At 35.0% G+C, this 144,179-nt stretch overlaps 7 protein-coding genes, 1 long non-coding RNA gene and 1 pseudogene across 10 annotated transcripts in view; 4 read left to right on the forward strand and 5 right to left on the reverse strand.

The window, feature by feature from the left end:
* Positions 1-6,042, forward strand: part of LOC125655820 (uncharacterized) — a 13,756-nt gene extending 7,714 nt beyond the window's left edge. The window contains exons 2-4 of the mRNA XM_048886337.2: positions 949-1,481; positions 3,002-3,131; positions 4,559-6,042. Coding sequence (XP_048742294.1) covers positions 949-1,481; positions 3,002-3,131; positions 4,559-4,590 — 695 coding nt within the window. The 3' untranslated portion in view covers positions 4,591-6,042. The remainder of the gene's footprint in view (positions 1-948; positions 1,482-3,001; positions 3,132-4,558) is intronic.
* Positions 6,043-11,026: 4,984 nt separating this feature from the next.
* Positions 11,027-16,547, reverse strand: LOC125656453 (uncharacterized; annotated as a pseudogene).
* A 9,757-nt stretch (positions 16,548-26,304) lies between these two features.
* On the forward strand, positions 26,305-43,148 carry LOC125655822 (metalloproteinase inhibitor 3-like). The gene is made up of 6 exons (XM_048886339.2): positions 26,305-26,512; positions 29,428-29,553; positions 34,675-34,778; positions 34,960-35,056; positions 40,963-41,084; positions 42,510-43,148. Exons 2-6 carry the CDS (start codon positions 29,430-29,432, stop codon positions 42,690-42,692), a joined length of 630 nt encoding a protein of 209 aa, XP_048742296.1. The 5' UTR covers positions 26,305-26,512; positions 29,428-29,429; the 3' UTR covers positions 42,693-43,148.
* Positions 43,149-43,534: 386 nt separating this feature from the next.
* Positions 43,535-52,402, reverse strand: LOC125655821 (metalloproteinase inhibitor 1-like). Its single transcript, XM_048886338.2, has 5 exons — positions 52,205-52,402; positions 49,297-49,439; positions 48,383-48,488; positions 44,995-45,116; positions 43,535-44,554 (listed from the first exon to the last, which is right to left on the reverse strand). Exons 1-5 carry the CDS (start codon positions 52,314-52,316, stop codon positions 44,390-44,392), a joined length of 648 nt encoding a protein of 215 aa, XP_048742295.1. The 5' UTR covers positions 52,317-52,402; the 3' UTR covers positions 43,535-44,389.
* A 2,352-nt stretch (positions 52,403-54,754) lies between these two features.
* Positions 54,755-76,233, reverse strand: LOC125655816 (U3 small nucleolar RNA-interacting protein 2-like). 3 transcript variants are annotated; one of them, XM_048886329.2, is made up of 14 exons: positions 76,087-76,233; positions 74,305-74,414; positions 73,360-73,472; positions 71,602-71,669; positions 69,404-69,445; positions 68,759-68,885; positions 68,532-68,656; positions 67,690-67,782; positions 66,485-66,585; positions 63,549-63,683; positions 62,696-62,758; positions 60,498-60,649; positions 58,975-59,054; positions 54,755-55,079 (listed from the first exon to the last, which is right to left on the reverse strand). In XM_048886329.2, the coding sequence occupies exons 1-14, from the start codon at positions 76,132-76,134 to the stop codon at positions 54,930-54,932; spliced, it is 1,407 nt and encodes a 468-aa protein (XP_048742286.2). In that variant the 5' UTR covers positions 76,135-76,233; the 3' UTR covers positions 54,755-54,929. The 3 variants fall into 3 exon arrangements, with proteins under 3 accessions (XP_048742286.2, XP_048742285.2, XP_048742287.2); XM_048886328.2 differs by having other exon boundaries at positions 58,975-59,057; XM_048886330.2 differs by lacking the exon at positions 67,690-67,782 and having other exon boundaries at positions 58,975-59,057.
* Positions 76,234-79,350: 3,117 nt separating this feature from the next.
* Positions 79,351-86,432, reverse strand: LOC125657157 (uncharacterized). The gene is made up of 5 exons (XM_048887810.2): positions 86,092-86,432; positions 83,394-83,557; positions 82,918-83,246; positions 81,821-82,057; positions 79,351-81,264 (listed from the first exon to the last, which is right to left on the reverse strand). Exons 2-5 carry the CDS (start codon positions 83,552-83,554, stop codon positions 81,137-81,139), a joined length of 855 nt encoding a protein of 284 aa, XP_048743767.1. The 5' UTR covers positions 83,555-83,557; positions 86,092-86,432; the 3' UTR covers positions 79,351-81,136.
* Positions 86,433-87,992: 1,560 nt separating this feature from the next.
* LOC125655462 (zinc finger protein 271-like) lies at positions 87,993-97,792 on the forward strand. The gene is made up of 2 exons (XM_048885766.2): positions 87,993-88,121; positions 92,952-97,792. Exon 2 carries the CDS (start codon positions 93,136-93,138, stop codon positions 95,845-95,847), a length of 2,712 nt encoding a protein of 903 aa, XP_048741723.1. The 5' UTR covers positions 87,993-88,121; positions 92,952-93,135; the 3' UTR covers positions 95,848-97,792.
* A 5,541-nt stretch (positions 97,793-103,333) lies between these two features.
* On the reverse strand, positions 103,334-104,190 carry LOC130048210 (uncharacterized). Its single transcript, XR_008797068.1, has 2 exons — positions 103,777-104,190; positions 103,334-103,682 (listed from the first exon to the last, which is right to left on the reverse strand). It is a non-coding gene; the product is annotated as an uncharacterized LOC130048210 (long non-coding RNA).
* Positions 104,191-134,677: 30,487 nt separating this feature from the next.
* On the forward strand, positions 134,678-137,500 carry LOC130048211 (aspartate, glycine, lysine and serine-rich protein-like). Its single transcript, XM_056144610.1, has 3 exons — positions 134,678-134,885; positions 135,458-135,814; positions 137,012-137,500. The coding sequence occupies exons 2-3, from the start codon at positions 135,463-135,465 to the stop codon at positions 137,431-137,433; spliced, it is 774 nt and encodes a 257-aa protein (XP_056000585.1). The 5' UTR covers positions 134,678-134,885; positions 135,458-135,462; the 3' UTR covers positions 137,434-137,500.
* Positions 137,501-144,179: the final 6,679 nt, after the last annotated feature.

The following is a 144,179-nucleotide window of genomic DNA, read 5'->3' on the forward strand; positions in this document are numbered from 1 at the left end:
AGATAATATTTCATATATCTATTAAAGAGATTATCGAATCACAATAGAATAAATGAAATAAAAAAAATAAATTAATGATTACCGTCAAAATTACTTGGAAAAATAAGAATAAAAGTACTGAATAGCGCTTAGCGTGTGATTTCCGACATTTAGATGAAATATGGCGTAACTTTGCAACATTAATAGAGTGTACATGCGATACTCGTAATTTTTGTATCTGCAGTTTTTGTCTTTGGTTTATTTGTTTTACGGACCTTCGATACATTTTCACTTATATTGAGAGCCACCAGTGGTAGGTTTAGCCCTTTGGTTGGTGCTCAGGGCCTTGGTAGCGACTCGTGGTCTCCTTCTTAAAGTCATATCCGAAAGACTCGTGACTCTCATGTCTAAATGTCGAGGGTTTGGCGAAGGAGCAATTACTACATATGTTTATATCTCAGGTATGACGCTGCCATGGCACGAGCGGGGCTAGAACTCACGACCTTCCAGGTTACAAAGTGAACGCTCAAACCGCTGAGCTAACGCAGAAATTTAATCCATTATGAATTTGATGATAAGGATGAGAAATAAATCAAAGAAGGTGTACGTGTATTATAATTAATGAACATGATAAGTGAAAGAACTCGTTTTAAATGATAAACAGTTAGTTTCCTGAATTGACAATGCACCCAGTTTGCTTTAGTAACACAACCAGTACTAAATGGTGTTGGACCGGAACTACATATGAATGACTTGGAAATCGAAAGATATGAAGGAGTGCATTGTCAATATACTCTCAACGCATAAAAAGGAACTTGTTTTCAATGGGAAGGAAACTGTTTATCTAAACAGCAATCTTGAACAGTTCAACTTTTCATAAAATTTTGCCAAATGATAAGAAGGCTTTCTTATCCCTTTTGCATTCTTAAATTTATCCATTTCATACGTATAATGCATTTATACATTCAGGTCGGCGGTCACATTTCTGGCTGAACATCGAGGCAGGTTTGATATTTCTTGTTGCCGCTACTTTGGATTGTGTTTCACCATATGGTTTCCACAGCATGGGGATTTCCCCACGAAAACAGAATGACATAAAGATTGCGAGTCCTAGAGATGGGCCATACGGAAACGAGGCTAATGAAATACCCGGATGGAAGAAGTTCCACTTTTGGAAAAGAAAAAGGAATTATTGGAGTGAAGACAATCCCTATTCTGGACAAAACCTTTTAGATGATCAACTTAATATGTTTGACTTAAACTCAGAGAAGTCGTTTAATGAACCCCAAAACTATGATGCGTTTAATTTAGTAAATTCTCGGAGCCAAAATGATATATTTGATCCAGAATTGGTTTATAATGACATTAAACCAGAACCAGAACTGTCCTCCAGTGGATTAGGATATTGGAACCTTAGAAAGATTTTACTCGCTACTGGAGATGATGACTTACCTACCGGTATCCCATCAGGCGAGAAAAAGGAAGGCTTTGCCAAACCTGGGGTATGTTTTTAATACATTTAAACCACTAGTAATCAGCATTGCAGAGAAGCTTTGCTAAACAAGGCAATTTATTTCAAAGTATTGGTATAAACGTATGTTAATAGATAGTTGATGTATTTTTCATCACATTAATTTATTGAAATTGCTTTTAATAAATAGGAACTTACCAAATGTTGGGTGAGAACATAGTTTCCATTATCATGATATATTTTCATGGCTTTCTTTCTAACCCTTTGAAGGGTTTGAGTTGTTGATCCTGATGAATTTGTTTAGTTTCTAACGTTTATGTTCCAGATGTTATCTATATGGATGTATGGCCTTCAACTTCACATTTAAATACATCGATGCGCTTTATATACTAACAATATTAGGTTAATTCGATATATTCCATTGAACTCAAAATTAAAGACATCACAGAGCCGTACTCCCATCTACTTCATATTTGAATATGTTTTAACAAAAATATGATCTGGTTTACAATAGGTTCTCAGTACCCATTGTTTGTCGTAAGAAGTGAGTAAATGGGCAGTTCTTCGGATGAAACCGCAAACATCAAAGCCCCGCGTCACAGAAAGTGTGGTATGAAAAAGATCCCTCTCGGTTCAAAGGCCACAAGCGCCGAGCATAGGCCTGAATGTTGCAGACCTTTACAGGCAATGATTACGTCTCTATATGAGTGAAAAGTTCTCGAGAGGGACGTTAAACATTATACAACCAACCAACCAAACTTAGATGTTATAGGCATATCCATGTCTCAGTTTTATGACTTCATTTTGTCCACCGTCAACTTCCCATATTTATGTAGCAATATCTTATTATTCTGCATATAATGTTTATGTCTCTCAGCTGATTCGATACGCAAGAACGTATTCTGCGTATGATCAATTTTTAAACCGAGGCAAGTCACTGACAAATAAGTTGGAGTTACAGGGGTGACGGGCCTCGTTCAAAGTTAACATTTTTCAAATTCCATGCTCGATATGATAATCTAATTTGCATATGCAATCTCTTACATGTTTTAGGTCGAATGCTGTCTAATATGTTGTATACCAATTGTTAGACGGTTGTTTTCATACTGATTATGAGTACGGATTACTCCGTTTACATGATATAGATAGGGACCTCACGCGATTATGACCAGTAAGCAGGTGATGTTTACTCCTTCTAGTCACCTAATATCACTTCTAGCCTCGAAATCTTGAAAATGGACTAAAATCTTATTAACTTTTGAAAAAATCTTCAGATACAAATACAATTTTCAGTATATGTTTGAATTTAATATTTTTTTAAACCAGCAGTATTTTCAACATCGGTACAAGATACTTTTTTAAAAGATATAAATAATCAGATTTGATTTAAGTATATCCTCAGTTTATGGTTTTGGTGTTTTCAGGGGTCTGTGTTAGCTTTACTCTCTATGTTGCATTCTTGATGGATTATGAGATTGATCATTGTTTGTTGTTTTCAGTTTTTTCATCATGCATTTTGCTCCACGAATTATCCCATATCATGTATTGCAGGATGGGTGTCAAAAGAGTATATCACTGAAGGGAACCACAGGGTGTATATTCGAAGAAGATTGTAATGATTGCTATGGCTTCGTGTTTCATTGTGAAAACAATTTCTGCGCACCAGGACCTCGACCTGCTGGTGAGTGTCATCCAATAATGCTCATGTAATGAGCCTGTTCTTTTCGCTTTTTAGAAATACCCTGTAGAGTAACTCAGGTAAAATGGTTTACTTCACGCACTCCCACAATATACATGTATGTTTTGTTAACCCGCTTCGGGCATAAAATTGGATAACTTAACCGGGATCAAGTACAATTTATGCGCGAAGTGAGTTAATTAGCATTTGCAAACACAAAAATCTCAACGCAATGACATTCGCATATTCGCTAGCCAAGGGTGACGATCCACGGTGTTTCTCTTCTCACCCTGTCTGAGCGACGGAATGAGAAATTTCTTGCATTTTTCGGCTTCCACTTGAATGTCACTGTTGTTAAAAACTGTTTATGGTACACGAATTGTGATTGACTAAAATTGATGTAACCTAAAGACGACCTCCAATAGGTGGCGCCCCACAGAATCGACCAAAGTCGACTTGATCCGCAAAGAGTGAAAAGAGAAATACCGTGGAGCGTCACCCTTACCTAGCGAAGATGTGACATTCAATACTTTCATATAAAGGCTGCGGTCTGTATCATTACTTCATGATGAAAATTTACGTCATGCTTTATGATCTAGTTTCATATTAACTAAGGATAAGACTATTACATTTCATCAATGATCCGTTAAATCGTGCGGAAAGAGAGGTCCGTTAAATCATGCGGAAAGAGAGATAGCATGATATTGAATTAATAGAATTTATGCTTACAGATTTTCTGCAAAATTTACTCGAAGACAATTAACTCAAAACACGTCCAGTGACCATTCAAACTGGGTTTCATTAACCCACTGGAGTCTTATGTCAAATACTTGAGAATCGGAGTTTGAATACAATGTAAGCTAAATAATGTTGGGTTAAGATAATTCAGATTAAGTTGACTCGGTTTGAATTAGCCCACTATGAACCGGTCCTAGAATGTCAAGTAATTATAACATTGTTTTCGCGAAGTTTGGGCAAAATATTTTGATGTTATTGTTACTCCTTGTCATCGAATCACGAATAGAATTATCGTCAAATCAAAGTGTATCGATGGTATGAAACTTTGAAAGATAAACATAGTAATGCAACGAGGAAATATAGGATTTAAGTGAAAAAAGCTAACACTATTTATCATGAGTATTCAATAATATAGATCACGTCATGAAAATCATAATGCATGTAACTGCAATCGATTTGTGAATTCTGTAGGAAAATGTAAAAACAAATGTAACCTTTTCCTCAATAAATCACCCACTAGCGTAAATTCGACGCTAGAAAGCAATAAACATCGCACCAATCTTTCAAGTAATATAGGGTTTACCCGATTCTCTAATACTTATAATAATCAATATATTTTTAATATCAAAATTTTACATACGACGAACATATATACTTTCAATATTAACACATGAATTTTTTGCTTATTACAGGAGGGTTAGAGGCATTCAATCTTGAGCGATGAAGATCTAACCATAAGCAGAATAGGACATTTGTTTGATTAGGTATGACGGATCACGGAAGGACCTCGGAAATTGTGATGTTGAAAGGAATATTTATTTTTCGAAAAAGCCTTTTGACAACAGTTGTTGTTATAACAAGGCAATTTCTCCCAAACGATTGTCCATAACTGAATTTTCTACACAAAGATGTAGGCAAAAGCAAAACTTTTACCAAAGACACATTCGTGTATCATTTGTTCAAACACGTGGTTCAGTTCAAATAAAATGATGAGTGTTAACCCCTCTTCAAGTATCTAATTCAAAATACATGACCAATTTGCATTCAATAGCTATTTGACTGTTTGGATGATGGACATAACGTTTTATCAGGTATACATGTTACCACAAAATTTCCTTTAACTGCCGAATGCGAAAATGTTGAAATCGAGACCTGTTTTTTGTAAGCATCATTCTATAAAGTTCTATCAATCCTAGGTAAGCAAAAGAAGTCAATCATATATGCAACGGTAATCTACCGGGACAATTGTTAATTAAGAGTACATAGCCACGTTGGAAAACTAGTGTGGTCGTGCTCATGTTTGTGTACTAACTCATGATTGTTCCAAAGGCGTTTTTGAGCAGAAACATATTTCACAGTAGACCTAGAATTGCAACAAAGCTGCATAATTAACAAATATTACATGAGTTTATTTCTGTTTGGGAAAGCAAAACGAATAGATATTTAATATGTTCATGTTTACTTCAGTTTAGTATTTAGAGGGGGGAAAACACAATTCCCCCACCCCAAGATCACATTTTTCAATTGATAACCAGGCGGTTTGTTGACTTAGTTTAAAAACTTTATCTGGTACATTGATATATCTAAACCTGTAACCCTTCTATCTATGCTTGCAGGTCTAAGGTCGTCTAAAAGAGTTGATTTGTGTTTAGAAACGGTAGATGAAATTAAAAATGCTAAGTGTTGACACTAATTCATCGATTGGAATTCATATGTACTCTGGTCCAAAATCAAAATTCTACGACAATGGGGCTTCAACACTCCTCAAACCGTGTAGAAATTTGATGCATTTTAAGAAAAAATAAAGATGAAAATAAGGGTTTTGAAAAGCAAATATAAGAGATGGCGATTCGGGAATGTTAAAATGTTTAACTGATATTCATGATCTTTACATATAGTGTAAATTGATGTTTATAATTTTAAGCAAATGACATACGCGTATGTTTTAGAATTAAATGCTTTAATCAAAATGTCATACAATGATCATTAATGATTTTCATTTTAGTTTTAGATAAAATCAACTGATAGTGCACTTTGTAAAAGGATATTCTGCAGTTAAGAGAAGTGCAACAATATGTTTTCCAATAATTGTATAATATGTCAATTATTTATGTAAAATCACAGTATACATGTATGTTTCAGGTAATAAGTTTATCAATAAATGAATCGACAAATATTTTCTTTTCTTCTGATCGCATACTTTATCAGGGATTCAGATACAATGGTTTTCTACTCTGAATTTGAGTATATTTCCAATCAAAAAAAGCATATAAATATATCGGTATTCTTTTCTGTCTTACTACTGAAATGAATCATTAACGTGGGTTTCTGTCTATTCACTTGTAATATATGTGACAATGTGCAACGAAGACAAAACTAGTTAAGTTTCCCAGTTTACTTTCGGAAGGTCGGTGATCTCTTCCCAGGTACATTATATCTGGGTTCTCTCTTCCACCAACAAAAACTGGGCGACACCAGATAACTTAAAAATTGTTGAGTGTGACGGAAAACATAGAAATAATCAACAAATCAATCTATGACAGAGAGTTGAAAAGAAACGATGAATGTCAGCCCAATATAATACATACTGGAATTAACATACAAGCAGCAGTAATTGTGTGTGATAGAGGCGAGGTGATGACCCTCGATATGGACCTGGGAAATACACGAAATAAAGTACCTAGTTTGTCATATAGGTGTATCAGCTCAGATATCCATTCCAGCCAAAAAAAAATCGATTTTCGATTTTGTGATCAGCACAAAAGGTCTTTATGGAGATTTAAAATGTCTCGTTTGGGACACTTCTAGAGGTTAGGTTAATGTGATAATGGATATGGAACATGGATAATCGTTTTAGATAGACCAGTGGGTAGAACACTATCAAATAATGCAGGGGTTTCATATTTAATAACCGATCCGGATACACAGATTGGATATATCCTCTTATCATTCCATGTAAATTTGCTTCATACTTAGATATTTTATTTAAAGTAAACATAAACGGCAGACTGACAAATGAGATGATTTCAGCTTCTCCATCTTCAACTTCCCATATTTATGTAGCAATATTCCATTATCACCTGCATATGGTGTTTATATCTCTCAACTGATTCGATATGCAAGAACTTGTTCCGCGTATGGTCAGGTTTGTTTTTTAAATCGAGGCAAACTACTGACAAACAAGTTGATGGTACAGGGGTTTCAAACAGTCTCGATTAAAGTCAACATTTCGCAAATTCTATGATCGTTGTAACGATCTGGTTCATTAATACAACCTATCATTGGTTCAAATGCTATCTGACATGTTTCATACCCATTGTTAGACCGTTCTTGGCACACTGATTTTGACTACGGAAAACTCCGTTTACCTGATCAGGCTTCACGGCGTGTGTGACCGGTCGACAGGGGATGCTTACTCCTCCTAGGCATCTGATCTTACCTCTGGTGTGTCCAGGGGTCTGTGGTTTCCCAACTATCTATTTTGTATTACTTATATGAGTTGTGATATTGATCACTGTTTTTTTTTATCTTCACCTTTCATAAAAATGAAATTAAAATCAAAGAAAAGGGTATTAGAATAATCGTATTGTGATATAACGCAGTAGATTGACCGTGGCAGTCGTGTCTTGTCGAGGCAGGATGAGAATGCACATTTTACACAAATGGTTGAACATTGGTCTATTTATAAGAATCAGTACAGACCATCCCATCAGCAAGAGGTGCACTTCTATATATTCTTATGAATTCAGGTGCCCAACAGAAGTAAGCATTCCCTTTTGATCGGTCTTACCCACCGTCAGTCCTCTATCTTGATCAGGTAAAAAGGGTAATCTGCAGTCAAAATTGTCAGACAGCATTCCACCAAATGGTAAATAAGACCATTATAACAACAATAGATTGACTTCAAACGCGACCGTTAAAACCCCTGAAATATCAATTTATTTGTCAGTAGTTTGCCTTGATTTAAAAATTGATCATACGCAGAACATGCTCTCGCGTTTCTAATCAGTTGATTAATTGATTGATTGATTACTGTTTTCCGCCACACTCAACAATTTTTCAGTTATATGGTGGCGCCCAGTTTTTATTGGTGGAAGAAAGAACCCAGATACAATGTATCTGGGAAGAGACCACTGACCTTCCGAAAGTAAACTGAGAAACTTTTTCACTTACCGGCGCGAGCGGGATTCGAACCCGAGCCGACAGAGGTGAGAGACCGTGTGATTTTGAGCGCGATACTCTAACCACAAACACCTTTTGCAAATAGAAATGTAATTTTGCTACACTCATACCGTTTGTCATGAATTTGTGTTGTTAATTTACTCTTGAGAGCTATGCTCAATAAGATATCCAAATATGAAGCTGATATGGAAGAATCTGTGATGTGTTTTACTTCGAGATAACTGGGATAGATTGAATTCGACGTATGAATGGATTTGAGGTTTGTTAATACATGTATATAAAACGTTGATATGTTGAAGATATTTTATCATTTAATACTGTTGCTTAAATTGTGCCTTAGAAGAATCCAAAACAGGTCAACAAATAATGGAGGACAATCTGTGCCCATGGAAATTTTTCAACAGACTGTTGGAATACCTGATCACCAAAGACTACGTAAATATTGTAAATGAGGAACTTCAACATCTTTTTAAATTCAACTTAAGAATACTTGTACGTAGATTCGGAGTGTTATTTAACTGAGTAATCTTTTAAATGACGAAGCAAACGGTATAAATATTTCCATTTTTATTAAAGAAACAGCTGTCTATGATGTGAAAAAGCCTGGACTTTAATTTATCGCGAGGAATGGTCGTGTATAGTGTTGAAAAGCTGTAGCTTTTGATACTGTTGAAGTTTCTCCTTCACAAGAATTAATGTTTTTGTGGGGAGTAAAAAGAGAATTCGGTCATGAAATATCATTTATTTACATATTTGTATATGATTTTTAAATATCATAGTCCGAATTGTACATGAATTTTAATTACTTTATCATCAAATGAAGCAATTTATTATTAATGAACAAGTAACCCAATCAAATGTCGCTGATTTGTTTTAATTAAGAACCAATATTGGCTCTCCTTCGGACTAACTTTGCGGGAATTCCTTAGATAATTTTCTGCCAATTCAATATATCCGTATAGTTACAGGACATTCACATGATATTAAGAAACATTTCCCGTTGATGTCGTGTTTCGATGAAACAATATGAAGTTAATAACTTTCGCATTACATGTACATATCGTTTTTTGTTTTAATTTTATGTACTTTGAATTCTAAAATCGCATTGTGAGCTCCCATTTTCAGTAGCAGACGGAATGTGTACATTCGACATAATTTAGAAACATGTGATGTCACCATCATCGAATGTTGTAAGCAGATGTGACGTTACCACTGATTAAAGTAGTACTCAAACATACACAGTATCAGCTTCTATGGCTTAGTGAAATCACAGCAACGCTCTATATAACATACTAGGGAAAATATAAAAGTATGCATGAACCACAGTTATCAACAGTTACCTTTAGTGTAACATGGAACTTCTATTGCAGCTCGATAAGTATTTAAAACAACTAACATTGGTTACAAGAACGACAAGAAAGAAGTGGTTCAGGAATATGAAAGTTTGGTTAAACTATTTATGAACACCAAGCAACATTTTCGTATACATTTTGGATATGTTTTGAATGAAAAAAAATGGTTCCACCAGGAGCCCAATTTGGTATTGTACAAAGCAGACGGGGCACTGGAAATGCTGTGTAACGGCAGGTGTAGTACGGACTTATTTTGTCATCAGTCAAATATATATAAATGTATAGTATTCATATCACGGAAAGAACTTTTCATTACTATGATCAATGATTTTAAGGGCGAAAAAGATCCGATTTCTCTGGAATGGAAAACATTGAATTATTTTAAGAGTGATGGATTTCAGCCCAGTTTATCCGAATGATTTAAACCAACATTGCTTTGGAGATTGATAGTAAACGTATTGATTGATTGTAAGCTACTTCACTTCTGATAACATACCATTCATTTTAATAGTCTTCGTTCTTTGAGATGATACAAAACATTTTCAAATGAAATCAAAATCAATAAAAGAGAGGGTACAAAGGTAACACCTTCCGTTTTGTGGTCCCTTACAAAAAATTAGTCTACATTGTCGCTCCTTTTAACCTTGCGTTTGGTGAATGAAAAATCAAAATTGTAGGTTTTGAATTGACTAGGACGAATATCCAACCGTCCGCTCACGGAGAAAGGCTACTGATTGGGCTATGTTGAATCATGGGAGGAACATGATTGTCGTGAATACAAAAACTTCAAATGGGAATAATTCATCTAATGAGTTTGAAATGCCTATTACAAGGGAAACGACACAGGGTTGAAAGACAATCAATGTTCAGTTCATTACCGCGTTCCGAAATTTGTAAATTTTCTTGATTCAGATCATTGCTGATCTGGCAAAGATCGCTCGTATTTTACTGTCAATCAATGTATTTGATTTTCACTGTCTTCGTCAATGTCGCCTTAAATGAATATCCAGTACTGTAGTGAGCGAAACTGATAGACACGGCAAACTAACAATTCAACGTTATGACAAATGGGATGATTTCAGCTTATCCATCGTCATCTTATTTGTTTAGCAATATTACATTTCCACAGTTTCAACATTTTCGTTTTTAAGTCGCCATTTCGCTAATTCTATGGTCGTTATAATGATCTAGTTTGCCAATATAACCTGTCATTGGGTCACATGCTGTCTGACTTGTTTCATACCGATTGTTAGGCCGTTTTTGGCACACTGATTTTAACTACGGATTACTCCATTTACCTGATCAAGACATAGGGGTCACGGCGGATGTGACTGGTCAACAGGGGATGCGTACTCCTAGACACTTAAGCTTGATCCCATTTCTGGTATGTCCAGGAGTCCATTTTTGCCCAACGCTTAATTTTGTATTCCTTATAGGAGCTATGAGATTGATCACTGCTCCCTATGTTCACCTTTTACACATACTGCATGTACTAGACTAAGTAAATATAAGTAGCTTTTGTTGTCTTAGATATACAAGTAAACGTAATTCAGGAACTAAAACACAAATGTGATGACTACATATATGTAACTGATCGCTTATATAGACAAAACTCTATGGTGGTCGTTAAGGTGATGGTCTTATAATAGTGGTGGCGGGTATCGTGGGATTGGTTCCCAGCATGTCAACAGTTATATCTGGAATAGATAGAATAGCTTTAATTAATATCACATGTATCAAAACAATGCAATGATTCGATCCAATGTATGTGCGTAACGACTTTTAATTCTGATTTCAAGTGGGTTAGTATCAACTATTTTGAAAATTGACCATGTTTACTTTGAATTTTTTATTAAACCCGTGAATGAAGAAGAATGTTCGAACTACTGCTACTTTTTTGATTACATTTTGAAATCAAAAATTTAATTTGATTTCAAATATGCACATTTTTTACATTTCAAATATATAGCTGCATACTCTTATGCTCAATGATTATTTCCTTTCTCTGACAATTTATTGTATGGAATGATTACTAAAATAGGCGTACAAATGAAATGAACGTTGTTGTTTTATTGTTACAAGGAAATTGAAATTTGCTGCGAAAAAACCCCAGAATAATTCTGCGGTATAAGAATTGCAGAAATCTATTTACTCTTTTTCTTCAAAGCTAGGCATCCTTACATTCGTTCCCAAAGCAGCATGCAGAACAGATGACATTTCCAAGATTGTGGGAGTTGTCAACACGTTTCACGTCCTCTATGACATGGCCAGCCCCGTTGTTTTGTATAGCTGCAACACAGATCGGGTATAAATAGATAGATTGTTATTAGTTGGTGTTCGATGTTCACCTGCTACTTTGATGATGTGTAAATAGACACATACAGCACATTCTACTTACATGTCTCTCTTCACAGTAAAAGCGGTATAATACAGAACCACCAACAATGTGGATAGCAGTACCACAAACTTGAAAATACATTCTTCAATGGTGGATGGGTAAGATAAACAACCTCGACTAAGTTAATTATTGTAAAGCAGTTACGTCAAAATGAAAAGACAATAACAAAGAGGAGAAAATGAGGATTGACATTTAGAAATCTATATTGGTCATTGCATTTTGCAGAGTAAGTGATAGGGACTGCCTGATAAATCAAAATATCCCAGGAATTGTACGGTATCTGATATCGTTATGACATACATTACTAATGATGAATGATCCTTTCTCTTTGTGATTGCTTGAATATATGGTAAAAGCTACATGTTTTCAATCTGTGTGATGGACAACTTTACATGTTACTCAACCAACTATAAAGTATTCTCCAGTAACAAAATACATTATACATGTAAGATTTATATTTTAAATTCTGTATGAAAGAGGTCCTTAGGGTGTGGGGACAATGCCAGCTTGTTGTAAGTTTCCTTTAATTCTATTAAAACTGTGAAACTTGTCCATCCCCCTGTGTTGCCTTTCTCTGAAATTGTTTCATAATCTGACAAACCTGCGTGTCTTGGCAAATTTGAGGACTTTTACAGTCGTCTTTTGATCTACCCAAGCTGATACAGATCACACAGCCTGCTTTTCATACACCCTCTGGAAAATAAAAATATTCCCTAATTCTAATAATGATCATTGCCTGAGTTGTTAAAACGGTTTTTGATACTGTGATACTTTCCAATCATTATTTGAACAAAATTAAATCTATCATATTCGACTTTTAGATATATCGATGACGTTTTGTCTATTAACAATGATAGCTTTCATTCATATGTCGATTTGATATATCCCTGTGAGCTCGAAATAAAGGACACCACAGAGTCGTCCACTTCTGCTTCATACTTAGATATTTTATTGAAAGTAGACATTAACGGCAAACTAACAACTCAACTGTATGGCAAACGGGATGATTTCAGCTTCTCCATCGTCAACTTCCCACATTTATGTAGCAATATTCCATTATCACCTGCATATGGTGTTTATATATCTCAACTGATTCGATATGCAAGAGCTTGTTCTGGGTATAGTCAGTTTTTAAATCGAGGTAAGCTACTGACAAACAAGTTGATGGTACATGGATTTCAACAGTCTCGATTGAAGTCAGCATTTTGCAAATAATAATCGTTATAACGATCTAGTTCGTCAATACAACCTCGCATTGGGTCAAATTTTGTCTGACGTGTTTCATACCGATTGTTAAGCCGTTCTTAGCACATTGATTTTGACTGCGGATAACTCCGTTTACCTGATCAGGATATGGGGCTCATGGCGGGTGTGACCGGTCAACAGGGGATGCTTACTCCTCCTAGGCACCTGATCCCACCTCTGGTGTGTCCAGGGGTCCGTGTTTGCCCAACTATCTAGTTTGTATTGCTTGTAGGAGTTATGAGATTGATCACTGTTCGTTATCTTCACCTTGCATAAGCATGCCTTTCTTGATCTGAACTTTTATTCGGACATGCCTATTGTGTGATAATGATTATTAATTGAGTTGCTAAAGATAATTTTAGATACTTTGATACTTCCCCATCATGATTTGAATCTATCATACATACAAGTATGCCATTTCTTTTATAACAATCTGACAAAATTGTAACACATTTCGAAAATAAATTTCTCAACACCTGTCTCTAGCTTTAGTCCCTCGACCATCACCTTTTATACGCTCATCGTATGTTATGGCGCTGTCCGTGCGTTCGTTAGTCCGTCTATTTGTTCGATGTCTTGCTTTCTGGATTTTTTTTCCTACAACGGATGCATGCACATCGTTGAAATTTGGTCACAATTTCACCCTTAAGAAGCATAAGAGCGAGTTTACATATCAGCTGCATTGGTCCGTCCGAGGTCATGTTTTCTGGGTTAAGGCTAAATGTAGGTCAAATAGTGGATACAGATATTGCACTGAAAATGTTCTCCCTATTGTCCGACGTGAGTATAATGTAATGTTTACAGTACTCTTGTTATTCAAACTAGGATTGGAACCAAACATTACAGATGAATATTGTGCTCCAAGTCTACACCCAGGTCATCTGAAGTTAAAAGAACCCGAATTTGATTTCGATCTTAATATTTCAAGAGTAATTCATTAAAAACATGATACTAGGATTACATGCATCTCAGTTCATGACAACGTTTTAAGTCGGCATTTAGTAAATTGTATAGTCGTTATAATGATCTAATTTGCCAATACAATATCTTATTGGGTCAAATGTTGTCTGACTTGTTTCATACCGATTTTTAGGCCGTTCTTGGCACACTAATTTTGACTACGGATTACTCTGCTTGCCCTATCAAGATATAGGGCTCACGGCTTGTGTGACCGCTCAACAGGGGATGATCACTCCTCCTAGGCACCTGATCCCACCTCTGGTATATCCAAGGTGTTTACCCACCTCTTTATTTTGTATTGCTTATAGGCGTTATGAGATTGATCACCGTTCCTTATCTTCACCTTTCACTTAAAACTCATTTCATTTAATGCACATTTTTCTGCGGTAATAGGAACTATAAACGAATTTTCTCAACAGACTGATTTTGATTGTTTTTGTATCATGAACATACCCACGAATTTATATTCCCAAATGAATGACAATCATTCACGATTTAAGACCTCACATACCAAAACATCAATTTAGCTAAAAGAAAATACTTCACAGAACTTCATGAAATATTTGGATATTACATTTTCAAAAGAATTAAGAATATTAATTTTGCAAATTATATCCACATTCAATCGCATGAAGGAAATGTTTTTCCAAATATCATAAACCCTGAAAACTACAACATAAAAAGTACAAAGCAGCTTGTTCTAATTTCATTGTATAAACACATTGAACGAAGGAAGGTTTTAGTAAAAACAAATTCTTAAATATTTTTGTCAAAACCAAATAGGCTTTCTTGCACTCACCAGCAACTAACTTCTAAAGAAAACCTAATTCTGTTACCCGATACACCCTCACAAACAAAGTTCAAAACCATTTTGGTATCAGGTGATTCTCCATTGACAGGCGAAGATAATCACCTTTGAAATGCCAATCTAGTCTTGGCAAAAATATTCGAGAATGTATTTTCAAATAGAAGAATGTTCACTGTTGGAAAACTGTCATTCATTCTATTCGTGGTTCCACTTACTTTCCCCACACAGATTGGCGTGACACGGACCATGTTCTGTTGATCATGGCGCAGTGTTACAGCACTCTACACAGTTTGTATAATCACGCTTTCTTTCGTTAACCAAACTCTGCATAAGTGTACAAACCTATAGGAAGAGGGGTCAAAAGTAAGTAACGTTTTTCTTAATCTGTGAAAGGAAAAAGGGAACCGCTGTGTATGATATGCCAAGCGCGACACTAGCCATATCATACACAATAACAAGGTACATACTTAAAGAATGGATGGAGTTCAGTTCAGACTAATGAATTAGATGTGACAAAATGAATCATGAAATTCGATTCATGTATAAAAATATTCATTTTTAAGATTTGATAAGAATATTGTGATTTACACTTATTAACTCATTTATGATATGCTACACACACCGACTTTGACCCACAGCCAGCAATGTATGCCGTCTTTAGTTCCTGTGTTGTAAACTTTTCCAAGTAGCACTCCTGTAAACAAAACAAGAAGCACTATATATTCATCTTTGATTAAAAAATCTATAAATCTGTCTTTTGAAATTACAGTTATACGGAAGATTGTTTTCGTCATCGACTCTCGTTTTTTCGAAAACAACAATAAAATAATTATGTCTAGATATTACACAGTGCCACCATAAATAGCGCAAATTTAATTTACTACAAGCGAAAAGTACAATGGTATTTGTAACATGTTTGCATCACAGCAACATATATTTTACGTCCCATAAATTTATTACCGTTTTTTGAGATTTGATAATTTTAGAAACATGTCTATTGCAGAACAAAGAAACAAAGTAAATATTGTCCATTTAGCCAAGTTTGAAAGTACATAGTACTCAGTTACAAAAGACTATTCTTGATGTTATTCTTTATGCAGGAAATAATACTGCCTCTGTTAGATAATAATTTACAATGAATTGGTAAAACAAAAGCATTTAACAATATTTGCTTACAAGAAGAATAAATCATGAAATTGTATAATTTTTAAGCATTGTTATCACCTTCGATGCCTTTACAAATTGTAATGATAGACATTACCTCATGGAAGCGTTGCATGTGAACAATATGCGTGTGAATCTTGGTAAATGTAGTACAATGTACGTCTATTTTAACGGCTGGGGATTCCGACAGAAAGGAAAGTAAAATGTGAATATGAATTTCATTTAAAAAAAATTAAAGAAAGAAGTTCTGGATTTGAACGCAATGGGTCTCAGCTACATCATATAACTCTTACCTAAAGAAATTTATCATTATTATAGCTGATCAATATTATTCTAGTTCAATTCATTTATAAAACATGTACTTTGCAATTACATTCACTATGTGTATGCTGAGACAACGTGACGTCACGGTGTACACACCTTTCCGCCCAAAAGGGTTGCTGAAGAGCCCAAATGGGCAAAATTGAATATTAAACTTTCAACCACAGGAGGGTGGCAACCCCTTTACTCCCTTCTAGATTTCCGGTGTACAGAATATCGTTTCCTGGGCTGCGGGAATAATCTCTAGACATTAATTAACGACCACCGATTGCCATTTATACGAAAAATGCTATTTTGACCCAAAGGATCATATTGTAATTAAGGAAGTTATCTTCTATATATTGATATATACCATCTTTTATACACTTGTTGATTAATTTTTATATCTGTAACAATAATTACAAAAGATGTATGATGAATTCTTCATTGTCGAAACATTCTACTGTTGTGATTCATGAATCCATCTTTCTAATAATAACATGGAGACAGTCGGGTTTGTTCCGTATTTATCTACTTAACACACCACGGTCATTCCCGGGTCCTTTGTGACAGGTACCCAGGTGTCCTTGAACTTGTAGCAGGTTGAATGACCACTAAATTAACTATTGAGGAAAATTCATTTGAGGAAGGATTTAGGTCATTGTCCAACCTAAAACTGAACACAGTGCATAAAGTACATGGTTTAATAGAACTGAAAAAAGTTTGAATTTATTGTAAACATAACGAGGTCTATTTTCTGTCTATTTTTCATTTTTCTCTCGTTTTGATTTTTCTTGTTTGTTTAACGTTCGAGATTTTCAAAGTTTCATCTGAAAGACCCATACCTTTCACTTCTGAATGCCGAGCGTTTAGGAGAGGAACAATCATTAACTTATTAGCAAAGCGCGGCCAGGACTCGAATCCACGACCTCGTGATCACAGGATAACGCAGGCTTATATATAAAAACAAACAACCCCCATTACCGATCAATGTAATTTGTTGTACATGACTAGAATATCTATTAATCAATTTTAAAATTAGTTGTTTAGAGAATCATACACAACAATTAAAACGATCTACACATGTTTACTTATTCCGTTTTTACCATGTGCTATGTATGATAATGCACACTAAATGTACAGCGTTTTATTTCAACACATGTTTTATCAAATTTAATGAACTTGCGTTTCCAGCTTTTATGAACAAAGTTTGGACAGAATCTTACCACTGCTCTCTTACTTGAACTTAGGACAATCAATGATCCTACTAGTAAAATAGAGTATACAACGATAAAAAGAGATACTGAATTATTGAGATGACAACAAAGCACGTCAATAATTGTTATTTTTCAAAATGTATAATATGTCTCACCAATTCTGGAGTTCATATTAACCTACTGGTACAAATATATTTGAAAATCCAAGGAATACATCTCGTCACGTCTTATAGAATTGCAATATTTTTCTATTTGGATAAATTGACCGTTTCTTATAGAACTTCAAAGTTTTCATGGTAATGTTGCGAGTACACCATATCCTCCACATGTATCTAAATCTCTGACAATGTCACGACGTTACGAAGGGAAGACACCACCAAGTCTTCCTTATCTACTTCATACATGTATTTGGATATTTTATTGAACATAAATGCCAATAGCAAACTAACACAACTTTATGACAAAGGAGATGATGTCTGCTTCTTCATCGCCAATTTTCCATATTTTTGTAGCAATATTCCATTATCACCTGCATATGGTGTTTATGTCTCTCATCTATTTCAATACGCAATGGTATGTTCTGTGCATGATCAACTTTTAAATCGGGGCATGATACTGACAAATATGTTGATATTACATGGGTTTCAACAATCTCGTGTAAAGTCAGTATTTCACAAAATTGTATGGTCGATGTAATGATGAATAAGTGATGATATCGAAAAGTGACTGTTTACCAGTCACACCCGCCGTGAGCAAATCATCTATCACTTTGTCGAATGCTGCATGAGTATTTCATATAGTGTACCAATTTTTAGGCCGTTCTTTATATACTGATTTTGACTACGGGTTACTCCGTTTTCCTGATCAAGATTAGGACTCATGGCTAGTTTTACCAGTTAACACGGAATACTTACTCATCCTAGGTGTGTTCAGTGTAATCTTGACTTTAAATTTTTTACAGGATTCATGAGATTGATCACTGTTCGTTATCTTCATTTTCTTTTTACAATTTAGAATTCATCTCTTTTTTTTTTCATCAAGTTTGTGATGGATTGCACTAGCAAAAATACTAGAATTATACCTTGTTATATCTCATTTCCAAGATCATTGTGGTTTCATCCAATTACATATTCACTAATTCGTTAAAAAATACAAAATAACCTACAAACGTTTTCATGAAAATGTATATCAACGAATGAAAAGGTGAAGATAAAACATAGTTTTCAATCTCATAACAACTATACAGAATACAGAATTAAGCGTAGGGCAAACACGGACTCATTGACATACCAGAGCTGGGATGATGTGTTTAGGAGGAATGAACATACCATGTCGACCGGTTACACCCGGAGTGAGCCCTATATCTCATTTGGGTAAACGGAGTAATCAGTAGGCAAAATCAGAGTGTAAAGAACGACCTCAATTGTAATGAAACATGTTAGACAGCATTTAACCCAATGACAGGCTGTATCGATAAATTTAATCATCATAACTACTTATAACGACCATAAAATTTGCGAAAATATTACATTAAACGAGAGTTTTGAAACCCCTAAAACATCAGCTTATTTGCCAGTAGTCTGCCTCGATTTAAAAACTGACCATACACAAAACGTACGTTCTTGTGTATCAAATAAGCTGAAAGACATAAACACTATATGCAGGTTATACTTGCATATTGCTACATGGGACGGTGACGATGGAGAAACTGAAAGCTGAAAACGGAATGATTTCAGTTTCTCCATCGTCAACTTCCCATATTTATGTAGTATATTCCATTATCACCTGCATAATTATGGTGTTTACATCTCTCAACTGATTCGATACACAAGAGCTTGTTCTGCGTATGGTCAGTTTTTAAATCGAAGCAGGCTACTGACAAACAAGTTGATGGTGCAGGGGTTCCAACAGTCTCGTTTAAAATCAGTATTTCGCAAATTCTATGGTCGCTATAACGATCTAGTTTGCCAATACAACCTATCATTTGGTCAAATGCAGTCTGACGTGTTTCATGCCGATTGTTAGGCCGTTCTTGTCAATCTGATGTTGACTACGGATGACTCTGTTTACCTGATGAAGATATAGGGCTCACGGCGGGTGTGACCTTTCGACAGGGGATGCTTACTCCTCCTAGGCACTTGATCCCACCTCTGGTATATCCAGGGCTCCGTGTTTGCCCAACTCTGTATGTTGTATTGCTTATAGCAGTTATGAGATTAATCATGTTTGTTATCTTCACCTTTCATTGAACAAATGAAATTCGTAACTAGATCTAATACAAGAGATATACAACGCAAGTGTGTAAGTCTCCCCTTAGAAAATAGCCTCTCTATCAGCAAACCCTATGTAATGCCTACCCTCGTTCTGACATCACATCAAGAACAAGCTCTTGAGTATTGAATCAGTTGAGATATTTACACACTATATACAGGGGATAATGGAATATTGCTACATCATAAATATGGAAAGTTGACGATGGAGAAACTGAAATAATTCCGTTTGTCATAAAGGTGAATTGTTAGTTAGCCGTTAATATCTAATTTCAATAAAATATCTAAGTATGAAGCAGAAGTTGATAACTCTAAATGTTCCGGTATCTCCGACAACCTCCACCTAGTTGACGACACCATAAAACCTCCCATCATCAACCGCTAGCCATGTAGATTTAACACCGGCATCACCGCTCTACAAGAGATACACCTATACGCAACGAACGACAACTCGCTCCTTTCTCCACCTGAAGCTCCATCATAGGGGACAGCGAGGATACTCTCCCTCCGTCTTATGATTTCCTTCGGACCCACAAACATCATTTGCCTCTGCCCCCTCTGTGTTCAACTACTGAATTTAAGGATGCGTCTTATAAGGAACTTAATGCTTACATGTACGTCAGGGAAATGGCGGCGATTAAGCACCTGTTCCGCCCGATTGGCAAAGATCATGCTGTAGATTCCTTATTTCATGCGAATATGAATTCACGTATTGTCATTTGATCAAGAGTTCTTACATGAAAGGTGGAGATAACGAACGGTGATCAATTTCATAACTCCTATAAGCAATACAAAATAGATAGTTGGGCAAACACGGACCCCAGGACACACCAGAGGTGGTAGAAGGTGCCTAGGAGGAGTAAGCATCCCCTGTCGACTGGTCACCTTTATATTGATCAGATAAACGGAGTTATCCGTAGTCAAAATAGCGTGCCAATATATTTTAACAGCAAAATTATTTCGTGAGTGATGTTTCTCATAAAATCATGCGATAATAAATTCCTTGTGTATATATAGGAATCTACAGTAGTTTCTGGTCCCACGGACCAACACAGAAAGAACGTCAGTGTCATACTGTATGAACATACCACTTAAATCTACTTCAGGTAACGTTGTCACAGACCGTAGCAAACAGAAGATATGTGCGGAACATTACCAGGATTGGTACTCTAATTTGGCATCCCTAAAGCCCGATGAAAACTAAGATTTTGTCACAAAATGTCGCCTGCACCATGTACATTTACATTTGCGACCATACTCTTGAATTTGTTCAAATTTAGCTTACCTAGGTTGCACTAGTTACCTCTTTTTGGATGCCGAACTAAATCTGCGGATCGGCAAGGCAGCCACAGGCATGGCCCGCCTATCAAAGAAAGTCTGGAAAAGTACCATGTTGACGACCAACAACAAGATTAAGATGTAACAAGCTTGTATGATGAATATATTCCTCTGTGTCAGCGGAAAATGAACATTGCACTCTCGCAAATAACGCAGATTGAGCGCCTTCCACCTGCACTGCCTTAAAAGACTGATTGGCATCACATGACAGGACCGCATCACCAATGACATCTTCAATCAGACAGGGGGGGGGGGGAAGGGAGAATAGCTGGCATGGTTTTCACACGTGTTCCTTTTTGTTCAATACTCATTCAAATATCATGCTTTATTTGTATCATATTCATGTTAAAACCATTCAATTTTTAGATAATAGTTTTTCGTATATTTCATCCTATACAATAATTTTCGGCGATTTTAATGTGATAATCGTGCATTGCTACATGTATATGTATGCTACATTGAATTGTGAAGAAATGAAAGAACAACAAAGGTTTCATTTACTATCCTAATCTTCCTCGAAATCAGACTATCTTGGATCATCATCTGCAGCCTTGAAACTACTACACTGTGTTAACTACTACTCTGTGTTAACTGCTACTCTGGGTTAACTACTACTCTGGGTTAACTACAACTCTGTGTTAACTACTACTCTGTGTTAACTACTACTCTGTGTTAACTACTACTCTGTGTTAACTACTACTCTGTGTTAACTACTACTCTGGGTTAACTACAACTCTGTGTTAACTACAACTCTGTGTTAACTACTACTCTGTGTTAACTACTACTCTGTGTTAACTACAACTCTGTGTTAACTACTACTCTGTGTTAACTACTACTCTGTATTAACTACTACTCTGTGTTAACTACAACTCTGTGTTAACTACTACTCTGTGTTAACTACTACTCTGTGTTAACTACTGCTCTGTGTTAACTACTGCTCTGTGTTAACTACTACTCTGTGTTAACTACTACTCTGTGTTTGCATGACCACACAGATCATGTCCAGAGGACTTCCCTATAAAATATTTTGCATAAAAATCAAGTGAATATCTCATTCACCTCACTTTTGCCATTTTCTCATGCGAAATATTTGCATGAAATTTATGATCAGAATCACGTAAGCCTATGGGTGCCAAACATGTTCGCCATGCCAACCCTTCGCCGGTTAGGGCATATGTATCGCATGTATGACGACTGTTTATCAACTAAGTTTCTATTAAAAGGTAAGCACGGGGCTGAAGAGGGAGCAATGTTTACGGTCGCCCAAACGTGCATGTTCATTTACAGCGACCGTGTCCGATCTTTGGAATGGACTATACAGTCACATCACTACGGACCAATTCAAGACACAGATAACATAGTATTTCGAGATAGACCATGTATATTAATGTCAAACTAAAAACTCAACTTTATGACCAACGGGTAGACTTCAGCTTCTCCATAGCCAACTTTAAATATTTATGTAGCAATATTCCATTATCACCTGCATATGGTGTTTATATCTCTCAACTGATTCGATACGCAAGAGATCGTTCTGCGTATGATAAGTTTTTAAATCGAAGCAGGCTATTTACAAACAAGTTCATGTTATAGGGGTTTCAACAGTCTCGTTTAAAGTCTGCATGTCGCAAATTCTATGGTCGTTATAACGATCTAATTTGCCAATGCAACCTGTCATTGGATCAAATGTTGTCTGGTGTGTTACATACCAATTATTGGGCCGTTCTTTACACACTGATGTTGATTGCGAATTACTCCGTTTATCTGATCAAGATATAGGACTCACGGCGGATGTGATCAACCGACAGAAAATGCTTACTCCTCCTAGGCACCCGATCCAACCTCTGGTGTTCCCAGGGGTCCGTGTTTGCCCAACTCTTCATTTTATTTTCCCTTATAGGAGTTATTAGATTTACCCATTTCTTGTTTTCACCTTTAAAGGGTTTTTACCACGATTTTAATTGTTTGTAAATTTATATGAAAATGTGGTGTTTTGAATCGTACTGTTATTATTTTTTCGATATAAAGCGTGTTTTAGTGATCATTTTGTATCGAAAGTGCAAAAAGCCAGATATGCATATACTCGTTGGAGATTTTCGCGTCATTAGTATGTGACGTCATACGTGTCAATCGCGGTGAAGCGAGCAAGCATGAAAACATTTAAACAAGTTGTGAACAGCACATACAGCAGGCTATTGATACAAAATGGAGAGATTCAACAGTTACAAGTCCCATTATATTGTGTTGTACAGTATATAGCTGTAATAATCAGCACACAAAAATTTCTTTACTTTTACCAACGAGGCAAGTCGGAGAAATTTTGTGAGCTTAGAACTAAATCTAGAAATACTTTAAACCAACGGAAAACCATCTTCAATGACAAACTCACACATTGCATTCTAACCCATTTAATTCATGATATCGACATTTCTGTTTACAAATTAATAGGCTCGTTGTCCTTCAGAATGGACATAATCAGAGACTGCCTTCAGTTTGAGAACTCTTATAGCCTACCAGGTATTTAGGCAATCATTGAAGTCACCGCGGGTCTGGCAACCACAGAAATTTCTGTGTAGCATACACTTTTTATATATATGCACCTTTGATTTCATATGCAACGATATATTGCCCCCCTTCCCCCCGCTTGAAGTTTTGAGTATTGACACCATGTACGAAATGACTACACGGTCTACCCCTACCCCCCCCCCCTTGTTCAAATAGTAAGAAAATGAAAAAGTCGAAAAAATGCCAGTTAATAATCATCAAAAATGCTGAAATGCGGCGGCTTTATTTTTAAATAATGACGGTGCATGCCAACGTAGTGAAAAAAAATTGCAACAATATAATGAATGATAGCCCCCCCCCCCCCAATATTTTTTTTAAAGTAATGAGAGGGACGATTATAAGGTAGAGGTTACGACTATTGGCCCCATGCCCCCCCCCCCCTCTCTCTCTCTCTCTCCCTCTTAAACACACACTATGCGATTTAAGAAGTCGATAGATTTTCATCAGATTGGTAATTTTAAAATCCCCCCTTTGAAAAATAAAATTATAGATTAAATCGATATCGGTAAATCGACTGTTTCCTTCGACACAGTGTAGGTCAATGCATCAATTTAATTAAAAGCAAATCTTCTCTACCTTCTCCAGTGTAACGGTTAGAGAAGAACTGATTTTAATTAGATATCAGCATTGGCTAATGCATGTTACACTCTATATATACAGACCTCTAATGCTTCAATAATATTATGATCTACAAGGGAACACAGTCAAAATATTTGCAAACGAAATGTGTCATTCAGATATATACCAAAAGTTAAAATTCCATCCTTTCTGTGAGCGGGATCTCCGTCCGAGTCCGTCAATGCGATGTACGTATTAGGCTAATATAAATGTTTGCTGAGGGAATTTCTTTAAGATTTGGCTCAGCGGCAGATTCAAATATGTATGGCGGAATCTTAAATACTAACGGGATGTCACCGATGTCGGAACATTAATTATCCATTCTGTATAATTTATGACTTTCAATAGAATCTATTCACACACACATGTACATAGCTGCTGCAGCACATTGACACGTATGACGTCATGACGTATCACGTGACTAGATAGCTCATTAGTGACGATTTGAGAAGCTGGAGCTTTAAATATATGCAGATAAAATGCATGTTTGTATCAATTAATGGGAGTAATGAAACAATATAACAGCAGAAACGTGCTTTATTAAGGTTACTCCTTCTGATTTTAATTACATTAAAAATCGTGGTAAAAACCCTTTAAATGGACTCCAACTACTGATATTGGCAAAATTATGAACTCATTCTTGACTCGTTCGTGACTTCTATGGCTTTTTACGTTATCCATGTTTAGACAATAATTACAAAACTCTATTGAAGACAGCCTGAAAACACAGTAGTTTTTAAAACGATTATGGTACATGCTGTTTCAGTGACAGGTGTTGACAGTGGATATAAAGTTTAGACAAAAATGACCTTTTTTGTGCCAATTTGGGATCTGCAATAAAACTCTCGTCCATTTTGAACGGAAAGGTACCATTTGAAGTTGAAGATCCCCATGAAAAGGTTATGGATACTCCTCTGATTATCAGCGCCATTATCGAGAATATCCCATCGAAACAAAGAGTTAATCATCAAGCCTCCAGTGGTAGTTCAATACGTATGTTGCTGATGAAAATAATTACCTAGAAATTGATTTGCTTTGATCAACACAACTGTCTAAATCTGAAATTCATGTTTTTGCATTTATAAAGTTTATCATGCAGAGAATTTCTGGATGATAGTGAAATACCTGCACGCAGAGAAACCCCCTCCTCGCGATAGTTCGTATGTTTTCGTACAATTCTTTTTAAACTTTCAATAATTCTTTTGTAATTTTGTGGGTCAAATTATGATTTAAGAAAATAGCAATTTTTGCGAATGATATTATGACTGAAATGGTTTCCACTAACAAGATCTACTGGACTACCATAAAGACAACTCTTACAATATTTGAACCTCGTTTGTTTTCAAGAGAAATGAAAGAATGTATGAATTTATAAATAGGATAAAATCTATGAACATTTAGATAGATGTACACAAATATAATTTATTAAGAAAATATCAAAGTGTTGCTGAATGGTGCTCATTTTGCTTTCCTATTACAAATAAGCGACAATCACGTGCACACAGGTGTAATTTGTAAAGATATGATTCGACCAGCTCCTTGAAATGACCAGGTACTAGAATGTGTCAAATATATAAATAACAATTCTACAATACATAGCAGGGAACTGAATGGATGACCTATAAATTAGATGTTTACAAGGTAAATGTAGATTTTAACTCAATTTAATGCGCTATACCTGGCCGCTTTTACATTTTTATTTTATTTTGCTACTTTAAATGAAATAACATTCTCGGCAAATTGACAGGAAAAAAAAGTACAGAAAACACAAAACATCGAAATGTTACAAACTGGAAACGAAATTACATTTTGACCTGCCATCGTAAATCAAGATAACTGGTTAATTAGGAGGTGCGATTCCGTTCCTGTTTTGTTCGGAAATCCTAGCGTCTGAAACTTGGCACGAAAATGGTATACTTAAGACAGAAAACTCCCAAATATCTCGGTAATAGAATTAAATCTAATGTGTACATTTCACCTGAAGGTCTCGCAGTTTGAATTTTTACGATTTTTGACGAGCGTTTCAGCTATTTGAGGAATGCCGCGATGAGTCGTTTGCCTCTCGTGTAATTACAGATACTTGATATGTGTTATCCCGTGGATTCAAAAGGACACACTGGGGGCTTAATGTCACGGAGAGCAAATTCGCTGTACACCCTTTGACCTTATTATTCTAAAATACTTACGAACACAATTTATATTTTCATAAATTGGATTTACCGATAGGAGGTAAGTTAATTTTATTAATTGCAAATTGTCTATTAAAATAGAAAACGAAATAAAAGTTTTGAAATATAAACTTTATGTAAAAACCGAATTTCTTTTTAAAATTTGAAATTTCATTCGATAAAATTTTTGTATAAAATTGTCATATATAGATTAGACAACACCATATCTAATCTAAAACTATATTATATACTTTAAATAAAATAGCAATAGAAAAGATTATATTTTATCGGCTGAAAGAGTGAGTTAAAAGCTTAAAAGTGAGGAATTGTCTTTCACAAAAGAGTTTTCTTTTGCATTTTCCATCAATAAAATCATCTAATTTTTTTCTGGTCATAAAACGTTGTCTCATTAGAAGAGAACACTTAATTGGAAGGAAAATGATATTTAATTTTTTTTTATCAATTAATAATTGGATCTTTATTTCTTTACGCCTTACAATATATCCGACAAACGACATATATACAGGAATCTTTGCTCTGAGAATGGGTATAGCATATGAAATAGAGAGTTGTAATCAACCATTTAATTAGTCAATTCTTCTAATGAAAATTAAGTATACATCTATGCACATGTACTTTCTAACTTAAAGTTCCTATTATTCTGTATAATGTATATTTCAATTCTGTAATGTATAAAACATATGTCACTATAATAAATCATTTACTTACTTAAAGTTTACAAACACATAGAAGAAAACTACAATATACATTTTTAGTGAGAAAATGGCTATAAAAATATCAATAAAACTTACTTTAAGCGCAATCATGCATTTACACGATTGAATGTATGATTCGCCGTAATATACACATATACGATGTGGATGTACTTAGCCTGTGAAATTACAACAGAATTTGCACTTCGAAAGAGGCATTTTGATGTTCGACAATAAACACATTCTTGAGATTTGTCTTATCGTTCATTCTTTATTTTTATTACAACTAATTAAACAATATGCACTTTTAATTTTGTTACCAATGGGAAAAAATTCGATTGTTGATTTAATTGAAACACAGTGTAATAATATATGTTTACTAATCAGCTCAAATGCCAGGAATTCTCTCTCTCTCTCTCTCTCTCTCTCTCTCTCTCTCTCAATGTGTAAACATTGTTCCGCGTATCATAACAGTCTCGAGGCAAATTACCTGCCAGTGGAACCAAAAAGATACATGATAAATACAAATCTATTAACTACATCATTAACCTTAGAATCAGAAACGCTTGAAACTGTCGGAAAAAACTTGTGTGTGGCGGAAATCTGATCCTACACCATCCTGTTTTTATTCGACCACCCCCATGCCACACAGCGGAGAGCACCGTGTGAACGAGTCACGCACGTGTCAGGTTTACAAAAAGAAAGTTAAATTAAACGTTTTCTGCAAAAGTGTTTGAAAAATTATTTCTTTTTACAGTGTAACAATACATTACGGTATATATAGAATCAGATCAATCACTAATATTAAGATTTATATGCTAAGAATATTATATCGCATTGAGTGTTGTAGATATTCTATGTAATTCGCTCCCTATTTAACATGTTGAATTGAATAGTAGGTCAGAATAATAAACACGTGATTTGTAGTGGAAATTTAGTGTAGGTTTATAGCTTTTCGTACATTTTTATTATCTTTAGCCATCTTGTTTAAAACGTTTTCCTTTGTCCTTCCTGGAGAAGGGGCAGGTCATTCCGAAAATATGACAATCGAAGTGTTTGTGTCGTAGGACATTTTATTGTGAACTAAATTTTTGTAACTGACATTTATTTACATTGGATGCGACACATTAAGGTATGGACATTGCTGTTTATTTATCTATTTGTTTTACGTCGATAATTGTTCATGCGGTCATGACACGAGCGGATCTCGAACTCACGACCTCCTGGTTACGAAGCGAACGTTCTACCACTGACCTACCGGAACCTGTCCGGCAGTGCTGAAATCTAGCGCTTTATATACATACAGTTGTACTTAAGTTAATAAATGATTACCAAAAATAAATAATAAAAAAAGAGAAAAAGAACAGATAAATTAAAAAGGAATGTAAAAGATAGAAAATTATATGCCAGTGTGTTTGAATATTAAATACGTGTTAGATGTAATGGACTTGGATAGTTTTGTCCACAAAGTTTACTTTCTTTGAATTATCACATTTCCAATTAACATAACTGAGCAAAGTTCCCGGATTGGTTGATTTTTTTGACGTTGTGACATACAATAACAATAGAATGTTGAGAAATATCATTCACAATGAAATACATGTAAATTGAATACTTGGCATATGAAAATATGTCATATTTGTTAGAATATTGTTTTACGTCCCATTCGAGAAATGTTTTTAATCATGTAGATACATGTACTTACATCGCCAGCGCTTAGTTGAAGTGTCACAATTTTTACTTTTGCGTCAAACTCAAGGCTGCAACACTGAGAGTTCTTTGTCGTACCAGCGCTAACCGTGATCAAATGTCTTAAATTTGAACTCTGACCAGCGAAGCGAAGGCCCTTTCCACTAGACAACTGCGACAGAAAACATTGGAGTTAATGATGAAATAATTAAAAAAAAAACACCATATGTTGGATAAAAATTTAACGCTGAGAATATGACTTAACCTTTTTATCATCATAAAAAAGTACTTCCCTGTAAGTCAGCATTTTTTAAAACGTAATAATCAGATATGCCAATAAAGTTTCTTTTTTTTCTTTTTCTGTTGTTCCTGAAATGCTTCCTAATCTGGAATATTACGTCAGTTACATTTATAAGGTGATATTTTATGCTTTAAAAACGATTTAATAATAAAGAAGAAAGAAAGAAAAAAATGGGATGAAAAGCATAAACTATGAATGCGGAAAGTCACTAAAATAGTATAATCTTGACATTGATCAATTAGAATAGTAACACATTACATGTTTTGCATACAGACATGAACTGGAAAGAGGGCGCTCTAGTCTTGGTCGTGTTGTGTTTCCTCGGAATAGAACTGACGACATCCTGCAAATGTCCAGGTCCTGAACACCCTCAATGGCTCTACTGCAAGTCTGATATAGGTAAGTATTTAATTGTTCATTGTTGGGAAAAGGCAAATGATACAATTATTATTTTACTGTTTATATCGTCTTCATCTACATTGTCCACGATTTCGCAAATTAAGAGTTAAATTCCTAGTACAATCGCTGAGTAAAAGTAAAACACTTTGTAACTTAGGCATTCATCTTATCGTTTGAGAAATGGTGTCTTAAAAATGTGTAGTAATAATTCAGAAAGGGCAAAGTTTTACTGTCCAGGTGAATATTGATATACAGAATACATTGAACAATTACCTGTGTAAAGCTTATGTGGCACTAGTTTAGAAATGCATGTAAAATGTATGTACTTTGTAAACCTATCAGATGTTATATCTCTCGTTCAAATGATTGATTGAATTGGAATTGTTTTATTTATGGTTGATAGTGTTACAATATCATTCGTATAGACCCATACAAAAATGAAACTGAGTCGTGTCCCTTTATGGGGTCAACCCAGAGATCAAAAGGGAATAAAACTATTGTTCTCCTCTTTATGCTACGAAATGTGTGACCATGGGCAATAAACTATCACATCTGTTTCAAAAAGTTTCTTTAAATGTACGAGAAGCCCCACTATGGGCCAATCAAAAAGATAAATGCTGTTTGACGTGTTTCATACCGATTGCTAGGCCGTTCTTGGTACACTGACCCGTCGACAGGGGATGCTTACTCCTAGGCAGCTGATCCCACCACCTCTGGTATATCCAAGGGTCCGTTTTTGCCCAACTCTCTATTTTGTATTCCTTAAAGGAGTTATGAGATTTATCACTTTTCTTTATCTTCACCTTTCATGACTAAGTTAGAAACTCAAAACATACAAAGACTACCATAAGAATCCTTTGGTTTTGGGTGGTCAAGGGACATAACTTTAGCAAAGTGTGGATTTGTCTATTATTGCTCGACATTCGTCGCGTGCAAGAGTTCGTTTGCAAGAGACAGTGGCGAGAATAAACACAGTAATTCAAAGACTTTGATCGAAAACTTTTAATACTGTAAACACACAAAAATCAGAAGAACACATTTAGCTTAGTTTACGAAACAAATACTCAGCTTGATGTCAATGCGTTGATTAGTTTACCATCTCTATCGCATTCGCAGTCGAATTTCAAATTTACACGACAAATTAAAGATTAGGCATCACAAACGTCTGCTTCTTTGATAAAATTAAAACACAGAGATACATTCCTATCTTGTGATCACCCATTCAAAATATCACATTGTTAAATGCGACTGATTCTACACGCACGTATTCTGAAGTTGATATTAAAAACACCCTGTTCCTCATTGGCAGTATTTACGTAGTCTTTGGTGATCAGGTCTTCCAATATTTTGTTGGAATTCCTATGGGCACAAATTGAGCTCCATTATTAGCTCTTTTCATTATTACGTCTAGCTAATCTGTTTATGCATTCTTATGAGGCAAAATTTATTCAAATGCTTCTACACAAGAAGAAAAAATAGTTTTTGTGGCCTAAAACTCGACATTTAGATATATTGACGAAGTTTTATTTACATGTATTAACAATACTCATTTTCATTCATATGTCGTTTCGATATATCCCAGTGAACTCAAATAAAGGAAACCACGGAGTCATCCATATCTATTTCATATTTGGATATCAAATTGAACATATATGCCAACTGCAAACCAACAACACAACTTTATAATAAATGAGACGACCTCAGCTTCTCCATTGTCAACCTCCCAGGTTTGTGTAGTAATATTCCAGTATCACCTGCAGATGGTAGTTATGTCGCCCAGCCGATTAAATGCACAGGAGCATATTCTATGATAATGTAAAAAAAAATCGTGGCAGGCTACTGACAAGCAAGTTAATGTTACAGGGGTTTCAACAGTCTCGTTTAAAGTCAGCAATTTGCAAATTCTATGGTCGTTATACTGATGTAAAACTTATACGGTACCAATTTTGATGCACCAGATGCGCATTTCGACAAATAATGTCTCTTCAGTAATGCTCAACCGAAATGTTTGAAATCCGAAATAACAATGAAATTTTAGAGCTATTATAGCCAAAAACAGCGTGCCAAAAAAGTGGAGTCAAATTCGTCTAAGGATAAGAGCTGTGCATGAGGGAGCTGATCTAATTTGCAAATACAGCCTATAGTTAGGTCGAATGCTGTTTTACTTGTTCTATACCAATTGTTAGGCCTTTCTTTACATATTGATTTTGACTACGGGTTGTTCCGTTTATCTGATCAAGAGATGGTAAAGGAGCGGTCAGTACCCATTTCATACGTCTTACATTTGACGCATCTAAGTTACGAGCGGAGTTTAAAGCGATAATCTCCAGGTTACGCAGCAAGCGCTCTAACTGCTTAGCTACCGCGACCCAAATTAAATGGTCGTCCCCTCAAATGTAAATTTTCCAAATACATGTATCTACTTACAACTGCACGTACATGTACATTCCCGATCTTTATGTGGAAATTGTAACCAGCGAAATCATTATTTGAGACTGAACGACTTATGTAAGATAAACATAATGTCTTGTCAAAGATTGTTGGTTGAGTGATTGTTTTACATCCCGTCGGGAATTGTTCATTCATATTGTGACGTCATGAGCTGTAGGTGAAGTACCACAAATTTGTATAGTGTTCTGGGTCATAACAGGGATGATTCTTTAACGTGCCAACGCCTGCCCTGACACGGGACCTCCGTTTTAAATGTTATATCCGAAAGGCCCATGATCCTCACTTGTGAATGCCGAGCGTTTGGCAATGGAGCAATCACTACCCATGTATACATCTTAGGTGTGACGTACACATGGACTGGTTATGAAGCAAACGCTCTACCATTGAGCTACCGCATCATCAGCTTTTTTATCGGAACTTGCGAACGAAGAGTGTACTTTCTACTGATTGTATGTCATTAGATGTTCATTGTCCATGAAATCATCAAACACATATTTTCAAAATTGATACAGAGGAGTATTGCAATGCCCCCAGGAGCCATGTGCAATACAACTTTCCTTCAAAGAATTATACGGATTATGTCCTTGGGAATCAGACGCAAAGTCCATCGGATTGCTCAGGACACTTGCATATTTTGAGTAACCATACAACGTCCTCTGTATCACTGCCGTATCAGTGTATGTAGTTTTATTCAGACAGTGGGCAGTGGCTTAGACTTAATCAATGTCTTAAACTTAATCAGATTTGATCGTCCTTCTATCGTGTAAAATTGATGTCTAATTTCCGGAATACCACACTCTCTCTGTGGTCTAGTGGGAAGGTCATGGTTGATTACTACAACCCTAAACATTAAGACTTTATTAAAACTCACGTTTAGTATTTTTCAAACATCGGTGTAAAAAAAAAACCCACGATAGCCGGTATGGACTTGTAAAATTAAAGTTGTTACATACCTCAGTCCAACATTCAACGAATTTCAAACCGCTTTCTAACATTCATTGATTTCAAAGAGATTTGGAAATCAGTGGTACAGTTTATTTGGATAACAGCGACATATTTGATGGGGACTGCGTTGATCCTTTTGAAAACAAATCGTTTCCATGTTCGTAAGTACGCCACAGGAATATCTGGACGATTTTCCCAATGATTTCACACAGCGTTCTTACAGTCGTCCATTAATAGGAGATTTATATGATGGTCAACGGGTGTATATCATTAGTATCCAAATTGCAAAGTCTACAAGGGAGTCCACGTTCCAGTAAAAGTATTTCTTGGAAATATTAAAATATTACAAAAAGGTATGTGTGTTAAGATTTTGCCCAAACATATTGCCATATCTGTAAATCGACACTACAACTGCTACAAATTTCTAAGACATATCTGGACTACATTGCTGTCATGAGAAAATAATGCCAATTTCTCCCGAAATGTAGTACGTACAATTTTTGTTTGTCGCCGATGCGTAGATTTGTGACTGTACAATTACGTCTTTACCGAGTGTGCGATAGTGTCAAGATAAGTGGTTTTCTATAATATAAAAACAACAACAAAATTACAACCCAAAACATTGGGTCTATATATAGGTGTTGGTATTCGGATCAACACTTTAATACCATTTTCGACCCCAGAAATTATGGCATTTCCCAGAAAATTTGACGAAATCAATTTCATACAGTAGTGGTACGTTGACGTAAGAAGAAGGGGCTGGTTTTGATAGCAATGTGGTGCAAGCAATTCCAATTCGTCGCAGATGCGGTATAGTAATTTCAACACGCTCATTCCTGATTAAATCAAATACAAGTGAATTTGCAAAAAGACAAGGTTATCGGCCATGAAGTGAAATATATTAGTACATTTATGGAAGATTACAGTATGGTATTTTATGGTTCCCTCAATTCATTCAAGACAGTACCGCGGGCTACTAATGAAAAAGGTGAAGATAACGAACAGTGATCAATCTCATAACTCCGATAAAGAATACATAATTAAGACAGGGTAGTCGGCATGGTGTTTCTACGTTTTGACGTCGATGATAAAGCTACATAAATGATACTTAAAGGTTGTGAGTTTGGAAATTGTGACGGTCAGACAATCAGACAGAGTTATATTAAATAGTACTGTAAGCTTCTTATGAAAAGGTGAAGAAAACAAGGTGATCAATCTCATAACTCCTAAAAAGAATACGAAATTAAGAGAAGGACAAACACGGATCCCCGGACACATCAGAAGTGGGATTAGGGGAATAGGAAGAGTAAGCATCCCCTGTCGACCGGTTACATTCGTTGTGAGCCCTATATCTCGATCGGGTAAATGGGGTACTCCTTTGTCAAAATCAGTGTGTAAAGAACGGTCTCAATTGGTATGAAACATGTCAGATAGCATTTTACCCAATGACAGGTTGTATTGGTAAATTATATCGTTATAACGACCATGAATTTTGCCACACTATGCACAATCATGCATATATAATACTTCGCCAAAGTTCATCTTGTACTCACGGTAACCCACAAAGTGATATAATCGTGGTAACAGAGTAGAGACTTGCCTTTTCCAATATACACTATCTACAAATTATTGCGCATTGAATTTCAAAACATAGCAATTGATAATTTTATATATTTCGACATGAGTATACATAAAGTGAATAGACCATTATCGTTTTTCTTGCAGTTATCAAAGCATACATCACCAACATTACTAGAGTATTTTCAACACAGGTTCCTGGACGCCCAATCGGAAATCACATCCATGTTCACATCTACCAAAAGTTTAAGGTCAGTATTCCTTTCTACTCTCATCAGTACATAGCTTTAGGTTTTTACTGTTTTAAATATTTCTAGAATGGTGGTGTCATTGGCAAGAATGGCATTAAAAAACTTTAATAAACTTTTAAGAACTTCGGTATGTAGTAGAGTACAAGTTGTAAATCATATTGCATTATCTTTTCTCCATTAGGGTGAGAGAAAATTTAGAAACATTGACCACACGAAGATATACACCCCACTTGGATGCAACATAAGACCTCGGATCGGAAGGAAGTACATAATGATGGGTGAGTTCAAACGAAAGATAAACAAGATAAAGAATCAAAGTTTGTATACTTATTTAAATGACAAGGTAGGATAACAATCCCCCATTTTGGGTTAATTTAAAAACAACTGAAAACCGTGAAAACCTAGTAAAAATTATTTCGAAATAATGCCTTTAGTAAACTTTATAATCAAGATCATGAATACTAGTGTCTAAAGCCACAACATTGTCACAGATTCTAGCAAATTTAGGTGTGTTTTTTTTTAAAAACAGAAATGACTTTTTTTTTAATTCGACATATTTTGCTTTGGAAAACATGAAGCATACATTTGCCAATCTACCATTTTTATACCAAAGTTGGAGGTAACAAAGACAGGGAAGTATGTTCTGAAAGTTGAAGATAACGAACAGTGATCAATCTCATAACTCCTATAAGCAATACAAAATAGAGAGTAGGGCAAACACGGACCCCTGGATATACCAGAGGTGGTATCAGGTGCCTAGGAGGAGTAAGCGTCCCCTGTCGACCGGTCACACCTGTCGTGAGCCCTATCTCTTGATCAGGTAAACGGAGTTATCCGTAGTCAAAATCAGTGTGCCAAGAACGGCCTAACAATCAGTATGAAACACGTCAGACAGCATTTGACCCAATGATAGGTTGTAATGGCAAACTAGATTGTTATAACGACCATAGAAGTTGCGAAATGCTGACTTTAAACGAGACTATTGGAACCCCCGCACCATCAGCTTGTTTGTCAGTAGCCTGCTTCGATTTAAAAACTGACCATAAGCCGAACAAGCTCTTGCGTATCGAATCAGTTGAGAGATATAAACACCACATGCAGGTGAAAATGGAATATTGCTACATAGATATGGGAAATTGACGATGGAGAAGCTAAATAATCCCGTTTGTCATAAAGTTGAGGTGTCAGTTTGCCGTTAATATATAATTTAAAGTCTTCATGGAAATCAGGAGGCTAGGTGTGATATATAAAGTCGCATCGAAAAAATGGATAGGTGCCTATTGTACCTCACCTCTAAATACCATGTTCGCACCAGCAACGCGTACATGACCTTTCCCAACGTCAGATAACATCACATAATACATGTCAAGCGCCTTTCATTCAGATGTCATAGGTTCAAACCGGATCAAACGAAAGCTGACCGGATTGATGTCACGTTTTCTTATCAGAAATTAAGTTATGAAAGGAGAGCAAGCGTAAATAACAAGGTAATGGTATATGAAATAAAAACATTAAAATGATGTAATTCCTGTTCTCTACACCTTTACTTTAGATTCGTGTAGATCTCTGTGACAATTAGCAGGAGTCTTTACTACTGATGATCTATATAACGAATATACAATCGCTTATAACACTGGGTGTTTGATGCAAATCATTTATTGTTTCTTTGATGGCCATTGCCAATAAAAAAATAAATAAAGAAAACAAAAAGCTGAGAAAAAGTCTTATTTTTCCCTATTATGAAATACATGCATACATGGATTATAGAATTAAATATAATTCCAATAAGCCAACAAAACGGATAAATGTCTTCAAACAATTATTTTGGTAGTAGTTACCCCATATAATACATTGTTGGTTATGAGGTAGTAAATCCTTGACTCATTTGACAAGATGTCATGATACACGCGTACCTTTATCTAATTGAGAAACCCGGGTTCATTCTACATGAGTGAAACATTCTTGAATGAGACATAAATAACAAACAGATATCTAACTGACATACATGTATCTGTACATACGATACATCTTTACCTCTATCTAGCTACGTTATCAGTACACATGATATACCTGTACCTCTATCTCAGTACACATGATATACCTGTACCTCTATCTAACTCAGTATCAGTACACATGATATACCTGTACCTCTATCTAACTCAGTATCAGTACACATGATATACCTGTACCTCTATCTGAGTTATCAGTACACATGATATACCTGTACCTCTATCTAACTCAGTATCAGTACACATGATATACCTGTACCTCTATCTATCTGAGTTATCAGTACACATGATATACCTGTACCTCTACCTAACTCAGTATCAGTACACATGATATACCTGTACCTCTATCTAACTCAGTATCAGTACACATGATATACCTGTTCCTCTATCTAACTCAGTATCAGTACACATGATATACCTGTACCTCTATCTAACTGAGTTATCAGTACACATGATATACCTGTACCTCTATCTAACTCAGTATCAGTACACATGATATACCTGTACCTCTATCTAGCTCAGTTATCAGTACACATGATATACCTGTACCTCTATCTAACTCAGTATCAGTACACATGATATACCTGTACCTCTATCTAACTCAGTATCAGTACACATGATATACCTGTACCTCTATCTAACTCAGTATCAGTACACATGATATACCTGTACCTCTATCTAACTCAGTATCAGTACACATGATATACCTGTACATATATCTGAGTTATCAGTACACATGATATACCTGTACCTCTATCTAACTGAGTTATCAGTACACATGATATACTTGTACCTCTATCTAACTCAGTATCAGTATCAGTACACATGATATACCTGTACCTCTATCAGTATCAGTATCAGTACACATGATATACCTGTACCTCTATCTAACTCAGTATCAGTACACATGATATACCTGTACCTCTATCTAACTCAGTATCAGTACACATGATATACCTGTTCCTCTATCTAACTCAGTATCAGTACACATGATATACCTGTACCTCTATCTAACTCAGTATCAGTACACATGATATACCTGTACCTCTATCTAACTCAGTATCAGTACACATGATATACCTGTACCTCTATCTAACTCAGTATCAGTACACATGATATACCTGTACCTCTATCTAACTCAGTATCAGTACACATGATATACCTGTACCTCTATCTAACTCAGTTATCAGTACACATGATATACCTGTACCTCTATCTAACTCAGTATCAGTACACATGATATACCTGTACCTCTATCTAACTCAGTATCAGTACACATGATATACCTGTACCTCTATCTAACTCAGTATCAGTACACATGATATACCTGTTCCTCTATCTAACTCAGTATCAGTACACATGATATACCTGTACCTCTATCTAACTCAGTATCAGTACACATGATATACCTGTACCTCTATCTAACTCAGTATCAGTACACATGATATACCTGTACCTCTATCTAACTCAGTATCAGTACACATGATATACCTGTTCCTCTATCTAACTCAGTATCAGTACACATGATATACCTGTACCTCTATCTAACTCAGTATCAGTACACATGATATACCTGTACCTCTATCTAACTCAGTATCAGTACACATGATATACCTGTACCTCTATCTAACTCAGTATCAGTACACATGATATACCTGTACCTCTATCTAACTCAGTATCAGTACACATGATATACCTGTACCTCTATCTAACTCAGTTATCAGTACACATGATATACCTGTACCTCTATCTAACTCAGTATCTGTACACATGATATACCTGTACCTCTATCTAACTCAGTATCAGTACACATGATATACCTGTACCTCTATCTAACTCAGTATCAGTACACATGATATACCTGTACATATATCTGAGTTATCAGTACACATGATATACCTGTACCTCTATCTAACTGAGTTATCAGTACACATGATATACTTGTACCTCTATCTAACTCAGTATCAGTATCAGTACACATGATATACCTGTACCTCTATCTAACTCAGTATCAGTACACATGATATACCTGTACCTCTATCTAACTCAGTATCAGTACACATGATATACCTGTACCTCTATCTAACTCAGTATCAGTACACATGATATACCTGTTCCTCTATCTAACTCAGTATCAGTACACATGATATACCTGTACCTCTATCTAACTCAGTATCAGTACACATGATATACCTGTACCTCTATCTAACTCAGTATCAGTACACATGATATACCTGTACCTCTATCTAACTCAGTATCAGTACACATGATATACCTGTACCTCTATCTAACTCAGTATCAGTACACATGATATACCTGTACCTCTATCTAACTCAGTTATCAGTACACATGATATACCTGTACCTCTATCTAACTCAGTATCTGTACACATGATATACCTGTACCTCTATCTAACTCAGTATCAGTACACATGATATACCTGTACCTCTATCTAACTCAGTATCAGTACACATGATATACCTGTACCTCTATCTAACTCAGTATCAGTACACATGATATACCTGTACCTCTATCTAACTCAGTATCAGTACACATGATATACCTGTACCTCTATCTAACTCAGTTATCAGTACACATGATATACCTGTTCCTCTATCTAACTCAGTATCAGTACACATGATATACCTGTACCTCTATCTAACTCAGTATCAGTACACATGATATACCTGTACCTCTATCTAACTGAATTATCAGTACACATGATATACCTGTACCTCTATCTAACTCAGTATCAGTACACATGATATACCTGTACCTCTGTCTATCTGAGTTGTCTATACGTGTGATCTCGTACACCTGTACATCTGTCTAATTAACTCTCGTATCTCTACATAACCCAGTTATCTGTACGCATGATAAACCCGAATGTCTATCTAATTGAGTTACCTGTACTCATGTTACATCTGTACTTCTATCTAATTGAGTTACCTGTACTCATGTTACACCTGTACTTCTATCTAATTGAGTTACCTGTACTCATGTTACATATGTACTTCTATCTAATTGAGTTAACTGTACTCATGTTACATCTGTACTTCTATCTATTTGAGTTAACTGTACTCATGTTACACCTGTACTTCTATCTAATTAAGTTACCTGTACTCATGTTACACCTGTACTTCTATCTAATTGAATTACCTGTACTCATGTTACACCTGTACCTCTCTATAACAGGTATTTGGAGAAATGAAATGCTACACTGATGCCTCTATCTATAAGTTATCTGCATATAATACACCTGAGTGTATCTATTTCTAATTGATTTCTCTATAAACATAATACACATGTGTCTCTATCTGATCGAGTTATATGCACATATGAGACATCTCTACCTCTATCTAATTGATTTATAGGCATCATACAACTATATCTTTATCTTACTGAATTATCTGTACATACGATACTCCTATACCAAACTACTAAACCCTTCAAGAATAGTATAAACCATTCAGTATTTTTCAGTGGTAGATTGAAACAGACCGAGACATATACAATAAAATCGATAATCACACTAAGTTCATTTAGATGTACCGTAATACACTACTAAACATGTAATTACTTTACCAGATGTTGAAATCTTACCAAATGTACGACTAGAAGTCATAAAACTCGAATACGCATGGATGTTTTATGCAGTTTTAATTCGTCCTGATTGAATAAAAATCTTAATCGATTTAAAAAGAGAGACGGCAAATAATCAACACCTTGCTTTTTAATTTTTTTTTTTATCAAATCATTTCATCGTAACACAGGTGTCATTTCTGTTACAATGTGTCTCCAGCTTTGCCAAAGTTATTGAAGTGTATGTCGATTTAAAACCGATAATGGTAATCTAAAGAAATGCATATTATGATATTTCTCAACTCAATAGACGTTTACACAGCCAAATTGAAAACGTAAACAGGTAAAGGTACTGATGTATCGTCATTATAGATTTGTATCATTTATGTGATGGTTTCACGGGTGACTCCCAATTAGAGAAGCAAACAGGTGTCTGAATTGCTTCGCAGGTGACACAAAAACAGCGTGAGAAATATTGGTATTGTTGATGTCTTCCATAGGAATAACATTTTATTACCTAACATTGCACACATCGTTTTGATATGCGTTTGATGATTGATCTTTAAAGTCGGTTTTCTATTTTCCGATTATAGGTGTAATTTTTCAGAACGAGATGAGAATGACGAAGTGTAATTGGATGCAGATGACGCAAACATTGACTGACGTGCAACAACTGGGACTGCGGAAGCTCTACAAAAGGAACTGTCGCTGCATCGTAAGTTATGTCCCCTGAAATGCACAACGCAAACGGAAATTACGATTTTTTAAAAGATATACTCTGCTTTCTTTTCAAAATCACATAACACACCCACACACGAGAGAGAGAGAGAGAGAGAGAGAGAGAGAGAGAGAGAGAGAGATCCAAACAAGTTGTGGCATGATAATAATGTTACAACGCCGATTGAGTATTATACTCCCGATGAAGACTAAAACTAGATGAGTATAATCAATCGGCGTTGTAATATTTGTTAAAATTCTCTGTGCTTCGATTCTTTAAACATGTTTTGATACGTTGTTTTTCTCTCTTTTTAAATTCATTTTTAGAGGTCCGAAAATTAACAAAAATATCGCAATAACGATACAGTGATTCTTGATGTATAACAGTATTTTTATTGTGCGTACACTCTAAATTCAAAACTACTCGATATCTACTCTCTCCCAAAATTATCTCATTTTAAGTAAGCATAAAGCATGTAATACATGAACACATATATACAAATTCAATATTCACATATATCCATTCACCGTCGATATACATGCATCGATATTTTGCTTATTCATGTACATGTAAATATCGTTTGCTAGTTGAGAGGAATTCATGCCTACGTCACAAAGAGGCTTACTTAGTATTGAAAGTCATTTGAAGAATAATACTTTATTTTCTTTTAACAAAATCTGAATATTTGAGATAAAAGTATAACTAGACTTGTTTGTATTATGGCAGTCCGAAATATCTGACGTTTTCCTGGCTTTTTAAAAATTGATTTAGATATTTACCGTGCCAGGAAAACGTCAGAACCGGCGCTATTACGTAAACTGGTTTGCAGCCTCCTCCTGGAGACGGCATTCTCGGGCAGATTTTAAAAAACTTTGGAGTCGAATTCAATGTTAAACTCATAATTAATCAATAAAACGTTGCTTCTTGTACTTACTAATATCGATCAAAAGAAAATATCACTCCAGAATTCGATAACAGAAGCACACAATTGTAGTCAACTGAATTTTCACTGTCATTTGAGCAAACGAGTCACGTGACTAAAAACAAAGCTCGACAGTTTGTTAAAATGTTTTCATGAGGCTATTTATGTGATAAAAGAACCCATAAAATCGATATTAGTAAGTACAAGAAGCATCGTTTTATTGATTAATTATGAGTTTAACATTGAATTTGGCTCGCAGGTATTTAAAATCGGCCCAAGAATGCCGCCTCCAACTGGAGACGGCGAATTTCCAGTTTACGTAATGGCGCCGGTTCTAACGTTCTCCTGGCACAGTAAATATCAACATAAAATTAAGAAAATAGCCAGGAAAACGTCAGATTTTTTGGACTAGTATTATGGGTAAGAAACAATGGAAGCTTACGGTAATGTCTGCAGAACCAAAGCTTAGCGTGTCCTCAGCAAGCTCTTGTGTATTCCAGGCGGATATTGGAACAGACAGTCCCTATCATTTAAGTCCAAAGGACCCAGGTTTTCGCGGATGCACAACAAGAAAATCAAAAGTGTTTGACGTAGATTGCTTCGTAAATCACGCGGTGTGCGTCTCCCGTTCAAAAAAGTGCCAGTGGAAAGGAAAGTTCCGGAAAAAGCAACGAGGAAAGTGATACTGTCAACAATATTGCAAAGAGATACAACTCTCAGGGCAGCTTGTACATACACATTTGAGCTACTTATTTTTGTATTATATGAACATGTTGGACTAAGACGAACTACATCATGGGAACTTACTTTTCACCAAAGCAGTGTTAATACTTATATATAATTATATATATAATAGTTTGGTAAAAAGAAATAGAAGTGGTGTTCTCATTTGATGTCATCCCCCGTAATTTTTGCAAATATACAATTATGATCAATTCATCTACACTGTGAACTATCTACGATATTTTTAAAATCCACGGTAAGTTTGGATTTTGTTTTCGTTTATAAAGATGGTGCTGTATAAAGTTTATGTACACTATATAACCCCCCAGTATCATGAATATCAATAATCTATTTAAACGATGCTATATAGGTATTATATGCAAATACTTTTCTCAATATATACATGTGCAAAATTACTGTCATTTGTTCATGATTATTCCGAAACGCATAACCTTTCAGTTCGTAGGCCTATACGTTTACAGTGAGGCTGAAAATGAATTGAAGTTATGGGATCTAGAAGTGTTAGAAATTACCAAACAGAACAAAAACCAAACTTCGATCGGAAAAACTCTTATGAATTCGAGAATATTGTTTACATAAGCTAATGATTATATTCATTTCATATTCCTTGCACATTCACACTTTCTATACCAATTACATATTGTTTTTTAAGTCCCCCTTTTGAACATCACATATGTTGGAAAATTCCGATGACATCGATTTCACTAGTGAAGTTTAGTCAAGCTGCATCCGACCGAGATCTCTGTGCAAAAAAATTTCATAAGAAAGGAAAATACGAAACAACATTGAGATACATTTTATTAGGAGCAACACTATATAAACAATATCTATGGATGCGTATAGTGACCACACCAACAGTAGTTGCACCTACAGCAGTTTGCACTCTATGGTTTAACATTGATGACCTTCAGTTTCTATCGGCTGTATATATTATGTACATGTATCTTACATCTGTATACAATCAAATTATAAAACAAACCTCTAAACGAAACGAATAGAAATTTTAAGATTTAAGAAGGTTTTTTATTTGTCAGAATTGGAGAAAAATTTGTCAGGCAAATGTAAATCCGATTTTGAATGTGATTGTAGTAGCTTGGGCTATACGAACTATCAGCCTCGATAGCTCAGTGGTTAGATCGTCTGATTATAGTAATGCAAATGTCCCGGGTTCGATTCCCAGTCCAGTCACAAGTTTTCTCCTTTCCTGTTTCACGATAAACGATTGGGGAAATCGAAGATAGGCAGGACACTGGTCACGTGATTTAAAATATGTAACTATTTTACGTCTCGAAGAAGGGTATTTAACACCTTTTCGTACCTTGCGATGTCACAATGATACAAGGCTCTCAAACCCCAGCAAATGAGAAAATCGTTTCTCATGGCGTAAATCTTTTATATTTTCCCCGTTTTTCTCGAATTTCTTCATTGATTCTCCTTTGAATTTGAAAAAAAAAATAATATACAGAACAAATTTGATTTGACTCAAACAATTTGGTACAGTTCTGCTGACGTCCAAACGTAACATCCGTGGTCATTTGTGAGACTATGAAAAACAGTGCTAAAAATCACAGACACCAATCCCATCTCGGCCAAATATATTAGGACAGCAAGGCATTATCATACATGAAATCTACTTTTAATCCTCGTCATCCAAAATACACGATTCTCTGGCAATAAAGCGCCATGTACATTTCCCGCCTTTTCTTTTGACGCATACGGCTTGTTGTTCCTCGCAGGGTGAATACCACTGAGCCTGACAGATGCGCTTTCTTTTCCATCTTCCAAGCATTTGCTCATTGACCTTAAAAAAAGCCCAACAAGAGTTGAATTCATACAAGTACCTCTGAAAATAATTTCTTTTAATTCGTTGTCTATACAGGTATGGGGTTTGGGGATTCTAGCTTCCTTTTAGTCTGGAGTCCAACATTACAGGCACATTAATTCCATATATACATATCACATTGTAGTAAAGACTGACATCTATGGATTTGAAAATTGGAACATTACTCTCTTGACCTTCACAGTTTGCCTAATCTTTTGATTCTCCTTGATATTTATAAGATGACAATGACAGGATTTAACCCGATGATTTATAAAATACGTTTTTTATCATATTTTGATAAACCACTAATTTTTAGAATGATATTAATGAAATATTGTTCTTTCGATATTATACAATTAGTCATGAACAAGAGAATATCGTTTTCATCTTCGCCTGTTTGCGCGAATACATTTTCTTACCCTGCATTTACAGTTTGCTTCATACAGGCCATGGATTCCTGCCAACTGTCCCGCCTTTAGCTCGGACAATGGGGCTGTTGTAAAGCAGGAGGACACGACCATATGATTATTCCGGATGTGACCTAATTTGATTCAAACAATATCTCATTCATCAATATGAATAGGATTAGGCATGTGACATACTGAATTAGTATTAATATATTTTTAAAGCGGTGTTGATTTGGACCTATCATTGACCTATCGCTATATGTTTTCGTCCGTCGTCGTGCGTCGTGGGTCAGTCGTAAACCTTTGAAAATCTTCAGCTTCTTCTCTGGAATGGTTGAACTAATTTAACATTTGTCGAAACCATTAGAATTTATCTAATTTTCAAAACTCTATTTACTTCTGGACTTTAAGTAGTCAAACGGTTAGGATAATCATAATGAGCAATGAGCATTTTACCAAACCTGTTAAATTCATTGACCCCAGGGTGGAGGTAACTTAAAAATGCACTATATTTGACAAAATCTTCATCTTTACTTTTGGACATAAAGGATGCAAAATATTTGCATGATTATAATGAGCTTTAAACCCTCTACTTCATAATATAACCTCGTGCTCAAGGTTCACGCCAAAAGATGGAGCTAAGTTGGTCATATATTGAAAATGCATTTAATTTATAACTTACGTAATCCTCTTTACTTCTGGATGTCAAGGAGAAAAAAATGTTCGTAAGATTATAACACGCAATGGGCCCTCTTGAAAAACTTTATACAAATTAATTTATTCCATGTGCAGCCCAACGCGGGGCTAAGTTGATCGTGAAAGGTGAAGATAACGAACAGTGATCAATTTCAAAACTCCTATAAGGAATACAAAATAGAGAGTTGGGCAAACACAGACCCCTAGACATACCAGGGGTGGGATCAGTTGCGTGAGAGGAGTAAGCATCCCCTTTAGACCGGTCACACCGCGGTGAGCCCTATATCTTGATCAGGTAAACAGCTTCTTCATCGTCAATTTCCCATATTTATATAGCAATATTCCATGAGCACCTGTATATGTTGTTTATATATCTCAACTGATTCGATACGCAAGAGCTTTTTCTGCGTATGATCAGTTTTTAAATCGATGCATGCTACTGACAAACAAGTTGATGTTGCAGGGGTGTTAACAGTCTCGTTTAGGATTAATATTTGACAAATTCTATGGTCGTTATAATGATTTAGATTACCAATACAACCTATCATTGGGTCAAATGCTGTCTGACGTGTTCCATACGGATTGTTAAGCCGTTCTTGACACATTGATTCTAACTATGGATTACTCCTCTTACCTGATCAAGATATAGGGCTCAGGGCGAGTATGACCGGTCGACAGGGGATGCTTACTCCTCCTAGGTACCTAATCCCACCCCTGGTATATCCAGGGGTCCGTGTTTGCCCACCTCTGTATTATGTATTCCTTATAGGAGTTAAAATATTGATCGTAATATGTTATGATATATGATACTGTCCGTAATCTTCTCCTTTCATGTTCTTGTTCTTCTTTCAATTTAGTCCAAATCGACATGTCATTACTGGTGATGTCGATATTGTTGAAAATGATGATGATCACTTATTTCAAAAGGTCCGAAATTCAGAGAGAGGCCAAATCTTTTAGATTGGCGACAGAGCTTTATTTCATTAATGAATTCTGTTAAGAACTATGCCAGGCAATTTGCTGAATAGTCCATCTTACCTTTAAAAAGACGAAATTCTCCAAAATCACGCCTCAATTCTAAACACATTTAATATCCCAGTCAATAGGACAAATACACCTGACTTACCTTACCTACCTTTGTATACTGGATTCCAAAACTGCACAAACACCCTTACAGAGATATTTTACTGAATCCAGTAAATGTTCTACTGAGCCCGTCTTTGCTCTTCGTAGAAATATGAACTGCTTTGAAGGGGAAACTTCGGACGTACATGTATTATACCATGATATATCTGATATGCGAGAAGTGGTGTAAATCAAATGGGGATTCTAAATAATTCCTTTTTTTCCCTAAATTAAGTTTGAAATCACAAAACATTTCTTAAATCAACAACATCTAAACGTATAATATTTCAACACTTTACAAGACCATTCCTCACGATAGATTAAAGGTTAGGCTTTTCGAGATCATAGCCAGCTGCTTCTTCAATAAAAACGGAACACAGAAATACACCTGTCTTGTGATCAGTCAACCTAACATTTTGTTAAACACCACTCTGACTCTATGTACAAGTACTCTAAAGTTGTTTTTAAAACAAATAAATGCTGGAGTACCTCATTGACAGTATCCACAGTCTGTTGGAACTCCCATGGGTACGAATTGTGATCTTTTATTAGCCGACCTGTTTTCATATTCTTCAGAGGAAAAAATTATTCAAAGTTACAGGAGAAGAAGAAATCTTTTGTTGTGGCCCTCAATTCAACATTTTGATGAGAAGGTGAAGATAACGAACAGTAAATCAATCTCATAACTTCTATAAGGAATATACATGTAACATCAAGAGTTTGGCAAACATAGACCCCTAAACATATCAGGGGTGGGATCAGGTACCTAGGAGGAGTGAGCCCTATATATCGATCAGGTAACGACGTAATCCGCAGTCAATATCAGTATGCCAAGAACGGCCAAACAATCGGTATGAAACACGTCAGACAGCATTTGAACGAATGACAAGTTGAAATATCGATGACGTTTTATCTATTAACAATGTTCATAACCATTCATGTTGATTCGATATATCCCATTGGAAATAAAAGACACCACAGCGTGTTCCACTTCGTATTTGAATATCTTATTGAATATAAATGTTAACAGCAAACTGACAACTCAACTTTATGAAAAGGTGAAAATAACGAGCGGTGATCAATCTATATTAAAGAGTAAAATATTCAGATTAAGATAAACACGGACACTTGGACATACAAGAGATGGAATCAGGTGCCTAGGAGGTGTATGCATCCCCTGTTGACCGGTAACAGTCGCTGTGAACATAACAAAAGAAAGGTCCCTACTGTTTTTACATGTAGCACAAATGGCCAGAAATAAAGGCCACGTTCAACGGCGGCCATCTAATAAAAGCAATGATGAATTTGCTTCACCCCTTTTGTTATATAATTATACAGTAGAAGAATACCACTAAAGCATAAATTTGTTTTTATGATTTGTTTTCACCAGCAGGTAAGTCTGATGACTATATGTAGCTACATAAGCTATCTGAATTTTATTGGAATCAAACAAAGAGTTTGGATGGAGATTTCCGATTTAAAAACACTCCTGTTTTTATATTACACGAAGAAAGGTAATAAAGAAATAATCGAGATAGGGGTATGAGTACTTTTCAAACGTAGACTGGAAGTGGCTCACCTGTCATGTAGTATACAGTTCCTACGGACAGTTCGATTCCACACGATCCGTCAAACGCATCAGAGATGACGTAGTCATTGTCTGCGGCCTCAAAAGAGGTGGATGTCTATAAAGCAGCAACAACACATATCAAACGCCAGACTTGATGATAGCAAGATTTGAAAAGGCAACCAATTGTCAGTCTACTCCATGATTTTAAACATAGAACATGCTGAATTTACCAACCCTCTGATATCAAGGAAAGTGGTTTACACTTTTGGTGTTCACCAGGGACAAATTTTCTAAACATAGTTAAAGGCATGTGTTGATGGACATAGTGTAAAATTCAACGAGGTGGAAACAGTAGAACAGGCGACTATGACATGTTAGTTTGGTGAATTATTTTGATGCTACATGTATCATAATAGTGGTTTGGGTTATACTAGTATATGGACCGTGAATACTCTGGATAGCTCAGTGATTAGAACACCTGTAGTAACACGGGGATCCCGGGTTCATTTACCGATACAGTCATATATAATTTTCTCCTTTCCTTTACATTTTGTGCCATTGAACACCCCTGAACATGCAGGTGAATTTCCTACCAGTGGCAAATTTTTTATTAATCTGTGGTGTGTGTCTTCGGGAGTAAAAGAGGAATGTACTGGTTTGGGCTATATGGACCCTGGATATCGCCTTAGATAAATGGTTAGGGCACTTGGGTTCGGTTCCCGATACAGCCACGAATTCTCATTTCTGTCACAATGCAAAGCGATATACTGAGATATTGCATATAGAATTATATATTTATAAATTACAATGAAAACACCACATCATATACTGTAATCAAGCTCATATTCCAAAAGATTGCCTAATATAAAGAAAGCACAGCATATGGTAAATCTAATCGGTATAAAACAGCCCATGCCACTTACTTTAAACACGTCAATCACGTCTATAGCGTAGTTGTATTCTCGGCGATCCAGTCTACTCGGAACGACACTTTCTCTGACGTAAGAGCTCAAAGTTCTGCCATCTCGAAAGTATAATTCGGAGGAAGTGACGTTTGCTGTGATTGCTATAGAAAATATATGGGGAGTCATTATTAATATTTTCAATTGTCTTAGGTCTCAATCATTTCAAAATTAGGGTACTCAATGTATAGGGATCATATTTCACATCTAGTAAATGGATGATGGGATTTTTGTAATCATGGTATCCTTTGAAGGATTTATCCAATACAAATAATCCACCATAGAAATTTTCAGACTTTTGATTATTGCTTGGTTTAGTTTACCTACAATTTTATATTGAAGTCTATGGGGAAAACATGTTTTAGTAAAATATGTTGAAAGAAATTTTTTTTTTTTTCACACAAATGAAAATATGAAATAATATTAATCATTCACCACACATATTTTAGAAAATTTTATTTTTACTAAGGGCGGATAACTCTTCAAGAAAGTCTCAATTGCAAAAACGTCAGTATGTAATCATTTACCAGTTATGTAAATTTGACGTACCTCTTTTTCATATTTTACAACTGATTCTATTCATGAACATTAACGTTATACATTGAATACCTTGAACACAGCTTATCTATTGTTGATATCTCTAAAGTACAGATGTATTGGTTAATATATTATTTTGCCAAAATTGAATTTGCTGTTAAATTACAGAGACTGAAGCAGCCGGCTCAGGGAGGTGCCGTCGGGAATATTTTATCTTCTATTGCTGTCATGTGCTCTATCGTACCATCACCATGATAGCGATGACACAATGTCGCTGTGCTACGATGGTGCTATGATACCATTCCTCTATAAAGATATCTTATATAATCTATTAGATGTATTCTATTCTTAATAAGATATCAAAGTATTTTTATAAGATATCTTATATAATCTACAGTTTATAAGATATCTTATAAACTATATGAGATATATCATAAAGTTTATAAAATATCTTGTTTTATATTAAATAAGATATCGTATAAAGTTTATGAGATATCTTATAAATTTATTTTAGTAAGATATCTTATAAAACATATAAAATATCTTATATGTTTTATAAGATATCTCATAAACTTTATAAGATACCTCATATATTTTGTGATATCTCAAATGATTTACAGTTTACAAGACATCTCATAAAATATATATTAAGATATCTTGTAAACTAAATTAGCTATCTCATAAACTTTACGAGATAAATTGTATATCAAACATGATATCTCATAAAATTGATGAGATATCTTATAAAATTGATGAGATATCTTATAAACTTTCTTTCATAAGATATCTTATAAAGGTTATGACATTGTGACGTGTAACCGAGCCGATTTACCAAAAATATTCTAAAAAATAATACACTACACTAAAACTATTTTCCACACTGAACTGCTCAAAAAATGATTTGTTCCGATTCGTCGGATAAGCCCAGATAACGTTTGACAACCGTTAAACTAATAAAACAATTAATTACAATTTTAAAACGTAGCAATATGATTCTTAGTTAATAAAAACTCTAAATGGGGTGGAAAACTTGTTAATTCAGTTCCTGGCTCACTAAAGATTGTCCTTATCATTAGTGAGATAGGGAAGGAAGTTTGTTCAGCCACGTCTAATCCCTGTCTTACCTAAGATGTTTTCAGCTTGTCTTCTACCAACAAAGTGAGAAGCTACAGTGACCGCACTCTTTATATACTACCTAGACTGATTTTGAAGGGATGATAACCTTTCTTGATTTTCATTGCATAAAAGAGTTTTGACACATTAATCTGAAATTTCTCTGATCACTGCAATACGGTATCTTATAACAGTTATTTAAGATATCTTATAAAGTTTATAAGATATCTTATAAAAATTCTTCTATGAGATACCTTATAAAATATATGATACATTGTACATGTACATGTATCTTATAAAGTTCATGAGGTACCTTATAAAACATATCATATATTTTATGTTTTATAAGATATTTTGTAAAGAAAAATATATAGGATATTTCATATCTTTTATAAAATATCTTATAAAGGATATAAGATATCTCATAAACTTTAGAAATACATAATAACTTTTATAAGATATCTTATAAAACTTATGAGATATCTTTAAGGAGGAATTCACAGTTCCTCTAGCATTGAATGACATTTCCTAGCGAAACATGCTGGAATCAAGAAACAAAATAACTGAAGGTCTGTCATACGGATCTTTGCAAGAAGTGTAATTTTTTTCACGTTGAAAAGATATTTTACAACAACAACAACAAAACAACCAACCAACCAAAAAAAAAAAAAATATTATGTCTTGCAGTGGCATAAAGTACACCCAATGGAAAGTTCTGCGTTGAAGTTTTTCTGGCCGAAAATGACATTTCAGTTGCATGTATATATTCACAGCATCATCATCGACTTCTCTAGTTCATCCTTTTAGTATCTTTGTTATTTGTTGATATATTGTTTTTACGTCCCATTCGATCATTTTTCACTCAAGTATAGAAACTTCAGCAGCTTTAGGTGGTGCAACAAATGATCTATGCATGACGCACGGCTGTAGCAGTGAGTTGTTTTTTTTAATCTTGTCAACACCATGCACCAATCGTGAAACGGGACCTCCGTTTTTAAGGTCGTATCCGAAACCCCATGACTTGATTCCAATGCTGCGGCGCTGAGCTATGAAACAGTTGCTGTGTATGCTAAATGTCTTGATTTTGGCGTGGTGCCGGAATCCAGAATCGAACACGAACCTCCCAGTTGCGAAATGATCGCCCAACCACTAGACCACCGCCACCAGTATATTGTACGTGTACATATAAAATAATAGACAAAATACTAGTATAACTTACCAAAGTGTGCCGTGCAGAAAGAATTCTGATAACGAGGCATGTAACAGGAACAGGATGTTGTTAATTTCGTCAGTTGCAGCAACAAAAATAGACAGTTTAACGCACGATTCATTATTGCGACAGACGGCTAGTATCCCAGATATCGTCAAATAGCGCTGGATTCAACCCCAACATCCAAGAAATGTTTTTATATGAGAGTCCAAAGAGAGATAGGGGCTTTTAATATATATATAAAGATTCAATCGATACCTTCTCAAACTATAGTGCATAAGAAATGGTATAGAGAGATGGATTAGGGAATTTCTGCTACCAGCAATATATATAGCGACTGGTTTGATAAGTTAATTGTGTGGATTGACAAACATCAAAATTGGATCCCGTGTTGTCGATGGGGAATAGATCCTCTGCTAATGCATTTACAAGTAGCCAAAGAATCGTTGTTTTGAATATCAAATGACATGTTGACCGCTGTAAAAGGTTAAGCTCTTCGCATCGCCAAACCTGCATAGAATGTGATACATCATATAAATTCATCTGTACATTTATATGGTACTACATATTTATACATTTAGAGATTTCGACAACAAAAATCGTTCATTCTGGGCAGTGCTTTGAACTTACCCAATTCAAAACTCAAGCTGCAGATGCAGTAATTTTCTGCTTTGAAAATAAAAGGGATATACGCCATTTCCTTTATAAATATGTAAAAGAATTGTGTCGGGTCATCAGGATCAATATAGATACATCTCTTGTCTGTTATATCAATGAAATTGGTTTAGGCTTAAGCATTGCAGTTCATTTCTTCAGTCATTCAAAACCATTTTATATTACTCACATCTCCATTGTTAAATCATGGTAGGGATTTACCAAATAAATCATTGTTTTTTATTTTCATCAGACCTGTCTGCTCAGTGAAATACGTATGTAGATAAAATAGTCTTCCGGATATAACCCCCAAGACGGAGGTCCTGTGTCACGGCAAGTATTGGTACGCTAAAACTACTCCTTGCTACAGCCTTCAGCGCCATGCATAGGTCAAAATTTGAGTGGCATTTCACATACAACTGGTAACATTCCCGAGCAAATCATTCTCGAACAGGATGTAAAACAACGAGATAGCATATACCCATAATGACCGAGTCACGTCCTGGACCCAGTTGCACGCCGGTTAGTTAACTTAAACAGTTAACTTCCCATTAACTCTTACATTTATATAGTGTTAACTAGACGTTAGCTGTCAGTTAAACTTAACTCATGATCGGGCAAGTTGGTGAGTGCTTTCATTTGTGACTGTACACTAGGAAAATTTCATCCTTGTGTTATTTTCGCGCATTTCACACAATTCGTTTAGTGGCTAAATTCGAAAGCTATATCATATCAAAGTAGCAAGGTGCCATTTTACCTAGGAGTATAGAAAGGATTTTCTTTTCAAGAATTACAGAGTATATCAAATGGTTTTACATTAGGGCGAAAATTACACAAGGCAAAAATATCCTGGTGTACAGAAGTTGAAATTCCTGCAAATAATGCTATAGTAAAGGATAAGGCCCATGTACTGCTGTTGTTGTGTGCATTTTTTGTTTCTGTTTGATTATTTTTTGGATTTTTTTTTTTTGCGTTTTTGATTTCTTGTCTCTAATCATAGTTATGACTCATTGTAAACACGAATTCAAATTGAGTATAAATTTAAGTTTTCAGAATTTCACGTTTTTTGGGTCTTATCTAGCTTTTAATTCAATTTATTACAACCTGGAGAAACATACATTTTAATAAATGTTTTGAATTTGTGGAACGAATACCCAGACAAACGAATGGCAAAACTATCTCCAAAATGGTCAATTTCTTGCAATAAAATGCCACGAGACTTGGTTGATTGATTGTTTTATGTCCCGTTGAGAATTTTTCACTGATATTAAGACATCACCAACTGTAGGTGAAGTACCATAAATTTAGACCTGTGCTTAGCGCTCAGGGCCGGAGCAGCGAGGATTATTTATCACACCAACACCTGGTGCAACACGGGACCACCGTTTTCTTTAAGGTCACATCCGAAAGACCTCTATATGCCAAGCCTTTGGGGAAGGAGCAATCACTTTTTTTTTTAAACGTCTTAGGTTTGGCTGCCATGGCACCAGCGGGGTTCAAACTCACGACTTCCCGGTTACGGAGCAAATACTCTACCACTGAGCTACCGCAATCTAGTATGAAGACTATTGTCATACCTGCGCAGATCATTTACGTGTATGTTGATCAGACAACCAAATTGTACATGTATGCACGTTAACCCTTATATAGGTCACCAGACTTTTTAGCACATGAAGTTTGATGACTGTATCGTACAGAGTTTATGTGTACGTAACAAGCCCTATGAAGTTTGGATGATAAACAATTGGGATAGAAAAAATAAAAGATGAATATCTAGGTAAATCCTGTACAAGTTGAACATCTCAAAGCAACATGCCCCTGAACTCTTCCAGGAGTAGGGGGTTATTGATATGGCAAAAGTGGCTGCACATGAAATTAAGTAGATTTTAAATAATAAAAAAAAACTTTCTCAGGATTTTTATTATATCCAATATTCTATATCACATCAGAGATGTATATAAAATATATACATGTCTCTGATCACATACACATCTGGTACCAAAATGTGATTCTTTTCAAAAGATACATGTAATATTCAAATCATGTAATCTATTCAATAGTTTTTCTTTAAAAGTATTGATTAACAATTTTTCTTCCTCAATTTGATCATGCGTATTCCATTTTTAGCCTCTTTGATCCGCCACCATCTTCCTAATTTGTGTTCTTGCCCCACACCTGCAACCAGTGATTGTCCGTCCACAGAGAAATGAAGACTGTTGACAAAACCATCCTGGAATTCAAAGAAAAATAAAGATTACTATTCAATCATAATTTCCTTCCATAATATACAGGTATCTCTGTCCACAAATTAGTCTTCCTTAAACCTGGAGTCTTCCTTAAACCTGGATGTAACTGACAAGAAATTCCAATCATTGTGTAACTACAAAATTACATTTTTTTTCCAAATTCAAACTTAACGTGAATACACTAGTGAAATTTGTTCTTGCTAGACCAACCTTTATTCATGTGCAAGAAATTTTCGCAAGAACCTTGTCATCGCGAATATTTCTTTTCACAAATAAATCCTTTGTTGTATCATATGTAAGATCATCTTAATTAAAAAATTATTCACCATAAACCATTTAATCGCTGGTAAATCACAAATAAAGTCATCACAAATAAAACTTGGTTAACAGTATATCACTTCAAAGAATTGAAAATTAAACCCACAATTTTTCTTATAGAATACATACTAGATTAAAGTACACTTGTATGCTTTTGTTGATTACATCACTGAATCCTGAGAAACCATACAGAATTTTCTCTATTACTCAGCTTTTTGTGGTGTTTTGTTTTTAACTACAAATGTTTGTTGAGTTGAGAAGCTCACCCCAAACACACATCATTTGCCTGATCTCCAGCGCAATGTCTGGTAATGATAGTGATAGCCACACAACGAGATGTGAATGCTTCCTGACATTTGGCGGACTTGCATATTTCTCTCATAAACCCCCAAAGGGACTGTTTCTTGGAGGTTTAGTAGAATATGACACATCAGATCAATCACGTGAACTACTAAAGGACATGTGAAATTATTCAATACGACAAATGTACATGTACTATATCATATATCCTCATAATCAGTCATTTTCATTCAAGAAAACTAGTTTTAAGACTGCAACTATAGGTCAGTAATTGTTGATTAGCTTTATTTTTGAGATGTAAATCTTTACAACATTCCATTCTAAGTTGTATCTGCAGAAACATTTATCATTGGCCAGGTACATTTTAGTATGGTGCTCAGATAACCCCTTAAGTAATAATATACAATTATTGCTGTTTTTGAGGTCAATACGATGATTTAGACACCTGAGGAGTACAATATTAACCGAGCCCGAAGGGCGAGGTGAATACTGTACTTCGAAGGTGGCTAAATCATCGTTTTGACCTCAAAAACAGCAATAATTGTTTTATTATATGATTAAATGATTTAAAAAACCCTTAAAGATTGTTCTTTGCTTTAATTGTAAGTTTCAATGACCTATTTTTGGTCCTATGTGGAAAAAATAATTCCTTATGTTCACCTGGAAGGTATATTTTTGGTCCTATGTGGAAAAAATAATTCCTTATGTTCACCTGGAAGGTATATTTTTGGTCCTATGTGGAAAAAATAATTCCTTATGTTCACCTGGAAGGTCACGTGCAGGTAAACGTAACGTTGTATGATTAGAGAGCTAGGAATTATTCAATCATATAACAAGAGGCCCAGGGGTCTTATAGGTCACCTGAGTATCATGTAACAACCTTCCAATGTTTGAATTAGGATTGTGTTTAAATATAAGAATTTTACTTTTGGATGGAAGAAACATTGAATAGCTATGTGGTCAGCCCCGCCTTTGCACCAGAACCCCTGACCCAGGGGCCATAAATTTCAGTTTTGAAAGAAGCATCCTTGATCATCATTATCATACTATTAGTTTGTCTACTTAATACCCAGCAGCAGAGAAGATTTTCAAAGAAATAAAATGCATTTTCACTATATGATCAATAGGGCCCCACCCTAATATTAGAACCCCTGACCCAGGGGCCATGAATTTCACAATTTTGAAAGAGGCATCCTTGCTCATCATAACCATCTATTGGTTTGTCTATTTAATACCCAAGGACAGAGAAGAAGATTTTCAAAGAAATAATGTATTTTCACTATATGACTTATAGAGCCCCACCCTAGCACCAGAACCCCTGATCCAGGGGCCATGAATTTCACAATTTTTAACAAGAGGTACTGTGAGCAATGCTCACTAAGTATACCCCCCGCTTACCCAAAAATCTCCCAAAGGGTGTTGGTAATAGGTATAAACTACCTCTTTTCTGAGTGTTGCTACTTCGATGTCCAGTGTGCATGACCTTTGACCTTTTGACCCCAAAATCGATAGGGAACATCTTCATCCCATGGGTAGTCCATATGTATGATATGGTGACTGTAGGTGGAAAGGATAACGCTTTAGAGCCCGGAAACCATATTGCTACTTCAATGTCCAGTGCGCGTGACCTTTGACCTTTTGACCCCAAAATCGATAGGGATTATCTTCATCCCATGGGTAGACCATATATATGATATGGTGACTGTAGGTGGAAAGGATAACGCTTTAGAGCCCGGAAACCATATTGCTACTTCAATGTCCAGTGCACTTGACCTTTGACCTTTTGACCCCAAAATCGATAGGGAACATCTTCATCCCATGGGTAGTCCATATGTTTGATATGGTGACTGTAGGTGGAAAGGATAATGCTTTAGAGCCCGGAAACCATATTGCTACTTCAATGTCCAGTGCGCTTGACCTTTGACCCTTTGACCCCAAAATCGATAGGGAACATCTTCATCCCATGGGTAGTCCATATGTATGATATGGTGACTGTAGGTGGAAAGGATAACGCTTTAGAGCCCGGAAACCATATTGCTACTTCAATGTCCAGTGCGCGTGACCTTTGACCTTTTGACCCCAAAATCGATAGGGATTATCTTCATCCCATGGGTAGACCATATATATGATATGGTGACTGTAGGTGGAAAGGATAACGCTTTAGAGCCCGGAAACCATATTGCTACTTCAATGTCCAGTGCACTTGACCTTTGACCTTTTGACCCCAAAATCGATAGGGAACATCTTCATCCCATGGGTAGTCCATATGTTTGATATGGTGACTGTAGGTGGAAAGGATAATGCTTTAGAGCCCGGAAACCATATTGCTACTTCAATGTCCAGTGCGCTTGACCTTTGACCCTTTGACCCCAAAATCGATAGGGAACATCTTCATCCCATGGGTAGTCCATATGTATGATATGGTGACTGTAGGTGGAAAGGATAACACTTTAGAGCCCGGAAACCATATTGCTACTTCGATGTCCAGTGTGCTTGACCTTTGACCTTTTGACCCCAAAATCGATAGGGAACATCTTCATCCCATGGGTAGTCCATATATATGATATGGTGACGGTAGGTGGAAAAGATAATGCTTTAGAGCCCGGAAACCATTGCGTCTACAGACGGACGGACGGACAGACGGACAACCCGATTCCAGTATACCCCCCCACAACTTGTTGCGGGGGGTATAAAGAGGCATCCTTGCTCATCATTACCAAGCTATTAGTTTGTCTACTTAATATCCAGAGACAGAGAAGAAGATTTTCAAAGAATTTCTACATTTTCACTATATGACCAATAGAGCCCCACCCTAACACAAGAACCCCTGCCCCAAGGGCCATGAATTTCACAATTTTGGTAGAGGGCTCAATGCTCATTATAATTATGCCCACAGTTTGGCTTCTTGATGTCCAGGAGTAAAGAAGAAGATTTTTTAAAATTACACTCATTTTGATGGTTTTTGCCCCACTCCTCAGGCCCCAGGGGGGCAGGGACCACGGATTTCACAAATTTTGTTCCCCTCTACCCACAGATGCTATATGCCAAAATTGGTTGAAATTGGTTCAGGGGTTTCAGAGAAGAAGCTGAAAATGTTCAAATGTTAACGCACGACGAACGATGACGGACAAAAACAGATAGTAATAGGTCACCTGAATGAATTCAGGTGACCTAATAAATGTAATTACTTACAGATGAAATAAAAGAAAACATTTTGGATAATTAAACTAAATATAGAGCTTCTATGAAACCCTGTCTTACCATGGGTATTGAGAACAGTGGTTGCAGTGCTGTGTAATTTTTAGCCACCTTCCACAACTTAATACAGCCATCTTTAGAACCTGCTAAAACAGAGAGGTCATTGTTTGAATCTTAATCAAAGCATTACATTAATTCTATATCAGGACTCGAGGTAATTATTAATCAAAAACTATATACATAAAATATTTTCAAAATGAATGGAGAATGATATAAACAGCAGTAAGACCCCCTTGTTCCCAGAAACATGATATGGAACAAATTGTCATGTTACATAATTATACAGTAAAACATGCTTATAATGAACACACTTATGACAAATTTACACTTATTTCGAAGTGATATCTATTCCCCTACAAGAGGAAAATATCGAAAATGTTATTAGATACATGTATGATGAAGTTTGGTTAAAACAAACTGGTTTTTGCTGGCCCTGGAGGTTCACTAAAACTGTGTTTTACTGTATAATGAAGTTTGGATATAACAAACTTGTTTATGCTGACCCTGGAGGTTCGCTACAACTGGGTTTTTTTTACTGCATAAAGAAGTTTCGTTATAACAAACTGTTTTTTGCCGGCCCTGGAGATTCGCTATAACTTTATTTTACTGTATAATGAAGTTTGGTTATAACAAACTCTGGAGGTTCACTATAACTGTGTTTTACTGTATAAAGAAGTTTGGTTATAACAAACTATTTGTTGCTGACCCTGGAGGTTCACTATAACTGTGTTTTACTGTATAATGAAGTTTGGTTATCACAAACTATTTGTTGCTGGCCCTGGAGTTCGCTATAACTGAGTTCTACTGTGTGTACTTATTGCAGTGGGGTAAATATTGTAGCATCTTTGACAGTGAACGCTTACTTACTGTTGTGCTAAAGAATGAAAATCTCTATCTATCTATTATTATACATGTTGAAGAATGAAAATCTCTATCTATACATTATTATACATACAAATCATAATTATGCCAATTAATGTATCAGCTCTGATGATACCAAATATCAAATTTGCTAAAATAAGTACACAAATATACCAAATATCAAATTTGCTAAAATAAGTACACAAATTGTATCACCCCTTTCTACCCCCCTCCCCCATCTCCCAAGGAATTATTCATATATTAAATGTTAAATACCAAAGTCTGTTACAAATTCTAGTGTGTGACAGACAGAGAGTTGATGGGCAAATTAACCCCTAAAAGTAGTTACACTTTCACAAGACAGAAACATCTGGTGTTAAACGCAAATTCTACACAATAAATACAGACTTTGGGAACAAACTTGGAACACTGTTCATTTCTACACAGACTGAAATTTTGGGAATCCAGGTGTGGACTTTTCATTCAAACTTATTGTTCAAACTTATCACTGTTTGGTAAAACAGGAGATCAAAAATCAATTCTAGTGACATCTATTGAATTAATCTGATACACGTCCTTATAACTGTACTTAAATAATTTCTGAGAGAAATGCCATACGAAACAAGCCCAACACACTACAAGAGGGAGCAATGACTGTAACACACCAGAAGCCACCAGGTCTGTGTTGTGAAGCGCTGCTACAGCTGTGATCCAGTTAGTTCCTATGCTAGAATTGCCATTCTGATCTCGTCCAGCGTGGGCATTTCTTACGGTTACTGTAGGTCTCTTCTTCATCATTGACCATAATGACAATGAACTGTAAAAAGAGAATGTCTGTAAAATATTGTCCTTCTTCTTGAATTTACTTTCATACAAATATTCATTCCACCATAAAAGTATTTTGTAAAATACTGCATACATGCCAACTTTCCCGATTTGTGCGGGATTCTCCCGATTTGAAGCAGTTAAAAAGGAAAATCCCGATATCCCGATCGGGATTGCAAAAATACCCCGAAATCCCGATTTTCTAAAAATATCTCCCATTTTACGACAACAAACCCCCATTTCCAACCGGAATTTGAAATCCCGCGTCATTTCTGAACTGGCCAATCAGAAATCGGGACAATAGTCAGCCATTGCTGTTTACCTGTGTCGCATGGTATCGGGGTGATGTAATTTACCTGGTCTGCCTGTGTCGGGGTGCTTATTGGACAGTGCGAAGCATGTTTTGATAGTAATTAATCGAGAAGACGGATTTCAAATTGACATATCCTTTACACAAACGTGAATGAAAACGATAATAGTGTCACCACCAAACAATCGGACATTCCCGATTTTTGCCTCTCGCTGACAGCATCCAAAATATGCAATAAGGTACGTCAAATATATGTTTTTCCAACTATAATAATATTGGCTATCCGAATCTATCTGTCTATAGCGATGCATTACATAGTCTATATAGTGTAGTATTCAATAGACTTTGTGATGCGTAATTCGCACAAGTCTGTACTGAATTTTATATTAGCAAGTGGCCTTAATTTACAAGTAAAAACGTATATTTTGATGTGTTTTTTTTCCTGGTAATTATTTCAGATGTCATGGGTGCAAAGGTTTTGTTCGCAAACTTCATAGCAGGGCACTCCTTTTCTGGTTGCAATGCAGATTGTTCCACCAGACTCTGCAAGCCCATGTTTACAGACAACCAAGATCGCCTTTGTAGACGTACCAAATGCATGTGCTTTAATTTAAATTTTGATATATAGACCAGCCAATGTGTATATGGTGTAAAAGGATGCAACTTTAAGTATTATTTGATAATATGTATGTGACTTGTTGGAGAGGATTTTTTGCTGAATAGATGATTTTAATAAAATACTTATGTATATCTTTCAAAGCTTTTTTTTTTTTTATAGTACCTGTTTTGTTAAAGTTAATGGTCAAACACACTTGATGTTGTGTTAATGTATGATACATGTATAATGATTAGATTGATATTTTATTTGAAAGACAAATGTTTATTTTCATGGTAAAATGTCGTGAATTTTGAGCATTGAAAAAAGGTCGTCGCGCGCAAAATCCCCCTTGGGGATTTTCAAAAGTTGGCATGTATGATACTGGTTCAACTTCATATTGAAATGAAAGTTCACAAAGCCATGAGAGAGAGAGAGAGAGAGAGAGAGAGAGAGAGAGAGAGAGAGAGAGAGAGAGAGGACATCATTTTATATCTACATATGCATGGCTACATTATGAAGTCAATAACATTGTATTGTATTACTAAATGGATAACAAAATTTATTTAGTAATTGGTAATAATGAATGCTAAATTAACACATCTAGTGTCAGCTACTTTCACTCTGCACTTCGACTGCCAGTCTTTTGTTTTTTAAAGTAAGTCTGAATCAGAACTTACTTGTTGTCAGCCCCTGAGATGAAGTTTTGAATCAGAACTTACTTGTTGTCAGCCCCTGAGATGAAGTTTTGAATCAGAACTTACTTGTTGTCAGCCCCTGAGATGAAGTCTGAATCAGAACTTACTTGTTGTCAGCCCCTGAGATGAAGTCTGAATCAAAACTTACTTGTTGTCAGCTCCTGAGATGAAGTCTGAATCAGAACTTACTTGTTGTCAGCCCCTGAGATGAAGTCTGAATCAGAACTTACTTGTTGTCAGCCCCTGAGATGAAGTCTGAATCAGAACTAACTTGTTGTCAGCCCCTGAGATGAAGTCTGAATCAGAACTTACTTGTTGTCAGCCCCTGAGATGAAGTCTGAATCTGAACTTACTTGTTGTCAGCCCCTGAGATGAAGTCTGAATCAGAACTTACTTGTTGTCAGCCCCTGAGATGAAGTCTGAATCTGAACTTACTTGTTGTCAGCCCCTGAGATGAAGTTGGACTCGTTGATGAATGCTATGCAGTCAATGGACCCCCTTACATGGAAGAAATAAAATGTTAAAACTGAAACACACAACCAGTAAACTTCATGGCAAATACATGTACATTTCATCTCAACCACCAAAAAGTATGGTAATAACAAAATGAGTTTTGAGGTAGCTAGGAGATTGAAGGTGAAGGTCATATGAAGTCAGAGTGGCGGGTCTCGATGCTGGTTGCAAAACCTTAACTAGTATGCAGACCAAAATGTGAGGTATATATTTTATGCAAATTGACTGCACAAGTACAGGAACTTTAATTAGATATGTAATTTAAATGTATCTAATTCTAAAATCAAGCTAAAGATGAGAAGGACGATGGACAAGGTTTGGAATGTCACTGTACGAAAAGGAATTTCTCAAACTCTGAAACCAAGACATCCCTGTAATTACACTTAACATTTCAGACGTTGTACACTGTACTCATCCTCACAAGTCAAGATTTTGTGATTACGTTTCAGCCAACATTGTACACTGTACTCATCCTCACAAGACAAGATTTTGTGATTACGTATTCTCTACTTGTATGGAGGGTACATAATCACAAAGCCTTGTCTTGTGAGGATGACTCTATTTAGAGTCTACATTTATCAACTGACAGTTTTCTTAGTACTTCAGAGTTTCCATTAAACAACATGCAACACTTAAGTCTTGATTGGGTACTTACGGGTCTCCGTTAAACACTAATTGTGATTCCTCCACACTTAAGTCTTGATTGGGTACTTACGGGTCTCTGTTAAACACTAATTGTGATTCCTCCACACTTAAGTCTTAATTGGGTACTTACGGGTCTCCGTTAAACACTAATTGTGATTCATCCACCACTTTCCAGATTCGTATGCTGCCGTCTCGTCCGCCAGAGGTAATGGCTCTGTCCCTGATTAAACTGTCAATTCCTGTGATGGCGTCACTGTGGCCAAATCTATGATTCCAAACAGAGGAAATCTACATAGTGTTTCAGAGCACACTAAGAGTGTTTACATGTTATAAAGACAGAAGCATGGTGTTTCAGAGCACAATAAGAGTGTTTACACATTATAAAGACAGAAGCATGGTGTTTCAGAGCACACTAAGAGTGTTTACACGTTAAAAAGACAGAAGCATGGTGTTTCAGAGCACACTAAGAGTGTTTACACGTTAAAAAGACAGAAGCATGGTGTTTCAGAGCACACTAAGAGTGTTTACACGTTATAAAGACAGAAGTATGGTGTTTCAGAGCACACTAAGAATGTTTACACGTTATAAAGACAGAAGCATGGTGTTTCATATGGCATGTCAAACGTTGCAATATTTGATCTTTTCCATTTGTATTGTATAATTTTCCATTTGTATCCAATATTTTCCATTTGCATTGTATAATTTTTCATTTGCATTGTATAATTTCCATTTGCATTGTATAATTTTCCATTTGTATTCTATATTTTCCATTTGTATTGTATAATTTTCCATTTGTATTCTATATTTTCCATTTGTATTATATATTTTTTTCGTTTGCATTATATAATTTCCATTTGCATTGCAAAATCTTTCATTTATATTGCATCCGAGGGATTGTTTATTTTGATTTGTTACGAAGGATTTCATTAGTTTAGGTCCCACTTATATTTAGCCGTCATCAGGTGATGTACCACAAATAGACTTACTATGCTACATGTATGGACACAGTGGCGTAACATTGGGGGTACTTTAACGTGTCAACACCTGTCGATATTTACGTCTAAGGTTTGATGCAGCCATGACACGAGTAGAACTCGAACATGCAACTTCACGGTTACGAACCAAAGGGCATATCACTGAACTACCGCGATCGGTTCCATATAGGACTAGTTGAACATACATATACATGTAGCCAGCAATGAGGAATCTTGCGCCGGGAGACCGCCCCCCCCCCACCCCCCCCCCCCCCCCTCCCTTCACAAATTATATTTCATATACAGATGTCGAAAAAAGCATGCATGTACGTTTTATTTTGTCAGAACGCACTTGTCCAGGGGACTTCCTGGGACGGATCAGGAATTGCGGTTACGGGGGCGCCATTTTATGAGGCACGAGGTCTGGGGGCTGCCTCAAGTGGGTAGGGGTCCAGGGGGCGAAGTCCCCGGAAGCTCCTGGATTTTACAGATTTCATAGGGCTTGAAATATGTCATTTTTAATCAAGTGAAATTAGTAAAATGACGCAAATTTTAAGGGTTTCTGGAAAAATTAAGTTCTCTCAATAAAGTACTTCAAGAAATCAAAAGACTTTGTCATTTATTTCTCCGGGAATGGAAGAAATTATTGCTTCTTTTATTGTTTGATACATTTTTCTAAACAAGATACCAAGATTTACCTTAAATTTGGAAATTTTGAGGGGGGGGGGGGGGGGGGGGCGGCTGTGCCCCCCCTTAAATCCGCCACTGACTTCGCCCTCCAACTGCAACCCCCCTCCCCCAAGGCTTTGCACTGGATTCACTAGGGATCTTAAGATAGTCCCCAGACATCCAGCAGTTTACTGCATCCTTTCGTTCAGAATTATCTAGATCAGCCAGTGGTTAAATAGGAGACTAGTTTGAATATGCTGATCACATTAGACGCATAAAAGCGATCAATTAATGGGGTGGGGGGGGGGGGTGGTTACGCCATTACACTTAGCAAATACGGTACATTCCTGCGAAATGTGGCTCCTGAACTTTACCTCTTCAACATCTCGCGCATTACCAAATTCGATAAACGATAACTTAAGATTAACCTATTGAATAGTTGTAACAAACCAAACTCGAGGTTAACAATTGGTGGGGACCCAAGGGCTGAATTAAGTCCCCGAATCTACAGAATTCTGACTTAATAAAAATGTGCATGCTTTTCTGGACAGTTCTATTTTTTTTTAAAAATGATCGGGGGGGGGGGGGGGGGGGGGGGGGGGGTGTCGCCATTACTAGAGCTAGCTAAGTATTTTTAAAAATAACTAGTCCAGGACCTGGTCGTGGTAGTTCAGTAATATATCGCTTGGTTTGTGGCGAGAGGTCGTGAGTTCGAGATTGCTGCATCAAAGCTTTAGAGACACAAAGACAGTGATTGCTCCTTTGCCAAACACTCGGCATTTAAAAGACCTTAAAAACAGATATTCCGTATCGCTGCACAAGCGTTGGCACGATAAAGAACCGTCATTGCTACGGCCTGTCATCGTCGGTTACCCACGGATGCTTCTATTCGAGCGTGAGTGGACTCAAAACCGTGGTTTGCGACGATGTGGCCCTGTGTGCTAAGCACGTCTACAGTACAGATGTGGTACATCAGTGACGTTAACTAATGAAATCCTTCGTAACAAATCAAAATAAACATTCCCTGGATACAATACAAATGAAAAATTATACAATGCAAATGGAAAATATAGAATACAAATGGAAAATTATACAATGCAAATGGAAAATATAGAATGCAAATGGAAAATATAGAATACAAATGGAAAATTATACAATACAAATGGAAAAGATCAAATATTGCAACGTTTGACATGCCATAGTTTCAGAGCACACTAAGAGTGTTTACACGTTAAAAAGACAGAAGCATGGGTGTTTCAGAGCACACTAAGAGTGTTTACTCGTTAAAAAGACAAGCATGGTGTTTCAGAGCACACTAAGAGTGTTTACACATTATAAAGACAGAAGCATGATGATTTTGTGTCTAATATTACTTGTAATGTATCTCCTGACTTTTTTTTAAAACATTGCTCGTCTTACTCACAGTGTCTCTATGTATGCTAACTCATCCACATTCCAGATTTTAACTGAGCGGTCATGCGAGGCACTGAACAACTGATGAGAACCCATTCTAAACGCCAAACCCTGCAATTGATATACATTTCTTATTACAATCAAATCTAAAGGCCAAAACCTGCAATTAATGTATATTTTCTTGTAACAATCTGGACCCATGACTATAAACTGAATATAGACTTGAGTCAAACATTTGATTTTGTAAATACCCTTGGTTTGTATGAATTGCACTACAATATTTTATGGCATTTAGAATCACATTTCAAATGAAACTTTAGCATGAATTTTACTGACCTGTAAATGTCATATTTCATGGATTAAATCAATATGAAATTTTGACTTAAGCCTATTCTCAGTTTATGGTTATGTAGCCAAATGAAAATACATGCACATTTTTAGGAGTGAATCACAGATCAGATTTAATCCATAAAAATTAACAGCGAGTTCATCAAAATAATGTGATACATGTAACATGAAATTTGGCATAACTACAGATCAAACTCTCTTGAATAACAACTGATACACTGCTACCACAAAATGACACCATCAAAACAACGTAATTATAAATCAAAACAACGTAATTATAAATCAAAACAAAGTAATTATAAATCGTAATTATAAATCAAAACAACGTAATTATAAGTCAAAACAACGTTATTATAAATCAAAACAACGTAATTATAAGTCAAAACAAAGTAATTATAAATCAAAACAACGTAATTATAAATCAAAACAACGTAATTATAAATCAAAACAAGAATGTAATAGTCCTGTGGCCTTCTCTTATGCAATTTTAAAGAAATTGAATCCTCTTCAGATTGTTCAAGGTCAGATTGCTAGATATTATAATGACCAATCATTCCTAAATGCTATGATTGATTTTGTGCAATATACACTGTATGTTAACAGACAATTACAGTGTACTAGACTAACTCCCATAATGTAAATATAAACTGTTCTAAAGAAATCAGTATATCCTGGGAATTTATAATGTGATTAACTAGCACATGATAGCATGAAAGTCAATTCTATAATGTAAGTATTGTTTTCAATACTTACAAATACACATTTTACTTTGCTCTTGTCACAAGTAATTGATAAATCGCAGAAGAGATAATTAATTATACAGCAAAAACTGATGACTCACAGTTCCACCCAACAATAAGAACTTACTGAAATCGCATCTCTGTGGCCAGTAAACTTGTGAAGAAGCTGACAGTCGTCTGGATTCCATAACAATATGAATTTATTTTTACCCCCTGATGCCTGTAATGTAAAAAAAAAAAAACCCACCATAACACAGGGACTCATAAACTGAATAAATGATCCTAATTTGTTCATTTAAATGAAATGTTTAATGAACATAATCATTATACAACAACAAGTGACTTGTAGACCAGAGTCTCCAGTAATTACAAGTATTAACAAATTGTAGAAATACATACCATATAAACTTTCACAGTAATTACAAGTATTAACAAATTGTAGAAATACATACGATATAAACTTTCACAGTAATTACATGTATTAACAAATTGTAAAAATACATACGATTTAAACTTTCACAGTAATTACATGTATTAACAAATTGTAGAAATACATACGATATAAACTTTAACAAATTGTAGAAATACATACGATATAAACTTTCACAGTAATTACATGTATTAACAAATTGTAGAAATAGATATGATTTAAACTTTCACAGTAATTACATGTATTAACAAATTGTAGAAATAGATACGATTTAAACTTTCACAGTAATTACATGTATTGACAAATAGTAGAAATAGATACGATTTAAACTTTCACAGTAATTACATGTATTGACAAATAGTAGAAATACGGACAATTTAAACTTTCAGTAATTACATGTATTGACAAATTGTAGAAATATGTCATTTAAACAGGATTTTACTTTTCTATAAATTTTCTATTTCTATTTGAGTAAAAAATTCTCAAATGGGAAGTAAATAAAAACCAAAACATCTCTCTCACCAACACCGTTTACTTACCAGAAATTTGCCATCTGTTGGCATGGCAAGACAGAGCACGTGGTCGGTGTGGCCAGTGTGGGTGTCCTCCATGCCCTTCCTCCCGCCCTGTATAGTGTGAAGTCGTCTCCCCTCCGTGGCATCCCCTAATTATGCAAACACAGCAAAAACATTAACATACAACGAATTACACGACACCCTCTGGGATGAAATCAGGGGACATAAAAACAGGAACAGTTGATACGTACATTTGATAATGCTGCAGTCTTTGGAGCCACTAAACACATGTCTTTTGTCAGGGGAGATAACTATACATGTGACTGTCAGCTGGTGTCCTCTCAGGACTGTAATGTCATCTAAAGATGGCTGTTCATACTGTATAAATGTCATAAAAATGGTGATAGTTACAACAAAATAAATCAAACATCATAAAATAACAATTTCTATCATTTGAAGAAAACACCTGCAAGAATTCCAACTATAGATATTTTGGAAATCTGTAAGAACTTTCTGTAGATTTGGATTACTGTATATCAATATGATTGCACGATAGATTACAAATATTAAACATGAAGATAAATGCAATTAAACAGGTAAAAATTGCATTCATCTACTTCAAAATCTGAACAAACAAATCACTCATTCATCATCTTGGTGTAGAAAAATCAATCTAATGAACTACAGGAAAAGATAAACTCACAATTCAGCAATGTAAAAATCATAATCCACTTACAAAATCATATGCTATAGTTTTAATCCACTTACAAAATCATATGCTATAGTTTTAATCCACTTACAAAATCATATGCTATAGTTTTAATCCACTTACAAAATCATATGCTATAGTTTTAATCCACTTACAAAATCTTATGCTAGACTTTTAAACCACTTACATTATCGGCAACACATTTCTGTAGTTTTCCTGTCTGCTCTAACTGTAAATATGATATAAATACTATGCACTGCATGAAAAGTAAATCATTTATGTAAGATGAATGAAATGAAATATGAAAAGATAAAGTCTCAATAAAATGAAATAATGAGATCTGTCCAACATCTGCTATGTAAATTGTCTCACATTCTACACGGAGGGCTCTTGATTCCTTAAAATAGGCTCATAATGGGCCTCAATCCCAGGTGTGATGTTCCAAAAAAGCAAATAAAAAAACTTATCCACTTGTTGTCATTTCTGGTCAAATTTTCTTTTCAAAATTCAACAACAATGTATCAGAACAAAACGTGTTCACATAAGTAAATAAACAGGATAAAATGAAATTCCTTATTTTGCCTTTTTCAAACAGTTGGGGGCCCTAGTCCCAGTTCCCAAAAATGTGATTGAAGAGCTCTGACATGCATTGCTTATGTTGCAGAGAATATTTGAAAGAGATAACCACAAATCAGGGCATGCATTCACTTACCAGATCTTGTTTTATTCTATGTGAATTTCTCTTACCAGATCTTGTTTTATTCTATGTGAATTTCTCTTACCAGATCTTGTTTTATTCTATGTGAATTTCTCTTACCAGATCTTGTTTTATTCTATGTGAATTTCTCTTACCAGATCTTGTTTTATTCTATGTGAATTTCTCTTACCAGATCTTGTTTTATTCTATGTGAATTTCTCTTACCAGATCTTGTTTTATCCTATGTGAATTTCTCTTAGGGCTATTCCAGAAATAAATACATGGGGGGGTCGGGAGGCACCTTTTGTATATACCAAGCACCCATAAAAAAAAATAAAAAATTACCCCATGACCCATCAAATTAATAAACTCATTTTACAATGACCCATCTAATAAAAAAAAAAAACTAACCAGACCCACCACAAAAATATTTTTAAAAATGAAAACGGTACAAACCTCGCGAGGTTTTCGGGACAAACATTCTAGTCAATGACGCGGTAATGCCTGTGCGACATTGTATCACAGTAGTTCTGAAGAAAAAATGTCACATCAACAATCAAAGGCATCTATGGCGGGAATGTTGGAAAGATTGGGAGTCCAAACGATGCTATTATCATGAAATGGGTATGGATATGTTTTTCCACGAATCGTTCGTCTTCTAATGGAGCCCGCGCCCGGAGGCCTCTATATCACCATCACACCGTCTGATAAATATAACGCATCGGTACCCTCGTATAAATCAACTAAGGTTTGCCTATTTTTATTAGAAAACGGAATACCTATTGGTTTCAAAATATTCCCAAAATCGATGCACTGTAAACTGTAATAATCTACAGAACAGAGTTCGCTGCCATCATGTCCAAAGGGACCCTACTAAACGCGCCTCTAATTTGAAGAGTGCCGTAATGGAAAGTTATGCGCTGCAAAGAGCGACAACTCGAATAGTTCTATGTTACTTCCGATTTCGAAAGCAGCATTTCGAAAGCACGTTTTCAATTTTCCCTCCGACATTTTGTAACCAACACGACAAGAGCGACAATAAAAATATTCTGAAAACTCAACACCCACGTGGCACAAAATAAAACAATAGAAACTACCCACTACCCATAATAAATATTTTTTTAACAGTCCAACCACGGACCAATTAAAATATGAAAAAATACGACCACCCACACAAAAAAATATCATTTGCCGCCCGACCCCCCATTTGATCATTTCTGGAACAGCCCTTACCAGATCTTGTTTTATCCTATGTGAATTTCTCTTACCAGATCTTGTTTTATCCTATGTGAATTTCTCTTACCAGATCTTGTTTTATCCTATGTGAAATTCTCTTACCAGATCTTGTTTTATCCTTTGTGAAATTCTCTTACCAGATCTTGTTTTATCCTATGTGAAATTCTCTTACCAGATCTTGTTTTATTCTATGTGAATTTCTCTTACCAGATCTTGCTTTATTCTATGTGAAATTCTCTTACCAGATCTTGCTTTAATCTATGTGAAATTATCTTACCAGATCTTGTTTTAATCTATGTGAAATTCTCTTACCAGATCTTGTTTTAATCTATGTGAAATTCTCTTACCAGATCTTGTTTTAATCTATGTGAAATTATCTTACCAGATCTTGTTTTATCCTATGTGAAATTATCTTACCAGATCTTGTTTTATCCTATGTGAAATTCTCTTACCAGATCTTGCTTTAATCTATGTGAAATGATGTCTCTGTGGATGTCATCCTCCTCTCTTTTCTCAGCCTCTACAGAAGAGAAATAATACAAACATACATGTGACATTGCCTTTTCTAGAAGCTGGATAACAAACAGCTTTAGGGGGGGGGGGGGGGGGCTAGAATGGATTCAACACCCCCTTCCCAGAGACTGAAAATCCTGCAGCTTCACCATATCACAATCATAAGATCAATAATTGCATGTATTGTATTCTAATGTATGAGCAGGGATAGTCATTCATTTTCAAATCCATTTGCCCTTCAGGCAACTGAACCCAAACTTTGACTTAATCAAGTGTCATACTTCATGTACAGTGAAATCTGTCTAATATGACACATTCTGGGAAATATATTTTGTGTCATCGTCCGAAACTCATGGTCGGTTGCTCTACATTTACCTCCCATGGGACACAATGCTGATATTTTCATATAACTCATTAAAATGCGTGGCCTTACGTGACCTATCGAGGACCAATGAGAATTGCCATAAGTATCCCGGTACTCAAAGTGTCAGCTGTAATGGCGGTGCCCATGAGTGTGTGTGTTTTGTTGTGCCACTAACAAAGATATATAGATGAAAACTCCAGATTTGGCACCAAAAATGGCTGATTATTTTAACTAATATTTCACTTTCACATGTGCCCCCCCCCCCCCCCTTCGGAAATCCTGTATCCGCGCCTCTGGTATGTTATTATCACTGCTTCATGGTACGTGAATAAAACCAGTCACTTTAAAAATTAGATGCAAATCTGAAGTAAGATATGGTCTTACAATCCCGTTCACAAGTCATTTTGTAATTAGCGAAGGTGAGACATCAACTGTGTTTACAAGAGAGAGGTATGTAAAGATCGAAAGTCACAATTACTGGCTCAAATTGTGCCGACAACACAAATAGAACAAATTACGGCAGTACTTAATATGCAAGTAAGTTTAACATACCTATATAAACCGATGAAATACCAAGGCTGTTAAAAAAACACATTGCTCCCATTTGATGGAACTAAGACTGCTGAACATGTAGACCTGTACATAGACTCGTACACAGTACGATAGTAAACGCTTGGTAACACAGGCTTTTTCCTCCCCTGTCTTTATAGACACAAATACACCCTCCACTTCAATAATGCAGATAAAGCATCTCACTGAAAGTTTTGTAACTTGTCCAACTTAAACGTAGTCAAAATCTTGGCTTCGAAAGCATGTTTTTCTATGCTACCGAGGACTGGAAATAAAGGGCTTTTTCATTGGTTGAATATCACAAGGAACAGTAAAGCGACCAATCACATATAGAAGCTGAGACACACCTTCCAGCAAAAATAATGGCATTGTGCCCCATGTAGAGCGACTGACCGTGGGTTTCTGACGATAATTTTGTGTCAGATTGAAGATATTGGATATTACCACATAAAGAAAATGGAAAAAAGATAATTCCAAAAAAAAAAAAAAGACTGTCGGAATTCACAGTGAAACAGATTACATAGGTGTCTTATTAAAACAGGTTTAACTGTTATGATATAATGTACACACAATGTGAAGAGTTATTCATGTTGGATTCAAGATATCAGATCTTACTGTATAAAGAAATTGAAAAACGATAATTGAAAAAGAAAAGAATGTCGGAATTCACAGTGACACGGATTACACAGGTGTGATATTAGACAGGTTTCACTGTAACAAGATACAGAACACACATTGTTATTATTCTCAAATGATTATTTACCTTCTTGTTCTAGATTGGCCAGATATTCCTTTGCTAATCGTAATTTTTTTTCTGGTGCAGTTTCATCCTCATCTGAAGAAAATTCCAACTCTGTCCTCTTTCCCCCTTCGTCACTGTGAAAAGCAGAACATTGAGGGTACAGATTACGTGTATTCCCACGACTATACATGATAACAATCTTTCTGGGGCCCCCATAAAATAGAAATTTGAGAGCTCTAATTTTTTTTCTCTCATGAAAGACCTCAGGTCTAATACAGTTTCACATACGTCTCTGAAATATCCAAACTGACACAATTTTACTCCCAATCAAGTTAAAATGCTTATTTTTTAAAGAAAATCTGGAGCCCAGCTTGAACAAACAAAACTTTTCTATTATGTATTAAATCATTTGCAATGGAAATATAGTATATATAACGTTTGACAAAGTCTGAACTCAATCATTTCCAGAAGAAAAAAATTTGTGACCAATAGCCATTTTATATATTCAAATACTGGTATTAAAATGGTCACAAAATGTCATGTTTGTGTTATCATAATTCTAATTCAAAGTAAATTTGATCAAATTGAGAACATCTAAGTCATCTATTGGCTTTTTAGCACCAAAGTTTTGTCAGTTGTACAACATACACTTAATTTTGAAACAAAAGCACAAATGTCTATTCTGGTGTGTAAATACATGAAGATGAATCCCTGATGATATGATACTCTCAAGATTGTTTCAACTTTGTATACTAGCTGTCTTCGATAAAAGAAGATAGAAAGTGAAAGTAGAGTGGAGGCAACAGGTCCTGCTGAACAGAACTTACCAACAGGACCCATGCAAATCTGCTGGCTTCATCATGTTCATTTGTAACATTCAAAGCATCATAAAACTTTTAAAAAATTAAATTTTCTCTTAATGTGAGAGAGATAGAGATAGACAGAGGGAGGGAGAGAGAGAGATACCTTTCTATTTCTGATTCACTCGAGATTTCTTCATTCTGTAACCGTAACTTCCTCCTTTTCTGTTTTGATGCTGCTCCACTAAGCGATACTTGTGGTCTCTGATTTTTTGTCTTTAGGAAATAAAGAAAAGGTTAAGAAAGTTTGAAGCAAGTACTGTAATGTTTACCCACTCTTTAATACAAGTATAAAAAACTTGTTGCTTTATGATATGGAGGGACTTAACATGAATTAATAGCATCTGGAAATATTTTATGAAACTTACACCTGACATATGAATACTAAGGTTTTAACTTGACTGGCATTTTTAAAGTTTCACGTCAACAAAAACCTATAAACATTCTATCATACAAATGTATACTATTTCAGGTAACATGTACTCTCTTCAACGAATATCTCTTTATTTGGTCCCAATCAATCTTATTCCATTCATAATTGTAAGTTATATGCTTTCATGTGACTGATTGAAAATGAAACATCACTTGTATCTCTTCAAAAATCTTGGTAGAATTGATAAGGACCAGCATGAATAGTGTGACCTTTGGCCTCGTGTATATTAGAACATGTAGAATTTACAGCCATTTGCTTTATTCTGAATCACCATATAACCTATGACCCCTTGGCAATACATGGATACTAGTTGTTTTAAGAAATTAGACCCATTTAGCCTACATGTAGTATTTTGGGTTACATGGACTATGCATATCAGCGTGGGTAGCTCAGTGGTTAGCGCACATGACTAGTAATGCAGGAGTCTCACATTCGATTCCCAGTCCAGCCATAAATTTTCTCCTTTCCTATACATATATTGCATTTGGTGCCGATGACCACCCTTGGTGAAAGTCCTGTCAGGGCAAAAGAATCTGGGTTATGTTTTCGAAGGTAAAGAGAAGTTTAAGGAGGGAGGAAAATGTAGTAGTTAGAGCCATATGGACCATGGATATCAGCCTGGGTGGCTCAGTGGTTAGAGCACCTGACTAGTAATGCAGGGGTCCCAGGTTCGATTCCCGGTCCAGCCAGGAATTTTCTCCTTTCCTATATATATCACACTACACAAGTGTAAGCAGTCATCGTGCCTTATGATTACCCATGAGAAAGTATAAGAAATATCAATCTATTAATCAACTGATCACTGCTTATGGATACAACATACATTTGGTACTTGAGTGGTATCAGATTTGAAACAGGTTATCAGAGATTCTTCATTGCTGTCTTAGTTATCAAAAACTGTATGCAGTTTTTTCCACATGGCACAATTCTTTCTTTCTTCAGTTAGCATATTGACAAGACACAGTGAATTTCAATACGATCAAATTCAGATCTTTGGTCCCCTTTGGTAATGTTATGTCGCTACACATTAATACTGGAGCGGGTCAAAGATCTTATTTTAATCAGTGAATTTTATTGTCATATCAATGATGAATTAAAATCTACCATCCAACAAACATGATACATGTATTATATGTCTACAAGTGCTGGACAAAAGCTTGAACTCTTTTCCAAATTTATTTCATTCATTAGTACAAGTTTTCAAGAGAATGCACAATATACAATAACATGCATGTACTCATATATACCACAGGTGTTTTGTCACTTGGCCACACACTAAGCTGTGATCAATAAGCGTGTCACACATCTGTGCAATTATATTTTGGGGCACTGGACATACGAAATACACTGCGATACTTTACTAATTAAAATACATACTGACATACACATCTGACTGGGATATAAAAGTGATTCGAAACACCCTTGCCAATCATACCAACAGATGACGTCACCTACCTTTGATTTTGATTGCTTTTTTCCTTTGGATTTTATAAAGAAAGGCATCTTGCTATCATAAACACGTGAAAAGATGAGCCTGCACGTTGTTTTCTACTTCTAGTCAATGTTTGTAAAGCTCTTGTATTAAATTATTCTTTATACTCATTTGCTTCAAACACTCAAAAGATCTCTATGCTAATAATAAAACAAAAAGGTTTCCAACTTTCTGTTCCGGATTATCTCTTCATTTTTTTTTTTTTTTTTGAATAGGTTCCAAATAAAAAAGAAATCATTCCCGATGTATAAATATCATATTCATCGTTTCTCAAAATCAAAATGCATAGAATAGATATTTTTTTGTCACGGGCAATAACTTCTATACTAATATTTCCCTATTGTACGTTTATCATACAATGATTTCATTGATATCCACAATTAATCTATTTATATTCATAAAGCAGCAGTATTTTGAAACAATATTGAAATTAAATCTGTCTCATTTTGATAAGTATATATATATATATATATATATATATATATATATATATATAGTGTTAATGAAAATGGTTGTTGATATTGTATCGTGTACATGTAGTGTATGGTCAATTTTTAACCATTTGACAGAAGTTGTGAGGACAGAAAGTACACTATGAGGACAAAATTCTGTCCCCACAATTACGTCCCCCATAAACGTGATCCACAGCATGTGAAAGATGTAATTACAAAATATTAGATTAGTGAGGACAAGTGGTGTGGGGGCATGTTCTCACTAATGTTCTCTCTCAAAACCCTTTTTTTTTCTCCACAATTCGAAAGTCTAGAGAGTATTAGATAAACTTGTATAGATCTACTGTAAGTATCCCTATAGCTATACATAACACAGTACATTTTTGCCTTTACAATAACATTTCTGGACAATGTGAGGACGTCCTCACTTAAACGTCCAGGTCCAGGTCCAGGTCCAGAGAGAGAGAGAGAGAGAGAGAGAGACTATACCACATCATTAGAAATGCTAGCTCACTAGCGAGGCAGAATAAGTTCCCTCTTTAATTACAGTCCGCTACAATATAAACTTTTATCTCGACAGAATAGAGTAAACAAACAAGTGTGTTGGCAGGCTTTTTTGTCATGGCTTTACTTATTCTAAAATATAAATGACAGAACAAAATTATGGCACGCCAAATTCACAAAAATGAGCTAAACATAATTTCACAGTTGATAAACTAGGTTTATCGACTGTAAACTATAATTTACGGACCGTAAACTATAGTTAACGACGTTAATCTATATTTCACATATGTAAACCATAGTTAACAGATAATCTATGTTTCACAAGCGTAAACTATAATTAACAATGAAAACAACCATTAGCGATTGCAAAACATAGTTTATCTGATAAATACGGTTTCACGATTGTAAACTACGGTTTACAAGTCTGATAAATATAGTATCACAATTTGTGAAACTAGGATTAACAATTGTGAACTATAGTTAACGAATGTAAATTATAGTTTACAAATGTGAATCTGTATTTATCAGCAAAATCTATTATTAACGTTTATTTAACGACAGATAAACTTGGATTAGCATTTGTAAACTATAGTTTTACGGATGAAAATTATAGTTAACTAATCGTTAACTATAGTTTACAGTTCGTAAACTATAGTTTACAGTCGATAAACCTAGTTTATCAACTGTGAAACTATGTTTAGCTCATTTTTGTGAATTTGGTGTGCCATACAAAATGCAATACAATGTATAAATGATAAATGAAAACTTACAATGAGCAATGAGACATCAATGATTATACTCCATATTGTCAATGACCCAGAATCGTCAATGCTTAACCAGTATTCACAATGAAGTCCATCATCAATAAGCGTTCAATATTCATAGGTCAATGAAGTTAAATGGTACATGTAAATGTTCGATATTTTCGTTGTATGATGATCAATGGATTTTACACACAATGGTCTACATCGACCTTTCCAATAGTGTATGATGTAGAAACAATGAAGATAGCACAATGACAGAAGCCCAAATTATTGGCCAGAGACTCTGGAAAATTAACAGAATCTGCTGCAGGGCTTCAAACAAAATTCGGATAGCTGAGATTCGGCCCTTTCCGTGAATGGAGTACGAAGTCGGATACACAATGACCTGCCCGGTAGTTGAGTAAAGCCATGACGCATTATCGTAGGATGGCGAGAATCACGGAGAACACCAATACCTGGAATTAGAAAGAAAACACGACAGCAAGCAAACAAGGGGTTCATTTGCAAACTAAGAAAACTCATAAAAAAACTAAATTATGGGGAAAGGGTGGGAGGGGTTGAAGAAACGTTTTCTTGTCGTGAAATCTGTAAAGGAAGCGATTATTGCGCATGGTCAAGATGATGATGTTGTGGAGATTGACGATGATCACCGATGGGCGTTGCAATAATCACTGACATAGGGGTTGTCTATCTTGAGCACATCATTGTTCTATTCGTTATGCCTGACATCTTTAAAAAGTAGGCAACATATATATTTCATTTGTCAGTGCGCTGCTTTACGCCGGTCATTTGGCCGACGCAATGACTTACGTCGATCTCAAACAAATGAAATTGACCCAAAGGACGTTTGAATTCACGCGCATGTGCCTTCGAGGTGAATACAACATTTGATGTCTACAACATCTGGCCAAAAATAAAGTGGGGATTTCAAAATTGATACAACTGATCAATTAGTAAATTTAGTTTTTGTGGTCCCTATGGCTCGGTTTTCTACTCACTGTCAACTACTGGGGGTATATATTGCACGATAATTGTAAAGAACCAAGAGTTAATTTGATTACAAAATGGAGTAAATGTTGTTGAATTAAAGTAAAATTTAACACGAAAATGACAACTCGCGTCTCTATAATCACTTTCGACGATAAGTCTTGCAGTCTAGCAGTACACAAAGATGGCCGACTAGGTATCGTTTCGTAGGCGGATCCAGGAATTTGACATCGATGTTTTAAAATGTTATCCATATTGGAATATTTTTATTTTTTTTTACACATTTAAATCAGTTTCATGATACATATATGAATGTACATGTATTTAATTCATCTATAAGTATACAATCATTATCTTCTCACGAACTATACATGTACACTGTGATATTCATGGTACACGTACACTTGTAAGTGCTTTGAACGGACAAAAATGGTTATGTCAACCGCGAAGTTGTCATATGTATAAAACTTCTATTCGTACTTGGCGATGTAGAAGAAAAAAAAGAAATTGAAAAGATGTATTTCTAATTTCTCATTGATTTTTATTTCATAATAGTGAAAAAAATTAAACAAAACATATAGTAAAGAAACTTTCTTTACATGTATTAAAGGTAAAACACAATACCTTTAAAAATGAATATAGAGCTTTTGATACAAAATACAATGAAATACATCTTGCGAGTCCAGCTCACAAAAAGTTTTTTATGCTTACTACAAGCACATATACATTAAATTACAGATTAACAATACCAAACTTTCACACTATACGTAAACCATGCATATACACTTGTACGTAATGTCCTAGAGACTTATAATTATCACCTCTAATAGAAATATAAAAGGATTGCATATTTCAAATACATGTAGTTTGGAAACTCTAGTATAATTTAGCAAATAATCCTAGCGGTATCAGTTGTATAAGATTTCTGTGATATCTTCGTTAAAACTGCTTGCCCATTCCCATTCTGCGCTATCGTATTTTACCATCATAATTACATGTAGGCCTACTGCCATCTCAATGTTTATACGGCGATAGCATCGTATTAATCATGATCTATTTGTAGAATAATCTTCCTGACTGAATCCTCCCGTCTTGGAAGATAGATCCGCGAAATAAAGTTGTAAGAGGTAGGTAAAGCACTTTTAAATATGGAGTCCGCTCTGGCTCTCCCTCACACATGTCACAATATAAAAACCGGGGTAAGAGTCAGAGGAATCTCGGATTACATTTCCATAGGATCTCCGTAATGGTACAAAATAATTTTTTGAATAACCGATAATAAGCTCCGTGTATTAGTACCAAATTTTACACCAATAGGAGTACTAACTTTGTGCTTGAGCACGTCTAATAAAGATGTTTTTCATTAAATATCATGTACAGCATGCAACATTCTTCGTCTGCTCCGCCATGCTTGTTATCGCGAGATCTCGTAGGTGGATGAAAGGTGAAGGTAACGAACAGTGATCATTCTCGAAACTCCCATAAGCAATACAAAATAGAGAGTTGGGCAAACACGGACCCCTGGATATACATGTACCAGAGGTGGGTCAGGTGCCTAGGAGGCATAAGCATCCCCTGTCGACCGGTCACACCCGCCGTGAGCCTTATATCTACTGAAAATGTAGAACCCTTTACTCGAGCCATTCCGACAAAGAAAGGAAAATCATATGGCTGCAGAAAGAATTTATAGTCTGTTGTTCGTTCTTTAACTTGATATTAAATTTAAACCTTTTCAATACCGACGAAATAGCTTTCTCCTCCGTACTCGTCCAATGACGTAAATTCTACATTATATGGCATGCGATACATGTAACGTGACAATCGGAAGTTGAAACTTCAATACATCAAACATGGCGCACAAATATGAATCGAGAAATTGGAATACATGTATATCAAAATTGCTGAAAACAGTAGAATAGAGCCTCACAAATCGTAAATTGCAGGTTGTAAATCTACATGTATATAATGACTAAGAAACATAGAATATCACTTTATTTACGTAAAGAAAGTCAGCAAATAATTAGACTGATCGAAAATGTTGCGGGAGTGAACCACTCCCACATTCGCACCATTACGGAGATCCTAAGGAGTTGTAGTCCTCTCCTAAAAAAAAATTGGAGAGGGCTACATGCATTATTGCAGCTAATCTAATTAGGTCACATCTAATCTAAAATACTGTTGTTGAAGTTATGAATGAATAAGAATACTTATGACACACAGCTTGACATAAACTCGTCGATTCGTGTTTTGATTATCAAAAGCATGACTATTAGTTGTAAACTCTCAGGTGACATCTATTCGCATCCTCATTTTCTGTTTATGCACACAATCGCTAAAAGAACTGTTACGAGAATGAATCCCGATTTGGGTCCGAAGGCAGTACCCTCGGAAGCCGCCGTGCACGAACAAAGAAAGCCCCAAGAACTGTCAAATGCTGAAAAGAGAAATAAAGTATAATCAACTGTATCTATATATGCACGAGGACAAGGGTCATCCCACACACTTTTGTAATTTTCATTAAAACTTTTGACACAGGTACCTAGAGAAAACCGTGTAAGATTACATGTAATCATCAATGTAGTGTAAATGTAAACCAATTTTATTTATTCGCGAGCGAGAAATTTTCGCGAGGTTCTTGATAACCCCATCATCGCAAATATTTCTCGCCACGAAAGTAGACTTTCATGTCTCTTGTGTTCTTTAAAATAATCTCGGTCGCGAAAATTAGTCGCCGTGAACAGTTCATCACTTGTAAATCGCGAAATAAAGTCATCACGAATAAGAGTTGGTTTAAAATCATGGTACAATTAAGTCTTATGAAATCATAACCAGAAATACATTTAGGGTTAAATTGTAGGGGAAAAAAGTAGTTTTAATGAAAAACAGGAAAAATTACACATATACAGTACAGTATATATAAAGTTCTGATTCATAGAAGTACATATTTACAGGATTCCAGCATTTAAATTAAATGATTCAGAAATACTTACAGGATGTGCTAGAATTGGAACAAGAGTAGGTCACGTCTCTGGACACTCGCGTATCAATAACCTTTCCCTTGTAACAGCCTAGGATGTAGGGCCAATCATACGTCATGTAGTAACGGTAACTTCCACTACCGCTTGACCCGTGACATTTGTCAAGGTCAGAGGTAGTTAAATTGGAACCTCCACTATTATGCCAAGAAGCCAAAGGGCCGTATATAGGATATCCATCAAATGCTACACCTATATAAGAAAAATGATTTTTAAAGCAACGTGAGGTATTATAATGTAACCTTCAATGTGGGTATGAATAAATCAAAGTTCTCCCCCCCCCCCTCCCCTTCAGTACATGTATGAATACAAAAGTTACAATGAGAATGAATTATGTAACTAGATTTTGAAAATTGCGAATTGAATAAAGAAATGTTTAAGTTTTTAAACTTTCATTGTTTTCATATCCTCCATAAAACAAACCAAGATATTCATTTCATATAGTGTGACGAAAAGCACAGACATTTTTGTCAAGTTCAAGGGTCACTTGAGCGTCACCGTATCTATATCGGGAAATGGTTCGTTATTGATTGATTAATTAAATATTGTTTAACGTCCCTCTCGACCTTATATGGAGACCACTGCCAGTGAAGGGCTGCAAAATTTAGACCTATGCTCGGCGCTTATGGCCATTGAGCAGGAAGGGATCTTTATTGTGCCACACCTGCTGCGACACGGGACCTCGGTTTTTGCGGTCTCTTACGACAAGCAAGGGGTACTGGGGACCTATTCTAACCCGGATCCCCACGGGATGGTTCGTTACTGAAAACAAATTTGTGAGTGTTACATTTTTTTTCATTTTGGGATGGACTATCATCCTCCTCTATCCCAAAGACATCCCTCCAGCACTCAGAACATTCAAGTATATATTTTACAACCAGTGATCCGAACAATAACGATTAATATTGACAAAACACTAAAAAAATTATGCATGATTAATATTGACAAAAATACCAAAAAAGAAAAAAGAAAAAAAAAAAGAGAAAGAAATTATACATGATTAATATTGACAAAAATACTAAAAAATGTGTATGTTTAGTAAATATAACTACCTATGAATTCGTCCACACCCTTGCTGTAGACACAGTTGTATGGTAGTTTATGGTAGTGGTAAGCACCTGTGTTCGTAGCATGCCCATCACAGCTATCAAACGTCTCCGCGTTACTCCCCTCCACTGCGTTGTAATTTCCGGAAGTGAGAGGGTTGTAGAGCGCCACGCCTGTCTTTGCGATTCCGATCTTTCCCATGGGAAGACAACCGTAGGACGTCTGGTCTTCCGGGGTGTTGTGGATGTCTATTTCGTAGTTCTGAGCTGTCGGTGAGTTCGGGTTGACCATCTGCCAGGCGTGGTCCGGCATTCCACTGGCACTTATTTTGATTCTATAAAAAACAGAAAGCAAATTAAACTGTTCATTTAATCTAGATTTGACAAATTCGATGCATCCCTTTTTCTACAATTTAATATATGCCATGATGCATGCGTAAAAAGGGATATTGTGTAAGATCTTCCAATTCTATGAGACTTGCCTGTTTTGGGCAGAATAAGTTGTGGAGTCGACACTGACAGTGGCCTGAAAGCTTCCGCTAACAGTAAAGGCATTGATTTCAGCGGTCGTCAGAGCGCTTGTTCTATACACGCATACGCAGATCAGAACGACCACAGATGTACATAAAATCCTTCTATCCATTTCCTACAATATATCAGCAGTTAAATAACAACGGAAAATTAACACATAAATACGCAATTGTACAAATGAAATGGTCATCATTAAAAGTACAATTTTTACTGACCTCCTATTGCAAACGGAAATCGTCACTTGAGCACAAAGCAATATTGCAAAATTAAGGATTAATGGGAAATCTGCATGGACCAAATTTGACCAAACTTGCCACAAAGCATCTCCAAGTTAACAGAATTTCAATTTATCTGAATGGAAGGCAATGTCCTTTTTCCAAGGGAAGATGGCAAAACCTGTAGACAAGTCTCCTTATACAAGTATAACGAAGACTCAAATTTGTTCAAACCCGAAGTCCCGATGACAGGTCGGGCAACAAGAGGGATTCAAGATTGTACACAGAAACATGTAGATACAGTTCTTAAAAATCTTCTCAACAACTACATTGGCGCATTATTTTGTCATATTCATGTGTTTACGAGTTTCTTTATGCGTTACATATTCAAGTATGTTCACAGTAAGTCCACAAAAGGGGTTCCAAGTTTTACGTGGGATTTTATTGGAAAAGTCTTTAAAAGAATCACACGGCTTCACGCTGAAATAGAAGTATGTTCATCTACATTACAGTAGGTTCGTATACTCGCTATGCACCCCATCTTTGAAGCATTCATTGTACTGTATATACATATCACAACTTCACCATCACTTGAAATTATGTGTGAATATGTAATCCAATATTAAAACAAAGTTCATATTTGCAAATGAAAAGAAAAACAAAAGAGGAGTGAGGAGCTTGATAGTTGTTCCCTTCTTGTAATGCATGCACATATCAAATTGTGAAACATAAGGAAATGTATTAGTTTGTAAAGTAATGTTTTGTTTTGTTTGCTTACAGGGTACAAAAGTACTTTATCGGGAGGCTGCTATTTGCATCATGAAAGGTGAAGATAACGAACAGTGATCAATCTCATAACTCCTATAAGCAATACAAAATAGAGAGTTGGGCAAACACGGACCCCTGGATATACCAGAGGTGGGACCAGGTGCCTAGGAGGAGTAAGCATCCCCTGGCGACTCCTCACTCCTCTTTGTTTTTTCATTTGCAAATACTCTAATGTAGATGAACATATTCTATATCCAGCGTGAAAGGTATAAGAATGCGATGGAATGATGGGAGGAATATATACAATCGAATGGCGGACCACAAGTCTCCAGTGTAGAATGGTTGCAAGTGTAACAAGAGAAACGTTAACGGTACATGATACGCTCGTCTTACACAGAAGAGTGTTTGGGTATTTATGAAAATCATGAGTTGTAAAACTTCACACCAGGCAGTATCAGCCATCATCAAGCGACATAAATGAAATTTCTGTTGCATCGCATGAATAAAAGGTCCTAACTTAAAACCTGTACCTGGGGGAAGATACATGTAGACAAGCCAAAAGCTCTGTGTGTAAAATATTTCTCCAAATTTCACTTAAATTCAACAACCAAACAACCATTATTTTTTTTTCAAACATTAAAAAAAAAAAAAAAAAAAAAAAAATCAGAAAATTGCTGGGAATCAAAATCATCGTAATGCACACATTTTTCAGTTGTTTACTAAGGCCCTACTTGTAAACTGTGAAAGGTGTTAAATGGACACCCATGTACTTACTTTGTAATACAATTGTAGGCCTACATGTATTTCTTCTAAACTGACTAAATTCAACAACCTATAATTAATTTTCTCAGAAATTGAAAGAAATAAAAATTCTTGCCACATGCACATTTTCAATACCCATACAAGCACTCTGTAAAATAAGGTCCTCAATTGAAAACTATGGGAGGAGTTAGACCGACAAATCATGCTCCCTCCATATAACATTAAGTAAACTCCTGCAAAGGGGGAGGGGGATGTCCAAATATATCAAAATTACAACAAGATCTAAAGTGACCCACAAATAAGTTACACAGCAAGTTTTAGCTTGATATGTGATAGAGAGAAATAAAAATAAGAAACAGACCCCCCCCCCCCCCAACAGACCTAGACATCCTGTACCATAAGATTTCCCTCTAAAGACGAGTGTATCAGACATTGTTTTAGTTTTATTGAAAAAATTGACCTTCTTTAATATGGTTTGTATGATTAAATAGATCATTAAATATTTACACACACAATGTGTGTGTGTGCGTGTGTGTGTGTGTGTGTGTGTGAGAGAGAGAGTATTTATATAAAGCCGAGGTATACATATGATGGATCTGCATGTATCAACATCGAAATAAGGTACTGCAATAATCCGACATGTCATCGTTTCATCTTGACAACTATACGAGGAAATGCATGCGCATGGCAGCAACAAAGATTCAGCATTTTAAACGAAGAATCAATATTCTATTGAATATACAATAACATTGCTTGAAATGCTGTGCAATCTATTGATTATGATGATGATGATTTTGAAATCAAAATAAGTACACGATTCCATATGTATAAATGTAGTCGCGTGTCCCTATTTCAATTTAAAATAGAGAACTACAGTAAGTAATGAAAAATGAAACCGACTTACTTGGTGAAATAATCCGTTCCTCCTCGAGAATGAACGACTGAATCTTGGTATATAATATTAGTTCTTACAGGTATAACAAACAGCCGCCACCCCTATGGTCGTGTGTAGCTATAACTCACACCTCAAGTACTAATGTACGGATAGTAAATCATACCTCGTGTTGAGGTTTAATTACATATGTATATACCCACACGGCTTTATATTACCCGACCATTCAATACGTAGTCACGATCTATGTAGTGAATTAAATCTTAAAACAATGCATGCTGTCGAGTTGTTCTGCTGATGCAGATAAACTGGTTGATCATGGTGCAGCTTTAAAACCCTGATCGAATAGCGATCCTAATCTACCCACTGAAGGGCCCATATTACAATGGTAACGTGAGGAACGGTGTCTGTGTAGTCTTGGATATTGGTAATTCTTCATCTTCGTTTAAATTACGTAAATAGCACAGCTAAAATAAATTCGGTCATGCAACAAAGTCATGCGTGCTGCAGATTGCTTTATTTCTGTTATTGTATAACGGACATGTGTACTAGCAGTGAAAAAAGTAATGTTCGTAAATGTAATATATTGATTGAAAATACACAAGATTATTGATGATGGAGAGAATCGATTAGAAGCACCAGTGGATAAATCTGCAGTTAAAAACATTTACTCAATGAAATGAAGAAAATGGCAGATAGTGATTTCTTGTATTATTGATCCACATTGTCTTGTTCATACATAGTTATTACAGTTGTTATTTATTCCAACAATTTTCAATACTAATCACTGTTGAAATGTAAGATATTTAAAGTATTCTTATGTGTCTCAAATCAATGTCTTTCAATATCTTTTTGTTTGTATTGTTTTATTATACTAATAATGATAATATATATATATTGTATATGTCATATAAGTTCAGAAGGACCCCATTGGAAATAAGCTATATGGCTTTCATGGGTTATCCTTGGCATAGGCATATACATTAATTTACTCACTGTGCTCTTAAAATCAAATAGCTGTTAAAATTTACCTTTTATCTTATGTATTTAACAACAACTTTTGTTTTAACTATGTGTTCCGTTGTGATATTGTCTTGTATATTTATATTGTATATGTGCCCATTCCTAAATAAATAAACTAAACTAAACTAAAATAACCGACGATGGCCTTCTGGGTAGATTTTGTGAAACGGTACAATGCGTTTGAAAAAGATTATAAAATCACAAAAAGAACTGTGTTACTTGGCAATAATGATGGAAGTTGTTTGGAAATTTTTCTTCCTTTGTTAACAAAAAAGCACATTTATTACTCCAGATCACAGGGCTGCGGAAAACCCTAATTGTCCGATGCAATTAATTTGTTTAAATACTATAGAAATTTAGAAAAAATATTGGTAAAATGTATTTTATAGCAAATCCAAAATAGTTTATTGAAAATCATAATATATTCATATATGCAAAAGAAAATAATTACCTTTATCGTTGAATGTGTGTGTGTGTGTGTGTGTGTGTGTGTGTGTGTGTGTGTGTGTGTGTGTATAATTTATGATGTATGTATATGTGTGTGTGTATAATATATTATATTGGATGCAGAAGGTGCACAGAGTAATTGCAAGTGTGAAAGAGTGACTGTAGATTACAGTTGTATGTTTGTATATATAAATATGTTTAAAATACAAAAATAAAGCATTGAAAAAATAAAATAAAATGTCTCTGATTCAACACTTTAGTCGAACAATGTACTGCGTTAATCGACTTTTTCATGAGACTTCGAATATCTTCTAAGTTCTAAATTTATTGATATTCGAGAAATTAAACTGTGTTTTCTCTAAACATGCTCTTAATTGCCAATATTACTATAGCTTTGAACAAACAATGTGTGGATCCGCCTCTACAAAACTTAGGAACGACTTAGCTTGTACTAAACGCATCCATTCCGGAATGGGTTCGAACAAAACATAAACATCGATTGAGAAGGGAATCTAACAATGATAGAAAACCAGCATCGGGGACATCTGGAGCAAATTCTCAGCAGAAGTAAGGTAAGGAGATATCTCAAGTTTCCATTTGATCAATCATGCTGTAAATTATGGGGGTGATTATTTAGTTTGTACCATAAATTCATGCATAAAATTAGCATTCGAACCAAGATCCGCCTTAGGGAAGGTCAGGGTCATTGGAAATTTGTTTTCGTAAAAATGCAATATTCGAGATAAATAGGATATTTTAAATACTGTTTTTCAAAGTAAAGACAAGATGAAAATTCGAAGAAAACAGCAAAATTCATATGAAATACTGCAAATCGATGCCCGATATCATTGTTTTGGCCATTGTTTGCGGCTTGTGAGGTCGTGCTAAAACACGGTATACGCGCGGTAGACATACATTGTAGTTTTTAAAATTCACTCTTGAAATATTTTAGTTATAATCTAAAATGAATAAATAAACAAAGTAAATGAAAGTATTACTTTTCTTGGATTCATATCAATAAGGACAGTTTCAGTTTGATTAAAGACTTTGAAATTGACTGTTGACATGATTAAACTTGCGGTTATGCTAAAATAACAAAAGTATTGATTTGTCATTGCTTGAGAATGAAATTTAGCATGTACTATTTCTTTCAAATAGTATATATATATATATATATATATATATATATAAAAGCTGTTGATATGATTTTTCTGACCTGTTGACCTGTGTTTTAGTTATTTTAAAAGAGCAAATTTGAATTAAAAGAAAAGAAGATTAAAAAAAAAAAAAATTAAAAAAGGAAAACAAGAATTTTTTGGCATCCAGAAAAATGTGACCGTTTAAATAATTTACAAAGAGTTGAATCATGGGATTTATAGCTAAACTTTTCTTTGAAAAAATAAATAAAATTCCAGTATGAATGTCATAAGAAACATGTAGAATATTTTATTATTAAGTATACATTTACATGTTATGACATATGGATTTAGCATAGTTACATGTAAAAAGTGAAAAGTTCTCAATAGAAATTTGTCAGTTCAAACTTGCCACAGTTAATTTTTGGATGAAGGGGATCAATTGGTTAAAGTGAAGGATCACATCCCTTACAAAGGGAGATGCAAACAGTGGACAGAAGTATTGGAATGGTTAAAAGTCCCAAGTGCTATATTTTTCATGCAAAATCATGTTTGTATTCAATATTTTTTAATGTTTTAAGCCAATTTTGACCCAATTTCATATCACATTTATTGAACTTGGAATCCTTTGTACTTTCAAACTTTTTTTTATTGATATCTTTTTGATGCACAAATGCTTGAGTTTAGATTTAAACTGGTCTGATTGTCTCATTGTGTGTTATTTTTGTTTGCTGATTTTTTATATCTGCTGTCAAGGTTTTCACTCATATTGAGACGTCGCTAGCTGTAGATGAAGTCTACAGACACATGTTTAGACCTATATGCATGGTGCTCAGGTCATTTTACATGTAATAAATGGTGAGGGTTCTTTATTTTCCAACTCCTGTTGCAACATAAAACTTCAGTTCTAAGGCCTCATCCAAAAGACTTGCGACTCGCACTTCTAAATGCAGAGGATTTGGCATAGGAGCAGTCAGAACCTATCTTTACATCTTACATTGGACGCAGTCAAGATATGGGTGGAGCTCAAACTCACAACCTCCCACACAGAAAGCAAACACTCTAGCCATGGAGGTGCCATGCTGTCTGTAAGGAAGAAATGATAAGAATAGGGTAGAGTGTTTGAAGGATCTTTGCAGGAAGCGCTGGACCAGAAAAACCATAACTTGCATATAAGATTCATCAAATCAATATCCTCTGAGCCAGGGTGAGGCCAAAATAGGATTTTAAAGATTTAGAATAAAGAAATAGAGGAATATTTATTTAAAATGTTCTCTAAAATTACGAACTCCAAGGTCCAATATAACAAATTAATATGCAAGCATTTAATGTAGATTCTTTTTTGTTCATACAGGGGTCAACATTTACGTTTGTCCGCTTGTCTGGTACCAGTGGAAAAACATTTCGGACAAGTGAATATTGATGGGCAATTGTCCGATTGGACAAGTGCTGTTTTATGTAAAGAAGTTTCCAAACAATTTTGTGAAAAAGTTTATCGGTAGTTGAGAGTCGGAAGTACTTGTATAATGCATAGAAAATGAACTTCGATCGCTATGTAAACTAGCTGAGTCAAACTCCATCGGGAGTGGTGTTCACTTATTGCGTACTTCTTTCAATCACCCATTGCAATCTCTTACCAGAGAGCATTACGCTACGCTCCACAACGTAGCGCGCCCTCTGGTGAGATAGCATCCATGGATCTTACGAAGTCATTGATTCAAGATGGGAAGTCTAGATAAAATTTTGTTTTATGCGTTTGTTGTTTTTATCAAGAGAATAAGATAAAAAAAAAAAATCAATCAAGCAGGTATAAAAATAAACTATATATTAAGTAAATTAAATACAGTTTTCAAATTGATGATATTATATCCTTTTTAGAAAATTTTTCGGACAAGTGAAGTTGAAGTTCGGACAAGTAAATATCTTTGACTCTTGTCCAAATGGACAAGTAGGAAAAAAAGTTAATGTTGAGCCCTGTCATATTATTACTCCTGGGGTTCAAGGTTGGGTTAAGAATTTTTAGCTACCAGATTAAAGTTCAAGAGAGCCTTTGTGATCACCTGTTGTCTGTCATCTGCTGGGTGTCAGTCCATCCATCTGTCTGTCTGTGAGTTTTTCACATGGTCATCTTCTCCTGAACCATTGGGTCAATGTGATCCCAAATTGGCACAAAGCATCCTTGTGTAAAGGGCATCCAAGTTTGTTTTAATATTTCAGGATCTATATCCTGTAGCAATTTATTAAAATTGGGTGATATATTAAAAGAAACTTCTTCTCAAGAACCACTGGGCCAGAAAAGACAAACTTTACGTGAAAACTTCCTTAAAGAGTGAATATTCACAGTTGTTCAAATGATTGTCTAGTAAGGTAGGATGGGGCCATAATAGGGGATATAAGTTTTAAATAGGAATTTATTGGTTTGATTTTTAAAATTTCTTTAAGTCCCTTTGAGGGAGGATTTTTCTTTCATATTAAGGCATCGCCTGTTTTAGGTGAAGTACTACCAATTCAAACCAATGCTTAGTGTTCAGGGCTGCATGTAGCAGAGAGGGCTCTTCAATTTGTCAATGTCTGCTGTGGCATAGGACCTCCATTTTTAAGGTCATACATGTAATTGAAAGACCCTTATTGATTCTCGCTTCTAAGATGGGGGCACATTAAGTGGCAAGAAATGAAATATACAACATTTGTAATGTTCATCTGTTACAGTCAAAAATTTGACGTCACAGTGTGATGGGCAGATGCTAACTCGGTGCAGATTGAAAAGGTCTAAGCTTATCACCGCGCACGGGTGGAGACATTTTTTTTCAGCGCAGGTAGTGCAGATTAAAGTTTGTTCAAATTGTTAATGCATGTATATCGGATTTCTTCACCTTAACAGAAGAATGAGATGTTCTTCATATTGATATTGAAGCATTCCCATATTGTGTGGATTCAGAGATCCTGTAGAGTTAGATTTGGGTAACAATTTTTATTGGGAATAAAGAGTGGGGTGGTGGGTGGGTTAAAATCATTTGAAGAATAGCAGGGCTAATGTTACTCAGGTGAGAGCTGTGACCCATGGGCCTTTGTTTATGATATGACCTATTGTCAAGTAATGTTTCGTGTTTCATAAACTACTAGGTAGCATCACCTCCATCATTCCCATTGCATGGAAACGTTTTTTTCAAACATTTCTTAACCAATCAGATTTGAGTATTTTATTTACATGAAAGTAATATGGGTTTCAAGTCTTGCTTGCTTAGGGATATAAGGCACATTCTTAAAATCTTTCTCGCAAGAAACACAAGGGTAGAATTTGTCAAAACAATACTCATGCATCTTAATGTAGTATAGATTTAAGCTTGTTCAAAGTACAGCTCCAAGGACGAGGGCAGGGCTACGATAGGGTTTATATCTTACATAGGGATATAAAAATCTTTTCAAGAATCACAAGGTATACAGCCTGTCAAATTAATCTTCAAGCATCCTCATGTAGTTTAGAATTCAGTTTGTTAAGTTCACACCAAGTTTGTTCACATTTGATGTGGCCCAAAATTCAAGATGGGGCCACAGAGATTGTGAATATTGATAATGGCAATAGAGTATCGATGAATGCAGTTTTATGTTGTAGTCACTTGAATCTATGCAGCTATGGTAGAGGAGCAGCACTTCATGTAGGAGTGTTTTAACAGGGTATGGCAAAAAAATCCTGCCAAAATACAGTTTGTGTGCAGGAAAAGTGTGATATGGAATAGTTTTGAGACTTTTGATGATAAATGGACAGAAATAAAGATTTTTCACCATTTAGGAAAGATAAAAACATTTTGAAATTAGATTTTCTTCTCTTATGTGCTACATGAAAGTAGTTGTAGTAGAACAGCGTAGAATGTCTCAATACATGTAAAATCCAAATAATGTTTTGTTCAGGATATTGATGTAGGTTGTCTTGTTAATCATATACATGTACATAATTTTGATGCTGAAAGAGGTGTTGAATTTTATCAACAAGCTCAACAGATTCAACAATTGACATAATTTTCAATAGGATGGTGAGAGGAGATTTTCAGTTCACATTCAGCTTTCCAAATAACTGCCATATTCTTACTTTATACTAAATATGGTTATTAAAAACATTTCTATCAAGCTCAATGCAGGGAAGATGTGATGAAATGTTTGTTTTTTTTCATTTTAAAGGTTTTTTTTTTTAAAGGTAATTGGTGTATTAAGATTAAATTAGGAGACCTTTTGTTTTGCATAATTGGTGTTCTTTTTTTTTTTTTTCAGGCTATTACCAAAACTAGAAGTGGTTAGTGCATAGTTATCATCAAATGATTCATCAGAAACATGCATTTCAAAGATTGATATCATATCTGTAGTGATGGTTACGAAATGGACAAAATCAAAAAGACTGATTAGGACAAATAAAAGCCGATTATAAACCACATACCACGTAAAGTTATCTTAAAACATGGATTCACAGCAACGCCAGCGTGATCCTATTCGGGATATTTTCTCAAATCCCAGTTTGTGGACAAAGGGCAGTTCACGTGATAAAATGGAAGCGATGTCAAAGCTTGATTCTATATTATATAGCACAATAAACAACATGGTCAAGAGTGAACCAACAAATTTGAATGACAATATTTGTAATTCACATACCCCTAAAACCGTGACTGGTAATTCAGTCCCCAGTTTGATTAATTCTTCGGAAACAAACTCGCAACATCTTTTCAAAGAAGCAAACCCATCAAATAGTAATGCTGCTATTAATAATCCGCAAATTGATTCAAATCAGTTTGCAACCAATGAAACAGGGTCTAGTTCTTCAAGGAGAAGTTTGGCATTCAAGAAAAAACAAAGTCTTCAAAAGGAACCTCAAGTAACTTCTGACGTGAATGCAGTGATTGATGTGTATGGGAAATCTGCAAATGATCATCAACAGGGGTCAAATTCAGCTGATCATTTTCCAAAGAATCCAGAAGAAAGTCATGATGAGATTCCCAGAAATGATGACAAAGTTTCACAGTTGGAGGATGAAAAGGAAATACAAATGTACACACGATTTTCAGGCAACAGTATGTTTATAGAAATGGGAGATCATTCAAACACCGTAGACTCGGGGGCTAATGGTGCTAGTTTGTCAGCTCCTGAGCCAGTGGATGAAAACACTGCTTACCTGGAGTCAGTGGTGATAGAAAATGAATCGGGAAACGAACATTTCAATGGATTGGAGACTGATGTAGGTAATGATAGTGCAATAACCGAGGAACAAAACCGCCTTAAGCCTGTGAAAGGCACAAGGAAATATTTTGTTAAAATTATCAATGGAAAGAAGTTCCATGAGTGTTCAATGTGCACTAAGCTCTTTAGGACTAGAGCAGAGAGAAAGGCACACAACAAGATGCACAAAGAAACCATCATGGATGTTGATGTGAAAATTATTGATGGCAAGAAATGGCGCGAGTGCTCTGAATGCTTTAAGCTTTTTAAGACACGCAAGGAGTTACGTATTCATTTTCGCATTCATTCCAATGAAAAACCATATTCCTGTGAAGTTTGTGGTAAAGCTTTTAAACAAATTGCACATATGAACTCTCATATGAAAATTCACTCTGGTGAGAAACCACACACTTGTGATCTATGTGGGATGAATTTCAGTGAAAGGTCAAGTTTGAAGCGCCATATTCGTCGACACTTGGGTATACGTCCATTTCAGTGCGACATATGCGAGAAGACGTTTTATACGAGCACCACACTAAAATCGCACAAAGAATCTCATGAAATTCGTTCTGGCACAAAAGCACGCTACGATTGCACAATTTGTAAGAAGAGTTACTCTAGGAAAGAAACTTTGAATAAGCATATGAAGACTCATGACCCAGAGCAAAGGATTACGTGCGAACAATGTGGATGTTACTTCTTAACCAAAGCTCACCTTAAGCGCCATCAGCTAACCCATAAAGTTGCAGAAGACACAAATGAAGACTACAAGAAGTTCTTCTGCGGTGTTTGCGAGAAGAAGTTTTCAACTGATGGTCTACTTAAATCACACATGACTACTCATAAAACTGAGAGAAATTTTGCTTGTGACCAATGTCCTTGTACCTTCAAAGATAAGTATGCCCTTCAAAGACATGCTTATGTTCACAATCCTGTAGAGCGGGAGAAGAAAGCAAGTCATTTGTGTGAACAGTGTGGTAAAAAGTTTTTGTCACGTAGCAGTTTACGTTACCACTTGACAACACACATGGGCAGCAAACCATTTTCATGTGAGGTATGCAGCCGAACATTTTCTCGAGAAAGAGATTTGATAAAGCATGTCACGATTCATGAAAAAGACACTGATTTTAAATGTCCGGAATGTGAAGAAACCTTTCAGTTAAGGAAACAGTTGCTGTTACACATTTCAAGACGTCATCCAGAGGAAGAAAAAATTCATCAATGCAAGATATGTTTGAAGATTTTTAGTCGGGATGACACTTTGAAATGTCATATGAAGAGACATGAAGGAACAGCATATCAATGTGATATATGCGACAAGATATTCGACAGGAAATCCAATCTCAAGGTTCACAAGCTTACACACACCATGACCAGTGATATACAGTGTCCCTATTGTCCAATGAAAGTTCGATACAAAAGAAGTTTGGTCAGGCATATTGCGAGGAGGCATAAAGATGTGGCCAATCCAGAGTTTGAGGAACTTTTACAAGATGGCTTAGCAAAAGAAAATTCTGAATACCAAAATTCTTTGATGGATGAAGAGGAAAAGCATTCTCTTAATCAGTATTATGATGAGGGAAATACAAGTCCGTCTTTGGAAACAGAAAATCTCTCAAATGATGAAGACAGTGCTTCTGTGACTCCATATAAATACACTGCCATCGATAACAATGATCAGTCGGAGGAAAATGACAGTAGTTGTTCTTCATATCCAGAGCACGATTCTCCTATTGGTGGATCCAAGCATTCTTTTGATGACGAGGAAAGCTCTTCAGCAGTACCAATGGATGAGTGTTCATCAAATCTATCAGGGAGCCGGACACCCATTGCAATCGATCATTCAGATGAGGACGAACCTTCAGTAGATACACAAAGATTCAGTGAGGAGGACGGGTCATCAACTGATGATTACACAGACTATGAGGACTTTAATGATGTACCTGAGAAATGTATTTAAGTTGCATGTAGATATGTAAATCTTTTTAGAACAATTTTGATGAGATTTAAAGGTATATATACATGTAGAACATGATTCAGTAATGGTACTTGTGTATTTTTTTTGGTGAAATTTGTGTTATGTTGTGTTGCAATTTTTTTTTATTTCATTCAGTAATGCATAACATATTTTACAAAAATGTCCGAGACATATAATAGGATAATGTAGTGAACATGTATTTTTCATAATTTCAGAATTTTTTTGGACATGGTTGAACACTGAAATCCATTTACTTTTCTGTATATTTTTCTCTCTGTTTAATGGTACATTGTATAATTTGATTAATCAAGTTTTAACATAAATAAGCAAAAAATGCATGTTGATAGAGTGTTGTGTTGTAGTTGCAAATGCATTAAATGGTAATTTCTCTTTAAAGGTAGCTCATTACACCAAGACTTAATGATATACTTTTTATAATGTCCACTATGTCACAAGATGGCAATTTAAATGTTTTGTGAAATTATTTGTTCTGATCGATTTGTTTATCTCTCATCATAGCTTCTCGGGTTACAGACCTGCAGATCCAGAGTTCAAAACTGCCAGGGTCTTATGTTCCTATTTTACTGTAGAAAAGTTCTGAAAATAATGTTGTTTTTCTTTTTTATCTAGAATTGCACATCTTCGGCCATTTTGATATACATGTATGTATTTATTACATATTATATCTTTCATGATTAAATCAGTTCATGCTAATTTGAGAAACTTTCAAGGTCTAGTGAGGTAATAGAGTAAAAATCTCTATATCAAGGTGTAGATGCTTTTAAAATTTTATATATTGCAATATAGTATTTCATTACCAGTACCTATAACTTGTCTACTTTAGTCAAACACTCGAGCTTTTTAAATCAGATAATGTTTCAGGTTGTTTTTTTTTTTAACTTTTCCAAAATGAACATATATGCCATACATGTATCAAATCAATAAACGAGTTACACACTGAGCTATTATGTGGTCTTAAAGAAAAGTTATTTTTCGTTTTGAAAGCGAGAAGAATTCAAGAATTGCTGTCATAGCATTCTACTGATCAGAAGACAAAAAATTATTCCAGTCCAGGTCAAGTGTTTGCAATTATTAAAGTGGTACAAATAATTTGTTACTGGAATCAAGAATATCGATATTTTCTTTAATTCATGAATAATTTCTGCATGATGTGATAAAGTTGATCATTATGGATACGACTCGAGTGAGTGTTGTGGCATATGGGCATTTTAAGATTTATATGGGCAATTCACATTCCAGTTGTCTACAAAGTGATTAGAGGTCCTAGACTAATAATATATGTGTATATTACATGTACATGTGATTAGAGATCCTAGACAATAGTAATGTATGTATATTACATGTACGTGTGCTTTTTATCAAAGATGGTTTTAATATATATATAAATAGATGTAGATATGTACCTGTATCATGTTTGGAGTTGTACATACTTTTAGTTTTATTAGTCCGGGGAGGGAGTAATATTGTACCAGAATACAACATATACAACTGCATGCTAAACATTTTTTGTTACATGTATTATTATAAACAGAGATCATGTTTTGAAATTCAAGCCTTTTAATTTCATTCATCACTATTGATGTAAAATGGAAAAATTCACCCAGATACCTACATGTAAGTTTAGGACATGTATGGGATTGTGTAGTCTGTGTATTTGTAAGGTATAGTGTAATATTTCATTTGAGTCACTGTTGCTAGTATTTTGTTGTATTGGAGTCTTTCCTTTTTATACGATTTGAAATGCCACTCCGAATTGTGTCTATTTTGGATGATTTAGTGTACATTTGTGTTATTATGTTGAAATTTTAATAACTAGTTTGTTTTATCTTTCATGGATATACATGTATTTAATCATCAATATGCATTTGTGTTATTTAATAATAAAACACAATATATAGTACATGTATCTATGTTAGTGTATTTTTTGAAACCAGATGATTCATTTGAAAAGTACAATGCCATACACAAGAATTTGTGAAATGGAAAGCTTTTACATGTAGTTGAAATTAGATATCCCATTTTTAGCTCTTCTGAGCCGAAGGCTCAAAGAGCTAATGCTATGGCCATTTGTGCGGTGTGCGTAAACGTTTTAGATAAAGGGCTATAACTCAAGAACCCCTTGGCCAATTTTTTTCAAATTTGTTACAGGGTATCATTGGCCTAAGGGCTTTCATACATACTAAATAGAGGGATGTGACCATTTAACAAGGGGAGATAATCAGGAAAACACAAACAAAAGTAGTGGTTGCTAAAAAATCTTCTTCTCAAGAACCACTGGGCAGATTATCACCAAACTTACACATAAGGATGAGGATATGTTGTAGATTAAAAATTGTTCAAGGCATTACCCTGGGGCAAAGGGCGTGGTCTCAAGGTCACTTCAAAGTTGACCTAAATTTATATTTTCTTAAATCTTTGATATTTTAGTCATTATAAGGACTAGGATCATCAAATTTTTAAAGTTGATGCATCTTAGGACCTTGTGTCAAGTTGTCTCAAAAGTAGGTCACGGTGACCTACTTTTTGAATTTTGCAGGTATTTATTTTAAAATTAATTTTGATGCATATCTTGGACACTTTGAAGCCTATGATCATCAAAACTTGTCAGTTGGTGGATCATGGGACCTTGAAATGCGTCAACTGAAAAATAGGTCACCGTGACCTACTTTCTGAATTTTATGGCTTATCATTTATAGATATATTTTAAGTTGTTATTTCAAATACCGAGAGGATTAGAATCATCAAATCTTGTAAGTTGATGCATCTCGAGGCCTTGAAACATATTTATAAAAAAGTAGGTCACAGTGACCTACCTTTTGAATTTTGCAGATATTCAAATTTCACATTTTCAATTTTAGATGCATATTTTGGGCACTGTAAAACCTAGGATCATCAAACTTTGTCAGTTGATGCGTCTTCAGTCTTCGGTTTGTGTCGACCAAAAAGTAGGTCACCGTGACCTACTTTTGGTATTTGACAGCTAAATTACTATATTTCAGACACTATTTGACCTACAATCATCAAACTTTGTCAGTTGATGCATCTTGAGTCTTCGGAGTGTATCGACCAAAAAGTAGGTCACTGTGACCTACTTTTGGCATTTGACAGTTATATTTATATATTTCAGTCACTAATTGACCTACAATCATCAAACTTTGACAGTTGATGCATCTTGAGTCTACGGAGTGTGTCGACCAAAAAGTAGGTCACCTTGACCTACTTTTGGAATTTGACGGCTATATTTATATATTTCAGATACTATTTGACCTACAGTCATCAAACTTTGTCAGTTGATGGGTCTTGCATGTTCGAAGGGTTTCAACCAAAAAGTAGGTCACCTTGACCTACTTTTGGAATTGGACGGCTATATTTATATATTTCAGATACTATTTGACCTACAGTCATCAAACTTTGTCAGTTGTTGGGTCTTGCATGTTCGAAGGTTTTCGACCAAAAAGTAGGTCAACTTGACCTACTTTTGGAATTGGACGGCTATATTTATATATTTCAGATACTATTTGACCTACAGTCATCAAACTTTGTCAGTTGATGCGTCTTGCATGTTTGAAGGGTGTTGACGAAAAAGTAGGTCACCTTGACCTACTTTTGGAATTTGACGGCTATATTTATATATTTCAGATACTATTTGACCTACAGTCATCAAACTTTGTCAGTTGATGGGTCTTGCATGTTCGGAGTTCGCTGACCAAAAAGTAGGTCACCATGACCTACGATTGGAATTTGACAGCTATATTTCAATATTCAGATACTAATTGGCTTAAAATCATCAAACTTTGTCAGTTGATATTTCTTGGGTTCTCAAAATGTGTAAACCAAAAAGTAGGTCACATTGACCTAATTTTTTTGAATTCTTAGGATTTAACTAAAGATTTAGAATACTAAGAGGCTAAGAATAGAAATGGTGGGGTTGTACAATTTATCAGAAGAGCGATTCTAGGCCCTTGGGCCTCTTGTTTAAAAAATGATTGAAAAACGTTTTAAGGATGAAGACCAATTGCAATTGGTTGTCATCTGTCGTCGTGCGTCATCCGTCGTGCATTAACAATTGAACATTTTTAACTTCTTGATGACTACTGTACTAGTCCAATTCTTTTCATATTCAGTATAAATCGTCTTTGGGACAAGGGGGACAGAAATTGTAAATTTCAGGACTCTGGGGACCTAGGGATGGGGCAAAAACTGCCCCAAATTGACCAATTTTCAAAAATAAAAGGTTTCTACCAAAATTGTAAATTTCATGATTCCCCGGGTGGGGGTTCTGAACCCAGGGCGGGGCCAAACTTGTTATATAGTGTTTATGTGTAAAACACTTAAATAACATCTTTATTGCTATTGAAACTAAATGGATATTTAGAAAGAACAGGTAGTCCTTTACCAAAATTGGAAATTTGATGATCCCAGGAATAGGGGTTATGGTATCAGAGTGGGGCCAAAATGGTCAGTTATTAAATGGGTGAACAATAGACATTTTTAACTTCTTAAGTGATAACTATTATTCCGATTCTTTCCAAATTTGGTATGAAGCATCTTTGGAACAAGGGGGACATAAATTTTAAATTTCAGGACTCCTGCAGCCCGGGTATTTAGTGGCAGGGCAAAAACTGCCCAAAATTGACCAATTTTCAAAACTCTTCTCAAGAACTGCACATGTTTAAGAAAAACTAAATGCATTAAGATGTAGAGCAGGAAGGCTTCTACCAAAATTGTAAATTTCATGATCCCTGGGGTAGGGGCTCTGACCCCAGGTTGGGTCCAAACTTACTATACAGTGTTATTGTGTAAGTTTGCTGATACTGTATAAAATCTAAATGCATACTAAGGAATAGCAAAAAAAAAAGATGTACAAAAAATGGTGAATTTCACAACCCATGGTTTTGGCTCTAGGATGGGTCCAAATTGGTCATATCTTTTAATGTTTTAATGTTAATACACCTATTATATTATGTAAAGCCTTTCATCAGTGTATGCACTTATGAGGGCATTGAAGTTGTAAGAACACATCTTGTTTTATACTTCTGCTGAATGTTAAATAAGATTAGGGGCAAAAATGACCTTCTGAAGGATAGCTAATTGCAAAATATAAAGCAAATGTACATTTTGTTACGTTTGCTAATGAACAAGTGACGATAACGGACAGTTAGCAATCTCATAATCTTATAAAGAGTCATCTTCGCTAGTCAAGGGTGACTTCATGGTGTTTAAGAGAAACGCCGTGGAACGTCACCCTTGGCTAGCAAAGATCACAAATAATACAAAATTAGGTAGGCGTGACACGATAAAGATCCCTCCATGCTGAAAGGCCGTAAGCGCCGAGCATAGGCCTAAATTTTACAGCACTCCACAAGAGCTCGTTTTTTGTATGCTCAGTTTTTAAATCGAGGCAGGTTACTGACAAATAAATTGATGTTGCAGAGGTTTTTTTTTTAAAAAACAGTTTCGATTAAAGTCAGCATTTCGGAAATTCTATAGTTGTAATAACGATTTAATTTACTAATGCAATCTGTCTAAATGCTGTCGGACATGTTTCATACCAATTATTAGGCATTTCCTTACAAACTGAAGTTGACTACGGGTTACTTCGTTTACCAGGTCAAGATATAATAGGGTTCACAGCTGGTGTGACCGGTCGAAAGGGGGTGCTTACTCCTCCTAGACACCCGATTCCCACTTCTGGTACCGGTATATCCAAGGGTCCGTGTTTGTCCTATGTTAATTTTGTATTCTTCATTGGAGTAATGAGATTGATCACTGTTCATTATCTTTACCTTTTCATCATTATAGCGACTATACAATCTGCCAAATTATGCTGACTTTTTAAGAGACTGTTGAAAGCCACGTAATAACAACGTATTTGTCATTAGTTTAAATCTGTTTAAAACTTGATCATACATAGAACGTGCTCCTACTTCTCAAATCAATATCATATGCTGGTGATAATGGAATATTGCTACGAAAGTTTGGAAAGTTTATGATGGATGAACTGAAGTAATCCCGTTTGTCATAAAGTTGAGTTGTTGGTTTGCCTTTAACATCCAACAGGAAAGGTGAAGATAACGAACAGTGATCAATCTCATAACTCCTATAAAGGTGAATATAACGAACAGTGATCAATCTCACAACTCCTATAAAGGTGAAGATAACGAACAGTGATCAATCTCACAACTCCTATCAAGGTGGAGATAACGAACAGTGATCAATCTCACAACTCCTATAAAGAATACAAAATTAAGAATAGGACAAACACAGACTGCTATACACAATAGAGGTGGGATCAGGTTCCAAGGAGGAGTAAACATCCCTTGTTGACCGGTTACACCCGCAGTGAACCCTAAATCTTGATCAGATATTGATTGATTAAATATTGTTTAATGTCCCTCTTGAGATTATTTCACTCATATGGAGACGTCACCACTGCCGGTGAAGGGCGGCAAAATTTAGGCCTATGCTTGGCGTTTATGGCCATTGAGCAGGGAGGAATCTTTATCATGCCACACCTGCTGTGACACGGGACCTCGGTTTTTGCGGTCTCATCCGAAGGACCGCCCCATTTAGTCGCCTCTAACGACAAGCAAGGGTTTTTTTGAAGACCTATTATAATCCGGATCCCAGATAAGCGGAGTAATCAGTAGTTAAAATCAGAATGTAAAGGACGACATAACATTTTGAAATGACAGGTTGTATTTGCAAGATTATTATAACGAACGTAAAGAATTTGCGGAATGCTGAATTTCGAAGAAACTGTTAAAACCCCTATAACATTAAGTTATTTGTCAGTATTGTGCATGCATATATATATTAAAAAACTGATCGTATGCAGAATAGGCTTAAATTTCGCTTATTAAATTAATTGAGGGAAATAGATACAATATATAATAATGTGAAACAAATGTAGAAGACTTAGTAATGTCTTTCAGCTTGAGTTCACTGGGATATATTGAACCGACACATGAATGAGAGTAGATATTGTCAACAGAAAAATGCCGTCGATGTCTTAGTGTCGTGATGATGACCATAGCAATATTATTCTTGTTATGCAAAAGTTTTTGAATATATTCTGTCTCATCAGACTATATTTACATTTGCCAATGCACTTCCTTATATGACAGTACTAATGAAATTGATGTTCAATTTCGTGTGACATGAATTTGGTCATGTGATCAGTTTGTTCTTGCGTATGAATACAATCACCGCTTCAAAAGTCTGTTCCTGTATTTTCACCTGGCTTCTTGCTTATGCAATGCAGTGGGGGATTTAGACCCCCCCCCCTCTCGCCACAAATTTAAATAATAGAAATAGTGTGAGTAAAATTCCAGAATGGCACCCAAAATGGCTATGCATTTTGGCTAATACTTGTCTTTCACACACACCCTTTCGTAAACCTTGGATCCGCCACTGCAATGACATCATAACAGAAATAAACGCAGCAGGATATTTATACAGTTTATTTTGTAAACAAACAAGAATTTCATCAATTTATAAAAGAGAAACATTAAACATATATCGTTCTGTTGTTTCATTTTATACAGTTTTAAATACCGTCTGCAACTACTGCATGGTGAATTTATAAAATAAAGTTCTATGATATTGGAAGCGAAAACATGTAGGCAGAGTTATAAGCCAACATATATTTACTTCATGATGATAAGTTAGCCTGTTGTTTCCTGGCAACTTCCATCACGGCTATGACTCGGCATGATTATAAGCGAGGCTGGTTTCGAGGCTCGAAACATTTACATGTTCATGTCAGGGTACCGGTGCGAGTCTTCATTAAAATCCTACAACAGAAATCTCTCAAGTGAACAAAAACTCCGTCAGTTCGTTTTTATTTTATTTTACACACACTGAAGGTAAATAAAAGACGCAACCTACCTGCACTTGGTCTAAATCTGTCCTACTGTCTTGAATCGTCTCCTGCATGGCTACAACCGCGAGTCCTAACAATGAACATACCGTTGTTTCTTTCCAAAAACCTGACTAAGAGCTTAACGTTAACTTGACCCATCATATCCACCATCAATTCTCTCAGATCCTTTGAATTTCTGTCGAAATCTGTGATCAACAATTGCGTTTTCAACTTAGTAAGCTAGACCGACTCAAGTTTCTCCATCGCTGATCGCAACCAAATCACACCACGGATGTAGTTTACTCCGCTCTTCTTGTCGTCATTTCAGTTAACTTTACGCTCTAAATTACCTTTATTTTTACACATGTTTCGTCCTTTTTTTTAACATTTTCAATTAAATATCTATATCTTATATTCTCTTTGATATTGTTCCCAATTTTTTATTCCATAAAACTCTTACGAACTATATTTTGTGTTCTACGATCGTTATTTTGATCATCTGCTACATAATCATGGAAGCTCGGTAAGAACACAAATCAAAATAGAAAATATAAATATAAGAAATAAAATATCATTTTTGAATGTTATTGGGATATGACATGAAGTTGGTACGTGATCAAATCTGTTATAACGCCCTTCGGGCGTTATATGATTTGATCACGTGACCAACTTCATGTCATATCCCAACAACATTAAAAAATGATATCTTATTTCTTAAACAAAAACAGATCGAATGATAAAGAAACACAATGTATGCTTATGGGGATTTCTAAGGCCTGTTGAAACGCCCTTTATCGAAAGATTGCATTGACATTGTTAATGAGGAACCCCAGCAGTTTCAGAGAAATGAGAATAATACTTAACTTTGAAATTTTTGGAATGACTTATCACAAGACCTAAGTAATTCTGAGTTCCAGTTTAATTGAAGTAACATATGTATATGATGTCTAAAGACTTGTCTTAGATTTATCGTGAAGAGTGGTGACGCTCGTGAATTGTGATGCAGTTGATTTAGTGAACTGAAATCTACTAACAGTTCGTTAGAATGTTTGAAATTCCATATTCCATTTACACAACTTCTTGCATATTTTGAGGCAATTAGTTCAGTGGTTTCTGAAGTTTGTGTCAACAATAAAGAGAGCTAACATAGGTTTATCATGTTGCCCAATCCCATTCTGAACTGAACAGAATATTGATTAAAAAATACTATTCAAGAAAGACCCAACGATATTTGTTCACAAGACATGATTTTAAGATATAGATGGGTACTTTCTAAAATGTATTGCTCTTTCCTAGTATTATGGGAACAGTGCATCAATGCAACAGTAGTTCGTGCATAACTACGTGACATCGGTCATAAAGATTTTAAAATGATAAATCAAGCAGGTGATTAATCTATGTCGTAAATCATGAAATACATTCAAGTTCAAAGCACCATTAACATAAGGAGCAAATCATTCTAAAAAATTCCTCAACAGAGTTTCAGTGGCGCCGGTACGCTATGTCGTATCATACGTAATGATAAATAAATAATGATAATGGTTTCCTTGTTAGATACCGTAGTACAAAGAGAAATTTCTTAATATCCCTATGTACACTTTGATTACAGATTTAATAATGAATTATTTTTCAACATGAAAAGTTGTCCATCTGCAAGCACCAGAACTTAGATGTTAAATATTTCTTTTTTTATTTAAGGTTCTAGAGTAAGATACTTATTAAATAGCTTAGATTAAGAAAACGGTTGGTTAGTAGTTAACAATTTGAAAATGGAAAGCTACAGGTAGCTTTTAATATCTGGCTACTTCAAGCAAAATATCTCAGTATCATGACATTATGCCATGTAGTTAACCAGGAGCTCTTTTAATTCCAAATCAAGGACGTTATCATATGGGTGTAACATTCGATGCTTTCATTTCTTTATTGTAATACATTGTCAATATCTATGTCGTGTACGGAGACAAGGTATTTCAACAATGCAAGGTGAAGATAACGAACAGTGATCAATCTCATAACTCCTGCAAGCAATACAAAATAGATAGTTGGGCAAACACGGACCCCTGGACACACCAGAGGTGGGATCAGGTGCCTAGGAGGAGTAAGCATCCCCTGTTGACCGGTCACACCCGCCTTGAGCCCCATATCTGTTGGAATTCCCATGGATACAAATCGTGCATTTTTGTTAGCTTACATTATTTGAATTTTTATGAGACATATTTCATTCAAAAAGCTTCAACGTAAGAAGCAATACCTTGCTGTGGCAAATAACTCAATATTTAGGTATAGCAACGCTGTTTTAGCAAACAATATTCACTTTCATTTATGTGTCAATTTGATATACTCAAGAATTCTAAATGACGGCACCAAATGGTTTAGACATCTCTAAAATTTTGGATGTTTGTACTGAAAATAGGTGTTAAAGGCAAACAAACAACTCAACTTCATGGCAAACAGGATGGCGTTAGTTCCATCATTAACTTGCAGTATTCATGTTGCAAATTATTCCATTATCCCCTGTATATGGTGTTCATGTCATGTCTTACAATTGATTCGATGCACGAGAACATGTCCTGCGTATCCTTAATTCTTAAACCCGAGCAGGTTACTGACAAGTAAGATAATGAATGGGTGAATATAACAAACAGTGATCAATCTCATAAATGTTAAAAAGAATTTAAAAAAGAGAAGTAGACACCCCAGACCCCCTCAAACAACGAGACGGAATAGGGTACCTAGGAAAAAGTAGTATTGCCCGTTGACTGGTCACATTCACAGTGACCCCTACATCTTGATCAGGAAAAACGGAGTAATCATTAGTCAAAATCTGTATGCAAAGGCCAGCCTAAAAATTGGTATAGAACACGCCAGACAATATTCGACTTAACGACATGTTTTATTTTCAATTAAGATCACGATTTATAACGATCTACCATAAAATTTGCGAAATGCTGACTTTATACATGTATCAAACGAGGCTGTTGAAACCCCTGTAATAGCCTACCTCGCGTATCGAATCAGTTGAGAAACATAAACAATACATGCAAGTGGTAATGCAATATTGTCACATAGAAAAGGGAAGTTGTAGATCTAGAATACAATAACAGACCGGCTGATAAGGGAGTGCAATTTGTGCTCATGGGAATTTCAACAAAATGTTGAAAGACCTCTTCTCCAGTTACTGCGTGGATATTATCAATGATGAACTCTAGCATTTTTCTAGCATCAAACCCAGAGCACGTGTGCGTCGAATCGGAATGGTGTTTGACAAGAGGATTTTTGGATGACTTATGATGTGATTAAAAGATTAGAATATTTCCAAGTTCCCATTCTATTGAAGAAGCAGGTGCTTATGTCCAAAAATTATGTCTTGAATTTTTGATGAGAATTGGTAGTGTATCGTGTCGAAAAATTGTAGTTGTGATACTGCTGATTTTTTAAAGGTTTTGCGATTTCAAATTTACTAAAAGTTCTTTGGAAGTTTAGAGAATCCAGTTGATATACGCCATTTACACCACATCGCATTTCTTGTGGTATAAGAAGTCTGGAGTTCCTCCTCCACAACAGTTAGTATTTTTGGACGAGTAGAAATAGTAGTTAAATATGTAGAAAACATATACTTACTGGACTCTGCAATGTATAATTGTTTTAAGGGCTTTTTGTGAAGATTTGGAATCCAGGATAGGCACTGTAGCTCAAATCTATTTGTCCATTTGACTCGGATATTAAATATGTTTGTAACTGAAGCGCGATGTTGAAGAATTTCACCTTTGAAAGGGAACAGTAAAACATGAATCACCAAACGTAGAATTAAACCCTTCTAATATACAGTTGAAATCCTCAGCGTAACGAAGACTTGATCTTAAAAGATTTGTCAGCTGATCCTTATGACTCCTATCTAAATCTTTCACCACTTCTTGTTTACTAAACACAGAAGGATAGATGGTAGGTATTTTTGTTTGAATGTGTCTAAAAATATATTCTGTTATACATGTACTTAAATCCATTGTGAAAATGTGGCAATATTTTCCTTTTCTTATTTATCCTATCGCATGGAGCAATTGTCAATAGAATTCATCATATAGATCACGTTGTGTCCGTATTTTTGACCATTTGAAATAAGTGATTTTCTTACAAACAGAAGTTTTCCTATGCATTGATTAAAGTTTGTTTAGGCTAGGAGAAAACAGTTTAATGAAATGATTTTCTTCAGCAAAGGGAAGATAACGAACAGTAATCAATCTCATAACTACTATAAGCCTTACAAAATAGAGAGTTAGGCAAACACGTACCCCTGGATATACCAGAAGTAGGATCAGATGCCTAGGAGAAGTAAGCATCCTCTGTCGACCAGTCACACCCGCCGTGAGCTCTATATCTTCCTCGGGTAAGTGGAGTTATCCGTAGTCAAACTTAGTGTGCCAAGAACGGCCTAACAATCGGTATGAAACAAGTCAAACAGCATTTGACCCAATGATAGGTTGTATTGACAAACTAGATTATTATAATGACCATAGAATTTGCGAAATGCTGACTTTAAAGGAGATTGTTGAAACCCTTGCACCATCAACTTGTTTATCAGTAGCTTGCATCGATTTAAAAACATTTCACACGCAGAACAAGCTCTTGTTTATCGAATGAGTTGAGAGATATAAACAGCATATGCAGGTGATAATGGAATATTGCTACATAAATATGGGAAGTTAATGATGGAGAAGCTGAAATCATCCCATTTATCATAAAGTTGAGTTGTTAGGTTGCTGTTAATATTTATTTTCAATAAAATATCTAAGTATAAAGCAGAAGTGAACGACTCTGTGGTGTCTTTTATTTTGAGTTTAGAGGGATATATCGAATTGATATGTGAATGAAAATTAGAATCGTTAAGAGATAAATCGTCTTTGATAGATCTAAATGCGAAATTGAAGGCCACAACAAGAGAGTTTTTGAATAAATTGTGCTTCATATGAATATAAAAACAGGTCAACTAACAAAGGAACACAATTCGTGCCCATGGGAATTCCAACAGACTGTTGGAAGATTTGATCACCAAATACCACGAAGATATTGTCAATGAGGAACTCTAGCATGGTTTTTATTTCAACTTCAGAGTACTTGTGCGTGGAATCAGAGTGGTGTTTAACAAAGTAATTTTTTGGATGACTGATCGCTAGATATGAATATTTCCGTTTTCTATTTTCGTTGAAGAGGCAACTACCTATGACGTCAAAAAATCCAGTCTTTAATTTATCGTGAGGAATGATCATGTAAAGTGGTGAGAAGTAATACGCTTCAATGTTGCTGATTTGAGGAAAGTTTTCCGATTTTAAATTTACTAAAAGTTCTTTCGAAATGTTTAGCATATGTAGTGGCACAGTACGCTTGAGTTTCTCTTTCACAGCTGTTAATATTTTCATGGGGAGCAAAGATAAAGGCTTGGTACATGTAGAAAACTTACTGGATCCAGCAATGCCTCTTTTTTATTATGCTTTATTTTTAGACATTTACAATAACATCTACATAGATGATCTCACACACGAAATCACACACATGCATACAATATCTTCACTTTCTACATAAACTAGTATTTGACAGCTAGGCATAATTTAAAGGTATTGAAAATATACATATCAACAAAATGATACTAAAAGTAATGATAACAAATAATACCTTTTAAGCTTTGGTTTTCATCAATTGTTATAAACATTATCACATATCGACCATTTACTAAATATTTTGGCTTTGCATTGAAACACATTTTTACAGTATTTTTCATTTTTCTGTAGTACTTAAATAAATTCACTGCCTCAGAAAATTTTGGCCTGATTCCTTGTGATCTGGAATAATATTTAAACTTTTTTGATACTAATAAAAGACAATTTTCTAAACAGCTTCCTTCTGTATTACCAAGTAAGACTATTCTTCTTGAAATTTTATAACCATTTCCAATTGCATCGAACTATTGCTCAAAATAATTCCAAAATAAGTTGACATATACAGAATCATAGAATATTATTGTTTCTGCCTCACAATTACAAAATGTATGCATATTATTGTCTGAAATTTTAATTTTGTAAAGAAAGGAGTTAATGACAATGTAATTAATCAGTATTCGTTATTGAAAGTAAATTATTTTGGTCTCATTTGTACATAAAGAAAATAAAATTTCCAGTCTTTTCCTGAAATGGGTTCATCTAGTAAAGTTTCCCACTTATCCTTTTTTAGATATTGGGGCTATAAACTCTTTTCCTTTCCAGATTTAATGTTAAGAAAATTAACATTGCATGTTGAGAACAATTTTTGTACAATACATATTTAAATATGTTCATTATTTTCATAGATTCTACCTTCTTTCAATGCAATAATATCTCTTTTGACGTTTGATGGGGTTTTGATATAACATGAAAATAGTCTAAAACGTTATTAGTACAAATCACTCCTTTTATTTCATTAAAACATCTAATGTTTCCATGATCAGACACCAGGTCCTTTAAGGTTTTTTTTATACCATTATCAACCCATTTTGTATAGAATGCTCACTTTTGTATTTTAAGCACAATTAGGTTGATACATGTTCAGGACTTTTCTTAACCTTTACTAATGCTTTAATAAGATCTCTCCAAAATCATTATGAATAAAAACACAAACTCTTGAAGGTTTTCTTTTGATAAATCAAAAATAAAATCTATATTCTTAGAATTAAAAATACAACGTAACAAATGCTGCCAGGCACCTTCATATATTGTCAGGTACCTTCTAACCCGTTTTAATTTGATATATGAAATGATAGAGGGTAAGTGAACCATGTTTGACCCTCCATCATCATAACTACCAATGAGTGTATTTCTTTTTACCTTTTCTGTCTTATATCCCCAAATAAATTTGAAAAATATTTTATTTATTTCATCCAAAATATTCTTTGGAGGGTCTGGCAAAACAGAAAATAAGTGTATTAGTTTAGGCAGTGCTAACGTTTTAGTGATTGTTATTCTCCCAATAGGTGTTAAGTCTAAATGTTATTATACCTTCAAAGTTTTTGGTAAAATTTATTCAAAGAAGTTTAAAACTGTTTTTACCCCAGCATATTTGCAAATCAGTACACAAAATCTCAGCTGAACCAGTTCTACTGCCTTTCTATACTGCTTGTAATTTTGTAATATTAAGTTTCAGGCCTGAAGTACTACCAAACTTGTCAATAACGCTCATTGATTCTCTTAGAGAACATTCACTTCCATCTAATAGTAAAAATTAATCACTTGCATATTACCCCATTTTATTTTCTCCTCCACCAATAGTTATACCCTTAATATTTACATTTTATTTGAGTGAATTTGCTAGCAACTCTACTGTTATGATAAAAAGGTATGGAACCAAAGGATCACACTGTCTGCAACCCCACTCAAGTTTAAGAATTCTGATAATTGGCCATTATTTATTACACAGCTAGTGCTGGATGAATAAAATGTAAGAAACCATTTGATAAGAGAATCACCAAAATTGAATGACTTAAGAGCCTTGACAATAAAATCTTATTTCAACAAGTCAAAAGCTTTTTCAAAATTTAATAGAAGGAGTAGTCCAAACTGTTTCTCTTTTCTTAGGTAGTTAATAAGGTCATATAGAAAACGAGCGATGTGTCTTTGTAGGGTTTTTTGTTATGAAGTTAAGGAATCCAGTATAGGTACGGTAACTCTTATTTATCCGACCCATTGATTGGGATATTAAGCATTATAGAGGTTGATTATGTTTTAAGTTAATAAAATGAAAATACATTGTAGTTTCCCTTAGCACAGGTGTCAAAAGTGTAGCGAGTATTACTTGTACATGGATCACTTACTTGATGGCAGTGGACACGCACCCTTACACAAATTCTTTCATTAAACATTGCACAATTAGTAGCATAATAAAAGCATCACAAAACCGATGGTGTAAACTCGACTAGTACCTTTGATTCCTCAGGAATCTATCTATCTATCTATCTATACTGGTATTCTTCAGTCGTGTTTATGGTCGTAGTAAACACGACTGAAGAAGACCGGTTGAGCGGTCGAAATATTTAAAATATCTTGCTCCTAGAAAAATGGAGAGGAGTAATTTTATATTAAAAATCAAAATGTTTACATACAATGTTTCCAAGATTAATTAATATCATAAAATTGACGACCTTTCATTTCACTTGCGGAAGTTTTGTCTGATGTCATTCATTCAAAACGTTTGACCAAATGTAAATAGCAAACCATTTTCCGAACTTGTGAAGAACAAAACTTGTAGATTATATATTGACGAAAAATTTATTTGAAGTTCGTACTCTTATTTGATGAAAGGAAATAAAAAAGAGAAACAGACAAAAAACGAAATTGCTGTATATTTGATTAATTGCAAGTATAAAACTGAGACGAAATCAATCATCTATAAATTATAAGAGAAAATTATTTCAGATTCGTAGTATTCCTTTAATTATTTAGACGAGAGTAGAATCTTATGGATTTCCCTTAGTTTAATGGCAATATATAATTTCATGATGAATGGGAATGTCTGTGAACTTCAACATATCCGTAGGTTGATATTGGTAATAAATTAACAAAGATGCACTGTGTCACGGAAACAAAGATGAATTCACAAATCAGCAGCTTGCGCAAAATGGTATCAAAATAAGCACTTTCCCTGACAGCATGATTCATATCTCAACTACAGTTTGTTAGATAATCTTTGATTTATGTAGTCTCTATATTCTTATTCATCATGCAGATTGTCAAATCTGATGTTATTTACTACTAAAACGTCGATCAGACTGCGGCTTAAAAGATGTCAAAGATTCCTATGGCTGATAAAAAGTCCAACAAAACATTCTCTTCATACTAAATCTATCTAATTATACTATTACACCCTAAAGCCTAAAATGATTGTTATGTATTTCGATTGATTTCTATTTCTTTTATACATGTTTTAGTCTACATCTGTGAATAGGTTTTGCCTTTGATATCTTTACAAATTGTAAGGAAAGTCAAGTCCACATGCACGTGTAGCAGTTGTGAACAATATGAGATTGGAAATAAGCCTATTTTATCCACTAAGAATCTTCGAGATAAATAAAAATACAATGTATTAGAAATCAATTTCACTTTTGAAAATACGTGTTGGTATAAACAGCAAGGATTCACGCCGATATACTTTTCATGAAGCGCTAACGCGGAATTCATACCCTCAGAATTGAAATTTATTTCTTAAAGGTACGGTGTGGAAAATAGTGATATATACCCGTATCACACGTACTGTATATCACACCTTATGTGTGCATGCGTAGTCGAAGATTATGCCAGGATGGACCCAAAATTATGATAAAGTGAAATAGAAAAAATAGTGGTTTTTCCAAATGTTTGAAAACTTATACCTACATGTATTATGAAAAAACGAATCCTTACCTTTGGGATAGAAATGTCCTTTTAAAATTGCTAGTTTTAATCAATTTTCGCTGCAATCTATTTTCACGGGAGAACACTCAACACTCATGGTTAAGTTCGGGAACATGAAGGATATTTCATTATTTCTAAGTGTCCTTCACAATTCGTTCAGTTTCTGCAGAGACATTTTCAAACGAGAGAAAAATGTTTGTAATCCAAATTGAAAACAAGAAGACATTGGTTCATTTTGTACACGTTTATTGTTTGAATGATTTCATATATAATCCCCATTCCATGTGAAATGAATTTTGAAAGCCAAAACGTAACATTTAGAAATAAATCAATACTGTCTAGATGGCGCAAGTTCATTTGAAGTTTGGTGAGTACATTTTGGACTTTCAGCTTAATTTTTGGAAGTTGTCAATATTTTCTGTAGAAACTTGTTTGATTAGGAGATTTCAAACATTTCGGTTGAGCATCACTGAAGAGACATTATTTGTCGAAATGCGCATCTGGTGCATCAAAATTGGTACCGTATAAGTTTTACATGCATACAATCTACATTAACCCCAAATCAATTCAATTTCAACAGCAGTAATTCAACATTGTATTCGCTAATGCATCCGTAAAGTACTATTAGATTATTGGTGTATATAGAATTGCAATGTTATTAAATATGATTTGGTTGAATGATGCTGTGCTTCAAAAAAATTTGTAAATACATTCCTGATAATATGCCCGTTTTGAATGTAATTGAAAATGAAGATGATAAAAACTATGTCGGTATGACATTTTTTGAAAATTTAAATATCTGGGGAATGAATGTGATAAACAATCCTTTGGCTATATTTTCAGGATGGATTTGATAAAAAAAAACTAATAGTTTGTTAATGACAAAATGTTTTAAGTAACACGTTATGTTAATGAGGGACAAAATATGTTCCCAGGACAATCGAATTGCGTGGTTACTAGCAAAATTAAATTCTAAAGAAATCTACAGGTACCAGTATTGTTTCATTTCTACTCATCAATATATTCTTTTTGTTTCAAATATCACCGAGACTATTGGAGATGGAATATTTTAAACTAATGAAATATTCTTATATTGTTACGTAATGCAATGGACACACCACAGGAGATGGCACGGATTCGATGATGAATTAATCACTTTAGTTTTTTAAAACAGTGTTTCTCTAAAATCCTATTTGTACATACCAGTCCGTCAGCTTCACACAAATTATAAACATTACCATTTTAATTGATTTGCCTTTTTATGAACTTTCTATCGTTTTCTGTTTAGATTTATGGAATATATGATGCTCTGAATTGCACATAGTACATCTATCTTGAAAACGTACTGCATAAATAACTGTGAATTGAAGTTTCATGTCGATCTTAAACTTTGATTTAGATGATATGTAATGACAAATCTGTTCGTTCAGCTCACTGTTTCTAAATAAAACGTAATTAATTCTTTTGTAATGTTACAAGTTCATCGTAATTTTGGCAGTTTTGAATCATATCTCAAATTGATATGAATAGAAAGAGTGCCTGTACTTTTCGTTAAGCGTGTTAAACCCTATTTCCATGCTCTCATTAGTCGGTCGAATACTCCTGTATCTCAGTCTGTTTGCTCTTCTCACACTGGAGACATAACCTGCTTGACTGACTAACTTCTACTCCTCAAATATTTATATGTTAATTTGGGTGTTAGTCCATACACCAAAGTAGTGTATATTGTCAGGATGTTGGTTTTTTTTAAAAAAAAATCTTCGTCAATTTTTAGTGAAATTATTCATGCAGGGTCCGTGCTTTGAGAACAAAATGTTATGTTGTTTTTTCTATTTGTGGCAATTTCATCAATTAATCACCCTGTACTAGAATTTTACCGGGACGGTGAATGCTAATTTTAAATATGTGAGATATTTTACATGTTCTAGTAGTAAACTCCTACTTTGTTTACGAAAGAAACCCTGGTAAATTGAACCAAACGAATGATATTCACTCTTACTTGTATACAATAGGAAAGGAAATAAAATCATCTGTATGTACTACGGAAAGGACTCGTTCTTGAGGAAAATATAACTCTCCATAACAAGTGAATTCGAATCTTTCGTTATAACGATTTAGTATATCGTTATATCGAGTTTAATTAGTATCTAGTTCTATCATATCTTGTTATGATTAATCATTTTATCACTGTAAAGAATTAGTTATTTCGTTATTATAACAAATTACGTACCTCTTCACGACGGCTTGATATCTATAGAAACTTTAAAGAAGCTCTTATTGTCAAAATTCAAAACATCGATTAGAAAATATTCAAATCGTCAAAAACTCTGTCATTAAAATCTCTGACCTATAGACTATTACTACAACATGCCTCTTTTCTAGACCAGTCGTCATAAACACGACGATAAAATGTTCATTTCTTACTCCAAACAAATGGAAATTAAAGATGAATAATCAATTTCTTGAATTCAAGAAAAAGACCAAGTTTCTGTTGTCGAGAATTAATTCTACTTTCATTTATCATTTTAATAACAGTAGGATTGTAAGACATTGGTTGGTCAAATTTTATAGTTAAATCGATATTTCAGTGACAAATCAGGCAGGCAAAATGCAGAGTTTATCGAAAATGATTTATGCTACTTAATGTTATTCCACCAATAAATCATATCATCAGCCATTGGGATTTACAAGGTAGCAGGAGAATACCTATCTGGCACCTACACTCATGAATAATTGAATTAAAGGCATGGATTTAAATTTTCTTTCAATGAAAATGCATGCTGATCAGGTCCACGACAGTTTGGTTTTATTTCTGCTGTTAAAACATCGCGAAAAATAAAAAAGGGCTACTTATTCATTAAAAATATGAACTCCGGGGTTAAAATCCTGGCCGCGACAAACTTAAGTCGTTAAAACGGGTAGTGACAGTTCCATCTCCAAACGCTCGGCATTAGGTGTGAATGTTATGGGTCCTCGGAGATGACCTTAAGAACGGATGCCCCGTGTCATAGTAGGTGTGGCACGCTAAAGAACCCTCACTGCTCAATGGCCGTAAGCGCCGAGCAAAGGCCTAAATTTGAAGCCCGTCACCGGTTTTGGTGACGTCCCGATATGAGTGAAAAATTCTCAAGAGAGACGTTAATCAAGATACAATCAATCAATCAATCTCATGTAGCAGCTTTTGAATAAATTCTGCTGCAACAATCTGATTCCATGCAAAGGTACTCTGAAGTTGAAATAAAAATATGCTGGAGTTCCTCATTGACAATATTTTCGTAGTCTTTGGTGATCAGGTCTTCCAACAGTCTGTTGGAATTCCAATTGACATGAATTGCGCTCCTTTGTTAGCTGACCTGATTATATATTTTCATGAAACAGAATTTATTCAAAAGCATCTACATGAGAAAAAAATCTGTTGCTGTGGCCTTCAACTCGACATTTTGATATATCAACGACGTAGTATCTATTAACACTAATCATTTTCATTTATATTTCAATTCGTTATATCCCTGTGAACTCGGGCTAAAAGACACCACAGTCCCCTGCATCTGCTTCGTACTTAGATATTTGAATGAAAATGAATATTAATGGCAAAGTAACAACTCAACTTTATGACAAACGGAATGATTTCAGCTTCTCCATCGTCAACTTCCCATATTTATGTAGCAATATTCCATTATCACCTGTATATGGTGTTTATAATTCTCAACTGAATAGATATACAAGTGCCTGTTCTGTCTATGATCAGTTTTTAAATCGAGGTAGACTCCTGACAAACAAGTTGATGTTACAGGGGTTTCAACAGTCTCATTTAAAATCAGCATTTCAAATTCTACAGTCGTTATAATGATCTAACCTATCATTGGATCAAATGCTGGTTGACGTGTTTCTTACTGATTGTTAGGCCGTTCTTGGTACACTGGTTTAGACTATGGAGTACTCCGTTTACCAGATCAAGACATATTTCTCACGGCGGGTGTGACCGTTCGACAGAGGGTGCTTACTCCTCCTAGGCACTTGATCCCACCATGTGTATATCCAGGCGTCCGTGTTTGCCCAACTCTTTATTTTGAATTCCTTATAGGAGATATGAAACTGATCACTCTTCGTTATCTACACCTTTCTTTTAAGATTTCATCTTGAATACCAGAATGAAATAATTTAGGCCATAACTTTATTCTACTACAGAGTTGAAAGCCTTTTGAAAATCAATAAAAAATATATCTATTGAAGTCACAGGTCTTTCGAACATTACCTTATAAAAACCTGGCGGTCTTGTATTGCAACAAGAGTTAGAAAGTTCAAGAACCTTCACCTTGCTACGGCCCAGGGTTCGTTAAACATAAGTTCAAAGCAGTATTTCACCTACATCTGGTGACATCTGAATATGAGTGAAAATTCTTGAAGGTGCGTAAATCAAATGGTGATAAGAAAACAACTAACTCATTATAACGAGAATCTAAATCGTTACAACGATATAACTTAAAATAGTATAGATGTTGCATAATAACTTCGTAAAACTTGGACATAGTATTTATTGATTGCAATTATTTGTACCATTGTATGTATTATTTACATCTATTATTTGTTTGCATGCTTGTAATTTTCATATAAGCAGAGAAATTCGCAAGTTGTAAAAACGATTACCTAATCCAAATAATTATTATATGTGTCAATGAAATATGTTTAAAATCACTGTAAAATGTCAAATTTAATAGCAGCAAATAAATATGATATTCATACGTGAATATCTGCAATTGGTTGCAACAACATGTCCAGTTGAAAGAAAATACTAGTTGGCCGAGGTATGTAGCGAACAATCACGAGAAGAAAATAACCTTTTTTCATGATTTTTGGTCAAATACTAGATTGATTTATATAATTATGCAGTGACTTTAGAGCGCATAATCCAGATAAGTTAATGACTGATTGTTAGTGCAACCATTCAATATGAATTATTTATTGAGAAGAATGGCTCATTTATGTAGATTGATATGTAGCACAAAAACTAACAATTGTCTTAATTACCCTAATTCTTTTTTCCCAAATTAAAAACCGATGGTTTTCAAAATTTACATAATTATATTTGTCATCTTCCTCTTGGATATTTGTATTTGTTTCCTTATCATTAAGTAATTATGAGGGGAAAAAACCCAGACGCATCGGAGAAGTAAACATTCAAATTTGTCCAATTGCAAATGATTATCTAATAGGTTGACAAATAAATGATTCTGATCACAATAAAGCCCAGACAGCACCACGAATAAGTGATTTACACACACATATTACTTTATAGGGAACTACATGTATTAGTAAATTGCCCAGAAAAGCTATCGATGGTAATATACCTAGGGTTCATGTCACTAATTTAAAATATTTAATGTCATGGAATGTCTCCCATGTTTTAGACAATTTACTTGACCAGAAAAGTAAGGACGAAGATACGTCATTTTGTGATAGGAAGTGCTCTTTCATTTGACAATCATAAACTTTGATCTGATGATCATAAGAAAGGTTTTTGAAGATTATTTATTCTTTTATAAAACTTACTTGAAATCTATAGACTGTTAGCAAGCAATGACATGAAATGAACATTTAATTGAATTGAAGCAATTGAAACAAAATCAATTCATCTCTATGCCTACATTTCCCTGTACAATTTATCTTTCTCGATAAAGACAAGCATCTACATTACCAAATATGCAGGATATGAACTTTCCATTTCTAACCCGTGTACGTAGCACAGCGTATTTAGCATGTTTTCTTTAAATGATTCGGGACTCTCTCTTTCAAATAAATAGCAATACATTTTAGCCCTTCTTGATGAATTTAGAGACACACTATCTACCTTGTCATGACAAACAACGATTAGAATGAAACAAGACACTATGAGCCCGATCCATTGGGTTGATTCGGCTACCTTTTTGTGTTCACGGAAGATGTACATGGACAACAGATAAAAATATTACGTGTGACGGTTCTTCAAGTAATAATCTAGATGTAAAAAAAAAGGTGTATATTGCTTCGATAGAATTGCACTTTTGAAGTTTTTACTTATTGTCATTACTTATAGTGACCTCGATGTCATATGATCACGCAGTTTCCTGATAAGATGAGCTTGATTTTTCAGCCGATGCTCAAAATGTACACCAGGTTTTAGAGTCATACCACATCTGGAGAGAAAAAGCGTTGTTCTATACAAGGTAGATCTGTAAATGTATGATCTTTTCTTACTTTACATGTATATGTATAAATCATGGTAATGATAAGTGGAATTATTACTTACATTTAAGGCATAGGGTCTATCTTTTACCTCACAATGGTATCACAATATATTACAAGAAAAACTCCTAAAAACAAATTTGTAGTATTAATTATGAGTTATCTATAGCTGCAACGCTTTGAAATTGAAGTCATTTTGACGTTTTAGCCCTTCATAAGATGTTTGTCTAGAGGACAATATATTAAACTGGTACTCGCTGATTGGTGGCTACACACAAACATAAGAGATGCGAAGTCAACAGGGTACCAGTTTAGGTAGTGGAAAAGCAGGAATTATTTTGTACTTACTATCGTATACAATGTGTTTGTAAACATTCTGAAGAACTTTTTGTGATTTTCTAGTTATGATCTTTAATTTCATCACCTTTTTGGAACATGCAAAATTTTATCAATATCTTAGACCCTGTGCCTTTAAGAGACGCACTTGATGTTCAATCATGTAGTTCATCAATTGGAATCTAAGTTATTACTTTAAAAAAAGTATTGGATTTATTGAATACGTTTTTAACTTTTTTCGAAATTACACAATGAATATTCATTTTACAGGAAGACAAAATGGATCACCTAAATAGCAAACAAAGACTGAAAGAAAGCGAAAAAGTGAATTTCACAAAGGTTTAGAGTGTAATACATATGGGGCTCACGGCGGGTGTGACCGGTCAACAAGGGGATGCTTACTCCTCCTAGGCACCTGAACCCACCTCTGGTGTGTCCAGGGGTCCGTGTTTGCCCAACTATCTATTTTGTATTGCTTGTAGGAGATATGAGATTGATCACTGTTCGTTATCTTCACCTTGCATTGTAACTATCCGTAACAAATATAACAACAAAACTATTGCTATAACCCAAACGTAGCAAAATTTTCTGATCTGATAGAAAAACTAATGCGAAGTTACTCAGTAACCTATACATGTATATTTTTAAAATCTCTAAAAATCTATTTACATGTGCTGTATACATTGTAATTCTTACCATTATACCTTGTTCAAATATTTATCGTACCTCATTTACCATTATATTCAAGCCTTAAGAAAATAAATTTCACGCAATTTGGATAGAAACAAACGCTTTCTAAAACGCAATTACTGATCTATTTCATTGGACAATGACCCTGACATGTCAAGCAGACAAATTGTCCATTAACGGTATCAACTATTAATAATTAATATATTTCATTTAAAGTACGTGGGATTCCATGCATCTCATGAACTGTTTATCAAAGGGTTAATTATAGTTACTCCGTGTCAAATAAAGAATTGAGAATGTCGTAAACATTTACTTGTAAGTAATGATGATGTAGTTTTTTTTTATCTAGGCGTACTTTAAATTTTGCATTTATTTGCATTCTATACAGGTAAGTTTTATTTTGATATGCATAAATATATTGATGCCTTGATCGAGTTCTTTATTTTATTGGTTTTAACATTTGATGGATGCATTTGCATACTTTATCATGCATGGTAATTAGTTCACATGCCGACGATAGTTCCTCCTTTGTTTTTATTGACACACTGCAGCTTTTATCAGGTGCGCATATTAGACAACAACAAAGTACACAGCAATTATGCTGCATTCTTGCATATTTACGCTAAACGTAAAGATTATGTTTTCGTTTACATGATTTGTTGCTGTGAACTATTGAGATTTACTGTTCATTCATATATTCCACAGTCTATAAGAATAGTTTCTTCCATTCTTCAGGACTATATCTGAAGAATTGAAGAAACTAGTCGATTATACTCTTTCGGCTTTATGATATTTTCATTATATCTGAAAGAATAAAAGAAACAACACACAAAGTTAAAATTCTAACGCAAGCGCTTTCATTTTAAAATCCCCAAGCTCTACCTTTTTAGCATGAAAGCGCATGCGTTAGAATTTTAACTTTGTGTGCTGTTGAATTTCTTTCTTTTAATGTCTGATACCAGACACTGATCTAACATACAGGTGATGCTTACTCCTCCTAGGCACCTGAACCCACCTATCCTTGGTATATCCAAGCGTCCGGGTTTGTCCGTGTTTGCCCAATCATCTATTTTGTATTGCTTATAGGAGTTATGGGATTAATCACTGTTCGTTATATTCGCCTTTTGCACGCACGCAACCAAGCGCCCACACACAGAGAGATACCGGTAGCAATGAACTGTTAACTAAACATAATTGCACTAAATGAATAAATATTTAATATAAAGCACAGAAAATTTCACTTTATTTTATTTGGAAACGTACATCCGCCCCTGCCCGGGGTTGAACTTAGGACGTTTGGAACCAAATCTTCTAGCAACATGCGGCCAGCGCGAGAGCGCTCAACCATCTAGTCAAGTCAAAAGAACTTGCTTTAGATAACGATGAAATTCTCACCACGCTGTCACACGCTACACGGTCATTGATAATAGAAATGGCATACAGTTATATATGTAAATAGGCTGAATTTAATGGAATTGTTTGAAATTTTCAATAATTCGTTAAATTCGTCTTAGGTAGTATACAACAGATTCGTTTCCAAACTACCTGTAAAAGCGGAAAAAAGATATGCATGACATAAAAAAAAAACAATCAAAGTAAAACAAATAGAAAGGAAATACAATATAAAGAAAAAATTGAAAATAGGGCAGAAAATATTGATTGATTGATTGTATCTTGCTTAACGTCTCTCTTGCGATTTTTTCACTCATATGGAGACGTCACCAAGACCGGTGAAGGTCTTCAAATTTAGGCCTATGCTTGGCGTTTACAGCCATTGAGCAGTGAGGGTTCTTTAGCGTGATACACCTACTGTGACACGGGACATCCGTTTTTTAAAGGTCATCTCCGAGGACCCGTGACATCCACAGTTGTTGCCGAGCGTTTGGCGATGGAACTGTCACTACTTTTTTTAACGACTAAGGTCTGTCGCGGCCGGGATTCGACCCCCGGCCTTCCGCATGCGGGGTGAACGCTCTAAACTCTAGGCCACCTCGGCGGTAGCGGCAGAAAATAAAATATACCTAAAAAACAACAAATAAATCAAAACAAAACGAAGATTTCGAATATAATATTGCTTTGAAAACTAATTTGACCTGTTTTCAAACTGATCCAAGAAAGGAATAGTATCGCTTTAGATACAGTGAGGGACTTGAAATTGAAACAAGTAAATGTGGATGTGTTAGAATTCATAAAAGTTTAAGTGTGTGTAATTTCTTAAGTCAAAACATTTGGATGACTAGTTTCTCTACTCGGTAAACTGTGATTTCCAGATTGAAGACTAAACTTAAAAGTATGAAACTTACTTGAGTAATATACAGTGTATCTGACATGCTATCGTATGCTATCTGCAATCTAATTCCATATTGAAAATACAATTTGAAACTTTTGAATATGGAGATAGTGAAATCCCGTATAAGGTACAATGACAAATCTTAAATGATATACGCTTTGAAGGAGGAAAGTGCAATGCTCTGGACAATGCTAATTCACTACATACATCTATGCATACTAAACCATAGCTTATTCATCAAGACGTCAAAAGTTTCTCAAGGAAATTTTTTTCTTCCAATTTTATCTATACTACTTTGTACGTTTTTTCAAGGAAACGAAAACTTTAAAAGAAATTATATTGCAACTTTTTGTTTTACAAGAGAGAATGAAATACAAGTGTAAATGTTACATCACAATCATAGCTTTCATTCATTCGACGACGATTTATCATTTAGCAGTGCTCATTTGCATTCATATGTCTATTCGATATATCTCCATGAACTCGAAATAAAAGGCACCAAAGAGTCCTCCACATCTGCTTTGTATTTATTGAAATTAAATATTAACGGCAAAATAACAGCCCAACTTTATGACAAAAGGAATGATTTCAGCTTCTTGATCGTCAACTTCCCATATCTATGTAGCAATATTCCATATCACCTTCATATGTTGTTTATTTCTCTCTGCTAATTCTATGCGTAAGAGCTTCTTCTATGTATGAACCGTTTTTTTAAAATCGAGGTAGGTTACTGTCAAACAAGTTGATGGTGAGGGGCTTTTAACAGTCTCATTTTGCAAATTCTATGGTCGTTATAGCAATTACGTTTGAATAAATATTTAATATAAAGCACAGAAAATTTCATTTTACTTTATTTGGAAACGTACTACCACCCTTGCCCGGGGTTGAACTCAGAACCTGCGGAACCAAATCTCCTAGCAACATGTGGCCAGCGCACTTGACCACTCAACCATCTAGTCAAGTCAAAAGAACTTGCTTTCGATGACGATGGAATTCTAGCCACGCTGTCACACGCTACACGGTCATTGATAATAGAAATGGGATAAAGTTATTTATGTAAATAAGCTGAATTTAATGGAATTTTTTGACATGTTCAATAAGTCGTCAATAACGGCCATTGTTCATTGACAGTATACAGTACATTCGTTTCCTGAATACTTGTTTAAAAAAAAAAGATCTGCAGGACTAACAAAAAAGCCCCATAAAAGTCAAAATAAAACAAATAAAAAGCACACACGAAGTAAGGAATAAAAAAAAAATGAAAATAAGACAGAAAATAAAACAAACCTAAAAACAACCAACAACAAATAAATCAAAACAAAACGAAGATTTCGAATATAATATTGCTTTGAAAACTAATTTGACCTGTTTTCAAACTGATCCAAGAAAGGAATAGTATCACTTTAGATACAGTGAGGGATTTGTAATTGAAACAAGTAAATGTGAATGTGTTAGAATTCATAAAAGATTAAGTGTGTGTAATTTCTAAAGTAAAAACCTTTGGATGACTAGTTTCTCTACTCGGTAAACTGTGATTTCCAGATTGAAGACTAAACTTAAAAGTATGAAACTTACTTGAGTAATATACAGTGTATCTGACATGCTATCGTATGCTCTCTGCAATCTAATTCCATATTGAAAATACAATTTGAAACTTTTGAATATGGAGGTAGTGAAATCCCGTATAAGGTACAATGACAAATCTTAAATGATATACGCTTTGAAGGAGGAAAGTGCAATGTTCATTCACTACATACATCTATGCATACTAAACCATAGTTTATCTATCACGATGTCAAAAGTTTTTCTTGGAACGTCCCCCCCCCCCAAAAAAAAAAGATCTATGAAAGGTGAAGATAACGAACAGTAATCTATCGCATGACTCCTATAAACAATACAAAATAGAGAGATCCCCTGAACACACTAGAGATTTTATTCATACATTGTATGTCGATTCGATATATCCCTATGAACTCGAAATAAAAGTCACCAAAGAGTCCTCAACTTCTGCTTTGTATTTAGATATTTTTATTCAAAATAAATATTAACTGCAAAATAACAACCAAACTTTATGGCAAAAATGTAAGATGTTTGCTTCTCCATAGTCAACTTTTAGTTATGTAGGAATATTTAAATATCGCTTGCATGAAAGGTGAAGATAACGAGCAGTGACCAGTGATATCTCCCAACTGATTCGAAGCACAAGAGCTTCTTCTGAGTATGATAAGTTTTTAAATCGAGACAGACTACTGAAAAACAAGTTGATATGATAAGGGTTTCAACAGTCTAGTTTAAAGACATCATTTTGCAAATTTCCCTAGTGATTATAAAGATTTAGTTTTCCAATACAACCTATCATTGAGTCAAATGCTGTTACGTGCCTATTCTTAGGCCTTTCTTGACACACTGATTTTAACTACAGATAACTTAGTTTACCTGAGGAAGATATATGACTCACGGCGGACGAGACTGGTTAACAAATGGTGCTTACTCCTCCTAGGCAGCTGACTCTACCTTTGGTGTGTCCAGGGGTCCGTGTAAGCCCAACTCTTTATTTTGTATTCCTTATAGGAGTTTTGAGATTGATTGGTGTTCGTTATCTTCACCTTCCATGATTTAAATCATATCAATTTAAAGATATCACTTTTCCAAGCGTCCATTAAATATGAGAAAAATAAATCGTTCCCCTACTGATGATGCATACCGAGTTTCAACTTTTGAATTATGTTCAGTAAGAAGGAAAACAGTTTATAACGGAATATTTGTTTTAGATGTTACACATCTTTTTTCCATGCTACAGTGAGATAATAAAGAATACAATACTAGATTAGACAAAATAATTCATAAGTCCAGAAAATCGTTTAAAATACAGCATGCATAATGTACGCATACTAAAAGAACTGTCGCTGGATCTTCTAAAAATCGTTAACCATAATTTCTTTGTTTCCAGCTTCACTAATTTATATCAATAAGACTTTTTATGTTTATTTTCAGATTTATGTTTATCTAATTGATATACATAATGTGTCCTTGGCTGTCATCAATCACTGCACTAATGTAGTTTGCCACAAATACAAAAATAGATCGACTGATCTTCAAGTTCTAGAACCTAATTGGTAAGCAAAAGGAGATTTTGACATTTTCCTAACTTGTTTTGTTGTATATTTAAATACTCGTTCTGGAATTTTAAGGTGAAGAGTATCAAAAATACATGATGAATTAAAAATATCATATCAACAATTAACACAATGTTGAAATACTAGCTGTAATTATCGAAAACATTCAATCGTAGATGTTCTGAACAATTAATTTGGTAGATAGATTTTCCACTTAATAAAAGAACCATATAAGCGTTTGGTAATGAAAATAATTATATCGATTATCTTCATTGATTGCGGTTTTACGCCGATTTGGTAATATATGATATTTTGATAATAATCAATATTCTAGCCATTTTACACCGGATCTTAAGGTGTACACAATTTATTGACAAGCGTACAATGATCACATACGAAGCATGTTCACCAAACACTCATTTGTCCAGTAAAAATAGAGATAACATTCAGCGTGGGACCAGGAAACTAGGAGGAGTAAACCTCCCCTGTTCACGCGACCTGTACCTTGAGCCTTATATCTTGATCAGGAAAACGGAGTCATCTGTAGTTCAATATACGAAGAAATAACCAACATAACACACCCCAGAAAGCATTCGAATTGATGATAGGCTTTACTTGCATATCCAGGAGTCCATGTTTGCTCAACTCGCTATTTTGTATTCATTATAGGGGTTATGAGATTGACCACGGTTCATTATCTTCACCTATCATTTTAAAGTACATAGAATTTATTTGTGAAATGATTACTTTGAAAGAAAATGTTCAAACCAATTTAACTTCAAATAGTAGTAAGTATCCTGCCTCCACTGAAAAACAGTCCTACAGTAAAGACACTATCATGTAAAACTTATACGGTACCAATTTTGATGCACCAGATGCGCATTTCGACAAATAATGTCTCTTCAGTGATGCTCAACCGAAATGTTTGAAATCCGAAATAACTATGAAGTTTTAGAGCTAAATATAGCCGAAAACAGCGTGCCAAAAAAGTGGAGCCAAATTCGTCCAAGGATAAGAGCTATGCACGAGGGAGATACTCCTTAAGTTTGAAATGAATTTCTAAATTTTATAACAGCAATTCAATATACATCCGTATTTTCAAGCTAGTAACGAAGTACTAAGCTACTGGGCTGTAGAGACCCTCGGGGACTAACAGTCCACCAGCAGAGGCCTCGACCCAGGGGTCATAATGTAAAACTTATACGGTATCAATTTTGATGCACCAGATGCGCATTTCGACATATAATGTCTCTTCAGTGATGCTCAATCGAAATGTTTGAAATCCGAAATAACTATGAAGTTTTAGAGCTAAATATCATATGATTTAATATATAATTTGCACTCGAAACTTTTTGTCCATAAATAGAGAGGTATATTTGTCGCCGTGTTATTGTCGCCCCAAGAATTTTCCTATGTAATGAAAAGTAAAGATAACTAACAGTGATCAATTTCATAACTCCTAGAAGTAATACAAAATAGAGAGTAGGGCAAACACGGTCCCTGAATATACTAGAGGTGGAATCCGGTGTCTAGGAGGAGTAAGCATCCACTGTCGACCGGTCACACTCGCTGTGAACCCTTTTTCCTGATTAGGTAAACGGGGTTATTCGTAGTCAAACTCAGTGTGCCAAGAATGGCCTAAAAATCGGTATGAAACACGATAGACAACATTTGACTCAATGATAGGTTGTATTGACGAACTAGATCGTTATAACGACCATAGAATTTGCAAAATGCTGACTTCAAACGTGACTGTTGAAACCCCTGTAACATCAACTTGTTTGTCAGTAGCTTGTCTCGATTTAAAAACCGACTATACGCAGAATAAGCTCTTGCATATCGAATCAGTTGAGAGATATAAACACCATATGCAGGTGATAATGGAATATTGCTATATAAATATGGGAAGTTGATATGAATTTGTATCGATTATTTAATTATGTCGCGTATTTTGTATTCTAAATGCATAAATTGATACATTAATATGCGTTTGCTATTATGTTAAACAAACTATCAAACATAAATAAAAAACTGCGATTGTATTTAGGATAGGGCTAAAATAACCTGTATCTGCTGCCCAAACCTTTTAACTATTTGTGAAAAAATTATTATCAATAAAAAAGCAATGCAATTTCGACCTTTTCTTTAATTTACAATATTCAAGATAGGGAATCGAATGTAAAGAAACTCGAGCATTTGTTTGCTACTGAAAGGAATTAATGGATTTAAATTCGTCAACAAAATGGTCGAAAATTAGGGAAGGCAAAAAATGCAATGGTACATCTATGTACCAATGGAAAAGGTGTATGTATCGTAGTTTTGAAGTATTTGTTTTTAAACTGTTAGTATGCATGTAAACTATGAAATGTGTTGAAATGAAGTCTGCAAGCTATTTGTAATTTCATACCGGTATTCTCATAAAGTCTTTCACTAGATGACTTTACTTTGTCTTATGAGACAGAATTTATCTAAAAGCTTCTACATAAGAATACATATTTTGCGATGGCCTTAAGGATGTTTTAACTATTGACAACATTAATTTTGATTCCTATGTCGATACATTATATTTCAGTAAGCGCATAATAATACAATATCGAGTCTAGCACACGTGGTTTACCTGAACATAGCTGTTAACGGCAAACTAACAACTCAACTTTATCACAAAAGAACGACGTAAGCTTTTCTCGTCAACATCTCATATTCATGACGTAATATTTCTTTATCACTAGCAATAGTATTTCTGTTTCTCAATGTTTCAACGTTACAACACAATTCTTTCATAGTATTAAATGAAAACGTGGCATGTAATGTATTATTTAAGGTACACGCATTTTATAACAAAAATATACTGAAAGTTAATGCACCGACTTCTATTTAAGAAATAAGGCATCATTTCAAAATATTTATCGGGATATAAATATGGATTGGTCACGTGATCAAATTCCATAAAGCCCTTTGATCATGTACCAACCCGTATTTATATCCCGATAAATATTTTAAAATGATACCTTATTACTTATATTTGCATTTTTTGGTCGGTAACATTGCTGAATTGTGTTAACACATTTCCATACATTTCAAATTGTTGACGTCCACAACGAAGCGTCATAGATGTTCAAAATGACGACAACACAAAACAAAGTTCCATAAAATGAAGAACTGCTAGAAAGCAAGTATATCAACATCTACTTATACATTAACTCGGGAGTATATAATGGAAAACTCTTCCATATGTCTAATTTTAGGGGGTGGGGGAGTTATGATTTAAACGAGGGTGCGCAATGTTACACTTACAGTTGTGATGCGCTTTTACTTTGAAAAGTGAAGACGTTCAAAGTGAAGACGTTGAAGACTGACTTTGAAAGATATTCTGTGGACAGAATATTAAGGAGTTAACAGAAGATTGAGATGGAGGAACATGAAGAACAGGGAGGCAGTGGTCAGGTGTAGGCAAATCATTTATAGACAGGACAGAGGCACAGCTCAGATGAATCTCCGGACTGAACATCGCAGAGAATGTGGAACTACACGAAGGTAAGGAACGGTTTGGATTTGGATATGTAATTGTTGACAAACATGAGCTCACGGAACGCTTCTTTTGACTCGATAAATTTCTGTACTAGGTTTATAACGACGCCTCACTTCGATGTCCCGACATAAATTAGAAACCAACATCAATCACCCATGGCTGCTGTGGCACGGAAGCAGTGTGGTGTGTAGGTCTTAATGCACCTTGACGACTCATCGGCCATACATCCTGCGAATTACCTTTTTGCTAAAGTCTAATGTCATCGTCTAGCAGTAGGTACAATTTCGCATCACCGATGACCAGGGTGAAGTTGTAGCAGACGAAGTTTTAGACATACAATAGTAAAATATTGTTTACAGAAATGCTTTTATCAATTATGGATGAAAATTTACTGCTTGGAATACAAATAAAACCGTAAATACATTTTGTGATGTTGATATCAGCTATTGATAGTTTTCTGTAGTAAGTAAAAGCGATTGCTAGATGTGTATTGCCTTAGTAAAAGTAGTACCCGTTACCTACTTTTAACAAATGTTCATACGCACAGCTCTGTTGACCCCGTAGTGGATTTATAAAGGGATAAATACGAATTGCTCGTAATAGTGTTATGTAGGAGAAAACAGTTCCAAATATAAATATAGGATGGTAACGATTAAAAACGATCAGAATAATATACAAGGTAGGTAACTTTAAAGTCACGATTGATGGTTGTATAGACTAAATTTTTATTTTGATCAGCATAAACTTTGTTTCTATGATATTTATCAAACAAGGCTATTTACATTGTAATAACTACATTTCATGCAATGAATCTCATTTCATCCGAACATTAGACAGCCAAAAAGATGGGAAAAACAATTTATTTTTGTTTTTTGTTACTCAAGATATCTTAATTGTTAAGTTCGTTCTTTGCATGAAAGGTGAAGATAACGAACAAATGATCAATCTCATAACTCCTATAAGCAATACAAAATAAATGGTTGGGCTAACACGGACCCGGACACCATAGGTGGGATCAGGTAGCTAAAAGGAGTAAGCATCCCCTGTCGACCGGTCACACCCGCGTGAGCCATATATCCTGATCAGATGAAGTTATTCGTAGTCAAAATCAGTGTGCCAAGAAAGGCATTTCAGTTTAAGTGGAATGGCTAAGCCAAGATGTATCATTTCTTGAACATATAAGTACCTATACCAATCTCTCATGATATGCTAGCAAAGTATAGAGTAACGGATACTCTGCTACATCGTGGATAATCGATAGGTTATACACATGTTTTAGGATTTAAATGTTTAATTTAAAAAGTCCCACGGAGTACCACCTTAAATTCCCGAACCGAAACGACGTCAGGTGAGTTTTGAAGGACTATGCTGGAATATAACAAACAGTTGAAAATTATAATTATAACGGACACATTTAGATGAAGAAGAAACGCTTCAAAATTGGGAATGAAATGATGAACGTGTTGAAAGGAACGTTTGGATGTAGATACGGGAAATGTTTCCTCGAGAACGGATAACAGCCATTCAATGGATGCAATAGTACGCAACCAGGCCGGTAGAGGACATTCCTTTCATCAACTTAAAGACACAATATGTACAGTTGCATCTCTTGTCTAAAAATCAAATGGTTGTGTAATCTTATTTTTGAGAGGAACTATCAATTCAACAATCATGCTAGAAAAAAAAAACCCGTCGTGGTAGCTCAGGGATAGAATATTCGCTTAGTAATCGGGAGATCGTGAGTTCGAGCCCCGCTCATGCCATGACCGCATCAAACCTAACACATTTACATAATAGTAATCGCTCCTTCGCCATACGTTTGGCATTTAAAAGTGAGGATCACTGAACTTTCGGATATGACTTTAAAAACGTAGTTCCCGTGTCGAGGCATGCATAGACACTTTAAAAAAAAAAAAACTGCTACGACACTGCACACTAAACATAGGTCTAAATTTATAGTACTTCACTAACAGCTGGTGACATCTCAATATGAGTGAAAGAAATCCCGATGGGACGTTAAACAAACAAAAAATCAGTCAATCAATATTACGAAAGGAGAAATGAATGTTTTGGTAATCTTCAACAAACCTTTTAAAGAAAATTACCGTAAGTTCTATATTGATTTGTGAGACTAACCAAGTCTTCGAAATCTGCTTTACAAGAGACTGCTTTACGTACGCTAATTTTCTTAACTGAGACATACTGCTGAAAAATGAATTGATGCTAAAGGCTTCGTTTAAAAAAATATTTTCCGTGAAATGGTCAGATATAATTTGAAATATCGCAAATTACCCGTTTGAGAGTTGTAGACCTGCTGCCATTTAGGAAAAATGAAACGTTGAAGATAACGAACAATGATTAATCTCATAAGCAATTTAAAATAGATAACTGGGCCAAACGGACCCCTGGACAAAGCAGATGTGAGATCGGGTGCCTAGGAGGAGTAATCATTCCATGCCGACTAGTCACACCCACCTTGAGTCCTATATCTTGATCAGGTAAACGAACTTATCCGTAGTCAAAATCAATGTGGCAAGAACGGCCTAACAATCAGAATGAAACACTTCTGACAGCATTTGACCCAATGATAGGTTATATTCACAAACTAGATCGGTATAACGACCATAGAATTTGCGAAATGCTGACCTTCAACGCGACTATTGAAAGCCCTGCATCATCACTTTGTTTATCAGTAGCCTGTCTTGATTTAAAAACTGATTATACGCAGAACAAATTCTTCTACATAAATAAACCCTGATCATATGCAGAACAAGCTCTTGCGTATCGAATCAGTAATGGAATATTGCTACATAGATATGGGAAGTAGACAATGGAGAAGCTGAAATCATCCCGTTTGTCATACAGTTGAGTTGTCAGTTTGTCGTTAATATATACTTTCAATAAAATATCTAAGGATGAAGCAGAAGTGGAGGACTCTATGGTGTCTTTTATGTCGAGTTCAAAGGAATATACCGAACTTCTACAAGGAATATAAAATTAAAAGTTAGGTGTTAATAGAATCCTTCATTAGTTCAAGTGTGGGATGGGGAAAATCCACCGAGGGGACAAGATTCACAGTCTAAGACGAGGTTTTGCTGAGTTCCAGAGAGCAAATCTTGTTCCAGAGGTAGAATGTCCCTATCCCACACGAGTAAATAATGAAGGATTATTTTTCTCACAATTTACCTACAGTTTAGGGCATAAATTTAGATGCTTTAAATTATCGAAATCCTCATTTGAACTTCGATGCAAAAACTAATTAAATAGGCAGAAAGAGCATACCGGAAAATGGTTTACACTATAAGTGTAAACCAATAAACCCAAGGTTATTCACTGGAAAGCTATATACATTAAAATTTAAAATTAACAACGCAAAATCTTTTTACTTCACCGTGAAACGTAAATCTTTACCGTTTAACCAAAAATGTTGGAAAATATATAACGTCACAATCAAATGACGTCTCAGCAGTGTGAGACAGAAAAACCTTACATGGCTGTCTCACATGCGTAAAGTCGATCTCACTCTGGTGATAATGTGAGAAAAATATTTCCTCTAGATATACTAGAGGTTTAAGTGATAACATAGGCATTATATGTAAATCACGGTAAATACTTAGAATAGGTCAGTATTTGGATATTTTTTAACGAAAAGAATAACATTGATGACTTCAATCAATAAAATGCCAAACTGCAAACAGCAGGCAGGGTTTATTTTTTTGCTGTAAAAAAATCCAAAGTTAGATATCAAAATAATTTGCATGAATGCAAGGTGAAGATAACGAACAGTGATCAATCTCATAACTCCTATAAGGAATACAAAATAGATAGTTGGGTAAACACGGTCCCCTGGACACACCAGAGGTGGGATCAGGTGCCTAGGAGGAGTAAGCATCCCCTGTTGACCAGTCAAACCCGCCGTGAGCCCTATATCATGATCAGGTAAACGGAGTTATCCGCAGTCAAAATCAGTGTGCCAAGAACGGCTAAACAATGGGTATGAAACATGCCAAACAGCATTTGACCCAATGCGAGGTTGTACTGAGGAAGTAGATCGTTATAACGACCATAGAATTTGCGAAATGCTGACTTCAATCGAGACTGTTGAAATCCCTGTACCATCAACTTGTTTGTCAGTAGCTTACCTCGATTTAAAAACTGACTATACACAGAACAAGCCTTTGCATATCGAATCAGTTGAGATATATAAACACCATATGCAGGTGATAATGGAATATTGCTACATAAATATCGGAAGTTGACGATGGAGAAGCTGAAATCATCCCGTTTGTCATACAGTTGAGTTGTCAGTTTGCCGTTAATGTCTACTTTCAATAAAATATCTAAGTATGAAGCAGAAGTGGTCGACTCTGTGGTGTCCTTTATTTCGAGCTCACAGGGATTTATCAAATCGTCATATGAATGAAAGCTATCATTGTTAATAGACAAAACGTCATCGACATATCTAAAAGTCAAATTGAAGGCCACAGCGAGAGTTTTTTCTTCTCACGTAGAAGTTTTTGAATAAATTCTGCTTCATATGAATATAAAAACAGGTCAGCTAGCAAAGGAGCACAATTCGTGCCCATGGGAATTCCAAAAGACTATTGGAAGACCTGATCACCAAAGACTACGAAGATATTGTCAGTGAGGAACTCTAGCATATTTTTTATTTCAACTTCAGAGTACTTGTACAGAGTACTTGAATATGAAGGCCTTGTGATTTGCAAAATTGATTTTACTCTTTGCATGTTTATGGAAAGCACTGTCTTTTGCTTCTTGTATGCAAAAAAGATCAATGTATGTTGCAGAAAAGTTAAGAATAAAATGTTCAGACTTTCAAATATGGATACATATGTGACCTTTAAATAATGTTCATTGATATTGTTAGTGACTAAATATTCTAGGATGTTTGAATTAGATAAATTATTATCAAAACGGATACTTTCCATGAATGAAAAATATTAATTTTTGACAAAAGTAACCGTGGATTTAAATAGATAGAGCTGCACATCACGAATCATAAATCCCTGAATTTTACTATCTGAAAAATGAAATTTATTTTAAACATGATACATGTTTCAAGAGCATAAAACATAAAGTAATTTACTGCAAGAAATAATAATTATATTTTCATGCATCAGAATATTTGCTCATAGTTTATATTCTTTGCATCTTCTCTATCTCCCGAACATTTCTTAACATTACACATTTTTCTACTGATGCGTCAAGAAAATTATCTTCCAATTTGGTTCGTTTTAAATTCAAACGAAAGAAACGATTTGAATTTAGATTACGAAATTAATATTCAAATGCATGATTAAATTCAATTAAAACCAACAACGCAAATACACATATACGTGAAATGAAATACCAACACTGTGGACAGCATGTCATAGATTAACCTTTTCTGTCAAATATTGTACTGCCATAAACCATTTGGATCACAGGTCCTGCTTGGCTATTTTTACAATTGTGTATAAAAGGCATCATCCCTCCACAGAAAAGCATTCCACTGTCTGAACGGAATCGTACGAAATATAAGGTATGTATTTTATATCTTTTCGTGTGCTGATATGTAGGTTATATGAGGAAATATATAATTTGCACAAGACTTACTTCTTTACCATCACTGTTTTGTGATATTATTCATTTTTCCTTTATCCCACAGGGACAATAACTATTTTGTAAATGTTTTAGATGTATTGAAAGCCACCTGATTAACAAAAAAAAAAAAAAAAAAAAAAAAAAAAAAAAAAAAAAAACAACAACAAACAAACAAACAGGAAAGAAAGTTTAAAATATCAAAACGTAAAATGCATTTTTCGCAAAGATATCGTTCCCATATATACTGGACTCTGGTCTATAAACCTTTTTCTTATAGGGCTATCGGAAAAGTTACGTGCATTATAGCTACGAAAATTGATTGCTTATTGAATAATCGATATTTTATGAAATGTCTTGATATCAGTATAGTTAAATTTGTATAAAATACTTCATGGCCTACTGCCCAAAAATCAATTCCATTAATGTTTTGTAGGTATTATAATTATTCTTATCATAAGCATTATCAGATTGAATGTTGTGTTTACTATTGTTATCATGTTTACATTACAGCCAAAATGAACACCTTTGTTGTGTTGAGCGCAATAGTGGTATCATGTTTAGCTGGAGGTGACTATTACCCCAAGGGTCATACTCCTTGGTACGGTCGTGGAGGAATTAGAGGAGGCGGTGGAATAATGGGCGGCGGAGGAATGAACGGTGGGATGATGGGCGGCGGAGGAATGAACGGTGGAATGATGGGCGGCGGAGGAATGAACGGTGGAATAATGGGCGGCGGAGGAATGAACGGTGGAATGATGGGCGGCGGAGGAATGAACGGTGGAATGATGGGCGGCGGAGGAATGAACGGCGGAATGATGGGAGGTGGAGGAATTGGCGGAAACATTGGAGGTTTAACTCTTTATCGTGGTACGAATTTCATTTGAAATTTTATTTCATACGAAACGAACCTTAATTGTTACAAAATGTTTGCATGCTTAGCATGAAATTTTTAGCTGCTAAAGATTAAAAAGAAATATAAGAATTGAATACAATTTCAGCTTTAGACCATTTACCCCAATTATAAAGGTATAGAAAATGAAGTAAATTTCTGAAAGGTTTTTCTAAAATGCACTTAAACAAGAACGTTAAGTGGGAACAAACTTTCCCTAGGGATCCCAATTTTCCTTCAATCACCTGTAACTGTTCTCATACAAAGAGTGTTCCCAGTTTGCCACTAAATATTTCATGAACAATTCAACAATATCAATTATTTATGGTTTAAATATCATTACCCTTAGAACGAAAAATATCAAAACTGGTCATCGAGAAAATCTTACCAGCTCGTACGAGTAATTCGATTGATCTTCAGTTGAACTTGCGGTTGTATTGTTTTTTTAACATCGTGCACATGGCCTCGTACAGATACACTTATAAGCAATGGCAGATACTGGACGGAAATACTTGATGTGGGACTTGTCGAATGATTGTTTTATTTGACTGTCTGTCTTTAGGTGCTTTGATAAGCAAATCTTAATAGCGTTAAGATCTTTGAGTTAAGACCCAAAATGCATGAGAAAAGACATTCAGCAAGGCTACGTGCATTCTCGGAAACGTTTCCCATTTAAAAATTGAACTCTAGCTTTCATAAAAGCATGGACCAGACAAAGTGGAAATAAATAATAAATTATATTTGATTAGCGTAATACGAACGATGTGACATTTAATATACACCATTTCCAGATCTATGCACAAACCACATGATACCTTAGGTGGTAATATATGTAACAAGTATTAAATGTATGCACACTGTGCCACCCAAATATGCATTGGAATGATGAACCTTCGTTGCAGCAGAATCGAATTCTTGTATTTCGTGTATTCACTCTGGCGTGTTTGTCCAACTCTCTATTTTAGTTACGAGATGGGTCACTCTTCGTTCTCTTCACTTTTCATTCAATCAAACATCTTTGGTGGAGAGGAAAACGATAAACTAAATCCTTGATTTACAAGATATAAATTCACTTTATGCGTTGTTCACATTTCAGTGAAATATTCATTAAATGTGGTAAATTCCAAATTTATGAATGTCAGTTTTTAAAAGTGATTGTATATTCTCTTCAACAGCTCCAAAATATGGAAGTTGCTCATATCGCAATATGTTTGACCGTCTACAAATGGGAGCTTACTGCTATCACGATGATAACTGCCCCGGTTCTCAGAAATGCTGTTACAGCTTCATCTATGGACGACGTTGTCAAATTCCACAAGAATATCAAAGATTTGGTTCCTGTAATTATAACTACATCACATTCCCAACACGAAGAGCATGTAATGACGATACCATTTGTCCATATGGCGGTAAATGTTGTAGAAGAGAAGTGTCAGGCCAAGTCGACACATGCACATATCCCTTTTCCATATACCCATTGCCAGGCAACCCTGGTACACCATACCCAATTCCAGGCAACCCCGGTACACCATACCCAATTCCAGGCAACCCCGGTACACCATACCCAGGCGGTCACAAACACAAAAAAGTTTATTAAATTTTGATGTATTTCGGTAGATATACATTTTGTATTGTATAATAAATAGTTTACTGCATCCTCTAAATGTTTTCTCATTTTCATTGAAAATATAAAAACAAAGCTAATCATCAGGGCCCGCCTATTGGAAAAGTGATTAACTCTAATATGGTGTAACGTAGTGTTCTCTTCAGATTTAAACTTAACAATGTGATTAACTGTGTTTCAAAAGTGAGTTTGCATTAATTTGTGTTAACTTTATATTCACTTTAATCCATTCCCAATACTTAGTTAAGTCTTAACACAGTTGTTAAAATGGCTGCCCACAGCATTTGTATCCAATTTAGAAGCAAAACTCGTGAATTGTTTCTAAGCCATTTTGAGGTGTGGATCGATGCTGAACTAAGTCTTAACACAGGTACTTTAATCCTAAAGTAAATTTCATTTTTACTTATTAGATCAATTACTTATGAACACGCTGAGATTAGAGTAAATGAATATTGTTTAACTTCGGAAATAAAGAAAAAGATGCCAACATTGTCATGAAATATTCATTATTCAAGTTTTATTATTTCATTGCCTAATTGATGTGTATAATGAAATTTACTGTAGGATTAAACATTCTTTTTAATGAATTTATCCATGTGTAAACTCTGGAAATTTTACTCACAAATCGAATAAAAGAATGAAGCACATGTTAAATATATTTTATGTATTGTTTTACGTCCCTCTCGAGAATATTTCACGCATTCTTCAAAAGAATATTAGATTCTTAGAATTTCAATTCGTTCACTGTATTATCAATTTCAAAACTTGAATAGTTCCCCCGCACTATGTTATTTGTTTTCAGTTAGGTAGCAGTTTTTAATTTTTAAATTCATTGAAATAAAATGGTCGCGTCTATTTCAATATTTTTGTACATTCAATCTGCGTGTCGTTGAAATAAATATGCACTTTGTGTATTCAGAACTTTTTCAAAAACAGATGTTAAATAATGCTATACATTTTATATACGTGATTGACAACAGGTAAAATAATTAAAAAACTCATCATGCAAGACTGAAACATATTCTCGGGAGGGAAGGGGATGCGTCTCGACATCGTATTAGGCAGTCCATAAGAACCTGCCACCTTGCACAGAGAGGAAACAATACAAAACAAAAAGAATCAATCAAAATAATTCAAAATATAAATGAAAAGATAAAACACACAATGATCAACTACAGGAATGATCAACAGATTCTCAGCCCTGTATGCGTGTTTGCGAACATATCTAACATCTAATTCTAATTGTATTGCTGTATTTGTCTCAAATTTAAACCTAAAGAAGACTGCATTCATTTTTGAGAGACAAAATGTAGTCACATCTCCATTGCCCCCCCCCCCCCCCGATTTTCACACTTTCTGCAAGAATAATTTTAAATATCCGGATTAGCTGACCTCTATTATGGTAGTAAAATGCACCTGGGAATCTGCGTAGAATATACAAGTTACACATAGGTTGGTCTTTGCATTATGCAGACAGTTCCGATAAACAATTTTGATGAACATATTTTCTATTTGAAAAAATAAACTTGATCCAACAAGTGTAATAAGTCAAATTGTTCCTATATACCAAACAGGAACCAAGGGCAGAATCTATATCATGTCTCTTCTGCACTTACTAGAGACTACCAAGGGGGTTAGAATTCGAGGCTACGAATATATATATATACGATTTTGCTCTTCCTGGTTGTTTTAAAATAACCTTTGTTTCGTTTGTTTGCAGATTTTTACTGTCGAAAGTCCGATATAGACAATGTGTGAAGTAATTCCTCGAATTCTCAACAATGTTTACCAATGTACTGGTTTGAACAGTCTGTACGTTTTTATAAGCTTCTTGCAGGAAAGGGTTTGTACGAAACGATGGACAGTTTGCGCAGAACGAAACGAAACGCTTTGGAGGTGTAGTAGCACGCTTCAGGGTCTATAACATCATACTTAGGCCAATTTTTAAAAAATTGGTTTACGGATTTCAAAATTTTCAAATCTGTTTGGAGGAGGTAAAAAAAAGTTCACATGACAAAATGTTAAGTAATAAAAATAAACTTGATTTGAGGTCAATGTTTTATTATCAACTGAAATATTCTCTTCACAGTCAACTTCAGACGGTGGTATATAGCAACTATCGTGCACCTTGGCAACAATGCTGTTTCCTTAAAAAAGTTATTTGCTTATTGAATTAACTTTCTATCATTATCAAATATCCATTGTTTACCGTTTAGTTATGTAAATCCCAAAATCAAGGAACCACACCGTTTTTCCATTCAAAAGATGGCATCCATGACGTATATAGGGACGCACTAATCACCTGAAGCACTAAAATCCTGACTGACCTTACCAAACATATATTTTGTCTAAAAATTTACTTTCAAGTTTTAAAGTCTTATTTGTGAAGTCAAGTAAAGTTATAAATATAATCTATGAACCCTACAAACATTTATTAAAAAATTCTGAATTTTATATAGGTCAGATCAATTCATTGTTGGTAGTCAAGAAATTTTATACAATGAATGAATTCATGAATTCAATAATGTAAAATATGTTTTCAACCTCCTTCAATATAGGAAGAATTATACATATTAATTATGAAGAATACTTCTTTAAAATTCATTAATAAGAATTTTAAAGTATATCCTAGGCAAACTGTATGCATGGTAAGGTCAGGTAAGCCTATACTTGTTTAGGTGATTAGTGCAACCCAACGTACGTCATGGATGCCTTGTGAAAATAAGTGTTTGTTTTTATTTTGGAATTTACATATCTAAACGGTATGTAATGCATAACTAATGCTAATCAGAAGTTAGTTTCATAAACAGATAACTTGTTGGAAACAAAAAGCATTGTTACTAAGGTGCAGACTATTTGTTAGCACCGGATGAAGTTGATTGATCACTGTTCGTTATCTTCACCTTGCATTCCACACATGACACATGAATATTATGGACTGTCCCGAGATTTCCTGTCCCAAGATTTTCTGTCCACATATCCAGTCCAGCAGAATCTATTTTCTTTCTTTTCTTTCTTTCTTTTTTTTTATGAAAGGGAAAAATCACAGCGTCGGAAATATAAAAAGGAGTGAAAAACCATTTTATTATTTTCCAACATCCCAAAAAATCAGGGCGCCGGATCCGTAAACCAACTCAATAAAAATAAAAGGCCTTGAAACAGTATTGTCTGCACTTATCTTGATCTGTTGAAATCCCTTATATCATTTTAAATGACAAAGTCCTTAATCGTAACTCTCTTAGGCAGTTCGGATAAAAAAAATATTTTGGGTTTGTATTATTTAATTTTAAAAGACAGGTCGAACCCGAAGCAATTGACCTATTTGTTTTCTTTCAAGCTCCTTTAAAATCTCGATACCATTCATATCAGCACTTTTGGGAATTTTGAGAAGACAAATTGTTTCTATTAATAATATTAGTTAAAATGCAAAGTGGTTATCAAATAAAGGTTAGGGATGAAATGAATACTGTAAAAAATTGGTTAAAATTAACAAAATTGGATCCACAAAATAAACACCACTGAACAATAAAAATAAATCAAAAATTATATAAAACTCTCCCCCAACAACTGATTCAACATTCAATTAACCAAAATGTTTTAAAACTAAACCCATTCAGACAGAAAGGAAACCCAGTCCATCTAAATAGTAACCCTATCAGTTTGAAACGTAATTCATACAAATCTGTTTGCAATGTAACCCAGTCAGTTAAAAGTGCAAAGAAGTCAGATATACAGGAACAAAAACCAATCAGTGTAAAATGTATCCCAGTCAGGCTGGAATATAATCCGTCTGCCTCGAACGTAAACCAGTCTAACAATGATATAAACCAGCCAGTGTAAAACATACGTTAGTTAGTTAAAAACGGCACCTCGCCAGGCTGGAATGTAAACCGGACAGTTTAGAAAGTAACGCAGTCAGTTCAAAACCCAGTCCTGAAAGACTATAAACAAGTCAGGAAAGAAAATAAACCAATCAATGTACAACCTAATACAGTCAGTTTGAAATGTAACCCAGTCCAGCAGGAATATAAAATAGTCAGTTTGGAACAGAACCCAGTCAGTTTAAAACGTAATCAACTCCGACAGAAAAATGTATATCGATCAGCATAGAACCTAAATAAGTTAGTTTAAAAAGTAACTCAGTCAGACAGCAATGGTATATTTAGGATGTTACTGTTGAAGCCAACACAGTCAATGTATATTTGTATGCACAGGATTATTCATACAAATATAATAGGTACATAGAATCAGATAATTACAAAATTATCTGAATCGGGATAAGCTCAGAAGGAGCATCATTTGGATAAAGCTCTGAGGAAACAGCATCTTTTCGAAAATTCGAAGTTGGGATATTAGGTATGCTTGTTGGAAGAGGATATTTCTTTAAAAAAATTGCCCTTTGAGTCTAACAAGAAAACTTAGTGCTCCCATCCCCTTTTTCCTGGATTCCTTGCTTCTTCGTGCACTTTTTCAAAAAATGCCTTTCTTTCGTCCGTCTGGGCATACATTGTGAAATATAATCAAAGTTAAAACTGTGCGGAAGGTTGATCTTACACTGATACGATAGTGTCTACTCTTGGACCAAGAATGAAACAGGTCCTGACGGCCTGAAACTGTACAAGCTTTGGAAAAGTTGTTGCACGTCATGACCTACGTCACATTGGGGGTGTTACGTCACTGATAAATAGTACTTCACACATTGTCGGGTTTATCTTTACCATAAAAACTGTGATGATAAAAAAGTCAACAATTCATCATATTAGCTTTACAACAAGATTTTAAATATATACAAACGTTGAACTGGTATTAGGGCAGTTGGGCATAGATATTTTTGTATCAAGACGAAGTTTCTATGAACAAGCTATCTAATGAATTATTAGACCTTGAAAGTTAGTCAAGGTCACACATATTAGATACCTTTTGATCAATCGTCCTTTGTGAGATTTTTTACTCGTATGAGTCGTCAACAAATACCGGTAAAGGACTTTAATTAACACTAGTGCCGGGCACTTGGCAAAGGAACAGTCACTACATATCATAGGTTTGACGCCAGATGCCGAGCTGGGAACGACAACCGAACAATTTCCTCATAATTACGACCTTTTGGATGATGCCCTAAGAAAGGTTAAGGCATTGAGTGCTTTTCATAATATTTTTTTTCATTTAAGCTAAAGGACCGTCACACTGACTGACTCTGAGTCTCATTGAATTAAATGAACTTTCTGCTTAAAAATAATTATATATTACACTATATGTGAATTTTACTATATGAATTTGTTTTTGAAAAATATTGGGGAGGGGGCAGGGCCACCCGTGCCCCCCCCCCCCCGGTTCCTACGGCCATGTGCATAATATATGGATACAAAAAAAAACTGCCACTGGATCGTATAAAAATCATTACCAATTATTTCGTTGTTGTCAGCTACAATAATTTATGATAATAAGACATATTATGTTTATTTTCAGATTAATATTTATCTAATTGATTTACATAATGTGTCATTGGCTGTCATTAATCATTGCACTAATGTAATTTGCCACAAAGACAAATATAGATCTACTTATCTTCAAGTTTTAAAACCTAATTTGTAAGCAAAAGGAGACTTTGACATCCTCCTAACTTGTTTTGTTGTATATGTAAATAATCATTCTGAATTAAAAGATGAAGAATATCAAAATTATATGATGAATTAAAGATAGCATACCAACAATAAATACGTTGAGATGCCTGCTGTAACAATCAAAAACATGCAGTTAGAGATATTCTGCTTTAAAAAAAAATTCTTGATATAACGATTCAGTTTGCCAATATAACCTATCATTGAGTAAAATACTGTCTGACGTGTTTTATACTGATTGTTAGAAAGTTCTTGGCACACTGATTTTGACTACGGATAACTCCGTTTACTTGATCAATATATAGAGCCCACGGCGGGCGTGACCAAACGACAGGGGGTGCTTACTCTTCCAAAGCACCTGAGCCCATCCCTGGTATATCCAGGGGTTCGTGCTTCCCCAAATCTCTATTTTGTATTACTTATAGCAGTTCGTTACTTTCACCTTTCATTACAACAAAATTTATCATAGTATTATGTCAAAAGTGGCATATAATGACCGACCGACGATCAGAAATTTTTCTTTGTAATGTCAGAGTTAGATAAGACGGAATTGTACTACCATGTATGAATTATTCTGAAGAATTTATGAGCTGTAATGTTCATGTCTTCGGTTGGACACGGTAAAGGTTTAGTGTGTGGTATATACTAAGATTGGCTTTTTCATCATAGTATTGAAAGTGGAAATTACAAAAAGATTAGCAATGGGAATTAAAAACCTTCATTACTAATTTCTTCAAAAAACTAAACTAAATAGGAAAAAGCGCGATATAAAACTAATCATTATTAAAACCAATCATTGTTATTAAACTGAAGGTTAACGCACCGACTTCTGTAGAAGGGTAACAACTAAAAAACGATCTGAATAATATATATTTTGTATTGCTTATAGGAGTTATGAGATTGATCACTGTTCGTTATCCTCACCTTTCACAAGTACCACGTAGACAATTTTGAAGTCAGGATTGGTTGTTTGGATAGACTTTATTTTCATTTTGATCAGCATAAACTTTATTTCTATGCTATCTATCAAACGAAGGTATTCGCATAGGAAGTTTTACATTCCATACAATCAAATCATTTCATCAGAAAATTCGACAACCG

Source organism: Ostrea edulis, chromosome 7 (assembly GCF_947568905.1).
Source record: "Ostrea edulis chromosome 7, xbOstEdul1.1, whole genome shotgun sequence".
NCBI classification, from domain to species: Eukaryota; Metazoa; Mollusca; class Bivalvia; order Ostreida; family Ostreidae; genus Ostrea; species Ostrea edulis.

What these genes read in the sequence shown, in the direction of transcription:
- LOC125655822 (XM_048886339.2), top strand. Translation starts at nt 29,430, where the DNA reads ATGAACTGGAAAGAGGGCGCTCTAGTCTTGGTCGTGTTGTGTTTCCTC. An exon ending in AAGGAAGTACATAATGATGG is followed by an intron (nt 35,057 to 40,962) that starts GTGAGTTCAAAC and finishes TTCCGATTATAG; the next exon opens with GTGTAATTTTTCAGAACGAG. An exon ending in AAAGGAACTGTCGCTGCATC is followed by an intron (nt 41,085 to 42,509) that starts GTAAGTTATGTC and finishes TGTGTATTCCAG; the next exon opens with GCGGATATTGGAACAGACAG.
- LOC125655821 (XM_048886338.2), bottom strand. Translation starts at nt 52,316, where the DNA reads ATGAATCGTGCGTTAAACTGTCTATTTTTGTTGCTGCAACTGACGAAA. An exon ending in ACGTGATTGACGTGTTTAAA is followed by an intron (nt 48,489 to 49,296) that starts GTAAGTGGCATG and finishes GCTGCTTTATAG; the next exon opens with ACATCCACCTCTTTTGAGGC. An exon ending in AAGCAAACTGTAAATGCAGG is followed by an intron (nt 44,555 to 44,994) that starts GTAAGAAAATGT and finishes GCTTTTTTTAAG; the next exon opens with GTCAATGAGCAAATGCTTGG.
- LOC125655816 (XM_048886328.2), bottom strand. Translation starts at nt 76,134, where the DNA reads ATGCCTTTCTTTATAAAATCCAAAGGAAAAAAGCAATCAAAATCAAAG. An exon ending in AAAAGCAATCAAAATCAAAG is followed by an intron (nt 74,415 to 76,086) that starts GTAGGTGACGTC and finishes TATTTCCTAAAG; the next exon opens with ACAAAAAATCAGAGACCACA. An exon ending in CACAGACCTGGTGGCTTCTG is followed by an intron (nt 59,058 to 60,497) that starts GTGTGTTACAGT and finishes TCTCTGTTTTAG; the next exon opens with CAGGTTCTAAAGATGGCTGT.
- LOC125657157 (XM_048887810.2), bottom strand. Translation starts at nt 83,554, where the DNA reads ATGGATAGAAGGATTTTATGTACATCTGTGGTCGTTCTGATCTGCGTA. An exon ending in GGGTGTGGACGAATTCATAG is followed by an intron (nt 82,058 to 82,917) that starts GTAGTTATATTT and finishes TTTCTTATATAG; the next exon opens with GTGTAGCATTTGATGGATAT. An exon ending in TTCCAATTCTAGCACATCCT is followed by an intron (nt 81,265 to 81,820) that starts GTAAGTATTTCT and finishes TTCTCTTTTCAG; the next exon opens with CATTTGACAGTTCTTGGGGC.
- LOC125655462 (XM_048885766.2), top strand. Translation starts at nt 93,136, where the DNA reads ATGGATTCACAGCAACGCCAGCGTGATCCTATTCGGGATATTTTCTCA.
- LOC130048211 (XM_056144610.1), top strand. Translation starts at nt 135,463, where the DNA reads ATGAACACCTTTGTTGTGTTGAGCGCAATAGTGGTATCATGTTTAGCT. An exon ending in AGGTTTAACTCTTTATCGTG is followed by an intron (nt 135,815 to 137,011) that starts GTACGAATTTCA and finishes TCTCTTCAACAG; the next exon opens with CTCCAAAATATGGAAGTTGC.